General features: G+C 45.9%; 1 protein-coding gene across 1 annotated transcript; it reads right to left on the reverse strand.

Annotated features, from left to right (window-relative positions):
- Nucleotides 1-60095: 60095 nt before the first annotated feature.
- On the reverse strand, nucleotides 60096-120845 carry GPC4 (glypican 4). Its single transcript, XM_042824880.1, has 9 exons — nucleotides 120677-120845; nucleotides 95400-95558; nucleotides 81584-81975; nucleotides 71148-71313; nucleotides 64786-64916; nucleotides 64430-64576; nucleotides 63878-64014; nucleotides 61464-61639; nucleotides 60096-61133 (listed from the first exon to the last, which is right to left on the reverse strand). The coding sequence occupies exons 1-9, from the start codon at nucleotides 120843-120845 to the stop codon at nucleotides 60925-60927; spliced, it is 1686 nt and encodes a 561-aa protein (XP_042680814.1). The 3' UTR covers nucleotides 60096-60924.
- Between the last annotated feature and the right edge of the window lie 10180 nt (nucleotides 120846-131025).

A 131025-nucleotide genomic window follows, 5' to 3' on the forward strand; every position in this document is an offset into this window, starting at 1 on the left:
GGACCTCAGTTTCACATCTCATTTGGAAGATAATGAAGAAATCTCCCATTCATTTTGGGTCCTAAGGGAGGTAAGAACAAATCGACCATGTCAAAGGGCGTGAGGACTTAGAACTGGGGATGCTTTTACTGGAGGTGTGACTGAGAGCTCTGACAGCCGGGAGAGATGGCAGAGAGACAAGAAGGAGCAAGGAGGAAGCGTGTGTGATTTCATACAGCTCCTGCTGGTGCCTCCACTTTTTCTGAATGTGCCGTGACTCCGGTGACATTGCTGAAAGGAAGGTGAATCTTTTTTTCATATGAGTTATTCCCGCTGTAAAATGTATTTGGAGGGAATGAGTTTATAAAGCTATCTCTGAGATAATTGGCAAGGATACTCCACTCTCCTGTGAAGGTTGTGAGTGGGTTACAGGAGGGTCTTCAGTTTAAACGTGGAGCAATGAGAAATTAATAGATCTTACAGTGTCAGTCCCAAGGCAGAGGATCGTGATAAACTGGAAATGGGCAGAGAGGCTCTCTTCAACTTATGGGGGAGGGCAGAGAGATGTATCAGACCCCTGGGAGCTACGCAAATTCAAACTGACACCTCTGCAGAAGACAAGGGTGGTGGTTACCAATAGAAGGTCAGTGCAATTGGAGAGGCAGCAGACGTAGCCTTACCCTCTGAGGAGGACAAGGAGGGGTCCCAGAGGCTCCGTGTGCTCCTGGGCTGGAGCAGGGAGCTCTGCCCTGGGAAGATACGCACTGACAAGCACTGGTTTTCAAAGAGAAAGCTGCCTTACACATAGAGGGTGATTTCAGTGTTTTCAGCAATAATTGTTTCTGTATCTACAGAATTTGCAAGGCCTATATTGCCCTCTTTTTTTCTGCCAGGAGCATAAGAAAAAGTGATCACACATAACAGTAGGGAAAGGCGTGGACAAGAGGAAGAATTTGCAAGGCCTCCTCTGGAAGGTCATCATGTGGACACTGCATAGATGGAGTTGCCCAAGTGGAGAAAGAACTGGCTGTGATATTGATGAGAATGAGTTGTTAAAAGAAAGCACTTTGGGCTGCAAAGTATACACTGCCATTGAGATCAATATTGGAATCGGTTTAATTAATTTATATGGTCAATAACCTGGAAGGGGGAAGGCACATGCCAGCTATGCAATCTGTTCACAGTACAAAACAAGCACGGCAGAGCAGTCAACACACAAGGCGATGGCTCTGCCTTGGACCACAGAATCATAGAATCACTAAGGCTGGAAAAGACCTCCAAGATCCCCAAGTCCAACCCCAGCCCACCCCACCATGCCCCTCACCACATCCCTCAGTGCCACATGCCCATGGTTCTGGAACACCTCCAGGGATGGTGACTCCACCTCTCCTTGGGCAGCCCTGTGCCACTGCAGCACCACTCTTTCTGAAAATAATTTTTTTTGTAATATCCAACCTGATCCTCAGCTGGCATAATTTAAGGCCATTACCTCTCGTCTCCTGCAAACACTCACCCTGCAGTGAATGCCAGGACAGGAGAATACGGGGAACATGCCATCATTAGTGCACACCAGCACTGCTCCCATTTCTGGTGTGAAGGAAAGGGGACAGCTTATGGGAAGGTGAGGACAGAAATATCAATCCTCGGGGAGTGAGGCTGAGAATTCCCTCGTGTTTTCTGATCTGCAAACCCTGTCAGGGTCTTTCGATTCTCTCGGAGCAGAGAAAGGAAGAGAGAGATGCTGAGATAATTACTATCCTGGCAAAGAACTTATTCTTATATCCAGAAGGAGAGTTACAGCCTCACAGCTGTCTTCAGGATGGAGTGAAAGCATTTTTTCCATGGTACATTGCAGTGGCAATTAATTTACTCAATAAGCTTAAACTAACCTTTATTTTAAAGAGGAAAACAACTAGTTGTATGAGACATCTTCCAACGTGACATTTACTAAGGACAATGGGATAATCATTTGAAAAGCAATTAAAGGTACATTTTTCACGTTTCCCCTCTGGCAGCCCCCCGTGCTCAGTGTCTCTCCTTCCACAGCACATTTCGAATTGCTCAGGGTCACTCAGAGCCCTGAGTGCCTGGGGACAAACCTTGACACAGGCTCTGTAAGAAGGGAAATGTCTTCTTCTGGATTGGTGATCATAGCATTGGACAATTCTCCTGCACAGGAGGCATGTGAAACTGTTCAGGTTATCTTCTCTACTGCACAAAACTGGGAAGCCATTTTAAAGAGCTCCAGTCTTCCAGCAGATGATGTTGAAATGTCAAATTCTGAGTTCCAGCACTCTCCTCCAGTCTTACAGAAGACTTTTTTTTCCTAGACAAACATTGCTGAAGTGCGTTCAAGAGGAAAAATGCCAAATAAGTGCTCAACAACATTCTATTCTACTAAATAATCCCTTTATCTTAATGGAAACAGTATTTGGACCATTTAAAATAATGCATTCTACCTTTTTAATCAACAAAACCTTTATAATAATGCATGTGTAATTACTGCCAAGAACACGACAGTATCTCATTCTAAATTACAATAGAGGAGGCAGCAATGAGCTGAAAGGCACAGTTCATGGAAAAACTAACAGCTTGGTCTGGCTGATGCTTTTCTTATGAAGCATTTAGTCAGGAGTTGGCATAAAACTGCCTGCAAGGGCACCAAGGCTGGTGCCAGCCAAGCAGTGGGAGGTGGAAGGGAATCAGACAGGTCACTGCATCAGCAACCACCAGCCCTGAGAGCTCTGTTTGTTTTGAAGCTCTCCTGCCTTCATGCCTTTGACATGTAGCACACAGAGCAGCAAGATAAAATACCTCCTGTCCCACCTATTGTTTTGTGGGATGACCTGTCAAAGCCTAATTAGATCATCCTGTGCATGGTTCTTCGGGAGAAGCTTTGTGATCCTTGAATGTCAAGCTGTCAAGGAGATAACCTAACCTTTGGAATAACAGTATGTTAAGAGCAGGAGCTATTTGTTACTGGCAATGCCGCCTACTTGTCTTTGGTGAGGAAGGGCAAACCGAAAATCCAAGACACAATAATTCCAGTACAAATGAGTGAAACAAACATGCAGCAAATGGGATCCGATAAAAAAAGTCTGCAGAAATCAGCAGCATTGCAGAGAGCTTCAGGAGGCCTCGTGGAGCACCATGCCTCGCTCGGACCCGTCTGCTTTAATATTTGATCTCCTGTGCTGGCTTCAGCTGCTCCAGCATGATATCTTGGGGCTTCAGATCTCTAAAAACTGTGCTGCTGGATTCTAGATGAACAAGGAAAGTCTGGATAAGACTGCTTACCAGAGGGAATTAGCTTACAATATTACTTTAGGCAGAGAGACCTGTGGGAAAATGAAGTGTTCTATATAAATAACTCCTGCAAATGTGTAAGAGAGACCTGGGACAAGCTGATAAGAGAAAACAAATTGCATGCAAACAGATATTATAACAGACAAAAACACTCAGCTGTCACATTGACCGATGCAGTGACCAGAGAGGCACCAAGCACGATGAGATGCAAAGTGTGGGTGAACACACACTTACAGCAGCACTGATGCGGCCGCAGCCCCTGCCCAGTGGGCAGCTGTGCCCCTCTGCCCACATGGTGGGATGCTGGCTTGTCAAACCAGGGGACCAGAGTGCAGCACTGAGCGCTGACTGCAGACATTTGGAGGGGAAGGGGATGTGTGTGTCTGCATACTTTCTGACGTGCGGACAGCAGAACCCAGCAAACCCCCAGCAGCTGTGCACCAGTGCCAAACACGAAGGTAACGCAACTCCCTACTCCTACTGCCTGCTATACTTAGCCATATACCCAGGAAACGTACTGGTCTTTCAGCTGCAACCACAAGTGGGAAATCACACGCATTCAGTTTTCCACTGCTCCCTTACTGAGTTATTGCTTCCTGAGACAGCGTCCTCCTCCTCCACTAGCCTGACCTACATTCCTTCTTTCTAAATGCTCAGCCTTGCATCTGCATGTCTTGGAATGCATACTTGTCCGCTTGCACTTGGCTTAGCTACTGCTCAGGTTGTCTGTCGGTGAGCAGCTTTTTCTTCACCCCGTTCCCAGTCTTGTAATCACTTGGAAATCTTATCAGTACATTCAAAATTTTTTCTTCCACACTCTAGATAAAAATGTAACAAAAAGCTCAGAACAAAAGCTGATCCTTGGGAACAAAAATAAGATAAAGAGATTTCATTTTGCACAGAGGCCACTATTATTATTAAATGTGTGCCCTAATGATTAAATAGCATTTTTGATTGATAGAAAAAGTTTGCATAGAGACATCTACACATATTAGGTCAATAGTATTGCTTTTATTGAGCCTGAGTGTAATCTAATGACAAAACATCGTGTTAATGTGACAAGGTCTTGTTCTCACAGCCTTACATTGACTGACATGAATTATCTCACTTTCCTTCAGCACTTATTCACCAGGATCTGCCCTTGCATTACTCGACCCACATCACCACCCAGCCCCTGTCACTCACCTTGCCTCTAGGCTCTTTGAATTGTCCCTGATTTCTGAGATTAAACATTTCTGTCTAGCCTAATGAATCAGGTCACTCGTTGAGCAAGTTGATTGAACTGGGTTGCAAAATAGGTTTTTCTTGGGTACATGAGAGAAGGCCGTATCTTCCACGCATCCAAGGCACTTCATCCCACTTATACTCACAGTAAAGAGTGCCATACTGTAACCTGTTAGCATGGAAACATCTTTGTAGGTTTGGAATTGGTGAATTCTTTGACACCTGGAACTTCTACTTCAAGAGATATCAGGTGAAGTGTCCTTGGTCAAGTAAAGAAATCTGGCATAATGCAAGACTCAGCAGAGGAACCATGTGATTTCTAGGCCAGATCAAACCATCAGAGCAGTCCTAGTGAATACAAAAGCCAAAACACATTGCTCAGCCTTCCCCACTGTGGTGTCATAGAATCACAGAATCATTAATGTAGGAAGGACCACTAAGATCCCCAAGCCTAACTACAGCCCACCCCCACCATGCCTATAACCACATCCGCATGGTTCTGGACCACCTCCAGGGATGGTGACCCCACCACTGGGCAGCTGTGCCAGTGCAACACTGCTCTCTCGGAGAAGAAGTGTTTGCTAATATCCAGCCTGTTTCCAGACACTTCACAAGAGGTCACATTGTCCTTATGTTCCTTCTTCATTATGTTCCTTCTTAATTTCTGTTTTCCAAGGATCAGGGGTTTTGTTTGCCTCTTTATGACAGGTGTAGTGTAAAAATAATCCTGTGGATCCCCTGTTGGCTGGGTGGGCACAGCTGCCTGGAACTGCTTCTGCCCACATCTGCTCACTGAATACCTTATGTCCACAGAATGGGCACCAGCATCTTCCAGCTGCAACTGTTCCATTAAGACACATGTCAAGAAATATCTGTCACACCAGCCCTTGGTCAATCCTGCATGGGGAGAAAAGAGGAGGCAACTCCTCCAGTGCCCTATGAAGAGGAGAAGCACAAGGGCACACACCTGCCACCAAGGAGAGAAGGCTGCTGTGAGCTGAGCAGCAGGTGGTGCTCCTCCTGCCCTTTGCACACACTGCAATGAGGTGATGACATTGTGCCATGTTTTTCAGCCAGGAGATTATTGGTATTTATAGCAGTGATATAGCAGATCATTTGGACATGGAAAAGAGACAGGAAATCAATTAGCATCGATGCATGTCTCCAGACTGTGAATTTGCTCATACAAATCCAAATAACCTTCCCTCTCCACAGCCTGTGGTGCTCAGGATGGGAACAGGCCCCTATCGTCCTCCAACAGGCCTCTGAGAACAGGAAGAAATGCAAACAGGAACTTGTGGAAGCAAACAGCAATTGCTTTGCCTTGCGTGCAATGACTGCGACGGTCTCTCTGCTAAGCACTAAATGGAACTAACAAAGCACCAGCAGAATAACAACAGAAAAAAAAAAAAACATTAAAACTGAGCTGTAAAAAAGGCATTACTAATTCACGTGGCAAGCACAGCTTTATTGCTGCCCATTCTCCACTCTGCCAGGGATGCACATGGCAGACAAGATGCAACACTGCTCTTTGCTCTCCCAACCCCACTGCAAACAGAGCTCCTGCAACCTCTGCCCCTCTGTGAGCCTCGTGCTCTGACCCAGAAAAGGAAAAACCACAAAGCAAAGTTTTTGTGTGATCAAGATGGGGGGACTAGGATCTCTATTCCGCAGGCATGGGAGGTGCTGATGCTCCCTGGATGCCCATCACGCATGTGTCTGTATCCGCTGCAGTGGCATGGTGGTGCTTGGTGCCCAGATATTCCAACCAAGTTTTTGATTGAAAATATTCCAATGTGGGGGAGTGGGAGGGAGCGATGTGCTGGCCGTCTCCCTGCAGATAAATCGAGGCTTTCTGGAAGCTGTAGCGCTCTGAAGCACAGCTTGGGGAGCTGCAAAAAGCAAACCACCAAGGAGCTCCGTGATGTGAAGCCAACTCCTTTTGAATATCATCTAAGAGTGAGAGCATTCCCCCTGGAACTGCGCACAGATGAAGGAAGCGGCCCATACAGGAGGGAGAGACAGCACAGAGTGGAACAAACCGTGTCTGCGTGCCGTGAAACCTAGAGCGTGCCAGCACTCAGAGCAGAAGGGGGATGGAGAGCCTGAGACCAAATCCCTCGGTGTTTGGGACCAAGGAGGAGCTCGGCAGCAAATCACCAAATTGCCCCTGGGGTTTGCAAGCCCTGGTTCAAACTCAGCATCTCATCATCCTGAGCGTTTGGTGATCCACCAGCCTGAGTGCGCGCCAAACCGTTCTGCAGTCATCTGCTGTTCCTGTCAATCTGTCTCCCTGTGTACAGACAGGGAGAGAGAGAGCAGAGATCTCTGACAGTGGGCAGATTAATAATACATTTATTTTCTGCATGCATCATGGGGAATGGGAAGAGCCGTAATTCAAGAGCCTCCCTGAGAGTTTTGCAAATTTTTCACAATAGGAGACAAGATCAGGAAAGGAGCTTTGTGCCTCAGCCCCTTAAAGCTGGTGCCACTCTGTATTTTAATGTAACATTTAGAAGGTGCACAAGGACCCGTGTGCACCATAAATACAAAGTGCAGATATGAAACCGATCAATACAACTAGCACATCACTTTCCACAAGCTCTTAGGACAGGGAGACAGCAGCTCCATGCGCATCCCATAGCACTGGTGCTTCTTGACATCATTAAGAAAGAGCTTCTGGGGCACCCGTAAGGGCTCCCAAATGGAGCTCATCTCCGTGGGTAAACCAGGGCAGGGCTGGTTCTCCTGTGCTGCTGTTTTCTTGTCCACTTAAGCACCTGCATTCCATTTTAGGGAAGGAAATGGTTATTTAGAAAGCCAAGGCTATTTCTTGCAGTCTATTTTTTTCCTTCTTAGCTCATTTGCACATTCACCTAGTTTCAAGCAAAGGGAAGCAGAAGATGAGATTTTCTGATATCAGAGTTGCTTTACATATCTGACAGGTAGGTACAAAACAAGGTGATAATGAAGGCATGTTGGCGTGTATTAATCAAAAATGCACGCAGAAAGGCACAGGCTGAGACTAGTAATTTATACGTCTTGCTTTCTTTGCAGCTTTTTGAAGCCTTAAGAAAAGGAGAACCTAGAGAAGTCTGAATAAGAATTGCCACTGGATGTCTGCATTTCAGAGGCAGATCTGAGCAGGTCTCCCTGAGCGCTCCCACCCCGCGAGGTCACCGTTTCCTCAGGGCTGCACAACTAGAACAAAACCAGCTCACACTGGAGCAAAAACCCCAAATAAGACATGCAGATCAGGACATGCTGGGAAAAGTTGAGCTTCTGGCTTGGCTGAGGGGCCTTTGGGCTAACCTGGCCAAGAAACTGCCTGTCAATTTCACAGTTTGGCTGAGAGGTTGAGGGTAAGGAGTGGTGCAGAGCAGACGGCTTTGTTTTCTAATAGCCAACTACTGTTTTGAGACCACAGACCCTGTCTGTACAAGTACACAAAGTTTTTTGTTGCAACTCCTGATAAGAATGATAGCATAGGACAATGCTGTACTACCAAGAGACAGAGTACTCCATGCCAGTAAACCACCAAAGTCAACCCCCACAGCAGAATCATAGAACACCCCGAGTTGGAAGGGACCAATAATGATCATCAAGTACAACTCCTGGCTCCTATAGGACCACCTCAGTCTGCTCTTCTCTGGGCTGAACGAACCTCAGCCACTCCTCATCTTCCTCCTCCTCCTCCTCCTCATCTTCCCCCTGCAGACCCTTCACCACCTTTGTAGCTTCGGTATATGGGACCTCTTGGGAAAGTCTTGTTGAGCCCCTACAACATCATGCAGATGCCAGGTGCCGTAAGAGTGGAGGAAAAACAATTTCAAAGGAACTGGAATCAGCTAAGTCATATTTTTCAATATATCTGCATTATTGGTAACTCTTGTGATCATGGCATAGTATTCTGCAGCCTTATATATGCCCATGCTAGATTCTGTTAGGTCATCATTTGAGTCAGTAGAGCTGCTGTTCCATCGGCATTTCAATTATAAAACTCCTTTGCAGAGATTAATAACATAGCTCATGCTTTAAGCCAAGAAGCAATTTTTTCCCCCTTCAAAATTTCATTAAAGTCTGCTGATAGAGCAAAAAGCACAGTGACTTTCTTTGTACTTTCAGATGCTACTTCTATACTCTCTCACTGTGGAAAAATTATGCTCCAGGCAATTAGTTCTTAGCTGGGACTAGTTGTTCCTGACCTCCAACGTTTCAAAGGAAAATCCAGATCCTACACAGCTCAAACACCACTGCAAGAAGTCCGTGCAACAGCAGTGATTCCCCAGATGTACTAACGGCTATAGTCTGTATAACAAAACAATTAGTATTAGTCTCAATATACTGGATACAGCCAATTCCCTGTGAAATAACATTTAGAATTAATTCTGCAAATGATTTCATGCCTATTATAGATGTGAGCTGCACCGTGTGGTTTGATGGGTCTGAGACACTACTCTTAAGCATATGGAACTGCTGCATTCCCTGCCTGTTTTGCATCAAAGTAATGGCTACAGGCCATGAGAACAACATTGCTACACTACTTCATATCAGTCCCTTAAAGACACTCCTGTGTCTTTTCCAACCCCAGTTGGAGCTGGAATGTTCTCCCAGTTTTCATTGTTTTCTCCCTACATTTTATTGTTTTTATTGTTTGTTTTTTTTTTCCCTTACCTTCCCTCCCTGTGAGATTTTTCCCCCCTGCGTTTCAGTAAGCCAAGCAGCTGGATTGCAGAAACAATCATCTTTACCCAAAGTGAAATTGAATCATGACATTATAGGATTTCTGTCCTTTCATTTCTCAATTTCAGCATGTTTTGTCTTACTTTGCCTTAATGGTCAATAGAAAGATTCCCCGAGACCTTGAGAGGATAAAAGAAAACTTGTTAACATAATAACAACATTTCAGGGAATCATTGCTAAGCTGCTGATGGCTTTCAGCTCCTTCCAAGCTGTGTCAGTGGCTTTGTTCTGAGTACTGCTGGTAAAGATCTCACCTCCTTGCCCCAGCAGAGTCCTGCAGGGTGGGTCCAGAGCCATCTGTGAATCAGAAATTCAAATTATTAGATGAAAAGATGGCTGAATACACACAAAAGAGTTCTAAGAACATCAAGCCCAACCGTCAACCATGTCCACTAACCATGTGTCTTGAATTACTGCCAGAGCCCCAGCTTGGAGATCTCATCATCTTTTAAACAATGTCGGAACAAGCAAAGGGTGGTAAGGGCCAAAACCTTCTGTGTTGCCTTTGTTGTTTGATAAGGAGCAGAGAGCAGACAGCCCTTCCCTGCTCTGCAATGTGCCAGCAAGGCTCAGCTCTGGGCAAGGCTCCACTGCCCAGGTAATGCAATCCAGCCCAGGAAATGCAAAGCCACGGCTGTCCCTGTGTTATTAAATCACAACCTGAGCACACTTTTACAAGTACAGTAGCTAGTTGTTTGGCTAATTAAACTATTAAATTAGGCTGGAAAATAAGCATTTGGAAGTTCCAAGCGAGACAAAGCCATGAATACTAAGAACTCCCCAACTTAGTGTGATTGATTATACAAACAAACCCTATGTATTGAAGAAGTGTTGCGAAATAACATCGCTTTCATCAACTTGTAAACGAACAGTGGTAGAGCGAGAGTGGGGGGAATAATTAATTACACCCTGAAACATTTTACTGATTGAATCCATGACCCCAGTTCTTGTAAGGTCATCAAATGATAGATTAGTGCTGCACAGAGTATCACAAATGGCATTTGTGCTGGGAAGCTCATTATATGAGACGTCAGGTCATGTAAATCATAGGAAACAAATACAAACATCCATCAGAGAAATGCAGACAGTCATTACAGGCAGCAGAGAGGAGTTGAATTATTATGCAAAATTTATTTTGACTATTAAAATACAAAGAGATGACACAAAATTGTCCTTTAAACAAACATAAACTACAAGCATTCTGACAGGAGGTTTTGTTTATATATGTTTCATCTCTTCAGTGTGCCACGGCTGTAAATAGTGCCTGGAAAACAAAGGAGAGAGGGAAAAAAGAAACAAACAAAACCCATCAGTGTTCCAATATTTGGGTCTCCAGATCTTTTCTTTATTCAGGAGAGAGCTCATCTTCCTACCTCTGCATAATCGATGCAGAATAGGAAGGAATAGAGTGTGATTACTGTGTGCAAGTCATTTGTTACACATCCTGTCTGCTCGGAGAGAACAGAAGTGAGTGCTGCTTCCAGACAAGCCATTTTTTGTTGTTTAGGGAGATGCACTACATGGGTTGGCAGGAGTGTGTGGATGCTCAAGAAGAGAAGACCAACAAGGAGGAGGCACTGTAGCAGGAGGGTTTCTACAGGCCTCCCAGGGTTGGGACAGGAATCCACTCACCAATTCCCAATACTACGAACGGATCCGGGAGTTGAGATGGCTTCTTCTGGAGTCCGTTTTCTTGCACGTTAAAGGAACCCTTGGGTGTTCATCCTATTTCTTTTTCATTTGCCTAGTGAAGCCAAATTTGTACCTTCTAACAGGGCAGATGGGTGTATTTTTGATTTGCCCACCAGGGAAGCAAGTTCTTTCTTAGCTCCAGATACAAGAGCTGAACACCAGAACCATAACAAATACTGGCCACTTGGAGCACCATGAATTACAAACTAAGCACAATTGCCCCATTTTGAATGCAAGAAAAAGCATCTTTTTCACTTTTAAAAAGCTCAGTGACACAACAATGAGATACATTTTTAGAATCATAGAATGGCCTGGGTTGTAAAGGCCCACAATGCTCATCCAGTTCCAACCCCTGCTGTGTGCAGGGTCACCAACCAGCAGACCAGGCTGCCCAGAGCCACATCCAGCCTGGCCTTGAATGCCTGCAGGGATGGGTATCCACAGCCTGCTTGGGCAACCTGTTCCATTGCCTCACCACCCTCTGAATGAAAAACTTCCTCCCAATATCTAACCTGAACCCCCCTGTCTCAGTTTAAAGCCATTCCCCTTTTCCTATCACTGTTCACCCCTGTAAACAGCCGTTCCCCCTCCTGTTTATACGCTCCCTTCCCTACTGGAAGGCCACAATGAGGTCTCCCCAGTGCCTTCTCTTCCCCAAGCTAAACAAGCCCAGTTCCCTCAACCTTTCTTCATTGGAGAGGTGCTCCAGCCCCTGATCATCTTAGTGCCCTCCTCTGGACTCGCTCCATGAGCTCTGCATCTTTCTTGTACTGGGGACCTCAGACCTGGACGCAGCACTGCAGATGGGGCCTCACAAGAGCACTGTCATAGAGTTTAAGGGTAAGAAGGAAGGCGGGGAGCCTTTCCACAGAATTGCTTGTTTGGCTTCACAAAAGGCAAAAGCAGGGATGGTAGGTCATGTTCTCAGGTAGAACACAGGTACTTTGGTACTAAAACACCTCCAAAATAAGTCTAAATCCCTGGGACTGGAAAATCACAGCATCCCTTCTTGAGCGAGGCTCCTTCCAACAGGCTCAGGATGATGTCTAATGAGTCACATCTCCTCTCAGTCTTGTTCCATCTTTCTCTATTGTAAATCACTCTAATCTCATTTTATGAACACCATATAAGAAGGTAGGCACTGAAAATTACAAATAATCCGTCAAACTGTGATTTGTGAATAAGGAACGCAATATCCCTCCTGCTACCTGGAAGTTGTTTGTTTGATGGAAAGGAGGAACTGGACCTTACAATGAAACAGAATAAAGTAGATTTATTGGATCTTTTATCGTCTGAAAAAAATGTTTACACTGTTACTAATGTAAGACCGATTGATACCTTTTGTACATTTCTTCTACTGCTGCTCCATGGTGGGATAAATTAGTATGCTCTGAACTTTCCTTGGGTAACAAGCCGTGAGCATGCGACCACTGCCAGTCTCAGTACATTCACTGCTGCCAATATAAATTGCCTAGTCCCTTTGCAACCAGATAAATGGAGTACAATTCCAGTAAAATAAACACAATCCCAGCACTGGAAGAAATTGCATTTGTTGGTAATCCCTTTTCTAGTGAAACACCAATGGGGGTTGTGTCAAGGAACTATAAACAGAGTTGCTGGAGATACAGTAAGCAGTACTTGGGTTCAACCAGAGATACAGAAGAAGAAAAATGCTGTAGGATCCTGCTGGCCATGTTTTAGGAAAGCATTGCAAATAAAAGCATTTGCAGGGTTAGTGCTTGGGAAAGCCCTTGGGCCAGTGAGCAATGAGCTCAGCAAAGCCAACAACAGCAGTGAAATAGGGGCAGGGAGGGTGCTGTGGTAGAAGCTAAGAAATAATTAATAATAAATAAATGCAGTGCCATTTTATGTCAGGAAAGGCTCCCAGTGCCACCACAGCCCCCAGCATCCCTCACATACCTGCTCAGCTCCTATGGACAGCTTGACCCCCCCAGGAGCTATGCAGTGCCACAGTGATACATCACAGTGTGGCTTAATATATAATCCAAGAGGAGCTCACCTGGTGACATCTCTGTCTTGATAGAAGCAGCAGCAGTCAATGCATGCTATTTTCAGCTTGTTTTGAGCATCTCCCCTGCTGCTCTCTGAGTCGAAGCCCCAGGTGAGTTCATCCCAAAGGGAAGAGCAGCGATGCTGGAGCTGGGCACACAGGGCTTGGTCCTGTGCCTGGTGTGGGGAAGGAGCTTGCTGGCTGTCCCCACACGCCCCATTCCTCAGCCCTCACCCCAAGTCCCTGTTTACGATGGGGACAATCCTTGGGCACCCACCCCACTGCAGCTCCTCCAGCCCTGATGTGCACCAGCCATAAAACCAGCGTCGTATTCTTTTAAACGAGGGAGGCTTTATTACAGCCTCCTGTAAATCAGGCCTGAAATTACCGCTGTGGTTTCTCAATAAGCCCGAGTCCTGCTGAACAGCTCATGCAGCTTCTGTTTGAAATTCCTATTTTAAAACCACTTTTGTTGCTCCCCCATGAAAGCAGCTCGATTTGCAGCCGTACAGCATGGAGCAGCACGGCCCACCGAGCGGGAGAGACTCTTTCCCTTTAATGACAGCCATCTGCGGGTCCCTATAACTTAGCAATGTTCCCAGCTATGATTGATGGAGGGTGCTTAGCTTTACGGAATAATCTTTACTATTTTACAGGGTTCCCTTTTTCTCAGTTAAATGTTGTTTTCTGAATAATTCCAAGCTGCCAGCAGGTTTACAGAGAAGAAAACCGGAATGAATCTCTCCTCACTTTTATTTACTCCTCTTTGAGCACTGTGTTTCTGCATCCATTTTGGAGATTTACAGCAGCATTAAGTTTGCTCCCCTCGTCCTCGTTTTATAGATTTCTGCCGCAATCATTTTGAAAGCCAGAAAGCTGACGGGAAAATTAGGAAATTAGATAGTGTGTTCCTATTCCCTCCAGTGCCCCGATGAAGAAGTGGGGAAAGAAAGAAAATGAAGGTGTAATAAATATCCGAATGCAGCCTGGGGGCTTTGTGATGGAGGTGGCACCTCCCCTGGGCATCACCACTGTACCCCAGTCCTCCAGTGCTGCTCTGATCAGGAGCAGAGGCAGCTGAGCCCCAGAGTGGCTCTGCAGTGGCTGTCGAGGCAGCAGCGATCCCATGTGCCAAGTTCACAGGCTAATTGTTTATCTCATTTTAATTGCTAATGGTGGCCCGTGGCGCAACAGCTCCCTGCACTGAAGTTATCTCTGCTGAGTTTTTAGGATTATTGAAAATAATCACCACAGAAAGAGAAAAGCAATGGCAGTAACTGCAGGATCAGGGGACGATGGATAGGATTCCTGCTTGACATACCATGCATGACCTGGGACAGCCCCACCACCAGCTCCCTCCGAACAGCCTCTGAACACAGAGGAATCTCATGCATGTGATGCTCAGGGCTCATTACATATCATCCAAGCTCCGGGAAGATTGCACACACTGCTGGACAAACCATGTTTGCTTTCACCTGAGCTTTGCTTCTTGTCCAAGGTGGCTGCACTGGCCAAGTGCTGCCCTGCAGAGACCCTTCCACCACCTTCAGCACACAGGATATTGTGCTGGTTTGCTCCAGCAGCACCAGCTTGCCAGGAAAACAACCTTCAAATCAGCCCTGCAGATCATCCACATGACTGCCTGGACTCCGTTTAAACCTCTCAAATCAAAATAGGCATGCTGAGAGTTGCAGAAAGTTGCTTATCTAGCGACAAGCGAGGGCTGGGTATCTCCCAGGAGGTGGTACCACCCGCAGCCAGTGACAACTTCACCCACAGCATGAGCAGTACGCACCCAGCTGCAGGTGTCTGCTCTGCTTGAGCTCCGTAGTCGTTGCAGGCAAAATAAAAATGCTGGAAATCCTCCCATCAGGTCAAAAAGTTACCTATTTGCTTGAATTTCTTCCCATACTGGATTACAAAGACTGATACAGTTCGCTCTTGCCCTGGTTCCAGGGATGCATTTACTATGGAAGGAGTTTTTCTTACTCATTTTACCCAAAACAAGACTGATTTTCTACCTACCTTTGAAATCTGACTCACCCATTTTGTATGGTGCACTGGCCATGGTTTGGGTTAAGAACAGCTATTTTAAGCAGAGAGAACATGCAGTCCAACTTTCCTGCTCTTTATAGAAACATCTGCAAAACGAAGCAGCAAAACACATCAGAATACTGAAATTGCCCACGGAGTGAAATTCTGAAATTGCATTCTGCAAAAACTGACACACCAGTGTCATTTAGCCCAGTAAGTTAGAAAGAGCTTCAAATATAGCTTTTATTTTGCCATCACAGACTCCAGCTCTATACAACACAAAATGTGACTATGTTAATGCGTGATATGATATACAAATAAAAACATGCCGCTTCTTACTCTTCACATTGGTGCAACTTTATACTTCAGAATGTAGACCTAAAAACTCATTTAAATTATAATATAAATGATACTCATTGCGCGACTTTGTACTTTGATTTGATGTCTGATATTCTGATTGGCAACGGAGCATTTTTAGTGCTGCAAGTACAGCGGGCATAAAATACGGTTCAAATGAAGTAAAAAAAAAAATTCAAAAAAATGAATAGAAATAGACTAATGATGAAGTAAAGAAAAATCAGGCGTGCTGCTGGCTGCGGTGTGGCGGCTCAGCTGTCCCCATCAGCCAGCCAGCTGGGCAGCAGGCGAGGAGGCCGGGCAGATGTCTGGCTTCTGCTGATGGCTTGATGGCATTGACGTGTTCCCACAAAGCATCTTGATCCCATCAAATCAGCGCTTCCCAACAGAAAAAAAATTGTTCTGCTGGAAAATTGTTGACCCGTCTATTGGCGGCTGATTGTTCAGCCGAGTGCTGTGCCTCCAGACGAAGAAAGAATGCAACAAACCCTCTTCTTCCTGGATCAGGAGTTTGGAGAGAGAACTGAGTAGTGCTCATCCCTATCTACCTTCATATCACTCAGGACAGCCCATACTTTTACTATTCCCCCTTCAATCACATCCTTTCCAAGCAAGAGCCTGAGCATTTTTAGGTTTTCTTTCATAGGGTCATGGAGTTGTAGAATCTTTAAGGTTGGAAAAGGCCTCCAAGATCATCGAGTTCAACCATCACCACCATGCCCACTCATAGAATCATTCAGGCTGGAAGGGGCCGGTCCCTGTGTCCCTATGTCTAAAGGTATTTGTTGTCTTCTCTGTACCTTCTGTTCTCCTTTGATATTTCTGTCATTGGCAAACAGACCCTCAGGTAGGACTGAGCCCATGAGGATGGCGACAGCGCTTGCAGAGCAGCAGCCATAAGGGAACATCCTAATCACAGGCAAGTGCTGATTGAGAGCCCATCATTCTTCATTTGTGGGTAGCACAAACATCTCTAGAATTTCTGCTGAGTTTTCCATCCATTGTAAAATCTGATAGGACTTGATTCCTAGTCCTTATTTCCTAACTTTTACCAGTCCAGGATCCCATGAAAGCCTCTTTAGTTGCTTAAAAGAGGTCTCTGGTAATAATGTCCATCAGTCAGTGTTGTCCTGCTGGCTTACTTTCCAGTGCATTTGCTTTTGTTAAGTACCCAAATGAGCAATATCTGCTTGTAGGTATCACTGATGTGATTATATATTTTTTAAATTTTATGTTAATTCCAGTATCTTCTTAGCTTGCTTCCTCATTCTTCTCTATCATCTCCTGCTTTTAAAGTGAAATGCATCTTTTCTATGATGCTGTTCCATAAGGATGTTGAATTTGATAAGAACAGTCACTACTATAGAGAATAGCTCATTTGTAATCATCTTCAGTGAGTTCCTCAGGTGTGAAACAAGAGTTGCATTTTCTCACCTGGGCTTTCCGATTGCTTTGAATAGAAAAGATCTCTTATGGCATTTCCAACCGTGACCTGAGTCTCATGACCCCACATTGCCTGGAAAACTACAGGCTCCTTTTACTACCGAGGTGCTGCCTTCTTTGTGCAGCTATGAAAGTGTGCAGGGTTTGAAAGATATTCAGTAAAGCCTTGGCACACTGGGCCTGGGAAGGAGACTTCAAAGCTATCACAGCACAACCCATCCCTCTCCCATCTGGTGCAGCGACGCTGCTCCTTATTGACTGGGTTAGAATTAGAATTGATTTTCATAGAATGGCGCTGTTGATCCTCTTGGATTGCATTGCTTTCTTCTCCGGCTGCTTGTGCACTTTTCAGCAAAGCTGGAGATTTCTCTGCCACGTGTTTGGCTGTGCCCAGAGCTCCTGCTGACGGTGGGAGTGATGGGGAAGGGGCTACTGGCACTAGGAAGGTGATGAAACACTGTACAAATCCTTCCTAGTAAATCAGATTTAATTCTTTTATGCTATTACAAGCTCAATTGAAAACAGTGCAAAAAGTCTTAGTAAATCTGTCCCCTAGGTGCCTTATGTCTGTATTTATTCTGTCTTTATAAATTCATTCATTTACCCCGTTCAGTTTTAGCTTCTGGGTGTTAGTTTTTATCCAACATAATTTAATTTTATACTTGGGATTGGGTTTAAAGCTTGCACCATGAACTAAATAAGTTCATTAAATGCTCTAAGTTTCTCTGGTTACAAGTATAAATTCATCAGCATGGAAATAATGACATCTTAAACCTATTAAATTTAAAATATCTTTATGCTCAACCCCGGAGCTCAGATATGCCAGCCAATGGTAATCAAATGCCACCCGACCACTCAAAAATTTCCAGGGAAGAGAAAATGAGCTGGCTTGAGTATGCCTGCGAGGCAAATCAGGCTGTCAAAATCCTATCATTCTTGGGAGAAATTTACATAGCTCATATTAAACACACCGGTGAGACTGGGAACCCGGAGTAATTAAATGCCAGGGGGAGGATGAGGCCCTGGGAGGTGAGAGGGGTGCCGGGGGGGCAGTGGGGCTGGGGAAGCACCGAGCCGCGCACCCACAAACTGCAGCAAAGCGCTGTGGATGCCCGTGGTGCAGGAGGAGGTGAGCAGATGGGGAGCAGCACCTTTTTGCGTGCTCAGCCCTCGCTGCAATTCCGAATCCTCAGCCCCAGAGCAAAGCTGCACTGAGGTTTGGTTGTTTCGTTTGGTTTTCCGAAAGGTGACCGCTTCGGTTTAAGGCGGATAGATCCACACTGTGCGGAGTGTGAGGAGCTGTAAGCCTCCCCTTATTGACGTGACATATTGTAATGGCTTCTTTGGTTACCTATCAAGTTACTGTGTACTTAGAAAGCTTTAATCTGTAGATTATTTACTCAATAGACTGTAAGGGCTTCGCATAATAGCCCATAACGGCTTCCAGCAGTTATAGCCTATTGTGTCAGGGAGTTGGTGTTGATTTTTCCACCCTAAATCTAACACAAAGCATCTGGGATAATATATGGCATTGTGCTGGCCTAATAGGAAGTGCCTGCACTCTCATTTTGTTCAATTCTTTTGCTTTTAAAAAGTCAATATCAAGAAAAGCATTTGTTTTCCTAAAAGCACAAGAGGAATTTTGTAACTCCCAGTGCTTCTATGGCCAAAAGTGGGCAGAAAGCTCAGAGACGGTGAAGGCTGAGCGTGCACTGCCAGCATCCTCCCATGGTCATCAGTGACATCAATGACAACACAGAATATAGAACCACAGCATCATTAAGGTTAGAAAAGACTGCTAAGATCCCCAAACCCAACCCACCTCCACCATGCCCATAACCATGTCGTCCAGTGCCACATCCCCATGGTTGGTTATTAAGATGCAATATCTTAAACACATTCTTAATGTTTTGGGTTGTTTTTTTTTACTTTTAAGATATTTGTCGTTTAATGGACAGTTTCCACCAGGTGAAAACATCTCTAATTTTGAGCCCAACTGCTCCAAATTGATTTGATTTCATTTAAAGCCTAGGTAATTAATTAAAACCACTTGACAATGCCCCTTTAATGTTTAACCAAAGAACACACTGTGCTCCAGCTGAGCTGCTGGATGTTTACGTCTTATTAGCAGGCTTCCCAAAGCTTGGAGAGGAGGATTTCCGTGCAAGTTCTCACCCCACCTTTTAATTACACCTAAACAGCTCATTATGGTTCTACTACAAACTTTGCTCACGAGAACATCCTGCAACATGCATTTAGCATGTACCGACAGTGCATCCCTACACACTGGGTCTCATACATCACTCTATTTTTATTCACTGGAAGATCTCAGGAAACCTCCCTGCTCCATTTGGGGCAGAGCGAGCACCAACACTCGTTTCCATATTAATTGCAAACATGAAATAAATGCTCTGTTAAGACACGCATTCATACCGAGCTATAATTAAGCAATATGCAGACGTGCTCCCAGTACTCAATAAGCTCAGGGAAATTGCAAGTAGCTGGGGCTGTGGGCGGCATGGGGAAGGGTGAGAATGGCTTTCCCTGGGGGATGTTTCACCATATGCTTCTCCCCATAAGCTGTGCATGCAACGGGGAGCCACACTGGTGCTCAGGGCTCCCATCCCAGCCCCTCTCCCACGCTCTGCTTTCCATCCCTGTTGCACTGTCCCCATCCTGCTCCACACCCATACCCCACTGCAGCTCCCACTCAGGCATTTATAAAGGGTAGTAGAGCCCTTTGAGCCACTTTTTTGCATCTCCCTGGCTGCAGGGGCAAGGTGGTGATGTTGCTTGGTCAGACGGGGGTGGGATGGATGCTCAGCATCCTTGGGGGGTTTCCATGTGGAGCAGAGAGAAGACCCAATGCAGGTTGCAGGCGGATCGAGCCTCCCTCCTTTGCTCAACCCGGGGGCTGAGATGATAATTTGCTTGCACTTGAGTAATTTCTGAAAACATAAACAACATCTTGCCATGTGTTGGCCTTTTTCTGTTTCTTGGGATTGATTTCAGCCCGTTGTGACAACAGAGGGATTCTGCAAGAAAGCATTGGCTGAGGGAGTGAGATCATTAACGCCAGCTCACGAGTCCTAATTGCCCCAAATGAGTTACACACTGAAATAGCCTGGCCCAGTTATCAGCCAGAGCATCCCTGAAAGCCGGGCACTGAATGCAGAGAAGGCTGCATCTGAAGCACCATTCTCAGCCCTCTCCCAGTTGCTTTTCTGAACAACTCCACCAGGATTTATACCGTCGATGTGAGATTATTCCCTATACTTCTATTTCTTGTTCAAATGTATAGAAATTAATTTTCTGGTCATAATTTCAGTACCTCTGGGACATTAGCAGGATGGAAGTAAAAATAGAACATCATTACGGTGTCAGGTAATGCGGATGAGTGTGACTAATAACCTGAGTGTCATTGATTTAATAATCTAATAATGTCTCTGCACACTCAGCTCGCAGACTCACAGTTTGCAGATCAAGATTTAAGCCCGGCTGCAGCTGCAGATCGGAATCAGTACCTCTGCTTTAGGGCTTGGACCGATGATAAGCAACCTGCAGCTGGTTTTCCAAGATGAAGGAGTGGGAAGGAGACGGCTGGTGTCTGCAGGTGTTGCATTCCCATGGGTAACAGCAGTGGCAGGTCACAGCTCCCGCTGGGGACATTTCCCAAGCTCAAAAAGAAACGCTCATCAAGCAACAAAGGTCTGGCAGCTTCCAAACAGCTGCTGGCCCATCAACAATGTCACCTAAAAATGCAAAGGAAAAGAGCTCTAAGGTTAATTATGACACTTTCTTAGAAAGGTGTGTTCCACAGCCTTGGAACGAGAAGGAAGGGAGGGACTGGTTGGACAGGCAGTCATTGCCCCTTCCCTGGCATCCCCAAGGGCAAGGTGACAGATGAACCCACACTTCTTTCCCTCACCACTGTGTGTGAAACTGCACAGAGATGCCCACTAATGAGACATGACATCATGTTTGTTATAATTTGGGTGTAACAGGGACTATTGACCTTCTGAAACAGTGTGTGAAAATCCTGTTCTCTGGCTAAGCATCTTCAGTGCAGTAAAATTTGCCTCTACCTCAGTGCCAGCCTCTTCTCGCAGGTAACAGCAACAGGACAAGGAGGCGATGGCCTCAAGTTGCTCCAGGAGAGTTTCCAGTTGCATATTAGGGAAAAGTTCTTCTCAGAAAGAGCAGTGAGGCACTGGCACAGGCTGCACAGGGAATGGTGGAGCCACTGTCCCCGGAGGCACTCCAGAACTGTGGAGATGTGACACTGAGGGATGTGGCTATGGGCATGGTGGGGTGGGTTGGTGTTGGACTTGGGGATCTTAGTGTTTTTTTTCCAACAATTATTCTGTGACTCTATTCTATGATTCTGTCTGGGGCTGCCCTAAGGCACCTCAGGAGGCAAGTGGGTTTTAAGCACAAGCTTTGACCCCCGGAAAACCCTTTGCAAATAATTCCACTTTTTCCAGACCATGCCCCAAAGGCCTCATTGGTCTCCAACCCCTCTTCATCTCAGACATATTTATTTGTTTCCACTTAACTTCTCCCAGATAAGAGGAAGACTCCCCAGGGAGTTACCATAGAAACACTCGATGCAGACCTGGCAAGATCAGGGTAGCAGAGCTCAGAAAGATGGTAGAGATTATGAGAAATTTCACAACCACTCTCCAAGCGCCATTCCACTGGAAGATGAGCAAACCCAGGACTTAAAATAGAAAACATCCCACATGGTCACCAACAGAGTGGCTGCAAATGGCTCCTCTCTCTGGGGACATTCAGTGCCCTGAAGCCACAAACGTCCACTGGAAACTTTGAAAGAGCTCTCAGGGAGTTCCCATATTGTCTTTTCCAGATGCCTCGCTGCAAGCAAGCCCTGCAGCAGTTCTTTGCCGCACTCTGGGAAGCCCTGCTCCATAGCCATGGTCCATTTCTAATTAAGAAATATCCATCTGTGGTAATTAGCTTTCTACTTGCTGGGGGTCTCAGTTGTGCCCTTTGGGTTTTCCCAGCAGCCAGGCATTGGAAGGGCTCTCTGACAACTTCCCAGCCTTAGCAAAGCCCTGCTCACTCTCACACCGTCTGCACAAGTGTTTAAGAAGCACCCAGGTCTTGGCTAGTGCCTGGTGACATTGAGAACCCTTTAAGCAAGGAAATGTCCTTCTGCATAATGGACTGAGAATGATGGGATTAAATGCAAGAAGGAAATGTAAGAAGTCAAGGAGCTACCTGTCATTAACATCTATCTGGTGTCTCGTTCAGGGCGATTTACCACTGCTTCTTCTGTCCAAGCTGATCATTCAATAAAACACTATTGTGAAAGCAGATGTCATTGGAAGCACTTTTTGATATAGAAAATATTAATTTTCTGCTATTCAACAGTGCACCCAATTCCACTTTTTCTATTAAACTCTTCCTAGACTTTGAACAGAAGACAGTAAGAAATTAAGAGTCATGGTTTTCCAAGTGAGCAGAATTTTTGGGACAGTTGCTGTGCTTCCTCCTGCCTGATGCTCATACACAGAGATATTGAGAGCCATTAGAAATAAATTATCCTTAACTGCAAAATAGAAGGGGATTCATCAACAATATTGATTTCTCTTTCACGTACGTGGAGTTGCTTTGGCAATTAGCCTTGGAATCACTGTTTCTTTCCTGTAAACCAAATTTTAGTTGCAGAGTTAAAGAAAGGAAATTGGGAAAGGAAATATTGGGAAAGGAAAAGGCAATTTGTAAGAAAAAGCATACACTGTACCAAACACGTGCCTCTGCCTCTAAATGTAGGCTGGGAGGTTGGCAGGGCTGGGTGGAGTCCTATGGGGGTTTATGAGTACATTTATCTTAATTGCATTCATGTGGCTGTGGAATGGTTTGATCTGGTGATAACTGATATCAGATTTTTATGTGCATTTCTGACAGATGTGAAGGACACACAGAGCAGGGAATGGATTGGATGTATGGATGGAGTTGTGGAAAAGATTCTTAATACTGCAACATAGTCAGGCATTAAATCTCAAAAAGAAACAGGCAAATTATGCATCTAACTACTTATCATGTAAACTTAGAGTGAATGTGGATGATACTCATTTCTTGGTTTACGAGCACCAGAGAGGCATGTCATAAAAGGGAGAATAATATGATTAAAATTAATGTAAAATACTATGGGAAGCATAACTTTCAAGTTTCATTTTTGCAATGCTGGAACTTCTAGATCTAGCTAGAATAAAATAATCTCAGAGCACATCGCTTTCCACTGTAACTACACTCACAGAAATTAATGCTCCTGGAGATGAGCACTTGCTTGAACAACAGCACTGCAACTGATCACTAACTGGCTTCAGCATCACTGCAAATGCTCAGCAGAGCCCCACACTCTGCTGCCCCACGTTCACTATGTGGTAAGCTAAGCTCCTATGCAATAAACACAGTGAATAAAATACAGAATTTCTCTGACCATAAGATCATGATGGTAATCCCTGGAATGGCAAAATTCAGGAAAGAAGTCACACTTCAGGTTGGATATTAGGAAAAAATTGTTCTCCAAAACAGCATTGCTGCAATGGCGCAGGGCTGCCCAGTGAATGGTGGGGCCACCATCCCTGGAGGTGCTCCAGAACCGTGGGGATGTGGCACTGAGGGACGTGGTGATGGGCACGGTGAGGTGGGGTGGGTTGGACTGAATGATCTTAGTGTTTTTTTCCAACCTTAATCATTCTATGAGTCCATGACTAGCCCATTAACACCACCCCAGCCAGCCTTCCCTCCTACAAGCCATTTGCTCGCTTGGGCTGCCGCGCACTGCTCTTCCAATTCACCACAACACATCTTTCACTAGTTCTATTATTCTGTGTTAAATTCACTCATACGGGTTTTGTAAACTTACTTCCAAATTTTTATCTTGATTCTGTTCTCCTAGAGATTATTTATCCTTAATTTCCATGCTGATCTATAAAAAAATGCCTAAAACATGCAGCAAAACTTTTCAGCTCTACATTAGTCGAACCATGCAGATTATTACAGAAGGCATAGCTTGGAAAATCCCTAAGCTACTGTAATTAACCTATTTATACCTTAATTTTCTTATAAGATGCAAAAGAGTTTGAAAATTTAAAGAGTGTCTGTGCTGTTTCCAGCTTTGTGTTGGAGTTCAGGCTGTGCCTCCTCTGCTATGCACAGCTCCTGCCATATATTGTTTAATCATTTTGAAGATGAGACGATTGCATCTGTGACCCATGAGGGCTTGCCAAGCAGCTCGTCACATCTGCAAACCCCCGAAGCTCATGTGGAGAGTTCCCAGACCTTCTCTTACATATTCTGAAAAGAACTACTGCTGTTTGTGCCTCCCATCAGAGCTGCTATTTCATTTCCAAGCAGATGTAAATTAACACATTTTATTAATCAGACAGCATTAATGTCTGAGCAAAAAATTTCAGCCTCCTCACAAAACCGTAGCATGGCTGAGATCCCCCTGGCTTTGCTCATGACCAGGAGCAAATCTTTTTTCCTGTCACAGACATGCTTGGAGGCTAACAGAAACAAAGCCCAAGAGAAGCACGTGCAAAAGGACAGAAATATTTTCCCACATACCTGCTAAGAAAATGCAGCTTACGTGGTGCATTGAAGTCACATTTCCAGTAGGATCAATCCTGGTTGTAAAGCATCTTACTGGAAACAATATCAAAAGGTAAATCAGTCACACATGAAAGTAAGACAGGATACAGGAGTCTGTCTCTGTAGGACACCATGGAATTCTTTCACTCTCACTACATATATAAAAATATTTTTTGCCAGACCGCTCCCCCATCCCCTCTAAATTAGAATAATGTCAAAATGTAAAATGTTTGAGTTTTTGTGTGCACCTGGACTTCTGGATGCTCACCAATCCCACCCACAGACATGAGACCTCATGCCTGACTGATTTCAGTGTGGGTTGTCTGAAGTGTTTTGGAAGATCACCAGAATCCCAAGAGATTTATCCTCATAAGCTTTCTGGATTTAATAGTGACAACTTCTACTGGGCAAATTAGGCAAGTCAATTTTACAGCAAAGGCAAGTCAAATATGCTATAATTAATTCAAATTAACACACCCACAAGATTCTGAAGCCTGTGATCAGTCAGGTGGGGATGCCTGCAGGAATATCCAAATAGAAGTCATTATTAAGAACCTTGAGACTAAACATTTCAGAGGAAGCCAGAAATAACCTGCACAAAAACAGGCTGGATTGCAGAAAACCAAATGTTATCTTTCTGTAGAACTTTACTATTAGCAGTGACCAGCAAAGCGAAACATTTCCTGTAAATCTGGTTCTTTAACATTACATTTAATTGTTCAGTATTCAGCCTCTATGGAGGACTACTGGAGTGCATCTCACTCCACATATGGTCTATAATAGGAAACGATACCTCTGAAACTCTGAATAGCACAATGCCATTCAGGAAATTAGAAAATATTACGTTTTGTAGTTAGAACCTTCACACATCACTTGCTGATTTTGTTCCATTATGAAAGCACAGTGTCCAGCATGAGCATGTATTGTGATCAGGCATCGATGGGAGAACCAAGGTGAAAAAAGCTTATCCTGAGACAACAGTTATTATTTAGATGCAGGGGGAAAAGAAAACAGTTTTGACGTTAGAATGAGAGCGTGGACTCATCACTTCAGCATTATATTTCATGCCCTGGGCAAAGCTGCAGGAAATGGAGGCCAGGGAGGGATTTTGGATCATAAGGATGTGGATGGCTCATAGGCCATCACTGGAGGATGGCCAAGATCTTTTGAGCTGTCCATTGGCTACTGAAAGGAATAGAGATTGAGCAGAGATTCATGTGAGAAGAACCATGCTTGTTTGTTGGGGCTGGACACAGGCTGCCCACTGCTTCCCCTCCCGTCCCCATAGCAGGCAGCAGAAGGGCACCACAGAGGAGGTAAGCTCAGCAACGAGGGACACATTTTCTACAGGCTGTACTGAGACATGACATGTCCAGAAGTGATGCTGAACACCATCACCCTCCTCCAGCTCACTTCCCAGTTGCCTATTTACATGAACATTTGCCAGCAGTCAAGCTCTTGCTCAGTTCCAGTGAAAGCTCCTGGATTTTCTCCATTCCCGGTGATTATGTTGAGCTGCTGGGATCAGCTCCTGCTGATACTGGAAATGCCAGATCACCCCTCTTTAAATCCCTCCTCCTTGCTAATATGAGCAATGCAAACCCCAACACAGGCAGAATGCTTTTCAGCAGGACACACAGATGATAGAATCATTAAGGTTGGAAAAGTCCACTAAGATTATTTAGTGCAACCATCACGCCATCCCCACCGTGCCCACTAACCATGTCCTTAATGCCACAATGACAGCCACCTCCTCGGTACTGGCTCCTAAGGTTGAGCAGAGGTTCTTTGTAGCAGAAACAGCTCTCAGAGATGCTAAGGGCTCACACCACTCATGAGAGAGGTTGTACAGATGTAAAATCTTCCAGCGCTGTCTAAATGAGAAGAAAACAAGCCATCTGGCCATGGCCAACAAGCCACAAGCCATGAGAATGGCCAGTTTGTATCCTCCAGCCCACTATCCTGTCTCTGACTCAACAGAGCTGTTGATGCCTAAAGAAGGGGTTCAGACCAGGGCAGACACACAGCCTGTGTTCTCTGACTGTCTCCAGGGAGCTATGCTTAGTGACTTTCTATGCTTGAGGCGACTTCCATGTGTTATCACCCTTGCTGTATCGCTCTTCCATGAACTCGTCTAATTGCCTTTTGCATCATTTAAGCTTTTGGCAACCAGTCTCCTGTGGCAGTGAGTGCCACAGCTGAACAACATATTGTGATAGGAAACAGCTCTGCTGTGTGCACTGACAAGTACCCAAGCAGCTACTTTGGGTTTCCCACCCTGGGCCAAGCACTGTGTGGTGGTGCTCTGCTGTGCACACCTCCCACAGACAACCATGGCATTGTCTTCAAGCTGCAAGGCAAGCCCAGCCTTGGGGTCTCACCTGTGTCTCCTTGTCCCAGTGCCAATTTCTAATGGTAAGAAATAATCATTAGAAGCAGAATGAGACCAGGACCCCATGACAACTAGTAATAAATATGAATGGCTGGAATTTAGGCATGGTCCAAGTTCTACTTTCTCACAGACCTACAGCTCAGCAGCCACATCTGCTTTACCTGAATACCTTTGACCCATTCTGGCCATCAGACCAGAAAATTTTGCCAAAGATGTGGAGATGCAAGATCTATCTAAGCACTTAAAGATTCCTCTATTCCATTCTGTTGCCTCTTTTTTTTTTTTCTTTTTTTAAAAATCATTTTCTCCTAAAGCTCAATTTAGCAATCACAGTAGAGATGTGGTGTTTTCATGTGAATCCTTAAATTTACAGACATGCTGAGCTGAAATGGGATTTGCAGCGAAGGCTTCCTTGCTATTCCTCCTGTCTCTTATGTACCATGCAGGGATATGCTGGTGGAGGCAGCCAGAAATAGCTCTGAGACTTCCAAAGTCAGAATTGAATCCTGGGGTACCAAGAATGGGTGAGAACCAGCACAGCGCAGCCCTGGTCTGAGCACTCACTTAGGACTTCCCAAAACAAGGTTGAGATAACAAAGCCAACAGTGGTGAATGCCATCACCCTGCAGCTAGTATTTTCTGCCAAGCTGGATGAACTGATATTTTCTGTTAAGAAATTGTTTTGCTGAAAGTTTCTGCCCGGCTCTCTGAAGCACACAGCACCCCAGTGCAGGAGCACAATGCTGCAGACAACACACCTCCGCACTGTGACACCCAGCAGCTTTGCTCCCAAACAGCACCAGCCAGGCTGCAAGAGTTAATGACAGTGTGTTGCTGATAGTGTCAAGAGAGTTGCTGGGTCACTGTGTCTTTAGCCTGATTTAAACTGGTAGCAGCCTGGATCTCATTTTTAATTACATTTTGACTGTAGCTGTCTGGTTATTTGTATAAGGAAAAATATTGGCATGCCAACCAGGTCATAAACTGTCAGGCAGATCATGTAGAGGAAAATGCCATGTATGCTACTGTCACAAGCATCATTCCTAATAACAATGCACTCTGTGAAATATAATATTTAGCAAGTTGTGCTTAAAAAGCAGATTGCATTTCTGATATCCCCTGCCAACGAGGTATTTACCAGAGTTGTGCTGGCTCTAATGTCCCTTTTGCATCCTTTCAGAGACAAGAATAGATACATCACCATCATGACGTTAGCAAACTTGGAGACTGCAGACACTTCATGAAATAAATTGGGACTGGCAGGCTAAGTACTCGAATTGGCGATGCAGGAACCACTGGCCTGTCTCTCTACTGACACACTATTGCTGGGAGAATCGACAATGAACCTCACTGCCTTCAGCATTAATGACTGCAGCTTTGCAGCAGCGTAAGCTGGGGATACGGCTGCAGCATCGCCTCCACACAGCCCAGCGTGAGGCAAAATTAAGAAGTGACAGCAGTGCCTTGGCAGGTGATCTTATAGACATGCTGCCATCCTGCTATTCAGCCTGCCATGTGCCTCACCTTCTTTAAATGTGCTTTTTTCCTCCTCTCTGGATGCCTCAAACACACTGCTGCATCCGCTTGTCAGAGCGCTGTCATGAGCAAAATGACACATCAGCTCTGAGGCTCTTGACCTGATCTTGGACTCGATGAAAGAATGGTGAGAAAACAGAAATAGCTTACATTAAGGAGTAAAAATAAAATAAGTAGCAAGAATGACTTAATTGAAACAAGAAACTGAATAAACATCCATTAATGTATTCCTAAGGGATCAGGAAGAGGATGGCACTTCCAGATATGGCTCTAAAGTTAATCCAGAAGCATCAGCTGTCCTCTGGGGATCCAGAGGACGACGTCACCTGTCTGTGCTGGAGGCACTTTGGGAAGTGCAGACCTGCTGGACAACCTCCCTCCTGCAAAAACAACGGAGAAAACAACTCAATGCCCTATGTGTAGCTCAGCAGTAAAAAGATGGGAATGGCCAACAAATTTCACAGCAAGTCACAGCAAACCAACCCCTTCATAGCAAGATGATTAGTGTGTAGGGAAAGGTAGCAGTGGACATCATACACCTTGGCACAGGAAGGCTTTTGACACCATCACATTTAACTTTCACATAAGACAAATGAGAAAATTGGAACTAAATGAGATTTCCCAACTTGTCACTATGGGCAACAGGATTGCGGTTCAGCGTGACCTTCGTAAGTGGGAGAGATGACCCAGTGTAGTGCTGGTAAAGTTCAGGCAGTCTGTAGAACACAACTACACAGCAGTTTGAGACTCTCTGAAGCCATATTTTTTCTCTTCGAATGGCAGAGCAACATCTGGGTTTCATCCTAGTCTCACTTTCATGCAGTTGGCAGCTTGGCTTGCTTCTGCTTCCGTGCTATGTGCTCCTGATGGACCTGGATGCCAACCTTCCTCCCTGACCCAACAGCCATTAACTGGTATCTGCAAGGAAAACCAACTCCTGAAAAATCTGAAGTTCTTTCCCAAATTTTAACAGCACCCAGATATTTTTCCAGTTTTTCAGTGGGGGTATTTTTACACCTTAGCATAATCTTGCCTTTGAAACATTACAAACCACATTTCAATAGATAAATAATTTAAAGCAAAGAAAATAGATGCTCCATCAAAGAGCCCAGCTGTTCAGCCATCCGTCGGGGCACGCTATGCTGGGATAGTTGGGGGCTGCATGCAGACCTGATTGCCCATTAAAGAGACGTACATTTCACGTTGCTGCAATCAAGGCTCTCTGGAGAATTTTGCATTGTGCCCACATGTAATATATCAGATATTTGCCAGCAGGGGAAACACTGTAAGAAGTGAATGAGTTTTCCTCTGTTCAGTGACATTACTAATGACTCATGCAGGATTATGGGTAACAAACCTTTGAAATGAGAGGTTGAGTTGTACACTACATTATACATCTGAATTTCATGGTATATTAGTGACAGTGATTGGTAATACAATATGATGGGAAATTGCTAACATCAGAGAGAAGTTAATACGACGCACTGCGATTTCTCAAAGAGTTCCATACTTTTTCCAGCACCACCCATAATCTGCTCATTACTGCTCTGCAAAGAGCAATCCCTCTCATGGAGTGAGGGGCACCAGTGCTCTGACAGCTGGTCATAAATTTGAATAGAAGATGTGCAATCTGAAACGTTCGTGTTTCCATGGGTCGTTACCCAATTGTATCTCCTCTAAGAAGCAGGTGATTTTTTAACATCCTGTGACAGTTTGTTTCTGCTGATATTTTCTCTCTCCAGATAAATCTGATGCCAGCTCATGTCTTACAGTTTTTCTTCCCATTCTTGGTCTATTAAAATGGCTGATACAGTCTGTACGCACGTTAACTAAACATCGGTTAATGGAGTGTAACTAAGAAGAATGAATATATTTACAGAAAGAATATTTCTAGGCATTAAAATAAGCGTACAGTTCCTAACACAAGACATTACGTTTACAAATGTAACCACAAATTTATGTTTATAGACTGGCAAACCCTGTGGCTATGAGTGTCCTCTCAGTTATTCCCACTTCAAACAATCTAAACAAAATTTTTTTAACTCTTTACCTGATAATAACCTGGAATATTTTGTAGCTATTTTACAATGCCAGTAAATGACCATCTGGACTTCTCCGTTTTTAGAAGATTTAGTTATTGCTGGGGGAAATGGGTGAATTAACTGGAGTGATGGCGCTGAAGGCCGAAGCCAATGAACCCATATTGTAGCTGCACCAAGACTGTCACCCTCCAGAGGGGACTTGAAATGAATAGTCATTTTCAAGACAAAGTTAGCAACACCACTTTGTGCCTTGTCCATATTTACCCCAACGACATTCTTTTCTTCTTCTTCTGTTTCTTCACTTCTGCCTGCAATGGTGGAAGTGGCCAAGTGAAATGTTTCTAGCTATTCCAAGGCTATTTCTGAGTCCAGCCATGACTGTACAGAAACACTCCAGGTTTAACAGCAAAAATAGTTCAGTTTTATGGTTCACTCATCTCTGACGCTGACCTGCTGACCAGTAGCAAAAATAATCTCTGCTGTTATGTTGCCCTGTGGAGCTGAAGGGATGAATAAAAGGTCACTTATAAGCTTCAGTACCATCAAGTCCCTCAGTGCTTGCATCCATCAAACCTACATAGGAGCACAGGGTTGATCCAGTAGAATCTTGAAGTCAATGGCTCTGAGGCTGAAGCACAGTCACCCATCCTCTGTTTATCCACTCCTCTTCTACCTCAGGTCTGTTCTGCACATTCACATCTCACCCAAACAAATACCTCCCAGAGCTGTTCAGGCAAGATGTCCAACACAAAAGAACTTTCACATCCTAGAGACTTCTGGCAATACCTTGAGTAGATGAAGACAGAACTACACCTCCTGTTACTGATACAGCTCAGCTCACACGCCAAAGGAATGGATTTAGAGACTATTTTTTCTTTTGGTTTAACCTTCCTTTTGTTGGAGAAGCTTTTGGATGGATGTCCAAAACTCCTTGTGTGGCAAGTCCACTGAAAACCACAGCTGAGATCCCACCAGTGGGTTGGACGGGAGCTGGGTGGTAATTATGACAAGTGAATGGAAGACAGTATCTCCCTCCAGCATTAAATTCAAGCCCTGACCTTTTCCAACATAATGACTAACTCAACCTTTACATAATAATGTGTGTGATATTTGGAGAGTATAACATATGTGTCATTTTAATTAATTGAACAGAAATAGATTTACAGAAGAGAAATGAATTAACCAATCAGCAATCACCTTTCTATCTATTCCATGTCAGAATAATTAGTTTATTCTCCTAATCTCTTGACTCCTCTAGAAATCATAACCCCACTGACCTCCTTGAGAATAGGAGCTCATTTGAATAGTGCCATAATTGTGCTCTGGGTGCGTTATCATCCAGTTTCATTTTTATTAAGGTAATCTTATCCCTCTTATTATGCCTGTCTCTGACAGGCTGACCGAAACCTCAGCAAAGACTGCTCAATAACAGGGGTGTTCTGTGGATAAAGGCAGTGGCAAAAGAATCCTTCCTCCTAGAAGATGGGCTGGTTTTGTTGACTGGAGGATCAGCAATAACTTCACTGCCATTCTGTCTGTCTGTTCAGACACGTGTCCTGACATTGGCAGTAGCAGGTTGCTACCAACTAGCAAATGCTTAAACAAGATCACAATTTGTTCCAGAATGATAAAATGACCCTACAAAGTGAATTACACTGTGAAAAATAAATGTAAAATACTGTGTAGATGCACAAATGATTATTTCATTATCTGGCCAATGTATGAGCGACAGATACAAATTGTTCCAATCATAGCGTGATGAAAGAGTAATGAACAATGGGTTCTTGAATGAGCACAGGAAGAAAATAATGAATTGCAGTTTAAATGAAATCAGGAGTCAATGGACTGGATCACAGACTGTCCTTCAGATGTAGGAATTCTGCATTAGTTAAACACTGTCATTTGAAGAAACGTCCTTTAAGAGAAAGGAATCTAAATGGGTCAGAAAAAGAGGCAAATAAGGCAAGCCTGGCCACTGGCTTGTTTTTGCAAGCTGGATTGGAGCATTCCTATTCCTGCTGCTTTACTAATTCACATGGCGATCTGCAGATTTGTATCTTGCACTCAGCAAAGATAACAGATCATTTGTAATTCTGCCTTTCCCCTACTTTAACCTTGTTTCTTCTCTACTACTTGGTTACCTTTAGGTGACATCTCTAGAGATCCTTTGCCCATCACATAATTTCTACATGTAATGAGGACCAAGATAGCAATAGCTTCTGGGAAGGAAAGGGTCAGTAATGTTGAAATAACTCATGGCAAAGGCTCGTTTATTTATGTTTATTGGAAGTCTATCTGCAATAGCTGAATTTCTCTTCTTCAGTTGTGTTTCATACCAATAAACCAAGAATTAGGATTTCTAACATTATTTCCACAGATACGTGTCATGTTTATGCATCACATCTATCCGTCACGTTACACAGCATCTTGTTAGATCTACAGAGCAGCGGCATGTCTCTTGTGAGTGCAGGACATCTGACCATGCTTGCTCACCACACAGAATTTCTTTACACTCTAATAAGACATCTTCCTCTGCAAGCAGCCTGCAGAAACCAGCTGGTTTCACAGGCAGGGCTGAATGAGTGACACAAACCAGCTCTGTCACTGTCTATTGCTGTCTACTGCTGCCACATCCAGAGCCCACACTGCTCCCCAGCAAAGGGCACAGTGCTCTGGGCTGGGTATCCCCAAGGGACATCTTTTGCTGCCCTCTGCTCAATAACCTCAAGACATTTGGGCCACAGAGTCATCAATTTTAGGAAAGACCACTAAGATCATCTAGTCCAACCGTCAGCCCATCACCACCATGCCTGCTAAACCACTTCACTCATTTGAAAATGAGTTGCAATCCCGGCTCTGCTGAACACTGTCAGAAGACAGAGAGTGATGGCAAGAAAATGTCCAACTGTCAGCTCACTGTAGAGCAGAAACATGTGGCACTTTACCTTTGTGGGTGAAGAGGCTAGGGGTGAGCGCCAACATGTGAGAAGGATGGCATCACTGCCCACTCCTGGCTCAGGTCCCTTCTGTCCAGTTTGATAACAAGTAACACCACTTTGGTCTTGAAGAGCTGGATATTAGGAAATATTTCTTCTCTGAATGAATGATGGTGCAGTGGCACGGGCTGCACGGGGAGTGGTGGGGTCATCATCCCTGGAGGTGTTACAGAGATGTGGAGATGTGGCACTGAGGGATGCAGTGATAGGCACGGTGGTGATGGAGTGGGTTTGGAATTGGTGATCTTTTCCAGCACTAATGGTTTTACGGTTCCAAGAAGCATCAGTCAGCTGGGGTGCTTCTTCAGGATGAAAAGTGGGCAACAGTATCCATGTTGTAGTTAAAAGTGGGGAAAAAAACAAACACATTAGATTATTTTGAGTCTGGAGATATGACCTGACATGAGCACAAGGACAACCAGGCTGACCCGTGCTCTTGGTGCCAGAAGCCCTGAGATGAGGCAAGGCTCCAGCCCTGTGACTCCAGCAATGCCTGCACAGAGCCCAGAGCTGCAGTGCAGAGCAGCCAGCTCCTCCATGCCAGCATTCTCAGCCAGCAGCCACCCAACTCTGCGGAGCATGACAGCACTGAGATGCTGCAGGGTCCTCTGCAAAAAATAAAAAATCCAAAGTGCTAATTACAAAGTTACACCCTGTGCTTAGCAACTGAACTTGGGCAGCAGAGCCCTGCCCACCCAGGAACTGTATCACCCCAGGATGACAGCACAGCTAGGGCCAGGCTGTGCAGCAGGGATCCCCAGAAGCCAGCCTGCTCATTAAGAACTCATCCACAGCAGGAAAACGCCTGGAAAACTTTGCTCTGCACATCAGGAAACAACAACAACAAAATATCCAAAGCCAGAAAATCCAGTATGGGGAGCAGGGAATATTTACGGTGGGGGAGGTTTGCAGGCTGCACATTATGAATGTGCCTGGGTATGTTATGCACCTTCCATGCGAGCATGCGTCACTGCAGGGCTTTCTGTGGGTGTGCATTTGTTTGGTTGGATTTACTCTGTCCTTGTCTCTGCGTGCATAGCTGCACAAGTAATGAATGCGCCTATTAAAGCGCAGCCAGAACATTTGTTTCTGATGGTGGAGAGGAGTCCTCACACCAGCAATGTGCTGCGTTTCTTTTTGTTTGCTCAGAATGCTTTGCACGCTCGGTTCAGTGTTCTTCCGAGGATGATGCACTGGGTTGATTTCTAAGGCAACTCTTAATTACATATACCTGGCAATGGTCTCGATGTGAACACCAGAAGCAGATTTGAAGGCACAGATTTGCTGCACAGGACCATGGCTCCCCACATCCTCCATGTGGTTGTGGTGCACAGGACATCGTTCTGGATTAAACACAAATGAGATTTCAGTCTCATCAGAAAAACACCCAATATCAATTACAGTGAGTGCTCAACGAGGAGCCCAACACAGCCTTTATCATAACTCTTTCCCATCAGCGATGCTGTTAAAACAGAGCTTAGAGAATTTCAGAGTGAGCTCTCAGCGCTGGACATTTCCTGACTCCTGGACCTTTGATTTTCTTTTCTCATCATTACATTAACACTTTTGTTATGGAATATTTATGATGCACACCACATGCTTAATGGATTTCCTCCTTTATTCGCAGCTAAGCTGCATTAATACAATACTCACACTATTCAATTTGAAATCCATCAAGGATTCATGGGCTTAATATCACCATCACTTTTAATGAGAAAGGAAATCTGTAAATCAAACGAGCCAAAGCAAAGGCTGAGAGGAAGCAGCAATAGCAGTTCAACAGTACCCTTCATATTAAAAGCACCTGGAAGCAAACTCTGTTAACTGGATCAGTTTTAAAGCAGTGAATTACTAAGAAGCTCAGCCCTAAATCGTGGCTGTGGCTTCTAGAACAGATGCCATCACATCACTATGTGTTCCTCTCCCTGTTTTCCTGTGCTGTAATGTGCAGGTACATGAGCAAGGTGATAGGAAAGATGGATTAGAGCTGAACATGGGACTCAGTGGTATCACCACTGCTCCTATTTATTTATTCTCATGGGAGGAAGAAATTAGCTGAAGACCAGACATGCACTGGTGTGTTTGTTTAGCTCTCATTTGCTGGCATGAACTCCTTGGCCTTGCACTGTTGGCACAATCAGATGCAGATGAGCACTCACCATTCCTCATCAACCCTGTCATCTATAGTTTCTCCAAGCAAACTTTCTCCAAGCACACACACAGCATTAGCAGTTGTGTCACTGGGAGCAGTGCAGCAAAGGAACAGTGACCAGTGTGATCGACAGCTGTTGTTGCTGACTGCCATGATTTCCTGGACTTTTCTGATATGTTTGTCACAATAAAACAGCAATATTGATAAGGAAAGAATGAATTCCTTTCTCCTACCTTTCCACATAAGCAGGAGCTAACCCTGAGGATTAACAGATGTAACAGATGCTCATACTGAGGCTGCCACAATCCCCTACAGCCCAGTCCAATTGCACCAAGTCCTAGCCCAACATTTAGCCCCATTCAGCTGCAAGACATGACCAGAAAATAAATATAGCACTGCAAAGACGTGTCAATGCTTTGCAGGCTCAAGAGAGATAACTATCAGTGGATGATACTTCTATGAAAGCACTCTGGGAGCCTTTAAGGCCAGTCCTCCCCATTGGATCTACATTAGTGCATTTCAGCTCCCCACGTTGTCGGGTTTGAGCTCCTTGTATTTCATTATTGTCAGTCTCTGTTTCAGCAGGAGGCCTCAGGAGGTGCCCAGCTTTGAGGATAATGGGGCAATCACACATTTGAAGTCTTCCCCCCCGTTGGTAAGAGAGGTCCTTATACTGAGTTTAAAGGAAGATCTGGCAATATTTCTATTGATCATCGTGCAAAGGGCAGAAGTTACAGATTTAAGAGTGGAAGGTGATTTCCCCTTCTGCTCTCAGCAACGAGGAGCAGTGCCGCAGGCTTTCAAGCAGCTTTGCTGACAAGGTTAAAACTGTCAGAAATGCACTGTGAATGTATTGAAACAGAGCTGCTTTTGCTCATATGCATCCAATTTCTACCGAGAGGTTGGGTAAGGAAAAAAGCGATCGATAATGTGAGTTTGTAACCAGTGGCAGAGTCACCAGATGGGAGGCAGAAGAAATTTGGATGCGGGCTCATTTGCTGTTTGCTAAGCATTTGACTTCCAATGAAACAAATGCGTTCAATGAAGCAAAGCCAACCTGACAGCTCAGGAACCGAGCTGGGGGATGGCACATCGCTCCCAGTGTGCTCAGGGGAGAAATGGGGACAGCAGAGATGTCATGGGCTGGAGGGAAAATCTCTGGAGACAGCTCCACTTACCTCAGTGAATGCCAGGTGCACACCTGGTGAGATATAGGATGCAGTCAGCTCCAGGAGCGCCGCTCAGACAGGACTCACTGCCCAACATGGCTTCAACGAGGGACTTCCAGGTGTCTGCACATCACTGCTGAGCTGACATTATTGCAACTCGCTTCTGTTTGGCAGTGCAACACCAAAGGCATCAGTACCCAGAACCTGGCTGAGCCTGGGCTGAGATAAACCACAAAAAAACCCCAAGGAGTAAATCAGCACCTAAAAAGAAGCAACAAGAAATAAACAGATTAGTCAGCATTACAGAATTTCTGCTCAAAAGCAGAGAAGGCTGCTGTAAATGCAGACCTGTGGCAATGGAAAAGCCCTTAGGAAAGCTCAGGGGGTCGGGAGAATCACCTGGAATGAGTTCATAGCTCCATGAGGACAGCAGCTCACAGATCTGGGCACGTTCTGCTCAGCATATTCATCTCATCGTTTAATCTTTCCAAAAACACAACACTCTGAAGCAAGGTTAGGCTTTTTTTTTCTCCTGTCCCTTCAAAAATTGAACAAAGGTGGCAATGGAGACAGACGGACTCCAAGCTGAAAACATGGTGACTCGTTGTGACCTTCGGATGAACAAAATGCTGTAAGAAATAGCAGTATGGATCAACGTGGAGCACTTGCTGGTGGCTGAAGACAGATCTTCCCCCCAGCGTTTTCAGATGACTTTGTGATATGCATCTTTCCCTTCTTACTGTTTGCCTTACGCTTGGAAAAAAAAAAAAATGTTATCTCAAGAGTCCTTTGAACATTAAAATGTATGCCGTGCATGTGACTTTCCTCAAATATCTTAAAATATTCTAAATGTGAGGATGTTGGCGCGGTGCCTGGGATCCTGTCTTTTTGGATAAAAGTTTCAGATAACCGACACTTTCCATTACCATTTCTCCCTGAAGAGGTCATCTCCGATCCAGCTCCACTGCAGAGCAGGGAAGGTACCTGGGCTCCCTGAGATTCACAAAAGGTGACAAAGCTGCACAGCTGCTAATGAAAGCCGCTGTGTGTGTGTCTGACCTAGTTCTGCCTCGCTTTACCTGGGTATCTTCAAGCCACTTAAAGATTAAAATGGTTAATAATGCATCAGAGCCAAGCGTTACCCAGGGGGAATCTCAGCTTCGCAAGTGAAAGGAAACACTGCAAGTCTTCTTCCCTGCCTTTATGCCAACCATGCACACACTTAACGTCAATTGATTGATATCCTGAACCTATTTAGGCTGATTTTTAAAAAGTGATAAGTTAGGAAACATTTGTTCACTAAGAGTACAGAGTGTTGCACTGACACAGCTGCCCAGGGAGCGGTGGGAGCACCGTCCTTGGAGATGCTCCAGAACTGTGGGGATGTGGCACTGAGGGACGTGGTGATGGCACGGTGGGTTGGGCTTGAGGGTCTTAGAGGTATTTTCCAGCCTAAAAGATTCTATGGTTCTGTAACAAATCACTTCTGCACACTGTACACCTCCCAAGCAAAACCCACGTGGATTTCCACAGATCCCTCTTACTGCCATCTCCTCCCTAGGTGTAGCTTCCACAGGGCTCAGGAATTCTGTTGATGGCTGCTGCACCTTGCACTGCCGTTAGATGAAATATTTATTTGGGAAAGTTTCATTTTACCATAATTTTTACTTGACTGCCACTTAGTGGCAATTTAAAGTAATAGCTCAGGGAAGTTTCCTGGCAAACCCACAGCCCTACAAATCAGCATGGCTCTTCCCAGTGGTGTATGGTTACTCTCTCAAGAATTCGGGTTTCATTCTGTTCTCTATCCACAGGTTGGGAAGCAGGTCATCAAATCCCATCTCCTGTACAAAGCATTGAAACATCAAAGCTGTTATGAAGGCAACTTCCAACTCAACTGTGCTCTTAGTTCGTTCAGAGGCTGCTGCTTTCCAGTAGGTAGGATTTCCAGAGGTTGGGATCAGATGGTCTGGAACAACACCAACGTGGGAATTACAGAATCACAGAATCACAGAATCACAGAATCACCCGGGTTGGAAGGGACCTCAAGGATCATGTAGTTCCAACCCCCCTGCATAGCAGGGCCACCAAACATACACATTACCACAACAGAGCAGAACACTAAAAAGCCAAGTGAGATTTTCACACTTCCCAGTGCCCAAAGCCTGATATCCTTGCCATGCAGCACCTTTCATTGCTCCAACTTCCATTTCTACCTCCATAATTGCACTGTCGAAAAAGATGTTCTTTTTTGGTATTCTGCACAGAGGTGGAAGACAGATGCTGAAATCACCACTTGCTGCAGCCTGCACATTGCAAAGGCCGTGCTGTGCATTCCTTTCTTTCCGTATTAATATACATCTATTTTTAAACCAGCGTTGATAAATGTCAAGACAAGTTCTTGGTGTGAAATAGGGGTACATCCTTGCAACCAGGCCCTGAACTTAGGCAGGCATTTCTATGACCTGATTTAAATAAATTAATAAATACTAATACTCAAACCTCAGGGAAGCCCTCCGGTTCACCTCGTGGCTCTAACCCCAGCTCCTGTGGGGTTCTCTATCTCAGCTTGCCTGCAGTAGTCACGCCTGGGCCTGGCTACTGCTGTATTTTGCCCTGCAAAAACAGCTTAAAATGCTTTAGAAGCACCATAGGCCATGAAAAGATGTGCTCCAGGTCCTGCTCTTGGCACACACAGGCACCACAGCAGCACCCCAAGACAGCAGATCCAGAAATAGGTCGGAAAAAGCCGTTTCTTGCTGCACTGAATTTCTTTGTGATGAATTTTAATGGCACTTCAGATTAGTTCAGCTGCTGCGAGCGGTTTGCATCCCATCTCTACCTGCTCTGACACCAAGATGAAATGTTTACCTTTCATATGGCTGCGCTTTGTGCTGTGCTGTGGGAATCCAGCTTTTCAGAGCTTGAGCCTGACAAGGAATTTAGATCCTTTTTCATCTGCTTTATCAATTGTCTCCTCGAGGAAACATTTTGCCAACGCTGTGGATGATTTAAAGGCTCAGGAGCACATGCCAGGAGGTGGCCTGGAGTTCTCCATCTTGGGGATGTCCCCCTGCAAACACAAGGGGATCTCAGGCAGGGTGACTTTGGACTGACACCATTTCCATCTAGCAACAACCAGTGCTACAAGCACAGGATGCAAGAAAGAAGGAAAAGAGTCTGCAGCAGGATCTGTTGTGATAGGACAAGGGGAAACGGTTTCAAACTAAAAGAGGGGAGATTTAGTTTGCTTATAAGAAAGATGTCTGTATGATAAGGGTAGTGAGGCACTGGCACAGGTTGCCCAGAGAGGTGTCCCGTCCCTTCAGACATCCAAGGTCAGGCTGGATGGGTTCTGAGTACCTGATGGAGCTGTGGGGTGTCCCCGTTCAGTGCAGGGAGTTGGACCAGATCGCCTTTAAGGGTCCCTTCCAGTTCAGTCCATTCTATGATTCTATAATATAGGGCTGATGGTGGCAGGCTTCACAGCTTCCATAACTCTGATTTTGACTCATTTTCAACATATTTTACTCCCTTGGAACCATAAGAAGCACTCATATGGGGATGTCTGTCACAGACATGCCCACGGCTGTATGCAAGCAGGTAGAACAGCAGAATCATTAAGGCTGGAAAAGACCACCAAGATAACCAAGCCCAACGCCAACCCACCCCCACCATGCCCATAGCCACATCCCTCAGTGCCACATCTCCACAATTCTGGAACACTTCCAGGGTTGGTGACCACCATCTCCCTGGGCAGCAGCGCCAGTGCAGCACTGCTGTTTGGGAGAAGAAACTTTTCCTTACACCCAACCCAAACCTTCCCTTGTGCAACTTGAGGCCATCTTGTCTCATCCTAGCGCTGTTACCTTGGAGGGAAGGCTGACCCCCGCCTCATCACGACCTTGCGAGCTCATCACTAGCTTATCACAAGCTTGCACAAAACTGCGGACATCAATGAGGTCTCCCCTGAGCCTCCTTTTGTCCAGACTGACCCATCCCAGTTCCCTCAGCTACTCCCCATCAGACTGGTGCTCCAGACCCCTCACCTGGTGACTGCAATGCCTTGGCTGCTGATTACATGCAACTTCTCAGATCTAAGAAAACCCATCTGTATCAGGCAGCAGCAGGAGCAGGTAACATTTAGTTTACTTCTTGATAGAAAAGAGATGATGGTAACAATATGAAATCAACAAACCTAAATATACACAATAGAAATAAATCACATCAGTGGAATAAAACATAATAAATCTGCCTGTAGTACAGGTTTGAACTCAGACTGCTTAAGGCACAGCTGGTTATTGGGGGCTCTCTCAACCTGATGATCCTTTGCCTTCTCTAGGGGGATATTTCTAAGGAGGCCCTGGTGCCTTTTACTTGCCCATAGGCAGTGAGGGGCAAAGGCCAAGGGGAGCCCCTGGGAATGCATTTGTAACGCACGTTTCATGCTCCCTATGCAAAGTTCAAGGCACTTTGTAGGTGGGAGAGATTCCCCTCACCAACACCCCACAGCAATGGGCTCGGCAGGACAGCATTTTTCCCTTTCAGCCAATATTTTAGGGGAAATGGGATAAATGTGTTCCTTAAAAAGGGCAGCGTTAACATTCTGGCGCTCTCCTTGCCTCGCCCAGGGCAAGTAATTTTTTTGACAGGTGAATAAAATATCATTAGCTTCTCCACTGTCATCAATCATCAAAGTGAAGGATGGGCAAGTAACCTCTCCAGACAGTCCTGGGGACTGCATTACCCCCTGGTTTCTAAAGAAGCAGAGCTGGGAGGCTCCCATTCCATCTCAATGCATGTGAGGCAGACAGCTAAAACCTCTCCCCAACTCTGACTTTTTCCCCTTGACTGTTGGAAGCTGACAATGGCATAGAAATGTAGATTTCACGTCGTCCCTTCAGCCTTGCCCAGCCATTTGTGCCCAGGTAGCCCAAGAGCTCACAAGCTGCGCCGCGTTGAATCGCGGTGTTTCTGAGACCGCCGGAATAAGTGAAGGAGAGAGAATGACAAATCTGAAGCTTTTGTGCAGAGGTCACACACTTGATGCTTCTTTCGCATTTGTGTGAGTTAATTTACTTTAACAAAAAAAAAAAAAAAAAAAAGAAAGAAAGAAAAAAAAAAAGAAGAAAAAAAAAGTCTTCACAACAAAGAAAAATGAACAGAAATCTGTCCCTGAGACTGCCGTGGCCATGAACTTCCAAAGCTATTGTGATTTCAATAGAAGAATAGAAGACACTGCCATCGAAAATGCCATTGATATTGTAACAGATCATTGCCTAAATAGACCATAACAGCTCCCATTTCAATGGTTACCGAGAAACGCTTTAACCCCTTCACTTCTGAGCGCCTGCACAATCTCTGCGTGACACATCAAAGGAGACACACCAGATAGTATGAATTTCACACCCTTTTTTCGCCTCTGTCAGCTCTTCTGAGCTTCCCCGTCCCTTTCCTTTTCCACACTGAATCAGAGCTATCTGCCAGCTCAAATCCTTTTAAGTGCAGGCAGAAAACCTGCGGTTAGGGCATTGTCTCAGCCCCCCAGCAGCATTCCCCAAACCACCCAGGAGAAGGCAAAGCCCCCCAGCATCACCGCCTGCTCAGTGGCAGTTAAAGTGCCAACACTTCACTGAAGAGACACACACATACACTTTATACACATGCACATATCTGGTTTGAGTTACCAGTGGACCCAACTCCAAGCCTTTCCAACTCTAAAAGGAGTTTTGACAAAAAAGAAGTTAAAAAAGAAAAGAGAAACAGAATTCGAACATCTTTGAATGACAGCTCTTGTCTTCTAGACCCAAGGAGATCTCTGTACAGGTGTTCTTTGAGATCACTCGTTTACCTCATTAAGCACTTTGCTTCATCCCACTGCTGGAGCACCATACCTTGGCCAGAACCTTCCCAAGCACTACATTCCTTCACCACTATGTGCTCTTCCTTGTCACCTTGATTTATGGATTCTGGGGAGGAAAAGAACACAGGCAGGTTTCTATGGGAAAAAAAATAAATCTTTCCATAATGCTCCATGTTAATTGAATCTAAATCCTTTAATTCTTTACTAATTGAGCCTGGAACCACGTTTGCCATTATTTAGCAGAGGATGGGTGTTGGGCAGACTGCTTAGAGCATCATTCCTTCTTGCACTGAGCTCCAGGCAAGGACAAACCTGGCACAGAAATGCTCTCGATGCTCTGCATGGATGAATGCAGCACCCGTGCTTCAGCACACTGTGGTGCTAAGGGCTGAGCCAGGTGTGCCTCTGTAAGGCACCAACCAGGACATCATTCCGTTCTCCACCACCTCTGGGGAGAAGACAGCAATATTTTCATGGAAATCCCATTCTTTATGGGCTGCAATTACTTTTACTTTTCCAGAAGACTCAGGGAAGTAACCTCAAAAGCCACTCCCATCAATAACAACAACAACGAAAAAAGCAACTGATTCACAGTTGCCACAAAATGGCTCTGATAACCCTCCGTCCTGTTCTCGCCTCTGGGAGAGCCCAGTACAATGAGAAATAAAGCTGCACATTGGAGGGCTGCAGTGGCAATTTCCTCCCCATATGTTTCTCAAGACACTCTCTTAATTTAGTTTGCCTATAATGAATTCTGTCATTATTCCAAACATCCATTCTCATGACCTAGACTTATAGCGTATCACCACCGAGTATCTTTTTTTGGCTATCCAATCTCCCCAGGGAACTGAAAATTGTCTCCGTCTGCAGCACAGCAATGCTGGGGAGCAGCCTGGAAAACAGATCCGAGATTATTCCTTTCTGTGTCAGTCATTTAAGCCTCTTTGTGTTAAAGTTGACATTTGTCTCGATGCTGTCTCAATAGGCCCTGCTGGCTGGGTTTCATTCAGTGCTTTGAGCCGGGGGAGAACTTGCCTCTTGTTTTACTTTCAGGCCATTCTTGTGCCAAAGCGTGAAGGGAGGGAGCTGAATAACCACAAACAGGTGAGGCGGGGAGAGGCTTTCTGTCTCCACTCTCCATTTGCGAGAGCTGAGCTCTTTGGATGCCTTTCAAAGCCAGGAGAAGCCAAAAGCAATAATCCTCACCATGGGAGCAGGCAGGAAGGAAGGGTATCTGGTGTTGGCCAGAGCTGTCCCAGCTCAGGGACGTGCATTCCCATGCAGTGACATCGCATCACACCAGGGCAGCTTGTTGAGGCCAGAAACGCAGGGATTGACATACATCCAAGCTCCACACCCACCTGGAGCAGCAGCAAGGATGCTTTTTAAGTCTAAAGCATGAGAAAGAGGTGTTAAGATGAGGGGTCTTTGCATTTGCCACCGCTGCTGTTCTTCACTTCTGCCTGACTTCATCAGCACCACCCGTAGGTGTCAGAAAAAGGTTTTTCAGCAAAGTACAACTGTTTTTATTCCCCTCCTCCTTCCTACCCCATGCTTTCATTTATTCAGGAACATAAAAGACCTCTTCTTTTTGCCAGACATTCACACAGCCCTACGGGCTGCCTAGGCAGAGTGAAGCACCCTCCACGCAGGGATGGGATGCAGGCTCCAGTCACCCTGCTCAGGGCTCTTGAAGGAGAATGCTCTCCAAGGCAGGGATCTCCGCCAGCTGTGCACCTGGCAAGGCATCCTTCTCCTAGAGAAGCACAATTATCCACCTGTGGTAACACCCCAGTAAGGTCTGCATCCCGACCCATGCTCACTCTCTTCAGGCTCCACATCCCAGGGAAGTGTAGAATATTATGCCAGCATCATCCTCTTCCTTAGGTTGGATATTAGGAAAGAAATATTCTCAGAAAGAGCAGTGAGTGGTGAAGTATTGGAACAGACTGCCCAGGGATGTGGTAAAGGTATTCAAGAAAAGGGTAGATGACACACAGAAGGACACAGTCTAGAGCGGTCACAGGCATGGGCTGGTGGTCAGGCTAGATGATGTTATTGGTATTTCCAACCTTAATGATTCTATGATTGATTAGTATCAATCAAGCAGGACAAGGAATGACAAAGCATTTTGGGTAACATCAGGTTTCAGCTGCTGCAACTGTGTGAGCTCATCAGTGGTATTACAAGCACATCTCACACCAAAAGCTCCTGTAACAAGGGGCTAGGGCAGAGGCTGGGAAAGTTATAACTCTCCCAGGCAGCCCAGTGCCAGCTCTGGCCTTTGGAGGTAATGCAGAATTATTGCTTGGCACCAAAGACCTCAGGCCTTAGGGACCCTCATTCAGCACCTTCTCATTTCCCAGCGTCTCCTCTTTTTGGAGTTGGGACAAGGAATGCCTCTTATGGGGTGTTTCTGCGACACCTCAACACACAACATGGACACCATCCCAAGCACAGGAGGACACGAGCACCCAGCTGCTAAATGCACATCGTGACCACAAAGGGGTTTGAAACAGTTATGGTCAAAACAGCAGTTTCACTTCTCAGGGCCCATGCATGAAAGAAAATGCTTCCCAGCCAACATTAGCTGGCAGAGCTGGTTTGTAATCAGCCAGGACAGATGGGAACACACAATACCTTGAACCCAATCAAGAAAACATCCCAGGAATGCTTGTTAATGTGAACCTTTAGAGGGGTAAAATGGTCATTCGAATCAGAGCAGGATGATTGATTCCAACCTAAGAGAAAAGCACAAATCAAATTGATTCCTATCCAGGGGACAGAAAGGTTTGATCTGAAGCAAGGCTTGACAGCAGATGAATTCAAATTTTTTCAGCTTTCAAGATAAACAAATGCAATGGAAATGTGGATGTGCAGGCATTGAGGAAAGCCAAGTGGGGAAAGTCCTATTTGTATACCTTGCAAAATCATGGAAGGGTGATGTGCCAACTCCTTCCACCCAGATAGCTGAGTTTGCTTACCTGGTTTACCAATAAGTGGCATCTACCACTTGGTTGATCACCACAAAAGCAAACAAGAGCTGTCCCATGGAAAAGCTTGGGTTTGTGAAGGCAGTCACTTCCCCTTCTTAAAATTTCCCTCCATGCAGAATTATAATCTCATATGTCAGCATGCATTTTGGTTTATAAAACAGGAATGCAACACATTTAGAAGAAAAATTGCACCTGTCAAATGCCTTACCCCATGAAATAAACCTGTGCAATTTCACTTTTCACCTAGTAAATACCCAATCGCTTCCCAGAATGGCCCCTCACAGTATTCAAATCTGTTTCCATTAATATTAGAAGTTAGGAGGGGTTGGGAGAAAAGGAAGGAATTGATTAAAAGCAGATGGTATTCATTATCTTGCTAATCACAATCCTGCAGGGTTTTTACAAAGAAAAAAGAGAAAGAAAAAGCAACATCAAGAAAAGGTCATGCTAGGACTTTTCAAATAAAACATTAGAAAAATAACACTTCCAAGGATTTACTCTCCTCTCATGAGAAAATCAGCTTGTTTCATATCACAGCTCAGCCACGCTGGGAAAATGCCTTTGTGATAGAGACATCATTCTCACATTTTGTGTTGGGACTGCAAACTTTGGTGGAAAGTCTGAGAGAAAATACATGGTAAGGATGGCGACCACCTGCACCTCCCAGTGGTTTTTCCTGAAGGGAAGTCACAAATAAGCAAGTAGAGCAAACAAAACCAAACAGGAACAAAACAAATAACAAGTTAATTGGCCAGAATCAGCGTAACAGGAAAACACTGAGGTTATGTTCAAGATGACTGGCTGGAGTTCAGTCACTGCAATTTTCTTGGGAGGATTTTCGCTGTTGGTATCTGAACCTGCTCCCAATAAAGCCAATGGAAACGCTGTTATTAACTGTCCATAGCACTGGGTCTGGAGAGATACCTTTACCAAAGGCCTTGGCACTTTTTCACACTATGAACTTGCCAGATTCCAAAGAGTCGTGTTCAGCTTTGCTTCAAGACAGCAAAACAGGACGCCACTCAAGAAGAGGCAGTTTGCAACACAAAATCCCAGTGTTTTTTTTTTTGCAACTGCAGGAGCCCAAGCGTTTGTTTGTTCGCCACCACCCTCCCCTCTGCCTTACCAAAATGCACCAGTACTTCACAAAAAACTGCCCAGAAACCAGACCTTGGGGTGCTCCCACCCACCTCTGGACATGTGGAACACGAGCACCGGTGGGCTCAGGGCTGTAGCCACAGCAGTGGGGCTGTCTGAAGACAGGATGCAACAACCAGCCAGAATAGGCTCATCCTTCTGGAATGTGAAGCACTGGGAAACCACCAGCAGTTGTCACTGACAAAAGGCTTCATTTTTTTTTCCCCCTCTTTTTTTAAATAGGAAGTGGTTTTACAACACACGGCCAAAATGTTCCGCAAGCAGACATGGTGCTACGTACAGCTATGCGCTGGTGAGATTTTGTGGTCTTCAGGCTGAGATTCCTAAGCAGCTATTTATATGATAATTTATTTTTTAAACCACAATGACTTGAGTGCCCAGAATGGCAGCAGATTCATTGTCAGCTCTCTTTCTGTGCCATCTCACGTGGTTTCCACTAGCTGAGAGAGGCAACCAACAGCATTCCTGCTCCCCAGCTGGGTGCTGCCACCCATCTGTGCCGGTATTTAGACTTGACCTAAGGTTTTCCATCAAGTATCCCAGATTATCCTGCTGTCATTTTCTTATTTCCAGGTCAGCCCTTTTTGGTAGGCAAGGGTCTTGTCTGCAACAAATTTCATTTTCAAGATGGGGTGAAAACATGTGAAATGGAAAGAGAGAAAGATAGATTTCAGCTTTGTTTGGAGGCACAAGTACAAGAAAAACAAGCAGATCTGTGAGCTGTTGTGCTTAGGAAACCTAGCTTTCTGCAGCTTTTGCCTGTGGGTTTTCTGAAGGCAACTAACCACAGTTGAGATTCACACCATGACCTCCTGCCCAAGGGGACCAATTTGTGTCCCTCTCCACCACTCTGCTATTTATTCTCACGAAACTTAAATCTCAATCACTGAGACTTTTACCCATGAGAGATGGAAGCAGGCAATTGAGTCAAAACATGTTCAGAGTGGGGAACACAACCAGACAGGATGATGCTGTAAGTCTCACCAAAGCACCATTTTCTTATGAAGCCAAATGAAAAGCCCCAAAGCCATTCCTTGGATTCCACACCGCATCCTGATGGAGTTGGCAGATCTTATTAAGGGTTGAAGTCTGACCACGCACACAGGTGGCATTCCTCAGCTTACTTTTCTCCCCCCATTATTATGCCCACAAGACCAAGTCCCAGCAGTACTTGCGAGAGCATTGCCAGAAAGCATATATTTCTGATTAGCACTTATGAAATAAAAAGATCCCAGATAAAACGAAGGGACAGCGCACTAACGCTGATGCTGCAGAAGGGAAGGGCAGCCCAGAGCCCTGTTGGGTGCTCAGCTCTCAGGTTCCATGGAAAAACTCCACCAATGCTCTGAGAACAAAGCGCGACACGCGTTCGTGGCCAGCTCAGTTGTGACCGCCCAGTGGTGAGCTCAGCCCAGCACCCGGCCAGGAGAGGCCACCACACCCAGCAGAAGCAAAGCCCTCCAGGAAATACGATTCTCCTCCATCGGTTTTTGTTCTCATAATTTTCTTTTACTTCCATTCAGCTGCCTTGACCTGCAAGTAACACTGCTGGGTCAACCCTCTGTTCAAAGCCACCGGCCAACAGCTCTTAATTCTCTCTCTTTCCCTCTCCCTCTTCAGGTATAGATACACTTAATGAAGGAAAAAAAGACCACAAAACGACGGCATGTCTTTCATTTTAAGCTCAGTCATGCACTGCTATTCTGGAAAAGCACGAGGAAATATCCTACTCTTCATACATCGGCCACAAGTCAACAGTAGCAGAGCACATTTCCATTACTCCTTACTGTACGCCATGATCCTACGCTGAAGTCGAAGACCAAGTCAGTTGGTGGAGCTAGAAGAAAGGCAAAACATCCCACACTGGTACCAGGCATTTCAGCCTGGAAAACAACACAGAAAACCTTTCAGTTGGAGCGAGCACATTGTTCTTCTTCCCTTGCCCAAGCCACTTGGTTGGACCTAAACCAGACCTTTAAACAACTATCATTTGGTCTAGGACCAGCTACAGCAAAGCTGCAGCCAAAATGGCCATCTTTTCAAAGGGAAGTCTGCTTGCCAGGGTAGGTGCGGGTGGTCATGGATGGAGATGGGATGTTTATCCACCACCCATATCTAGGCCATCAAAATTCACCCCGAGGGGTCTTTCTCAAATGGAAAGACATCACCAGCCAAAACAAAAGCTAAACAAACAAACAAACACTAAACATATTTCACAAAATATTTCTTGATTTTTTGTTTTTTTTTTTTTTAGTTTTTTATTTTTTTTAAACGTTGTCACTTGTAGGGCATGGAGGAGGTTTGCAGACTGACTTCCTCAGGGAGTTTAGCCCTGGGAACTCACCAGCACTATTCCTGCACTCATGGCACAGTGTGACCACATTATCCGTGTCCAGGGGGCACCCCCAAACCCCCCAGTGCACAGAGCAAAGGAGCAGCCATGGGAACTGCAGCAGCTCCTTAGCCCTCAGGAGAGCAGCTTTGCAGGAAGGGGCTCCAGCTGAGCGCATGAGATTTTTTTCCCCAAGACAAAATGCCTTTCCTATCCCCCTCCCTCTCCCCCAAACACACACATTGAGTTGATGGGAAACTGCTCGCGAAACAAGAAGTATCCCCCATGGAAAAGTCTGAAAGAATTCAAAGAGTGAAACAGCTGCATTCTTTAAAAGTCACTGGAGTGGAGTTTGATGGAAGGTAAGATCTTCTCCATAGTGTTTTTTAATGCCTTTAAGAATTCAGTGACAGAGATCTAATTTTCTGTTAAGTTCCACAAGGAGGTTACAAACAAAATCCACCGAGATAAAACCTGCTGCTCAGCACCATGTGCTCGGGGTTTTTTCTTTCTTTCTCACTAGATAATCAAACCTTCACCTGGATACCAAACAGCAGAGACTTAGCCATAATTTTAAGATAGAGCTCACACGCTGAAAGACAGATCATGTCTTCAGCACATCCTGAAACATGCTGTTAGATATTAATTCTGTTGTGAAAGCGCCCAACTCGAGGCAAAGATGGCTCTGCACTCACAACACAGCAATTGCCCCAGTGCATATGAAGACCACAGCTCACCTTTGCCTGCTTACAACACCAAGGTGGGCCAGGTCTTTTATAGGGTGACAACATTGTAGTTTTACAGCCTTTCAGAATTACGCCAGGTTTCACCAACAGCACACTCTATGGAGCCAAAGGAACTGCTGCATGGAAAGGCTTTGGGTGGACTTTGGGAAGTATTCCTGACCTGCTCTTCCAAATGAAGCTACCACAAGGTCATGGAGAGGCAACTCTCAATGAAAGATTTTCTCAAGATGTCCCTACTTTAATGAGCAGCATGAAATGGAAGCAGTCAAGCCTGGCAGAGCTAGGGTCAGTTAAATACTCACACAATTTAAGTTGTAAATACAAGCGCTGCACTTATTCACCCAGCAGATGGACACAGCTCAGAGCGACCATAAAACGGTGATATTTGGACACCAGTGCTCCAAGTTCATGCATCTGATGGTTGGACTACGTGATCTTAGTGGTCTTTTCCAACCTTTATGATCCTATGAATAACCATCCCCTTTAATAAAGCTGAAGACTTCTGATACTCTGCAATCACATACTCATTTCTGTTGCCTCCAGGATTATGCCCATACACACGCTCCCAGCTCATCCCCCTAAGAAGGACATTAGAGATGACGATGCTGTATGTTCATTGCCTTAAAGATATATGCTGCATGTCTTGAAGCCTGGTTGTTTTGGGGTTTGGTTTTTTTTTTTGCACAGAGAATATAATTGGTTTGAGATCACATGAATCCAATGAGATTTCTTTCCTGAGTGTGCAGTAAAAATGCACATTTCCTGTCCACATCACAGACCCAGATACAGATGTTCTGGTTCTCTGAGCATGTCACATTACCCAGGTCCTTAGGAACACCGAGAGCTGAATTGTGCTCTTGGTGCTTTGAAGCCGATGGGGGAAAAAGGCAAATTTATATTCTTTATGATGGCAGATTTTTTGCTTGCTAAGACAGTTAGCATTTCCGCTTTGCTTAGAGAAAAAAAAAAAGTCAAAAAATACAACGCAGCTCAAAGCTGCCTTCGTTCTTTGCTGCAAATAAAGTTTTATGTCTCTGAGAGGGTAACAGAGCCAAAGATCATACAAAATATATCTCATGCAAAACAAGGCATGAAACCAGGAATCGATGATTGACAGCACTACAATGGCCCAAACAACACGCTGAGGCCAAGTTCCTCTCCCAGGGAGCTCAGCTGCACACCAGTGCACACTTTCCAAGAGCAGCTCTGCCCAAATCTTTGCACTGGGAGGCAAGGCAGCCAGCTCGGCATCCATGCAAACAGAAATACCCCAACAAAGTGGTGTGAGCACCTCTCCTCACAACCAAACGTTTACTTGCATGCAGGGAAAAGGCTGTTTGCATGTCTGCAGAGCAGTGCTGTACTGATAAGTCTCTGTATTATGGGGGTTGTTTTTTTTTTTTGCTCTGGCAGGGCTGGAAGTGCTCAGAGCACAAACACCCAGCGTGCACCACACAGCCCCAGCTGGTCTGGTAACAGAGAGCACACCCTGGAGTGCAGATACAAACAGACATTGAGGAGCATAGAAATAACAGTGAATACCTTAAAACAAGCTCAGACTGCACAAAGCAAGTGATAATTTCAGAAGGCTCACAGGCTTACGGTTCCTCTGTTTTCAGGACTGCCAGGCATTCAGCACCATTTCCAAGGGACCAGGTTAAAATCACTCAGCTACATCCTCTGCCCACAGATCTTTGTGCATCAGTGCCTGTCACCGATCCCAGCACACAGCCAGGAAAGCACTGAAGCAAAGGGTTGATGCAAAGCTACGGCTGTAGGCAGCAAAAGGCAACGACCTGACCCAAAATGATGCTGTGGGTGAGGGCAGCGGTACCGTCGTGCCCACAGGGTGGCTGGCACAGCCCTTTGCCCAGCCCCAGGCACGGCCCGCTCCCCTTAGCTAAGTTGGCAATGCCATCTAGTGCATAGAGGCAGAAATAGCACAGTGTCCGCGGGCAGACGAGCTGTGCAGCGCCAGATGTGCAGCCCAGATGTGCTCCCAGCTGGGGCCAGCAGTGCCACCAGGCTCCGTCCTGCCGTGCTCAGCCCTTGCAGTGCGCATCTACACAGCCTCAAGCATCGCCTGCCCAGGATTGTTTCCCACCAAAGGAGAGCCTGGCATTATGCAGAAAGCCCCACTTGCCTTGAGAGGGAGGGGAAATCCTTTCCTTTCCCCAAAGGGTTTCAATTTAATTGTTCCAGCTTCATCAGCTTGCGGTCTTACGGCCAACACAGCTCAACGTTTTGGCTCTCTGGCGTCACTCGAATGCAAAACATCTCCCACAGAAACATTTTTTTCATGCAAGACAAACACTCTTTCAGTAACAAGAAACATTTTTCTTAAGGCACGAACAAAGGGTGAGGTTTCTGCAGACAAAGGAACTAGAGGTTTGGTTTTATGGGGCACATTCTCTGACGCAGACCGAAATCTTTTTGCACCGGGGGTTGTGTTTATCCTGAGCTTTTACTCTTTCCAAAAATACATCTCATCTGATTGTAATTTTCACCAACAATTTAAAACTTCTTCTCTCTCTTTTTTTTTTTTAATGGAAATCACTCGGCTTTTAAAAATACTTTTACCAAAAAAGCCACCATCCTTCACTAAGAATGTGTGACCTCTACAGGCAAAATATTTCAACAGCCATTGAAAGCAGAGAGCCTGTGAAGAAAATAAGTTGTGAACTTCTCGTTTTGTTGACAAACAGGTCCATGTCTCACTCTCTAAGACACAGCTCTCTCTCCCAACATTCTCCTGAGCTGTTGTTCAACCTGGTGTAAAGGAGACAGATTTATTTAAAGGTATGAAAAAGTTGAAAGCTTTATCACAAAAAAAGTCATAGACTTGCTGCTCCTCTTCGCCTTGCAAGTGCAAATGTCCTTGGTATGCTTCTTAGACACGAAAAGTCAAGAAAGGGAAAAAATAAGTTTACCTAGGCTTGATTTGGGAATAGTTTAATAGGGAGCCCAGGTCTACCCACTTTCAACTGAAGGTTTCTGATCTGTTTTGTTTGCCCATGCCTGTACACCCAATTAGTGGGGTGATTTCTTTTCAGGTAGTGGCATGCTCAGGTTAAACTCACCTGAGCCATGCATGGACAGGGCACGAAGCTGCATGGGGTGGGAGGGGGACCAGCATGGGCTCAGCCCCAGCGCTGCTGGAGGCAGCAGGAGCTGCTCCATAGACTTGGAGCAAAGTCAGGGCTTAAGTAGCAACTGGAGGGATAAAAGCTTGTGGAATCAGGCCTTAAACAAGCTTCTGACTCACCACAGCCTTAGAGAATGTCTGAAATAATTAATACCGTTACGGGCCCGCATGTTAAAATAAATGAAAATCAATAATGTTAATAGACATTAATTCATGCTAATGGAATCACTCCTGCAAAAGTGGAGTTAATAAGCCCAGCCAGACCACTACCACCGTCTACACATTGAAAAGATCCAAAACATTTAAATATTGACCACATTCCTTTGAAATTAGCAGTATTTCCTTTGGATTACGCATTGATCTCGGCTGAGCTGTGCTTGACATCTGGAGCAGTTAAAACAGCAACCTGAACAGCCATAATCTGCCCCTCGTTTTGAAAGGAGAAAACCAGTTTTAACTTACTTGCTCTCGTTAAAACCACTGGGCTGTCTCGGTGAGAAGCCAGCAGAGCCACAAAACCACTGCCTGCAATTGGCTGAGCTGCAGCTGCTGCCAGTGCTTGGGGCTGTTTGCATGGCTCCCCAAAATCCCTGCCTTCATCAAGAAAGGTTCCTGCACAGCCCTGACACTCACTCCTGGATGCCATTTTGTTGCTTTTTGCGTTGACTCACCCAACCAGCATGCATGCTGTGGGGGATTAGAGGGAGGTTTGGGTTGTTAGTTCTTTTTTTCCCCCTTTTGAAAAGGATGGAATACAACCTGCATGCATCAGGACAGGTGCAAACCCAGGTTTGCTCATGGCTGTACACAAATCATAGCATCACTGGACCACAGAACCAGGTTGGAAAAGACCACTAATATCAACCAGCCCAATCCCAACCCACCCCACCATGCCCGTCACCACGTCCCTCAGTGCCACATCCCCACAGCTCTGGAGCACCTCCACAAATGGTGACCCCGCCACTCATTGGGCAGCCCTGTGCCAACACCTCACTGCTCTTTCAGAGAAGAACTTTCTCCTAATTCTCTGTGCAGGGGAAAGTTCTCCCTTCCAGAAGCCTCAGTCCTGCAATCATCTGGAGGATGCCGCAAGCAGGAGTGATGCTGGAGTGGCCACCAAAGGCTCAGCAGAGCTATCTGCTATATAGGCATTACCTTTTAGCTAGGAAGCCAAATGTCAGAGTTATTCAGCATGAAATACACAGGGAATACAACACACCTAATTCATTTGGCTAATTATTTTCAGACAACGAGGCTCTGGAAGACCTCTGTCAAAGACAACAGCGTCTTTGTAATCTGTCCTCTCTCAGCCCTTGGCTGCCTGTGGGGAGTTGTTCTCCCACATACACACTGCTCCTCAAACGTCCCTGCTCAAACCCCAAAATCCCACCAACTATTTCGTGGCAACAAATGCTTATTTAATAAAGAAGTCTACTGTTTCTGAAGGCACACACATCCTAACATCCTCATAATGAATAAATAGCTGTTATATATTCTAAATCTCCTCCAAATGTGGGTATTCTTGGCTATTGGTTTATTGTTTTTTTTTTTTGTTTTGTTTTGCTTTTTTCCCCCCATGGAAGCAAGGAAAAGAAACAAAGCCACAAAACACAGCCAAACATCACCCCCACCCCAGCCATGGAGGCACCGCTACCTCACAGCTCTCAGTGCCTCCTCTCATTCCCCAACACGTTTTACCTGGAACGTCCTCAAAAAGAAAGCATGGAAAATTCAGAGCCAACAACAAACTCCTTTAGGACTGTTTCAGCAGGATACAGGTCCTGCTGGAAGAGGAGGAGCTTTTTGCTTTATTACACAAACCCACGCATGCACTGGAGCACAAATCCCCCCACCTGCAACCAGGGCATGGTGAGCAAAATCTCTTAAACTCAGAGGGATAGTCTGAAGACAAATGCACTGAGAAATGCCTCCAAAACCCAGCCATGAAGGCACAGATATATATATGGGATTTCCCATTTCAACTCTGATACATATCCACCCCATCATGGGGCTTTAAATGAAGGCATAAAAAGGAGGAGAAAAAAAAAAAAGAAAAAAGGAGAAAAAAAAAAGGGGGTTGGGGGAGGAAAGGGGAAAGAGGGAGAAAGAAAAAAAAAGGAAACAAACAGAAAAAGAAAAAACAGCTTCTTTGTTAAATCAGAATAGTTTTTCTACTGAAAAGCACTGTTGATACCTCTCTACGACCTTGCTTAGATAAAAGCCCCTGGAAATGCAGATGCACCTCCTGTTAACATCACTGAAAAGCCTCCTGCAGACTTCACAGCCCTCAGATACACTTCTTGCACAGAACAGTGAACGCGTGTGGCACTGGCGTGGGGGAAACAGCTGAGCATGTACAACAATTAGCTTTATAAATGTAAGGCTTCAGCTATTGTCTTAGTGGCCTGTCCCTGGGGATCCTCGGCGTTACTGTATTATTGATGATGCTAAATGGGGTTTTCAGCAAAGCTGTTTTGAAGGCTTGCAAATGCCAAAACAGCATTTCAACCCATTAAAGTCAACAGACAAAACCGTTTCTTCTAAAAATAATCACTGGTTCTTCCCACCAGAAAAATTTAAAAAAGCAAAAAGAAAAAGCAAAAAGCAGAAGCCTGGCCAGTTCCTAACGTGCCAAGTTGCAGGCAAGACTCATTTTACAGCGAAAGCTCAGAGAAAAATTCAGATGATGGAAGCAGCAATGGACACGGATGGTAGGTGAAGAGTGGCCGCCCTCCACAATGGGGCTGAGCAATGTGGGCAACCACATTCCACCCTGCTAACCCCAAGTATTCCTGTTCCCAGGAAAAGATGGGATGTCTTAACTGCTGCTAACATCCTCACCATTATAACATCCTCACCATTATAACATCCTCACCATTATAACATCCTCACCATTATGTGGATGCAAATACAGTCACGAGGCAATTACCAGCCCAGCCAAGGGCCAGGCATTGTGGGGCTGACAATAGCTCCTCCAGCCATTTAGAGGAGGAATAAATACCCTCAACCTTCTCCAAGATTTTAAGTCTCATTAGTATAAATCAGTAACCCAATTAATGAGGGTTTTAGCATATTGATTTGCATCAGATTACAGGAATTAATGACACACATAGCAGGAGACAAAGCAGCAGGGCATGAAGATGAACGGCGATGCAAAGCAAGGTGCTGCAGAGCGCTGATTCCCACTGAACCTCCTTTCAGAGCAAAGCTCTCCTATCAGCTTGCTCATCCTCTGCTGGAGATGTGGCAGTGCTGCAGGGGCACAACCCCGGGATCCTCACCCCATCCTCAGTGCCGAGCTGCTCCAAACATGGTGGGCATTACTGGACCAAAACCCCAAGCAGGTTTGTTGGCTGATTGCTGCCCTTCCCACGGCATGGCCCATCCTGAGCTTCCAAGAGAGACTGGCTTATGAAACGTGCAACAAGGGCAGGAGGTGGAGATTTTAAGAGCTGCTTTGGGATGAATACGAAAACTCTTTTGTCTTAACATGTCCAGGGCTCTGCTGGAGGTTAAAAGGAGGTGCGCTGTGGCAGAGGTGACAAAGACAAGAGGATCCACAGCAAAGAACAAGTAGTATGGGAAAAGCCAGCCAGGTCAACACAGAAACAAGGGACAAAGTAAATGACAGAAGGATCCCAAAGGGAATGTGGGGATCAAGGCAGAGCAAGTTCCAGAGAAGCAGCACCCAGTGGGAGGGAGATGGGAGGGCAATGCAGCACTGGGACCCACCGCCAGCAACCTCTGCTTGGTGTCACATGCAGGGTTTAAATGTGCATTTCTTACCTGGTAATCCTGTACCACCTGCCAGGTATGGCCAATATCTCCTCCCAAGCCCCATCTCGGCAGACTGCCCAAACCAGGGCAGCTAAAGGGGAAGGTCCCATTCAGATGAAGACAAAGCATGCCTTCCCCTCCCCTCCAGGCAGGCAGCCCCTCCTTGCTCCAACAGTTATAAAAGGGCTCTCAATCCATGTAATCCATTAGATACAAATTACAGCAATTTAAGCACACTTGACTCAGAATTACAGCTAGCCCATAAAGAGCTGTGTCTTCCCAGGCAATTTACACTGTTACATGCCCTCAGACAAACCACGGCAGAGGATTAAAAAAATATAACAACAAAAAAGAAACGAACAAAAAAAAAACCAAACACATCAGCAAAACAAAAACAAAACAACAGCAAAGTGGTGGTACTTGAAACAGCATTATCACAAACTGTTAGTACTGAGGTTGGATTACATTCAGGTGGTCAAAAAAAAAACCAACAAAACCTGCCACTACTACACAATCATTAGTCAACATATGTCTTGCAGATATGGATCACCTTAAATCATTAATTCATTGTCATGTGAAAGAAAATGCCACAAAGGAATGCAGCAAAACTGCTCAGGACAGGGAGACAGCAGCATCAAGCCCAGGGGCACTGGAAAGAACAGCACAGGACAGGGCTGACCCAGAGGCATTCGCTCTTGGCCACAAATCCCACTCTGTAGTGGGATTCTCACCAGCCAGGAGTGGGACTACAAAATGAAGGTGCCATTTATTTTCTTCTAACGGGAGATGGATGTATTCAGGTTTGTAGCAGCAACGATGCCCTCCAGCTCCCACTGGCACAAATCCTTGCTGCTCAGCACCCGAGATGTCCCAGCCGTGCCCGTGTTGGTAAGACCTGCCTATCTGCTGCCCCCAGGATGGGGATGTGCCAGCGAGTGGGCCTTCCACAGCTGAGAAATGCTGAGGTTGTGTGCTAGAAAGCAAAGACAAGGCAGCAGAGCTGACATGAGGGCAACCACACAGCAGGCAGCCACTTTCACAGCAGGAAGGTAGGAAGGAAGAGTGTGTCAGAGGTGCTGGTAGGGTGACAAACAGGGCCACGGGTTACTGTAGGACACGCTACATTAAAAGCATACAAATAAATGGGAAGGTTTTTTTTTTTTTTTTTTTTTTAACATGCCCTGCTCTTAAGTGTCTGATACCAGGTGTCAGTGCGAGCAAGGAGCCAGCTCTGAGGCAGAGGTCAAGCATCCAGCCAAACAACAAGCAAATGGCAAGGGAAAGTTCAGCACCATCAGGTTTCAGAAATAATCAAAAATTACAGCAGCTCCTCTCACTGGATTCTTTATTCCGACTCTGGAAGTACACCACCTTCTCTTTCGAAGCCCACCAGTACTTCATTCATTTCAATAATAAATCTATGCATGGAAATTGTTCTTTAAAGTACGGCCATAATGGCAATGGTTATATGGAAAAAAGAAACACTGGAAGGAATGGAGCAGATGCCTTCTGGCCAGCCAGCAGCCCGCCTCGGTCCCACCCGTATGGTTTAGTTTACGAGCTCATGTCAGAGAGCCGATTTCACACACAAACACAAAATAAAAGCAGGAACACAACTTTTGATCATCCTACATTGATGTTTACTCTTGTTTCCTGTAGCCCCAGGTGACAAATCTGTCCTTGATATAGCAGAGGACTGTTGTGCTGTTAACAGCATCAGCTGGACATGTTTAAAACGCACGTCAGGTCTTTGCATTGTCCACTTCTACCAAGCTAGTGAGTAATAATTAGTAAGCAATTAGATGTAAAATGATAAACATAAAGTCAGAAATGTTCTTCTTTAAGTACATGCTGGGCAGAAGGCTCAAAAGAGGAGAATTTACAAGCAACGTTCTGACAGATGAACACTTAGGCTAAAAAGTGAGATGCTGGAAAAGTCAGCCACTCCGAACACAAGGGCTTTTGTTCCACCATTCTCTGAGCTCTGAAGAAGTTTAATTTTTTTTTTTTTTTTCTTCCTTTAACTTTGCCGGCCTGCCAGCTGGGTATAAGCCAGAAGGGTTATCCAGTCAGACCTTAGCGTGGTGTATTTACAATGGGAGTGCATCTAAGGTTTGTTTATTTCAGGGTTAACATTCAAATGGCTAGAACCATTTAAATAATTAAAGGGCAATCAGAAAAAAATGCCATGAAACCAAACAAATCAGTAAAAGTCATGGAAACCATCAGCAATATTTAATTCAGAAATTCTCTTTGTTAGGGAACTTAGCTGAAAGAAAACAGCTGGATGTAGTTCAACCCTCTAAATTAAAAACAATCTAACAAGGTCTATAGGGATAACTCTTTCAGCTACATATTGGAGACCAGATTCACTTCTACCAAGTAAATGTAATAGCACTCAAAGCTAGAAAGGAAATTCCTCAGAACTGAGGTAGTTTCTAAGTATCAGCACATTTTCCAATTCCTCACAAGGCAACTTAGCTATTTACAATCCATTTTTTCCCACACATAAATTTATAACTTTTTCAGTTTTATGCTTCCGTGATTTATTTTCTAAAGAAAAATAGCCAGAATATCCCTACTCCACTAACATCATGTTTTAATAAATAACGGGCTACTTCTAGCAAAATTAAGCCTCCAGGATTGTTTCCACCGGCCAAGAATACTTCATCTTTATAGCTTTGCAGAAATTTGGTGTGAAAATAAAGTTGAATATAACGCTGACCCTGAGCTAACAAGTAATTAATGCTTCAATATAAAAATAGAAAATTATCCTTACAACACAAGACTGGAATACAGCAAACTTTTTTTCTCTCTCTCTCTGGATTGTGTTCCTGGCTGGATCCCAGCACCCAGCCAGACCTAAAGGCTATACCTAAAGCAGGAGACACGCAGAGTAATTCAGAGTCTTTCTGAAGACTCTTTTTCACCCCCCCCCCCCCCCCCCAAGGTCTTTATATTGTTATTTTCTTTCTTAAGAACAAAATTTCTTTTATTAATGAATTGCTGTTCATCACTATGCTGTTCCAACCACAAAAGGCACAGCTAGAGAGAGAAGGGCATCTCAGGCAGTGCTGGAAAGCTGTGCTTGCTCAGTGCCAGGGCACCAGGTCCCAGGTGACCAAATGCACTAAAAAGGGGCATTTTCAGCCCAGCCAGCTCCTACCCCCATCTGTCTGCAGCACTGCAGCTCTGCCTGGCTGGTCCTTCCCCTCTGCACCCAACCAAAGCTGCAAAAACAAAACCAGCAGCCCCCCCTGCTTCACCCTCGGCAAAGTATTCCTAAAAACAATAGTAATAATAATAAATCCAGCGCTCATCTAACAGATTTGCAGTCAAGACAGGTGTTGGCATTTGGATCTGTGACACGACAAGTTGCTTCCAGCTGAACAAGTTTAATGCCTTATTCCCATGGGGGATGCATGTTGGGGACTGACCTACACGAGTTACAGCTAATCGCAAGGATCCGGGGGAACACGTGATATAACTCTTCTCAGCATCCACAAAACTGGATTTCTCCACAGTCTCTTCCAATTTAACCAGACATCCTGTAAAGAAAGTACAACCTGCTCCTGGCATCACCACCTTCTGCACATGGGGCGTTTGGCACGCTGACCAGCTCTGCCTTCATCTTCTTTTTCATCATAAAGACAAATTCCTTCCACTTCTTTCCAGATAAGGCAACTAACATAAGGCGGATAAATGGGAAGTTAACTACATGAAACACGTTTTCTGCTTGTTTGGTAATTATTTTTCCCCACAAGATAACATGATAAATAAAACCTGCTTCTGTACAGATATTCCTCATTTCAGAAACACATACTTGTTACATGCCAAGAGAGGACCGTGGGTTTCTTCTTCTCGTAAAAGATGTGGTAAAATAAAATAACATTAAAAAAAAAAAAAAAAAAAGAAAAGTGATAAAGACGAATGCAGAGCTAACTACAGGCTTGTATATACATTTTTGTTATCCACCTCTATCATGGACTCTTGGTGAACGGGACAGACTGACAGGCCCCATTCCTGTTAATCCCAGAATAGCAAGGGAAAAAAATACCAGTATCTTAAAACCAGTGGCAACATAGTAAAAACTGTACACTGTTGTCCATTAACTTAAAAAGCAAAGTCACTAGATGGTATAAAAGAGAAAGCAGGTGCCTTCTAACGTTTGATAATAAAAGTCTTGTTTTTCTCCCTATGCTGCACAATTATCTCCATTGTCTTTGCATGGCCAAGACCAAAATGCTAAGGAACAAGGCTGCTTGTGATAAACCGCTACTGGGAGCGGCAGAAGTGTTCACTTTTTTATCACTCTTGTTGGAGTTTCCAGTAACTTCAGTCGCGTTGAACTCGAACTCCGTGGAGCACTGCTGGAACTCACAGCCGCTGCCGCTCTCCTCCCCGCTGCTCTCCTCACCTGCAGGAAAGAGACACGCTGCAGCCCTCTGCCTTCTGCAGCCCAACACTTTGCTTGCAAATGGCAGAAGAGAGAGAGAGAGGGAGAGGAAGAAGACAACAAACGCACAGACATTTCCGTGATGCTCTTGGTGTAAGGAGACGGCTGATGCCCCGCACTGCAGAGCACTTTCGCATTGATGAGCCCCCTTTCAGAGCCTGCCAGACACGTAATTCCCCACCCTCCTCACCAACACGCTTATGTTAGCTGATGCTTAACCAGCTACCCTGCGTGTTAGCATGAAACCCAATTAAAAATAAATAAACAAAAGGCAAACGACAGCTAACGTACTGACGTCAATGAAGTCGACGTCGTTCCCACTGTACGCATTCTTCAGCTTGTTGGTCATCACCCTCAGAACCATGATTTGCCGGCGAATCACCATGTCTGGCTTGGTAATATCAACTTCCACCTCTGGGTTGTTCACTTGACTCGCTAAGCCGTTTCCAGTCACTGCAAAGTCGTACCTACAAAGAAACCGCTGCGGCTGTTACTGGAGCTGCGCTCAGGAGGGATCATGACAAAGGGTGAGAGTGGGGAAATCCAGTGATGCCACCCCCCATCTGGTGATTTCCTGAGCCTAATGCCTTCTTCCCACACATTAACTCTCATGAAGCACTTCTTCAGTACCTCGCAGCCTTTGGAGCATGGAAAAAAATCAAACAGTGTTTTCAGATACCCTGCACCCCTGTGATTGGAAAGCTAAGGAAAAGAATTTTCTTCCCAGTCCAAAATAAAAAAAAAAAGGAAGATTGGAGGTTTATAATAATAATAGCTTACAACAGCATAAATCAGCTTGCTGCAGGCAACACAGCAAACGAGCCGTTGAGCTGCCTGATGTCCAGTTAGATGACACTTCTGGGAAAACAATCTTTGGGGTCATAGCTACACCCACGAAACCTATGGGAACTGTGGGAGGCAAGAGACATTCTGGTTTTGCATAATGTGCCTTTGCAATCAAGCTGTGGTATTATAGACGTACTTCTTACCACGCAGACATGAGATGCAATTTCTCTAATAACCCCGGCAGGAAAAACATCTGTGATTTTGAAAATGAGATAACATAACCCAGCTCATCGAAGCAGACAGCAGCCGTCCTGCTCAGCCTGAGGAGGTGTGCATGCTTAGGTCTGCACTGCTGCACACCTCAACAAAGACAATATGCTGGTTTAAATGAGAGACTGAGCAACAAAACCCACAAGAATATGTCTCCTGGAACAGGTATTTGCAGTACTGTCCTACAGAGCAGAACTCGACACCTTTCATCTTACAGACCACAGATACGAACTTCTCTTTCTTCTGATCCTGGTGCTGGGCAGTGAGATGTAAGCAGATGTCTAAAGGCCTTGCTCAAACCCTAAATTTTTAAGAGTTTCTTTTTATTATTTGTTATCAATAACACATGTTGCTAAGAGATCAAGAGACCAAAGTGTGGATGAGCACTTCTAGCTGCTTGGAGCTATAGGGAAGAGAGTAACAGTGAAGCCCAATCCACCTAGAATGGCAGTCAACAGGGGCCAGCATCCCCCAAGGTCCCCCCACTACTCCTTGCTTAGCTCTGCAAAGTCTCCAGCTCCCCTCCTTGCTGGTGCCAGACCTCACGTGCAGCAGGAGATCTGCTTTGAAAACCTCTGCAGAAGCTGCTGATGAACAAGACCTCAGGAGAGGCAGAGTCATTTCTTTTGACAGAGTCCCAAACCATTACCCTAGCTGAGCAATGCAGAGTTCAAGGCACCCATGAAATGATGAAAAATGAATGCAGTGTGGCTCAATCTTGTGCCTCAAAAATATCAGGAGCAAAAACACTAAATGCTAAGAAAAACTGCTGGAAAACTCTAGACTTTTTTTTTGTTTTTAATGGAACAACTTGGATTTTGCTTATTTCTTCAGTAAGCAAACAGAAGAAAAATAAATTTCTATTTCCAAAATAAAAGTTAAACAGTTACATAAACCATATGACAGAAATCCTTCGGCTTACTCATGTGTTGGTAATTTCTTCCTTAGAAGGATGAAAAAAAAAAATAAATTTGTAACTATTTTTCCATACAAAGTGTGCATGAAAACCACTGGTCCCCTTGTCCTCAAACAGAACAGAAGTTGATCTTTCACCAGCCTCTGTCTCCTTTGCCCAACAAGAAACCCAGCAACAGCTGCTGGTAAGTACTGTGTGAGAAGCACAGACTGGAGACACTGAGGCAACAATCAATGTAGGAGAAGTATCCCCACTCTTTTGGCCAAGATTTTGTACACATTGCTTTCCTAAATCTGCAAGTAGTCAGTAAAACATCTAGGTGCAGAGAGATGCTGCATCTGGATATACCTGAAAACAAGCCACCACACAGGGCTTAAACAACCCTTTAGTTTTGCTTTAGTGAAGCACTGGCACAGGTTGCCCACAGAGGTGGCAGATACCTCATCCCTGGAAACATCTGAGGTCAGGCTGGACCAGACTCTGAACAACTTGACTGAGCTGCAGGTGTCCCTTTGCCCCTTTTCAGTGCAAGCGAGTTGGACTAGATGGCCTCTAAAAATCCCTTCCAACCAAACAATTCTACAGCTCATTCAAGCTCCCTTGCTTACATGAATGGAGCAGCCTGTGTGTGTGCCCCTAAGAGTAAAGGGCTCGAAAGTAAAGTGCTGGGCTGCCCAGGGGGATGGCTGGGGCAGGAGGGGAGTGTTCACCCAGCACAACCATGTCTCCAAACCTGCTCTTGGCGCTCCCGTTCCAGCACTCATTCTCATTGCCTGTGCCCACAGATATCTTTTCATCACTGCAAATATTGCCAGGGAGAGATGACCAAAATTTTTTGGCCTGCTTCAGCTTTTCTTTCACATCAGTAACCTATTAAAAAAAAAAAAAAAAAAAAAAAGAAATGCAGGACACAGTCCAGAATACCAAAGACTCATTAAAAGTGAAGCTGGAAAGGTATTTTTATCACAACAGACGTGCACAGGCCAGCTCGTTAGGCTGCATGTAAAGTTGCGTCGTTTTGATGGTTGATTTACTTTTTTAATACAAAATTAAACACCACTCTTCAAACACATATTACTCATAAGCGAAGCCTTTAAAACAGGCACTTTCTGACACACAAGCATTGAGGTAATTCACATGCAGAGCCACGGGCAGACTACACCCCTCAGAGAGTTTAAGACAGCCAAGGAGTATTAAAAAACCCTATAAATTACCAGTGGAAAAAGCACACTGCTCAACATGGGAGAGCAGCACCCGAGTGGTACCAGCAGGACGGGGCACTCACCAGCCTGTCCAAGCTCGTGCCTGCAGCTGTGGTCGGCCGCTCTTCAGGGTTGTAGGGTCTGAAACGAGCACTGAAACCACCCTCAGAGACGGAGCGAGCGGTTCGACCTTGGGTGAGTGTTTTTGGTTGGCCACATCCCTGGAAAACCTGGGCAAGGGAAAGAAACGAGCTTAGAAAACGGGAGCTCACAAGAAGCCTCCACTTTGGAAGCCTGCAGACCGCCCTTCAAAATAATAAATCAGCTCTCTGTATACTTGAAAAGGCATTAAGGGAAAAAAAAACAAACACAAATCAACTAGAATAGGGGAATATAAGAGACCGGATAAATAAAACCTGTGCACCTGTTGTCCATTTACCTTCTGAGACACTTGCATGCTGTTCTCCTGCATATTCATGATTGCATCTGAAATTTTCACATCAATGGGGTCCATGACTGACTCAATATTAAAAGGCCCCTCCAGCCTCTCTGCGACCAGCAGCATCGAACCTAACACAGAGAGAAGCAGAGGTTTTTAATGGAGCTGCCTCAAAGATAACTCTCACCAGCATCCCCCCAGACACCTGTAAAAGGCAACATGGTGTTGGCATTTGGAACTCCACACGACACAATGTGAACAAGACACTGAGGCAAGATGCAGTGATGACCTGGTCAGTGAGGACCATGAAGGTGCCACTGCAATATCGCTTCTGACCAGCACGCATCTCCAGGAAACATTCTACTGCATTCCCAGAGGTTGGAACATCACCAGGCTGCTTGTCGGCACTTCCCAGCCTGCCAGCACCCGGCCACGGGCTCATACACATCAAAAGCAGCACTAAATGAGGGAGAGCCTTTGCAGTCTGCCAGAAGGCAGTCTGTAATCAGCTACTCCCATTAGAACAAGCATTACTAAAACCCTCCTCTCCATACTCCATACTTATTTATTAAAGGTTTCCTTGTGTCATTTGTTTTTAGAGACTGCTTTCAGCGCTGAGAGAAAGGCACCAGGGTCTTTGTGCTAGTCCTGAAGATGACACCAACATAGAACACCACAGCCTCATCCTTACGAAAAGCTCCAGACTTTGCTGTGCCTGGAGAAGAAAGATGATTGCACAGTCTGGCCTTGCGTGGACAATTTACGCAAGGAAGGTGGCAAGAGAGCAGGGTAAATGCTTGGCACATGTCTACTAAAGGGGCTATGGAAAAGTCCCTCAGCCAGCACTAGGTCAGTCTTCCCATGCTGACGTGCACGTATTCATCAAAAACATCATTAAGCAGAAGAGCTACTGAGCTTCCATTACTTCCACTGGGAAATTATTATTAGTGTTGAAGATTTCAACCTGCATTGCTTTCAAGCCTTTCCCGAGTCATCGCTGAATGGCAGCTCCAGGCACACGTCTCGTGCTAAGCACTCATTTTTCTTGCCCATTGCATCGCTTTCTCTGCAGTCTTTCCATCCCCAAAGCACTGTTCTCTCCTCTCCTGCATCACTTCACGCTGCTATGCCACAAACTCCTAATTTTGCCTTTGCATTGAACTCTTTGAATTCCCCCTGCTGTGACGCAAAGGCCAGCGCCATGGCCCCGAGAGAGCCCTGTCCCAAGGAGCTCCTCCCTCCTCCCAAGGATACGCCTGTTCTCCTCCATTAAGGAGAAGTGGGTGTTTCACATTCAGCCTATTAATTTCCTTTGAAAAGTGTTTCTAGTGACATTCATTCTCCTCCTTAAGTGCAGAAGGGTACTTAGGAAAAGCAGAAAACTTCTGTGGACTTTGCTTATCAGTTGAAGTCCATTAAAGATGCTCCACACGTGAAACAATTTACTAATAGCACTGCCTCAGTGTCTAATTCTTTTTAAATAAAAAACCACCACCCTAAAAATTATAAATACATATAATCAAGCTACTTGCATATTTATAAAATTTTAAAAATCTATAAGTCCCAAGAACTCAACACCAAGACCACCACACAAGCTGCAGAAGCATTCCTAGCTCAGAAATGCAGACTGTAATGACAACTCAGTGTAATAAAGTGGCTGGGCATTAATTAAGGACTGATCAGTGAATCAAGGCAACCTAAAAATTGCTTCGGAGGAAACGCAGCGTCAGAGGGACCAGGGGTGCCATCCAAGGGATGTTTAGGGACAAAACCCACCAGGAGCTCAGCCCCCAGGAAACACCCTCACTCTGCAGATGGACAAAACCACCATTAATGCTGGAGCTGCTGCAGGGCTGGAATTTAGTCAGTGACTACAAACAGGTCTGAACTAAATGCATTTTTTTTTTTTTTTTTTTTTTTTTTAAGAAGGTAATAACAAACGAAACAAAGAATCTTAGACTGCATTGTGGTGGGCTCCAATAAAGTGATGCTTCAAATCTCTGAGTAATGACTGCTAGCATGAATATACCATTGTGCCAGGGGGGAGAAAAATGCTTTTGATGTGCTACCAAATGGAGACTTTTGTAAACAAGTGGAGCACAACTTAAATGTGTTCATCATTGTCAAAGCGTTTGCGGTTTTTCACGCGCATAAAGAACATCCCATCACAGTTTGCAGGAAGCTGCTCATTTCAAATAAAAATATTATGAATGGGCAGATAATAAAAGCACGCAAAAAAAAAAAATGCATCGTTTTAAAAGAAAAAAAAAAAATCATTCCATTTTGTAACTACTTAATTCTCCGAGTGGCCGGGGAAGGCCGCAGATCAATAAAGTGTTTGTGAAAGACTGAAAGGAAACATAAACCCCGATTCTTCTGGCTGTTTGGCGTCTTTGTAAACTTTGAGCCGGGCAGGCCATACACAAGACCATGGGAATGTAGAGCGAATTGGGCCCTTTGTTACCGATGGTGCCATGGCGTTACATGTATCACAGAGAAGGAATGCAGCCTCTGCTTTGACTGCCGATATAGAAAATGCATTCGGCCTCCAGCAGAGCTGCCAAAGCTGGCTATAAAAGATAAGGAAAGTAATAATTGCCTTTGGAGAATACGTTCGACTGTAGCTCTTCACGAGCGGCGTTAGATACTGGCAAGGAGCACTAAATGAAACCAACTTTCATTAAAAAGAAAAATAAAAGGAGGGGAGAAGGGGGCTCCACCCAGCCCTCGGTTTTGATTCGGGGGCCATCCCACAACCTTCTACCTCCCACCAGGAGCTGGCTGGTGTCCCCACCAGCAGGCAGAGCCAGCGGTGGATTCCCTCTGGCAGCCACATTTGACATTAATAAGGCTGGCTGGGATTCAAGATAACATTAGCATCGCGGCACTTTGAGAGGGGAGGCAAGTTGCACTACAGCCGTAAATACAGCCTAGGTGCAACTCGTCTCCCCAAAAGATCTTCCTCTCCTCACCCCTCCCCAGCTCCAGCTCAAACTAATTGACATTTATAAGGCAGGGCAAGGTGGCTCAGCAAGTTTGATCTGCTTCACAAAAAAAGTCCAGCAGAGTGAAAAATGTACCCTGGTCACTTATTACAAACACACAGCGTGACAAAGACTGTCTCTCCTCAATGTGCTGGGGGAGATGGAAGTGGATTTGGAGGGGGGAGGAACAACAAAAACACCACACCGTACAGCTCCATGCCTTAAAGACCCTTTTCCTCCTGCATACATTTGTCCTTGCTACTGGCATTGAGACAATCCTTGGCGACAAAGCACCTCGCTCTCATGAAGGAAAGCAATTCTTTCGCATTGTGCCACAAATAATCAGAAACCCACATCTTCAGTCTCACTGTCTGACTTGAAGAACAAAAGGCAGTTCTCAGTCTTAACCCCAAGATCTGATTTAAAAGGGGAGGGAAGGAGGGAGAAGACCTTGACCATTCATTAACAACAATCGTCATCTCTAAAAGGGAAAAATTCTTTGTGCGCAAAGTAGTACTCCAGATATGTATATGGAGCCTGAATTCTACATCTTCGAGCAGAGTAAATCTTTGTAAGGAAAAAAGAAAAATCATGAAAAGGCACTGGAGATTAACACTGCTCATTCAGGAAAGCCTCACACACCCCGCCACCGCAAAGCTTGCTTGAAACAAAGTATACCCCTGTCTAATGGGTGCACAATTGTGCCGAGGATGGATGGCGAAATAATTTAAAGACAGTTAAATGAGAGAAAAAGAGTAAAATTCAGCCGTTATGTCACACGCTGCAACTTTAAACGGTACTTTGCAGAAGGAAGGCAGGAAGGAGGCTTTGTCTTGAAAAACCTACAGACTCAACATCCCCGTTTTGGAAAAGCTTTACACAATGACTTTCACATAGAGCCGCTAACCGTAGAATACTGTCAAGCTAGGAGAAAACAGGTAATGGACATAGAGAGAAGCAAGGGTTACTGAAGGAAAGGAAAGGCAAAGATAAGAAATAACGCTTAGCCATACTACAGTGAGAAATACTCCTATAAATTAGGTGCTTTCTTAAAAAACAACAGGAGCACAAACACATGCATACGCAGATGCTATTCTACACTCGCATGTAACTTTGCACATACTTCCAGTATTTATTACAAGTTTCCCCCTTCAACTGCCTTTATTTTACTAGTTTCAAAATCTACTTTTTTACACGCAATAAATAACTTGGTATTTAAGCCCAAAATGCAAAACAGCAGAGCCCGTGCAACTGGGTTGCTGTGTTTTTTTTTTTTTCCTTTTAAACTTTTAAAAACATACACAAAGGACATTTGTCACACGTTTCCCCCTCAAACACGAGATCTATTTAAGTTTATTTGCCTCAAGAGTCAAATTGAGATGGAAAAAAAGCCTGCAATGTAACCAGCACCTCTTCAGTTATTAAACTGACCATAGAAAGCACAGCTTCAGTTTTCAATATCTGTACTCCACCGCAAGAATCAGCCCAGAATGCAAGAAAAAAAGCAGCAAATACTGCCAGCAAATGTAACAAAGCCTAAGACTGTACTTAAGCAATGAGTGGCCAAGAAGCCCTTTAGGGAGGAAGCACTGCAAGAAGCTTTGCTTCCATCCTGGAATCGTATTTATTTACTTTGTCTTGTTTAATAATCTTAATTATCGCACACAGTCCCTGATCAGCCTCATGTGACAGGGCTCACTGGCTCCCCCCAAGTTTCCTTTTTAGTTGCATGCCACCTACAGCAATTAGCTGCTTGTGCTTTTGTCTGTTTCCTGGCATTATGCCCTTCCCTTTCATGGGATTCCTCTTTTCTACTTGGACTAGATGTTTGCAAGTCTCCTGGCTTTGAGCTGTTTCAGCAACAATCGTAGCTGAAATACTTAATATTCTCATGAGAAAGAGGGCTGGGAGGAATGGAGGGGGGCGGGGTGTCAGACTCCCAGAGAATGACTTGGAAACCCAATTTAGCTTCACATTTAATTCCCTGTGTGGGATATACAGGCAAAAATATACGCCTTCTGAAAATATTATCCTGCACACAAGTTGGCACAGTCAGTTAAGTGAAAAGCTGATGCACAAAACATGAGAAAACAAGTTCTGTGATTTGAATGCAGCCTGAGATGCCAATTATCAGCAATTACCCCCCGACCTTTTTTTTTTTTTTTTTTTTTTTAATCTCACAGCTTAATGAAAGGGAAATCTTTTCTTCCTAACAGCTCCTTTTTCCAAGAGCAGGATTGGAAGAGCACCACAGCCTCGTCAGTAGCTGCAGGAACTTCACATGTGCACTTCATCATACATTAACTGGAGTGAAGTGACTGCTCCCAAAGGATGCTCTTACACAGATAAATCAAGATCCTCGAAAAGGAGAACAAATGAAAACATTTAATGTTACCTATTGCCTGTGTCCCCAGAACATGATGCGCCACAAATTCTGCTGTCCTGACCCAAGGTGGAATTTAACATTTCAGTCTATTCATATACCTGACTTGTCAGTCTACTGCATATACCAAATAACACCATTAATAAACATGGAAGAGAAATAAACAGGAGGAAGACGATGGCAGAAATGCTTGCAGAGCATCACTTACAGCCTATCAACATTTCTAAAGGACAGCAGCTGAGCGCCAAATGAGCTGTTTAGAAATGGATTTAGACACATGTTCCATTCAAATTTTTAATGTAAAATACAGGCCTACAGCTTTTCCCAAAGCTCACCACGGCTGCATAGCAAGAAAACTGGCTTTAGGAAGGACAGCTGTATGGTGACAAAAACATGCAAAGAGTCATATGGAAAAAACAGCTTGTACGTACATTACAAAGAAACCAGAGAAAGGATATGAGAGCTTCGTGATGGAAATCCTTGGAGGCAGAGGGAAAAAACTAGGGTCTGATCCAGCAAGGGAAAGCAGAGGCTGCAACAGCAGATCCACTGGCAGTATTGGTCAAAATAGCTTAGAGTTAGCAAGCCTCCACACTAAATTAGGACTCTCTTTCCATGCTTCTTAGAGGTCATAATCTAGCTCAGCTTCCAGGCTTTTGGACATTGTGATGAATCAAGATAGAGGATGTGTATCACATACAGTGTATATTCTTGCTATAGCAAGAAGAAACACTCCAAACCTACAAACACATGGCAGCTTTACCCTCCTAAAGTTTGCTTCAATAGAGATTGCTGGTGCAATGAAAGACTCATTTATTCAGAAATTAACATGAACTGCAAAAGCTTTACCATATACAGAGATGTAAAAGGAAGAGGTACCTGCCACAGACACCTTAAAATCTGCTGTAGCAAACATGGCCACTGTCAAAAGCCATTCACAGGAGGGACATAATATCAGGGAGTACTTACGTGCAGTTTTAACCCATTTTCCTTACCCATAAAGATATTCCACTCTGTATCCAAATCCCCTTGGTTGGCCAAGCAGCCTCTCATGACATTAAAGCAGTAATTGTAACAGGGCTTCACTGATATCAGACCTCGACAGTGCGGGCAGTACATCATTTTCAGCAGTGCTTGCGCACCCTGTGGTGTAGGGTTCACCTTTAAAAGAAAAAAAGAGAAGCAAATTAGCCCTTAGTCATTAAAGCAAATACCCCACACATTTGCCATGGGGCTGGTGGGAATGGAGCTGTGCAATCAAGACCCATCAGGTCTTCGCTGACGTGTGTGCTTCCAGGGATCTGGAAAGTGGATGAGGAGTTTTTGGCCCTCCTCCTTGGGCAAACCTGCTCTCAGGGGTCGCAGCCAGTCCTCCCCTCAGCATGAAATCAGCACTAAAACACACCCAGACAAACGTCGTGGGTCCCCTCCTTGTGCTGGAAGGACAGCAGAGCTATCTGCGGTCATCGAGTCACCCTTGAACCCACAGCAGAGCTGTTCTCAGAAATGACTCACGGTCATTCATGTTTGATTCACTCCCTGGCCTGGCTTCAAAACATTCATTGAAGCAACTTCCACGCCGTCTGCCTGCAAAGCACTACCACCAGCACCACACCTCCCTGCTGGCTGCATGGTAGATCCATCTGAGGCACTGAGCAGGCTCTCCTCCTCAGCAGCCAGTCTGAGGTCTGATCAGCCATATGCAAAAATGGAAAATTAAGTCAGGACTGCAGACATGCTGACAAAACAGAAGCAGTCTCCAGAGTTTTTAAGCAATGCACTTGTGACCTCCCATAAGGCATTTACATAGAGTGCTCTAAATAGGTTGTGATCCAAGACTGAGGGGAGGAGACTCACGTGCACCAGAGCAAGAGGAGAGGTCATTCAGTACATGTGGCACACCTCTGCAAACTTCTTGCTCAGGACTGTGCAAGTCTATGGAATAAAGACCCACACAGAACTGCCACGTTCACCTCCATCTCCACCAGCCTCTGAGCAGCAGTTTCTGGAAGCTAGGAGAACACCCGAGGAGAGGTACCCCCATCGCCTGCCCTGTTCTCTCTCTTTTCCTCAGGCACCACCACTGGTTTCAGACAAACCTCCACCTCTTGACGCCCCCCAGGGACTGGAGAGATTACCAAAACTGGCTGGCTTTGCCAATAATGGCAACAGAGTTTTTTCGGAAAAGAGAGGAAAGATAGAAATCTGTTGTCTTTGTGCCAACTCCAAAAAGAACACAGTTTCTCTTCAACAGGCAAGGAAACCAGGCAGAAAGACTGAAGGACAATTTTCTGTGGTTGAGCTGGATTTTGGCTGGCTAGCAACAATCATTCAGGCATCATCTGTACCCCTCTTATCTGTGAGGAGCACTGACTGCAGCTTCCACTACTCAGGCACTCAGGGTGCTCAGAGCCTGCTGCTGTCAACAAGAGCCACTTGAATTTTTAGAAAGGAAGCGAGATGCCTTCACACACCCCAGACAGAGGGCCCACGACAGTTCTGAGACATGAGTTAAGATCCCAAGAAATAGCTCTGTGCTAAAGAGGCAGACAGCAAGATGCCGTCAGAAACCACTGCATGTCTGGCCAAGACAAAATCCTCCACCATCGCTCTGCACTGAGCAGCGGGACAAAGAACGGTTGTCCCTCATCCTGCTGGCTGAGCTGAGCCATTTGGGGACTTGACAGAACTCATAGCACTGAAGCAGGAGCACACTTGGTCCCAAACCCTTACAAACAAAAGACCCCGCTGCCCATTTGGTGGAGCAAATGGAGCCGTGGCGCTCAGCGCAGAGAGCTGTTTGTGGCAGCAGGGGAATCTGATCTGGAGGCTTCAGAGCACGGCTGTCTGGAAGGCGCAGCAGGAGCAGGAGCCCCAGCAGAATGCTCCCCATTGGGGCAGAGCTAGTTCAAACACTGGGAAGAGCTCATGCAACAGAAAACAGCCAAATCAGATGATTTATAGTAGGAAAACTGGAAACAGACAAATGTAAAGGTATCATCTGCCAGCCAGATGGTTCAGTCCCTGAACAGCAAAAAAGCTGAAGAAGGAACAAAACATCTCACAGCCACAGACAGAGCTCTGAAGGACCCCCATTTCCGTCACTTTTCTAACAAAAATCCAGTCAGTGCCAGGATCCCCATGCTTAGCCAAGGCTTATGAGCAGATCCTGCCCATCTCACCACTGCTCACCCTCATAGAAGCGCCTTGCATCCCTCTTGGGAAGAAAATCAGAAATAGTACCATGATGCCCTTCAGCCAAATGCCAGAGCAACGTTCAGCAGAACTGAGGACTCCATCAACCCCATGATAGAAAGGTGAGGTTTTATGCAAGGGACCACATGGCAGCACGTTATGAAAAACCATCAGCCCAGCACCTTCCTATCTTAGGCTCCTTGTTCACACCATGCGGCTGTGACCTTGCAGCATCCACCCTGCTTTGATATTTCATCGGGTTGATCTTTATGGATCCCAGCAGATGCAGGGGAAACCGAAGCTGCCTTCCCACGTTCCACTGCGGACGAACGGTGCTACGAAGACATCGGCCGCTCGCTCAGATTTGGTGCTGCAGGCATCCTTGGAACAAAGACCTGGTTTGATTTTAAAAACCAACAGAGTTTGGCTTCCTTTCCTATACAGGGTCATTCTGAACCTAAGATAAACCCCATGACAAACCTCTGCCCGCAGTGACTGCCCAGTAGAAGCATAGACTATGATGGATGTAGTCCCACACATAAGCTCTTATTTTACAATACAACTGCAGGAGGGAGACAAAGGAGGAATTCACCAGTCCCGATTTGACATTTTATGGCTTTAGAGAGCAACGGGAAAGTATAAATAGAGATTGCCTATAAGAAAGGGTTTCAGGGAAGATTATGAGTAATTACGCCTCGTTATAACACTGATAAATGCTTAACTACCACATATCACTGCAACAAGAACCTTAACCCCTGGCAACACGCCCGTGCCCAGTCCAGACCAATTCTGGATCTGTCAGAGGGATGTGCCATATGTTGCACTGGCAATTCTTCACAGGCTTTTAATGTTCACTCTGCCATGCCAGGTGCAAGCTCTTAAAACACCATTGTATGTAACAGAAAACCCAGATATGCTTTGTTCTAGGGTTGTGTTTATCTTGGAAAGCAACTCAAGTTCATTCAAACGCTACTCTAGAATGACCCTCAAAACCAAGTAATCTCCTTTCTAATAAAGCTGAGTCCCAAAGAAAGCTTTATTTGCCAAAAAGGATTTACTCCAATAGATTTGAACCCAGGTAGTATGTTGCAGTGCACGTAGCTTCCAAAAAGCTTATAATAGAAGTAAATGCACTCCAAACCCCTCCTTTTATCTTGTGAAATTTATTTCCTTTCTATGCCATTCCATGCCACTGCAGCAATCCATCACCCTGTGGTTTCATCATGGAAATTACAATTTGTCCGTGTCTATATGCTTTGTCAAACATGAAGATTAAAGGTTGCTGACAGATGTATTTTGGCACCCATCTTCACATACAGATACAAACTTCAAAAAATTACAGATTTTCACACAAAAAAGGTAAAAAGAGACAATTATGGGATTTCTGAGTATAACTTCAATGTTTCATACTGTATTTGTCAAGGTACACCCCAACTTACATTGACTGGTGAAGATGCAGTCATGTTCCTGTTAAAAGGAAGCGTGTTCTATGTAACAAAACCTGAGTTTTGTGGATACCTTGCTATATTCACCACATTTTTTCAAGTTTCACATGTTTTACTATGCATCCTTAGCCTTCTCCTAGCAGTTAGCACTTGTACCTGGATGCATGATGCTAGTAGAAACTTCACAGTTGAAGCACCTACCTACCAAGGGAAATGCCTCATAACAGCCTCCATAAAACCACCAACACTCCAGAAAACCAATTTGTGCAAGCAGCGAAGGCTCAGAGGCCCAACCAGCCTCCATTCCCCTCCCTCCTAAGGCAGGAAAGAGCTGAGGAGGGATGACAGAGGTCCAGCTGTGGTTCTGCAGGGAGCTGCAGCCAGGCAGGGAACTCCCACCAGCTGCCAGAGCCACATTTCATTCTCTCACTACCCGAAAGTCAACATTAAGAATCTTAATAACAACATTTAAAATCCTGTCAGCTTTAATAACTATTTATAATAACACTGATAACTTAGGCTTTCTTATTTTCCAAGCTTGCACAGTTACAGCGTTGCCATGCCAGCAGCACCGCCACCAGAAAACAAAATCCAACAATTTGCAAATAAGAGCAGTGAAATTACTTTTGATTTATGTTGTGTTCACTTCACAAAAACCAAATTAGGGCAATACTAGAGAAAGAAGATTTAAAAAGCGACTCCTCAGTGATACGGAAAGAAGATTTCATGACAAAAAAGGAAACAAGAACAACAAACCAAGAAGCCTCCACGACCAGCTGAAGGACCAGTGAGCAGCCACTTGTAAGACAAGTGAAGCATCGTTGGTTTTGAGGATTGACACAGCCTCACTTGTGTAATATTTTCCTCCACTCCATGTTTTGCAAGAGCACACACCAGTCAAACATTCAGCTCCCTGTGAAGATCACTCGAGCGGTTCTTGGTTTGCTTCCCCAGCCCAAATATTCCAACGAAAGTGTTTTGGAATTAACAGCACATTTCAGTGTTTAACTGACTCTGCTGGCCCAGCGTTGGTGCATGAATAATTTAGAAAGCATCTGATTTAACCACAGATCTGGGCCTCCAAGGTGTTGCACAACAGAACGCATTTTAAGAGAGAGATTTGGGAACAGCGCAGCTCTGTGCCTCGTCAGTATTCAATACCCATGATGATGCTTTCTGCTATTTTATCTGTCTGGTTACAGTCACCAGTCCTCTGTGCAAGAAAAAGTTCAAGAGTGCATTTACACTTAATTCTCTACTCACAGTTTGCCTTTTCTCTTTTCCTCCTTCAATGCATGCAGACGTGACACTGTCAGGCAGGAGCAGCGGAGTTCCTGAGAACCAATGCACCATGCACTTGACCAGCTCAATTTTAACATTAATGTGTCAAAAGCAGACTACTACATGCTCATCTTGAAGGGTTTGTATTCTTTAGCAGTTGCCATAGGATTATACTATCCCACACGATGCCACCAAACACAAGCGCCCTCTAAACGCAGCTTCTTCTCTGAGCACCCACCTCTCTCCACAACCCAGAGACACAACACACAATTCTGAGCTTTCAGTTTGCTTAAAGAAGCCGAACAGTGAGACCATTTGTTTGGGCAACGACACCAAAAAAATCCCTTAGTTATCCTTCCTACTGTTTTCAGAATTAAGAGCCGAATCACAGCGTGGGGAATGGCAAAGATGGAGAAAGAAAGAAGAAAATCCATCAGACTGAAACGCTCCTGCATTGTGCCATCAGCTCGAAACCCACAGCCATATCCATGCATGTTCTCAGCCCCTTAAACCCGCAATGACTGCTGCTCAAGCATGCTTTGAAGGCTATGCCTAGCTCAGACCCTCAAATGGCTGGAGCTGAGGCAGATGCAGCCACATTCTTGGCAGGTCTTCTCAGGGTCATCTTTGATGTGGAGAATTGCTTGGTATTGTTTTCTGCATTGACGTTTGCCCTTGGCACGTGGAAGGCAATGTCCTTGTGCACGGTGGCCCCTCGGTACAGCCCCACAGTTTGCAAATCACTGTCTGGACATAACTCTTCCAAGGCCTCTCTGCAACACTAAAAGGGCTCCTTTGCTCTTATGGTTGGTTCTCAGTTGCCCACAGAGCAGCAGCATCTCTCCCTCATCTCTTCTCAGTGCATGCACGCAAGCAACAAATTTCATTTCTGTCCACATCACTTCACTGGGAGGATCTGCTCATGCCCAGGGCGTGCCTAGCTTCATCTGATATAGAAAGATGAACTTTCTTTTGGAAAAGCATTAAGGATACATTCTCCTTTACCAAGGGCGAAGGCCACACAAAAGGAGATTGGATGGTTATTAACTAAACTTCTAGATCCAAATGGTAATTAGGAGGGGCACAATATTTAAGAGCTTACTGTCCACATATTTTTGCTGATTGAGGCCTTAATTACATTCAGCATCCATGTAATAAAGGGCAGGAGCCACTCTCCAGGAGATGCAGTCAGAGGTAAGGGAGCTCACAAAAGCCAGTAGTAACTTGGTTCACGCAGGTTTAACTTCACCTTGGATGCCTTGTTGGAGATGAGCAGCTCAGAGCAAAGAGTTTAAAAGTCATGGGTCTTTCAAGCAGCTGTGGGAAGGCAGATTACCTGCCCCCTCCATAGTTAGCTTCCATAAATGGTTTTCAAGAGAATTCCCTCCTCGGCTGCTATCATCACACTTCATTAGAGAAGAAATGGCGATACCAAAGAAGCTCTTCTACCCACCACAAACACCTCCAGCAGCTCCCTCATGGCTTTTAATGTCTTTTGAGGACAGTAGATCACAAAATAGGTGCATTCTTCATATGAACCTGTGCATCTATTTCACACAGTTGGTATCTGCTCTTCCAAACTAAATATCATTTCTTGCATATAACTTCGAAGCTGCTGACTGTCCCTTACAAAACAAACAGGGCCCCTGAGGACGGGCTGGAAGTCCCTTTCCAGAGACTCAGCTGTACTGAGGCAACTGCATCTCATGTGGCTTTCAACACATAGTGGGTGTGATTCGGGAGCCTTCACTGCTCAGACATAAGTGTAAGGAGGAAAAAAACAGTAAAAACTCCAAGAGAATAGTTTATCAGCATAAATTTCCTGGATAGCTGCAGCAAACTCTCCCCACTGGCACAACAGTAGCCTGGTTTCCCCACGTCTCCTCCTGCACCTCATCACAGAGATGGGGGATGCAAATGCAGCAATTCAGTGCTTCATGGCTGCACTCTGCATCCTCCAGAGGCCTTCGCTTCTGACTCTTGACCTCCAACAAAACCTTCTCTGCTACACTTTGGGTCAAGGATGCTACTCCTGACCCTACAAAATGCTGACAACATGCTCAGTTCTTCACTTTTTTCTTCCCCCTAACAACAGGAACCTCTGTCCCATACCTGCACCCAATGAGCCACCAGGCATTTTGCCCTCAAAGATGTCACGACCCCAGACAGGGACATGGGTTTAACCACGTGTCACCAATTAAGGAAACGTCTCTGCAGCTTGAGAACTGCAGGATTCCTGGTTCTCACCCTTTCTCAGGCACTCTGGGCTCTGGCCTGTATTTGCTCTGTTTTTTCCCCCAGAAAAGAGCCCGCTCAGCTGGGGCAGGAAATGTCAATGCTGGCAGCAATTTAACCCTGCTGATTTTAGTGCTTGTCAAGGGCTAAGTAGCAAGCGAGTGATTACGGGATGGGCAGATTTCCGTCTCCCAAAGGCAGGGGCAGGAAGGTCAGAGAGAAAGCACCAGTCTTCAGCAGATGACAAAGGAAGCACTGGAGGCCTACAGCCAGCCATAGATGAAATCCCACGCAGGAAACATTTCAAGCAGGCGTAAGCAACAACCTGAGTTTTTTTTCCTTGGATTTGCAGTTCAGGACAGATCTGGAGAACTTTGTACTTTGGACCCAAATTAGGAAATTTGGGGGGGGAAGACCTGAATAGAACATTAAAGTGCACTTTATAGACAAAGGTGGAAAAAAAATCCATGCTTTCTCTGAAAACCATATGACTTTCTCACAGTTGTGTATTTGGGCAGCAACACGCACCTTCTGACCCAATCAGTGCTGAATTGAAGTTATTTTCTAGCATTCTGGCTCTGAAATCACACATCTGCAGCTTTTCAATATTCTTTTCCTTTTCCCCTTTCGTCCCCAACTTATGCAAGAACAATATTTTCTAAATGCATCTCCCTAGTGATGATGTAAAAATATATAGTATCATTAAAAAGCTATCAATGCTGCTCTTCTGTAAAGTGCTCCTTGCTCTCCTAACAGCACCACTTGAAAGCAAAAAACAGCTGGATCTCGCAGTAGTTTGTATTTCTCCTCCTGAGAATTTTCAATTACGAATTTTTGACTTACTCTTTACAAGCAGCATTAAAACTAATTTGCATTACTTTGGACATTTTTTCATAAAGATGAAGATTTATCCCTCAAGCTAATCCCCAGTACAAGCAGTTATCCCACTACAGCTCCTCAGTAAAAATAATAAGGAAGCAAAGACAATGAAGTCATTATATAGAGCTCAGCAAAGCTGGACTAATCTATATGTAATGCAGGAAACCCCAAAACGCAACCACAAAGCAGCAGGCATAAAAACATTCGATTTTAAACCCACCTATGGAATTTCCCAATTGTGTCTTACAGAAACGTGACGTTAGGTTTTCACTGAATGAGACTAAAACACCACTAGAAAGATTATTCCTTCCACTGCTGCAACTAAAGCTTAGTGCTCAGACTTCTGCTCCAAAAAGCAGATCTGTTACACGATCTGTAATGCAATTTGTGAAACCGAAGTGCTAAGTGCAGTAAGCATAATTCTGCGTGGAGCATGAGCTATTTTTGCAGCTGAGTGGGTCTCTGGATAACCTTGCACACTCAAGCTATTAATTCCAGAGTTGAAGGCAACTCTACAATCGAGGATCTTCAAAAGGGAGAAAGAAATCACAGTGCCACCTCGGGTTCACAGCTTTGATTCGTAACAGATGCGAGGACTGTAGCCCTCGTGGTACCGTGTCAAGTCTGGAGGCATTTTGATGAATTCTGAGCAGATGGAGCATGAACACAACCCCTCACTCACACAGGTTTACTGTCTATCAACTGATTACATTCCCCAAAGCCATACTGGCATTCAGCATCTGGACCCCCCAAATACTTCATCTTCACTGCCCATCCATCCTCTTTTTCCCTTTCTTACTGACCATATCTACCACAACACCAAGCAACCAGAAATGAAATAACAGCAACTGTATCTGAAACCTCAACCGAGAGGCTGGAGGCTTTGCCATGATCTGACATGGAAACAAACACTCGGTCTGATCCAGCACCAACACTCCCTCTCCCACAGCTCCTTTCCCCCATAGGATGGCATCTCTGAGGCTAGAGGATTTTGTGATCTCATCAAAGGGACCCCACATAACATCCATGGAGCCCCCAATGCTCACCCTCAGCTAGATGAGAGCAGCACAAAGATACATATGAGAGTCATTGCTATTAAACGAGGAGCCTAGGTGTTAAGTACCTACAACAGCTAGCACTAGCAACATACTCCTGGAGACTGGATGTATTAACAAAGAAGTTCTACCCTTGTTAACATTCTCTGTCCTGTCACACACATGCAGTCTTATCACAAGAAAAATTAACGTGGAAACAGATTTTTTTTTTGCACAGTCACAGTATTTTCATGTCATCCCTGTAAGTCAAAGCAATTTGAATGATCACGTCACTTATCAAAGCTAATTGCGCTGCCTCCAACATTGCATTCTTCTTCTAAGAGTGCCTCATTTCTTTTTTCTTTTTTTCTCTTTGTTTTTTTTTTTTCCTTGCACTTAGGATGATTCAAACTCATGCCTGCCCTTCCAGCCTGGTGCTTTATTATACTCTGCAACCAGGTAAAAAGAAAGTAAACCTTTCTGTTTGATTAAATGATTATGCTACATCTTCTAGACCACAGGAAGTGAGCCAAGGTTGTTAAAAAGGAAATCACTAATTTTTTTTTTTTTTATCTTACACAATCAGTTTAAGGGGATCATCTAATCCATCCGTTCCATATACCACACAACTCAAAGTAAATTAAGACAAGTCCCAGGGAAGAAAACAAAGTCATCCCATTTAGAACACTCTATAGTGGTCTATGAGAAGAGAGAGGCAAACATTTGGGTGAACAATAATGTATTAGTTTGAACCCCCAAAAGTGACAGCCATGGAAGACTGAGGCCTGACTTCTGCTACATCTGTGGCACCGAATACAACAGGCTCCTGCTCTGCACATATGGCTCCAGCTTATTATTATCATAAAAGTACTGTTTGTTCATGCTAACAGCCTCTCTCCATGCCTGGGAGCAAGGAGCAAGTCATCAGCTGCTCCATAATAGATGCCCATAACATCCATGACTCGCTGTAATTTGAGGGCAATATTAAGAAGGTACAGTAATTACACAAGCAAACATGTTTATCTCCACTGCAGATGGAACTTAATTTCCAACCTGTTGCTGTTCCACACGCAGGAGGACAAGCACCAAACAGGGAAACACCCCTGCTGTTGGCCAAAAGCACTGGACAGTGGTGGCCCATGGGCAGAACATCTCCAGAACGTGACTTATCACAAAACACACAGCTGGGCTCTCCTACCAACAGATGGAATCCTGTCCCATCTACGCTCAACCACCCGTCATGCGTTTCAGGCACCTATGGAAGAGCCAAGTGCACCTATAGCATTCTGCAGAAGCGTGATGACAGGGAAAGACGCAACCCACGGCAGGTCCATGGGAAGGAGGCATGAACACAGAGCTCACCGCGGACACTTTGCTGACGACGTCCCTGGCGACGGCAAGACCTTGCGCGAAGGTGCGGGCTGCCACAAACGCTCGAGTCACTTGAAGCTTCAGCTTGCGCGGCACGTCCCCGAAGGGCTTCAGCTGCTCCGTGTACTTGCTGACACACTCAAGGTACTCATCCGTGAAGTGGTACTGCGGGTTCACCAGCCGGAACATGCGCTCCAGCAGACGTGCCCAGAAGTCGTTGAGCATCTCCTCTAGGTTGACGTTGCCACCCACGTAGTACCGCTTCAGTTCCACGAAGAGGTCCTTGAACAGCTCTGAGTTCTGCATGTACAACCGGCCATACGTCCGCACAAACATGTCGTTCAGCGACTTCTCGGCGTTCTCCAGAAGCTCTTTGAAGAACTCTAGGAAAGAGCAAGAGAAGCCATGGTAAATGTCGGTACTGGGTTAAGCATTTGCACGTTGCTTAACTTGAAAACGCAGCACCCAGGAGAAATTGATTTTTAAAATGATTTCCATATCTAATTTTCAAATAATTTCTCAAAATCCTTGCTTGCTTCTCATAAAGTCAATCACCCTTCAAAACCACTCTCTAAGGCCTCCTAAGGCTTGGATGAGTAAAATATCTTTTGACCAGTACTAAATATCATGACAAAAGTCAGTAAAATGGAGAAAATTAAGCAGCCTTTACGTTACCATTCAGCCAGCTTGAAATGTTCTGAAGCCCCAAATTATCAGAAAGTAAAATATTTTAAAGTGTCCTAAAAAAGCTGGTTTTCAAAGAAATCTTTTTAATTACTGTCAGTTCACTTTCTGCAACGATGATAAACCAACCTCAAAAACTAAACAACTTTAGTACATTTTTAAAAACAGACCCAAAAATCTACCTATGTGTTCTTTCTCCTCTCTTTCAACTCTGCCAGATCTCAGGGCAGGGCCTGTCTCTAATTATGTAATTGGTTCTGATTGCAGACAGGACTTCAGATGTTTATGGCAGTACAAAGAAAGTGCAATTAAGCCCGAATTTGCTCAAAATCCAAGGGCTAAACGCTTGACACTGACAAGAAGGCCAAGAGATTTTTCAGCTGACGGAGAACGGCTCCGGGTTTCGTGGCTTTCAAAAAGCAAAGGCCAGCTTCAGTTCAGTGTTTGAGAACACCAGACAGGCTGGTGCCGGAGAGCAGCCACTGCTGGAACACCGTCACGGCATCGTGGCAGTGACGCACACATCTCTGACGCCGGCTGCAAGGTGACCCAGTGACATCTGGCACTCTGCGTGCATCTGCCAGGTCAATTTAAAGAACATCCCCCTCCAAGTCAGTGCTGCCAAAGACACAATGCTTGGGAAAGGCTTCGTTTCCAACGGAGGGAGGCGCAGATACTGCAGAGGGCAAACTGGACACTGCTAATTAAGCTGATCTACATCAGCACAAGTGAAAAGACAGTCTGCTCCTATGTAAGTGGCAGCGGTTCAAAGGAGAAATCCCAGCATTTAGTAGGTCTGATGAAAGATCACAAGATCACTCTACTTGACAATCTTTGCCTTGGATATCTGTTAGATGAGATAAAGTAACAGAGGAGAGATCCATTAAGCTTTTTAGGCCCTTTTGGAGCACAACTCCACTTGTATAGGCATGGGAGGGAGCTAAGGCAAGCAAGGCTACCAGGGGGACTTCCACCATGTGCTGGTGGTCAGCATAAGCTGCTCACAATTGAAATTTTCTCTGCCCACCCAACAGGACCTGCAAAATTCTCCCAGGAAAACAAAAACCACAAATGTGCTGGTGCTCATCCATGTGCTCCGAGCCCAGCAGGATATCGGCACCCAGGGTGCAGACTCAAGGGGGGCCTAGGGAGAGGGTTATTTTATGCATGCCACTGCAATTGAGGATTCTGACCTCTGCTTTTCTGTGACTCATATTCAATAAATATTTTTTAATAAAACATGCCTCTGTTGGTTTTTTTTTTAATCCTCAAAGGAGTAATGTTTAAAGCCAGAAGTCGTTAGAAGGAGGGGGTAGAATATTTTGGCGTGGTGTGAATTTAAACCTTGTTAAAATGTATTAAAGTATGCTGAAGTTCAGATTTTAGTCTTCAAAGTGGTCCAGTACAAACAAAGACTAACACAGAAAACATTTTCTGGAAAAACTGAAACATTCTTCGAGTTCCTGACGAACAAAGTCATGGGGCTTGGTGGTTGACATAGCTGTATATAATGCAGCCTCTTAGGAGCACAAGAGAAATGATCCAGGGAAGAAGAGATTGATTTCAAACACCCGACACGTCCTCTGTCCAATATCAGCAGGAACCTCCACTTTCGTTCCCATGACTGGCATTTCCTCTCCAGGAAGATTTTTTTCTGTTGAGTTTATACTATAGAGATTAGCTTGGTGTATATTAATTTCTAATTCACTTAATCATTTTGAAGGCTCACTTCCTTCCTTAGCTCAGGCCTTTTAATATCACTAAATAAGCTGTTTACTTAAACACTTTCATACCAGGCACAAGATCTGGCAGATGCATCAGCAGAACTCTTCAGTAACAACTGTATTTTAAAATGACATTGATGTGAAATCTATTACATATTTCCAACTATTGGTCTAAAGGAACCCAACGCAATGTTTTAAGCCAAGAAAGTTGCCTCAAGCAATACATCTATATTGCCATAACCAATTCATTCTCCAGCCTAGACTTAATTACTGGTTATGCTCTGAACTGAAAGTTGAATAAACTGATTCAGGCTTTACAGCCGTTCGTCCCTTCACAAATTTTAATCTGGGCTAAAACCAGGTATGTTCATTAATTATCCTAAAAAACAAACAAAGGAAAAAAAAAAAAAACCAACCCATAAACCAAATTAGTTGTAAACATATGTGCACAGAATCTTCCCTCTCCCCTTAAGGACATCAGTTTGGGTGAGAAACCAACACTTTCCCTGTGCAAACCAGGGGTAAAGACATCTGCAGCAAAGAGAGGAAAGTCCAAAAGTCCTTTTTATGACTTAAATGCTAATCTGACTGTAACTCAGTCTGTCTCATTAGATATTAATCCTCCCCTTCACAGAAACAAGCTGATTAGCAAACGCCAGTGTAACCCAGCATTAACCTTGCCACCACAAGAAGAAAAATGGCAGGTTCCTCTCTTACATCTTGACTGTTTGCTGGGTAAAATAAATGACCACCTTTCATTTGTATTAGAAGTTGACTTGTTCTCAAACAAAGCAAACACACAAAGGACTTGGTTGCTTATTTTACAGCACTGTAAAAGCACGTTTTACAGCTGTGTTGCAAGCAATCTGTACTCATTAAATTATCACTCTGACAGGCTTCCTGTGAAAAGCTGTCAAATGCAAACATTTTTCACAGACGACAAACCATAGTTTGCCAGTGCTCTCCGAGACTCTGCTATCCACAGAGATGTCAGGCTCGCTTTGGCTTCTCGGTTATCTGGTTTAAACTCACAGACCAAGGGGTGGCCCCCAGACAAACAGACAAAAGCAAGCAGCGCACAAAATCAGGAAACGTTTCACCAATTGATCCCCAGAAGCAGCAACGTGGTTTTCGAGCAAATCCAGCACATCTCACCTGCCTGGTCTCCAAGCTAATAGCAGAGCACAGAGAGATGTTTGGGTTACAGGGAGAAGTTTTGCCATTTTGCTGGGTCTGATCCTCACAGGTGCAGGTCACAGGCACGTGCCAGCAAGGCTGTGGCACAAGCTGGGACACAAGTTGCAGGACAGACAGCAGACAAAGTGCTGAGAGAATGGACAGCAGCAGCGTTTGGGTTGCACAAAATTAAGGAGCAGCATCTGAGCAGTCAGCATCAAGGCAGAAATCTCACAGAAACAGAGGCTGCTTTAGACAGAAATCCTCCACAAGCAGTGTTCACGAAGACCCACTTTCGAGCACCTACACCGATCTCTCTGTGTTTGGTACCAGTGTTATTCATGACTTACTGAATGCTGCAAACCGTAAGGAGGTGTATAATGAGCTGTCATCTCCCTAAGAAATGCTGCCTTCCCAACACCTCATACAATCCTTGTAAATTTATTTCTGCTTTTTCCTACTTTCTACATTTTCCTACTTTCCCCACCTCAGCTGAGACCCACTGATGGAAAACCACCTTGTCACTCAGGAAGGTGCCAGGAGGAAGGGAGCAGGGCTCGGCCATGCCAACCTTTGATGGTCCCAGGGCTGCCATTCACAGAGATATCCTCTGGCAGCAGTCAGAAAATCTTTTCTAAAACCAGGATGAAACTCTGAAATTTGTAAATAAATCCTCTGGACTCTATGGACTTTGCTGCTCAGAGGAAGATGACATTTATAATGCAATTAACTTCTCAGGATAGAAAAGGATGTAATCTGCAGACAGGCAATCTACAGCTCTGGGCTATGTTTATTCTTTTAACACGTTTGAATTTCAGTGTAGAATTTCAGTGCCAGCACTCAGGGGAAAATCTAGGATGTCAGGAAAAAGTAAGAAAGACTGGACATGACACATCTGATATTTCTGTAATAAGAGTCCTGGAGGAAAAGGAATTCCTGCTTTTAAACAAGCCCTTCCATAAAACAAATTTCCACAATGGGAAAATTTAACCACAGTTACTTGGCAGTTTCCTTTTTCCAGGTAATACAAGCAATCACCTGCTTGCAGCTTGAGGGCAGACAAGCCCTGCTGGTAACCCAGCACCTCTTGAAGGTGCTTCCACATTACACCAGTTTCCACAGCCAGAAAAATTCTAAACAACCCTCCTTCCAAGCTGTGGATATGTTAGCTATTTGAAGAAACAATCACTCCACCCACTGTAGGGCACAGGGCAAATTCCACCTACAAACCATAAATCCACTTCCTTGGACTCTTTTTTTTTTTTAATGTTGAGTTCACAGGTCTCATCTGAAAATATCCTCAAGGAGGAACGGATGTAACATTTTCCTATTTCTTGTGCTAACATTTTCAGATATTTAGAGTGGGATTTTCATATTAGATGGCTTTTGATGGGGAAAGCCCTCTGCTATACAGCACAGCCCTACCTAAATCAAAGGCAGCTCCTGGAGATTAGAAGAACACATCAAAGGGGCACGCTGCAGTTCACCCACAGCCCATTTTGGCATTTCCCTACAAACACTGGTAAGGAGAGCAGCGCCAATCCAGGAGCCCTGAGAGCTCAACCCAGTGCTGCTCTCCCTGGAGTGTGAAGTTTTGCTTTGAATTTCCTCATTGTCAGGGATGAAATGCACAGGTGCCCCTTTGTTGGCACGTGTGTCCTTCCAAACCAGGGCTATGCCACATGTTTCCCTTCCCAGCAGCCTTCAGACGTTCTAAATTTCCCATGCATCAGGTTAACTTATTTTATAGCCACGTTTTCAACTGGCCTTAGAGTTATTCTGATGAAGATTTCCAAATTAACCATGCAAACTGGTAGACGTGCAATTATTGAACACGCCCTAAGAAACAAATAAAACCAGATTCAAGCACACGGAGGGAATATGCTGTATTTTTATGGGCACAACTAATTAGTTTTAGATAATTTGCCACCCGCACTTTTCAGGTATACTTTTAATATGCTGTCCAGATTATGATTAATTAAGGACCGTCTGCCTTAGCGAAACCTTCAATTTGCTTGTCTGTATAGATAATGACGTTTTCTAGTGTGTGCAGCAAAGTGCTGCCACAAAGAGATTAATTATACTTTCCCATGAATTAGTTTACTCATAAAACGTGCACAGCAGCAAGATGGATTCCCAGGCAGACACCCTTGTCCAAGCTGCAGCATAGAGGGGCCAACCCCATCCCCTCATATAGGTGCATATATGTATATATATATATACACCCATAAGTGCATCTGTGAATGCAAAGCCCAGCCTACAGCTCCTCCGATGATGCACGCAGAATTCACATTCGATAGAAAGGTCTTGGGAAGAAAAGGCACCAAAGTTTCACAGTTTCAAAGCTGAAGCTATCCACAGCTATGCCACCTACCCCAAAGGAAAAAGATTTTTTTTTTCCTAAACGTGCCTCATTACTTTTAATACGCTTTCACTTCCTTTATTACATATATCACATTTGTAATTTCCACCAGGGAAAAACAAACCATAGCTTAACAACTTTTTTCCAGAAGTGCTGAGAAACCGATGAATACATAGTGTTAACACATTTATTGAATATGAACTCAGGAAGGGCAGGGCAAATCCACAAGCTGTTCCTCTGTCCTGCTTTCAAACATGTGTTAGCACTTAGTGACATGGGAAGAACTCTTCCGCATAGTAAGAAGAAACACAGGCTTAAATCACCAGTGTCACAGAAACAGCCATGATATGTGAGCCTCAGAGAGCTGGGAGGCACTGCCAAATCTCCCAGAACTTTGCTTAATTATTCAAATGCTTCAAGACAAAAACAACTGGGACACAACCTCACAGAGGGGAAAGAAAAGTAATAATTTAAAAAACAAGCAAACAAAAAACATTCCTAGAACTTCTTGTTTCTGATGGGCCCAAGAACATTCGTGCGTACCCCAGGGCTGGCAGGAACTCAGAGAAGCTAACAGCCCAAGAGCAGTGCTGTCACACAGTGATCAAACTCTGTAAACGAATGAAGCAATGAAAGAGAAGGAGAAAAAAAAGCACTACTGTCTGTGATTCAAGAAGCAAATAACAGCACATCATGTCCTGCTCCACCTAACACCTATCCTAACAATTAGGAAAGCAGAAGCGCTCCAGTCCCTTCTTCGTGCATCCTGAAGGACAAACACAAGCTTCATATCCTCCTCACCTCCATTTCTAGAGACCTTCCACACTCACACTTGCTGCTCTGGGCCATCCATAGAGGTTTTATCCCCCAGTAAAACACCCTTCATCCCAAGCTCCCAACCCAGCAACCACGACTCAACGCCATCTTCCCCGTCACTCCTCCCTTACTGCTGCCTCTCCTTGCTGCCCAGTCTCCTCCTGGCTAATTTTCACCCCACCCATTCCCCTGTTACTTCCCAGCTGCTTTAGAACTAGGTCCAGCTGGTACCAAAACACCCACTTCCCACCCCAACAGAGCAAACAGCAGCTGTGAAACTTCGAGCTGCGTCCTGCATTTCTTAAGAGCACTCAAGGGTATTTGAGAAGTGCATCTTTTTCTAAGTCTCCCTTCCTACAACTGCTGTTGAAGAGACTGAGGAGGACCTGTGCTGCTGAGTATTTGACAGCTTTCTCACTCCACTTTCTCACTTCTCGCTCTTTCTCACTCTGTCTCACATTGCACTGAGCTCTTCCAGGCAGAGCCAGTGCTCTTCTTCACCCAGTGTGCAAACAACCGGATGCTAAGGTACGTGTAACGCTGATAAGGCAGCAGCACAAGCCAGCTCCAGGGGAATATCATGCAATCAAGCCCACTGCAAGAACCCAAACACCACCAGCTCCATCAACATCCAGGGAGCAGCTCCTGATACTACACATGCAAAAAGAGTCTGCACAATCGCTAGGTGGTTTCTTTGTGCAGGAAGGAGGAAAAGAGAGTTAATTTTAAACAGACAAACAATAGCTCATTGACAGGTTGACAGCAATTAGTAACCAGAGAACGCCAGACATGTTTCCTGTAACCAAGTATAAAGCGTGCGGCCCACATCTTTGTCTTTTGACAAAATGAAAGCATAAGAAAGGTTTATCTGCAATCCTAACAGCAGAACTGCTTGCACCTGAGATGGCAGAAAGAAAACTGACCACACAGAAAGTGGTCTTGCCCATAGCTGAATCCTTCACTCACTTATAGAAATCTCAACTTTTTCCCCTTCATCTGTGGGGCAAGAGATTCCCTCTACATGGGGTTTCCTTCCCCCAGTGATGCTGTGACCTCAAGATCTTTCTGGGCCTCCCAAATCAGAGGTCAATTCCACCTCATTGTTAGCTCAGCGTTGTGAACCTTTTCAAAGAACAAGAAGAAAAATCATAGTGTTTTTTTGTTCCTTTTTAAAGATCTCCAGATGGAAAGGAGCCAGCTACAAGAAAAAGAATAAACAAACTTCCAGGGCAGAGAGAGCAGAGAAAGCAGACAATTTGCTTCATTATTGTTGGCGTGAGTGGGAAAGTGCAAACAAAAACCCACAAGTGGGATTTTCTAAAGGAAGTGTGTTGGTGGTTGCTCCCTTCTGCTTCTCCTAAATCACTCCATCTGTACCCCAGACAAGCACAAGTCCAAAACCAAGTCTGAAGGACCAGCTCTCAGCATGAGGCAATGTTTTTCACTGCAAAGCACGAGGGATCATCCCACCATTCTCCACCCAGGTTGGTATGTGAGGTTTTGTGACGATCCTTTCTGGAGAGAAAAGAATGAGGCTGGTCATTCACCTACTCCTGAGTGGCAGCAGATAGACCACTCTGCTTTGTCATCTGTATGTTAATGCAACTCCAGCAAAGCTGTCAAAAATTTATTCAAAAAACACACAGCTCTTGCACAACAGGCATTAAAGGTCCATTGCATCTCCAGTCTCCCTCTGCACAACTCCTGATGCACTGGGATCCTCAGAAAAGCATTCTACAGGTACCAAAAGAATGAGGTAGCCTGGCACAAGAGCAGGACAAGGCTCCACTTCTCTGCTCTTGCAGGCAGTTTCTGATAAAAGAGTTAATGTGACAGTAAGGTCCCAAAGGGCAGTTATTTTGGTCAGGTATAGCATCCTGATTATCCGCCAAATTCTAACTTTAGGAACCAGACAGCCACAGGGTTCATCTTTCACTGTTTGTCTCCGCTCTGTCCGAAGCAGTGGGAAGGAGACCACCAAGATGGAGGACAGAGAAGAAAGGCCTCGATTAAGGGAATATGCCTTTCCTCTTCCCTTGGGATGGCAGCTGGTTCTCCTGTAGCAGCTGCCCGCACCCAGTGCATAGTGCAAAGCAACACAAAGGCTGTATGTGAGCTACCCCTCATCTGCAAGGGGACAATGGACCAGGAAAGTTATGTCCCACTCCCACCTTTCAAAACCTGCGCCACATGCAAAAGCCCTGACCTACATCCAGCCCAGAAGAAATAACCCCACTGAACCCAACCTGTGGCCCCACGTGCCCCTTGGGGACCACTGCCCAGCTCCTGCTGCTCGGATTCGCTTTCCTTCCGCTCGTTGTCCCACAAGGGTTTCATTTTACACTTTCATATTTGTTTTATCTTTGATACTAATGGAAAAGTCAGGGGGCAGCGGGGAGGAGCGGAGCAGAAATGGGACACTCAGCATTTAATAGCTTCCCAGATGCCGGCTGAGGCTGAGAAGTTTTGTGCAAATCCTCCTGTTGCTGAGGCACAGCGAGCACCAAGCCTGCTGCACGTTTGCCTCTTGGACATAATATTCTTAAATATCACTGGAGGCAAAATCTTGCTCGTCTTCCCTAAATACAGAGCGCTCAGAAGAAAGAGACAAAACTTGGTTTAAATGCAGCAGCTTGCTAAACTCAGAGGCAACAAACCAGCCAGCATTTCACAGCAGTCATTTAGCAGTCCCTCTGCTTACAAGGGCTTTAGAAATTTGTTTTCCCCTCATTTGCTGTGCAGTGAACCTAGAAAACAGAATTTCTCCCTAAAAAAGGCTTGGTAAAACAGTTGTGTCTTCTGAGAGATTCAGAAGGCGTCTTTAACAAAAGCAGACAACCAAAGAACAGCTTATCTAGGAAGAAACAGGATAGCAGAAATGCTAAAGGAGAGTTATCTGCTGCTTCCTGCCCTGCTCCAATTCCTCAAAACAGCTGAGCCCAATTTCTGTTCTGGCATTCACCTCATCCTCCCAAAACCACTGCCCCCAGCATGGAAAACTTCAGCCTGAAAGGTCAGTGGAGATGAAAGTTCGAGCTTAATAGAAGGGATCAAGCATTTAAACAATCTTAATGTCACCATTAATCCTTCTAAAATTATTAATCCTTAGGAGAGCGGAGGGGCACTAAGCGGTGAAGATGAAAAAAGGCTGCAGCCACTGCTGTGCCATGAGATGAGGTCACACTGCACAGCTTCACAGCTTCCTCCGTGGCAGCTCAGGACAGACACCACATCAGAGCACTCCTCCTGCATCCCATGGCTATTGTCATATAGGGAGATGCTTATATGGCCAGGGAACATCACCCACTAGTTTCTCAGTGAAACTTGTAAACATGTATCTGACATCACGTATATTAGAAAAACAAAACCAGCAAATCCTCACCTTAAAAACATCTAGCAATGGAGAGTCCAGCAACTCCCAAAGCACATATTTTTTATTAAAAAAAGAATTTCCCTTATTGCTGGAAATGTGTACCTTTCTGCTACGCTGAGGCTGGGCTAGGTTTAAATTACAACAGGAGAAACCCCCAGGAGCATGCAGAGCTGTGCTGTAAGCAAATATTTAGACAGGATATATAAGATACTGCACTCCAAAGCTCCAGTCTTCTCCCTGTGTCTGCAAACCAAACACACACAGAAGAACCTGGCGCTGTACAATTACATAGGAGAAGCTGAAGTGACTTGAGGCCAGCCATTTGAGGACTGGTAATCAGGAGCTTGGTGTATGCTCCTGATTAAGAGGAGATAATCCATTGCTGAAGCACACGGCTTTGGTGTCAGATCAGAGCAATTCTGGCAACTGTTCCAACATCACACAGCGCTCGAGCAACAGCTGATGCAAAATGCTCCCACAGCAACAGGGCACTGCCGCCTCCATCCAAGGACTGTCCTTTTACAGTGGCAACTGCTGCAAAGGTCAAGCACATAGCAGAGGCAGCACAGATTTGCCTCTTCTCTTGGACCTGAATGTCAAGGCTAAGAGATTAGCAGCCAGAGAGCCTGCACCAAAGATTTCCAGAGAGCTGGGAGGTCATGGTTTGCTTCGCGCTGTGAGGGAGCTGCTTCCTGGAGTGTCATCGCCAAACACAGCGATGTGACCCTGCAAGGGGAGTCACTGCTCCATTTGCTGGGAGTTAAGTGAATTTAGGTCTCTGCAATAACTCATCTTGCCTTCAGTCCAGCTTCACAGTGTAGATGATTTCCTGTTAAGCAGAGGAGGATGCATGGCTTGTATTCTGTCAGCTTTATTTTCATTCAAATGGATCTGGCTACTGGTAATGAGGCAGCCCTAAAGAGCTCCAAATGTTAAAATAGGAGCAAGGGGCCAAGCAGAGGAAGAGTTTGGGGGGATCGTATGCTTTTCAAATCTCATCCCCAGAGCTCAGGGCAAATACATGGGTCTTGATCATCTCTTCCCCTTCTGAGATGGACGTGTTGCATCCAAGCAACTGCCAAGCCACCTTCACCAGCTTTGTGTTCCAATCACCTTCCTCTTTCCAGTTATTTCAACTTATTTAAACTGAAAAAACGTTTGGAGTGCATCAAGATTCAAAGATACGCCCAAAACACAATCACTGGGGGGGCAACAAAGCAGGAAGGCATCTTAAAGCAGTGTTTCTCTCAGTCTCCATTCCACCCACAACTATCATTAACTGGTTGTGTAAAGGATTAAAAGGTGTCCTTGCAAAGCTTGTAAAAGACAGGAATGCCACATACTCAGGGCAGAAAAGTCAGACCAACTCAGTGAGGCATTGGCAAAGTGGAGAATTGATCCAGAAAGAGTAAAAGGAACGCGCCCCTGCCACAAAAGGACATTTGACAAGAAATCAAACATGCAAAGCAAAAAACAGAACGTGTGTGACCAGATTACTAAGCATCAAGATTGTAGAAAGGAAACAACCACCACAAACAGCCAATCAGTCCATAGGAGGCAACACAAACCCCCAAAACCACCACAGCAGTCCAAGCACAGAGCTCCAAAAACATGCCATTTTTTGCAGGGAATCTTGAGAGAGGTAAAGGACTGAGAACTTGAGAGGAGGACTGCTCAGCCACCATCACCAAACAGCACCTGTGAATGGGGTGCAATCAGCCTCCAGGTGACTCGGCCAGGGAGAGGGAGGCAGTCCTGATTAAAAGTCTTCCAAGAGATAAACAAGGGAGGATGGGAATCAGTTAATTTCTGCTTCCACCCCAGGTAAGATTTAAAAAAATGCTTAAATCAGTTCTGTCTACAGCAAATAAAGATTTAGATCTGATATTAACAACTGCTTAAAGACGGGAACGTCAGGCTTGGGGACAAGCTTAAGAAGTTGCTAATTCTCCTTTATTAGTTTCAGAAAGGGCAGAGAAGCACGCTTCAGGGACAGGCTGGGCACAGCAAATCTAGCTTCCAGGAACAGTATCACTCTATCTGCTTCCAAATTTGCCTTTCAAGGACTCCCAGGATTAAGATCAGAGGAGCCACAGTGGTGAGAGCAGCAGCAGGCACGCTGAGAGCTGCTGATGGCAGAACCACGCTGCGCCAACAGAGCAGCTTTGCAGGGCTCCCCATCAAAGCCCCCCCAGACTGAAGCACTGTGCTTTGAGAGGGATCCAACTTAGCCTAATACCCTCTTCTTGTCACACAGTCCTGTGGCCATAACTCACCATGAAAATGAGAAGACACACCTGGAAATACATCTACACCACGTCAGGGATGCTAATAGAGTGAACCAAGCATGCCCTTTGTGTTCAGTGCAGCATTTTTAAGAAGCCTCGTTGTTCATTAAAGGTGAAGCAGATGCTGTTCCTCTGGCCTCTTTCAAAGGGCTTATCTATGGGCTGGATTTCATTAAGTGCCTTGCTCTGTATTTAATAAGCTTGCAAGTCTAGACACTTTGGTTCTCTCTCTATCACCCCTTTGGTGTAGCAGCAGGTAGAGACAACAGAGGTTTAAGAGGGAAATACTCAGCTAGTAGATTTAGATGCTATCAAGAGGGTTGCATAATTTCACTTTGACTCACTGCAATTTCATACTCGGGGACTTTTTCCTTCTCACAGGTGCCAACTTCTTTTGAAGGAAAAGGGCTGCTACTTGCTGCAGCAGCAAAGAGGAAGTCCCTGGGAGGTTCAAGGCACAGACTTCAGGGTGTTGGTTCACGTGGATTCTCCACTAACAACCAAACTAGGGAGAAAAAAACCCTGAGGAACTGTGCATTGGAATCACCCTCTGCTAACAGATGGCGGTGATGCAATGGACACAAAGGATGTCCTGACAACCAATCCAGTCCACATAACTCATCAGATATATTCACATGCATCTAGGTGTCACCTCATCCCCACAGCCAAGAAGGACAGTCCTTCTTGCAGGAGCATGATGCTGGGCACACAGTGAATACAGGATACTGGCACAGGTGACTGCCAGCTACTTCCATAGGGATTTTCTTCCATCAGGCTATGAGGAGAGCACAGCCATCCCGCTGACTGAAGGGCAACAATGAGAAAAGACATTTGCTTATCAGTCAGCAATTGGTGTCACTTGAGCGATGGGAACTCAGCCGAGACTTTGTTCACTTTGCTTCTGACCCTGCATCACACTTGAACCCTCGGTTTCTGCACAAAGACATCTCTGTATTTATTTATTTGCTGCTCTATTTAGCCCCAAAGGCTAAGTGAGCTGATACAAACCCCGCTGGTTCATAACAGACTGGAAAAGATCTGCATTTTTGTGGATCGGGGCTGCAAGACGTGCATGTTACAATCACATGCACCACGGGGATATACAAACAAACTCACTGCAATCTAAGTTAACAGCAGTACAGTTTTTTGAAAGATTAATCAGAAAAAGATCTCTCTTTAGGAAACAAACAACTGTAATCAGCAAATATTTCTTTCACATGGGATTGCAAAACAAGCCATGCGCTACCCTCGCCACCAGAGCAATGAGTCATGAACTTCCCCAGCAAAAGGGGAGGCAGAGCAGAACAACTGCACACAGAACAACAGGATGGGAATTCTTAGCATTTTATGCAAAGGAAAGTAAGTTCAAGGTCTCTGCACTCACCATCAAACTTCTTGTATCGGGAACTAAACATTGTTTGTAAGTGATTGCTAAGCTCTACGACGGCGTTTCTGAAGTCGTGTTTGCTCAGTTGACTGTATCTCTCTTCCATTTCTTGAGTGCAGCACGTGTAGGCTTGTGAGCAGACTTTCAAGTGGTCGCCTTAAAAACAAAGAAAATACTCTAAGTTAGAGGAATTCCCTTTGCGACACAAAGAGGTCAGTGTGCGAGGCCCCATGGTGGCACCGTCTCCAGGGAGTTTTAATTACTTTCAGTTCACTCAGTTAATACATAATACACCACATCAATGACATTGGTCCTTTTTGAACAGAAAAATCCTTTTTTCCTTCTCCTTCCCTTCAGCTATCACTGAAGTATTGTAAGAATCAAAGATATCACTGATATGAAAATAAACTTGTTTTATGTAACTGCTTGTGAAAAGACTTTACATTTCCCAGCTTTTAATTTTACGGTTTTCTGTCATCATCTTGGGTGAAACTGTGTTTGTTTTGCAGAATTCAAACATATTTTTCTTCCCTCACCCTAAAAGATGGCTCTCATAAAAATCTTATGGCTCAAGATTGCTTAGCCAGAGGAATCGTAAAGGGCTCCAGTATCTCTCTTACCCCTGAGTGCCTCAGCACAAGGAGGCAGATGGTGAGAATTCCCCCGGAGGTCCAGCAACAACCTCCAGCACTGCTGGGACTCACCAAGACTCACCCCAAGAGCTGCAGGGCAGAAAGAATCACTACATACCTTCTGAAGAGCCACCCAGACTGCTAAAGCATCGGAAAGGTCTGCAGTGAACAAGAGCTATTTCTGCTCTATGCAAAACAAAGCCAGACTGTGATCAGTGCAACCAGATCTGGCCCACAACTGCACGATTCGCCCAGCTACCAAACCTTCACACTGTGTGTGTGACTTTCTTGCCTAGAGACCACTCTCAGGCCATTTTTCAAAAGTTAAAACCATACATATTAATTAAACACACACATTCCATCTCTAAGACTGCCCTCTCCTAAACAGCTTTCCTTTTGTGCCATGGGATTTGTTTGTTTTCTCAGACATTACAGAGACCTTGACCAACAGATAATTCTGCCACAACTAATTTATTGCACGAGACTGTCTGCTGCTCCAAGTCCGGTACAGAGAACAGCCCTGCTTAGACAGCCTTCAGAAGACAAAGAAAAAAACCTCACTGTCTCCTTAGAGACTCTTTTTTTCTCCCTTTTCGTTTTACACACTCCTTTTCCTCCCAGGAACACCTCCAATGACAAGCACACTGCACTAGGACTAAGACTCAGTGCTCATGATACCGGGGCATACAGAGCCTGCCTCCCCAGCCAGCACTCAACCAAGCAAGTCCCTAGGCAAGGCCACACTATTTCACTTTGCATCCCTTTTGCTCCACTTCCAATAGAGGGCTAAGTCTCCTTGACACTACAGAACACAAATAAGTATCAGCAAAGTGATAATTCCTGCTAGAGCAACAGCTAGACTTGAGATGTCAAAACTATTTAATTTTGAAACACTTGAATTTTTAATTTTTTTTCCTAAATTTCAGATGGAAATATTTTACCTGACATGTGCTCCATGATTTCTGTACCATTTTCATTAAGCACTTCTTCCCTCGGTGATTGCAATTTACATACTTGTAATTCTTTTGTGTTGGAAGGGCAAACCTCTACCCTACTTGGCAAGCTCAAGCCTACTGTCAGCGGGATTTCTTTTCCTCACTGCACTTCAGAGACACTTCTGAAGTTGTCCACAAATGCCTTGGGATCCTCAGAGCAGTGATGTCTTAACAACTACCGCAATTTATTGATTGATTAAAAAAAAAAAAAAAACCAACATTAAAATCCATTAAAAGCCCAGCGTATTTCACAAATACAAGGAATGTTTTTGTATCTGTTTACACTACTAAACTGAAGTTAATATCTCACCTATCTGACAACGCCTTTTTCTATTAGATTAACCTGCTGCTTATTCACCATTGTAACAACTTTTGGCTGGGAGGTTATAAATAAACCTAATGTTGATCTGCCTCCGAAAAAGAATTACTTTGTTTTATATTTCAGAGTACTGAATCAGGAGCTAACATTTCAAAGCAAAAACTTCTCTCTTTAATCCCTTTTGTCTCAGATTTGCACGGTGCTTCTCCAGTACACACTGCAAAGCCAGGCAAGGGGAATAGTACTGATAGGATCTGCACAAGCCTGATTTACTATTTGGTTGATCATTAACAAATTACTCTCCAGAACACAACTCAGGCGTTCAAAAATGAATGACCAAGCAATCTAATTATGGAAGATATTTCTCGGTCATGTCAGCACTATGTGGTCTTGGCTTGTGATCAAGAATTAGCTCTGTCTGGAGCTGAGGAGCTCCTGCCACTGAGTGCTAATGCAGGGCAGGATGCACTGTGTTACTCAGTGGTTAAAAAACAAAAACAAAAAAAAACAAAAAAACAGAAAGTTTAAGACTGCGTGCTGCTTTTATTGAAGCTTTACTATGCCCCAATGGAAGATGCCACTGAGAAGTCACTGAAGCCCATGTTTCCCATGGGGAGGGTTGTCCCTTAGCACCTCCATATCACTGACTGAATGAAACATCAGGCACTGGTACCTTGTGAGGAATCTCATTTCTAGCTCTCGCTTCACACCAGCTCGTAGGGCTCTCTGCTTTCTCTACTTGGGCAGCACTCATACCCATACACAGGGCTCATTCCCATGTGCTACTTTGACCCAGAACACAGCAACCTGGAGCTCAGACCAAGACACCACTCCTAGGTCCTCCTGCTGGCAGCCAGAGCTCCTCTAAAGAAAGGAGTGAAAAACTAGGTATTTAGGCCCACTTAAGCAGACATCTAATGTTTATGTATATTACATAAAGAACACTCATTGTGTGTGCTCGCTGTCAAGGACACATTTGGCAATAATTATTTCTCAAGTTGATACTCATCAAACAATGCCCATACAAGGCAACCCTTCATCTACTGTTGAGTGTTAAAGACTCTGCAGCTTTTGTAATTTATCACCATATGAGCCCAGCAAAATATAACTCTGCCACAGCTTCCTTTCAAGTTACGCTTTTATTGAATTGTTTGCAATCATCACACTGGGGGCTGTGTGGCAAAAAGAGCTTAAGTAGCAGAGAACTACTCTAAATATCTACTGCACACGTACACCATACCTGCAACTTGTCAAGGACTTGTGGCAGATCTTTTCCATAGCCTGTCACAGCAAGACATTATATCTATTTTATACTACACACACATATATAGAGAGAAAAGCAATGGACCAAAACTAGAAGAGAAGCTTGCTCCTTAGCTGGTTAGCAATACACCTCTGGGGAATGGAATGGTTAAAGACAGAAATGCAACAGTACACCATGTCACCATCTGCAGATCTAAGGAAATGTGCTCAGAAAGGTAATCTTGCAAACTTATTATTTAAGCCATTATAGAAATACCACATTTAGCAGGCTCTAGGCACACGAAGTTTCTTCCAAATCAAGCAACTATTATGCAACATGTTGGAAAACATGTTTTCATCAAATGAGTAACTGTGCAGTACGAACTCAGGGGCTCCATTATCTTGAAAAGCAGCTCCCTTCACCAAACAATTTTCCAAGACCTTTTCAAAATGTTGTTTCTGGACTTCCAGGCTAAACACGCCATTCCCACCCTGCTCCTTGTTGCCCTGACCAAGTACTTCTGGCTGCAAAAGCAACTTTCGAAAGCCATTAACTGGGAGGCAGAGGGGTGTTACCTGTTGAAAAGTCTCCTGTGCACAGTCTAGCCCTTCACTGAAGCTCAGTCAAGGAGCCAAAAGCACTTTATGGTCAGAGATGTTACTGTTGGACTTGGCTCCTGTGTGTGAAAACCCAGGCTGGTGGAGCATTTGGAGCCGTACTGCTCCCCTCCAGGAGGGGCACGCAGGGCCACCAGCATCTCAGCTCACACCCCACCACTGCCCCTCTGGTACACATCAGCTCGTGTCATCTTTAAAAGAGCTTTATGACTTCCTCTGAATCTACTACAAAAGGAATCCTGGACTGTAATGCCGGACTCTAATCCGATTTCACACTAGACTTACATTCTAATTATCACAGAATATTAGGCTTCCACCCATCATATATAATTGACATGCTACAGAGGCTTTACAAAACCCCCAACAAAGATGACAAGAAATACTAGCATCACCCTTGAGCACAACTCTGCTGCTCCAGCCCTGCTTTAACAAGGGACAAAAAGAATAAAGAAAAATGTGAGACTGTGATTGTCTCCCGTGGAGTCATGGAGAAAGACAAGGCTATCGAACCATCCATCCAACCTGACCACCTCTAATTGCACCCAAAATACCAGAAACCTCCCAGTTTTCCTGGCTACAGGAGCAGGGGATGCTCAGCACCTGCAGAACAGCCCATAACGCACAGCCACACAAGAAGGGGTGTGCTGCTCCCATCACTGCTTGTGATGCTTTTAGATGTTTGCTCATAAAAAGTGCTACACAAACGTGGATAGCATCTTGTCACAGTAATATTTTTAGGTGAAATTATACTAAGTTTCAAATAGTAAAAGGAGGAAAAAGTCCTGCTCTGGGCAATGCCTGATGCCCAGAGCAACCCTGCTGCCCTCTCCTAGGCTGTCTCACATACGAACAATGTTTGAAGGCACACTTGTTGCCTGGTATAAGAAGAAAACTTGAATTTTGAGTGGATGGCTCTTATCTGTGCTTTCCTCTTCCACCAGTTGGTCAGACTTCACTGCTTGCTTTAAGGCAGTGCTGCTTTGGCACTTGTGTTTATTTTCCTATGGAGAATACTCCTGCAGAGATGGTCGCGTGCCAGGAAGGAAGAGATGTAAAACAGCATTGAGATTCTGCTAACAGAGGCAACGCATCCGCCAAGGGCTACAGAATGAGAAACTTCTGAGCGGGTCTGTCCAGGCTGGGACCAACAGACCAACATCTCCTTGATGCTCCTGAGCACATGGTGCTATTTCCATTCCAAGTCACAGTTTCAAACACAGCTTGCACATTTCAACCAGAAGTGCTGCATGCAGCCACCTCCCCACATCTTCCACATCGAGCCCTTTCACAACGCCAGGAGCCCTCTATCCATCCAAACATTGTAGCTGCAATGTCTGCCCTGTCTTCCAGCCACCCAGCAGTTTTTAAACCAGAAGCAATCCTCATGCACAGTCATCTATGAGAGCTGGTTATGGAAGTAGAGCAATTTGGCAGTGCATGCCAATGTGCAGTGTATTTTACATCCCACTCAATTAGCAACCGTTTTATATAAATGGTTTATTTGCCTTATTAATATTAAAGCCACTTGTTTCCTATGCGTTTCCACTTAGGTTATTAATCAATGCGTGTTTCAGTTTTTTTGCTGATTACTCTAATGGCACAGAAAAATTCCCCAGACTCACAGAGAAAGCTTATAATATTGAAATGATTTTTTTTTTCTTCTTGCAAACTTGTCAAGCAGTCAAAACACACTCTTTGATACCCAAACCAAAGCCCTTTCACCCATGCTTAACAACAGTGAACTATTTTCGGTCAAGCTTTACTGCATCTGTTAACTCAGCTGCTAATCCATCTCGCAGGCGTGGGGAATGCCAGCACACACAATACCTCGTCGACATACCTCCCTTCAACACAACAAATAATTCTAATTATTTCCACCGCGCGTACCTACAGTTACTTAAAATATCGTACACAACCAAGGTCTGTCTGGCTTTTATTTTTCCATTTTGCTTTGCTGACAGCCTCAGGTTTGCAAATTTACTGCCAAGAGGGCCAGGGACCGAAAAGAACAAGAGAGATTTATGCGTATGTGTGCACATTAAGCCAAATGCACATTAGGAGCCTTGATTTTTGTTCAGGAAAGAGCAGTCTAGGACAGAAAGAGGTCCCTTGCCTTCCAGCCATTTGAGACCAAATGTTGATGGTCATACTCGTCTTCTGGTCAAAGAAGCATAGTCCTGAAGCATAGTATCAGTAAGATTGGAAAAGACCTCCAAAATCACCAAGTCCAACCTCAACCCACCCCCACCATGCCCATAACCACATCCCTCAGTGCCACATCTCCACAGTTCTGGAGCACCTCCAGTGATGGTGACCCCACCAGTCCCTGTGCAGCCCTGTGCCAGTGCTTCTGAGGAGAATTTTTTCCTAACATCCAACCAGAACCTCCCCTGGCACAACTTGAAGCCAGCACCTCTTGCCAATTGCACCTGAGTAATCGGTATTAAACTAAACACAGGGTCGTTCAGGAAGAACCCATGCCTAAGCCAACAGTGAAGCCAACGTGAGTGATTTCAGGGAATCCCAGGCTCTTAATACAGTTCTTAAAACCAAAACAAGATGAAAGCCTATTTCCCACCTCATCTGCCCCCACAACGTCAAGAATTAACCTTGCTTTGGGCAAGAGTGAGGCCCTAGGTGTAGCTATGGAGGCTTCAGAAGGCTCCAGCTCTGCACCAGCGCCATCAGCGAGCCCTCCAGTAGTCTCCAAGAAACCTGCTGACCTGGGGAATAACATCATTGCTGTTTCATTTCCACACTGACTCCCTCCCAGGCAGGGTGGCCCGAATGCTGCAAGGTTTTACACCCTGGCAAACTCTGCTGTGATAGAGCGCTTTCATTTCCACAAACAGGATATTGAGTCAATTAGTGGCACACCAAACGTAAACCAGACAGATGAAGATAATGCATTTCTGCAGACATCAAAAGGGAGAGAAACCACACAAAGACCTGAATATACAAATAAGGCAAGAAGAAAAAGTACGTAATTAAGCATACTATTTAAGTAAGCCTGGAGAGCAAAATAGCACTGCTCAACTGGAGGATTCTCTCTGGCTCCAGCTAAAACAGAAACCTTCAATGAAAACCAAGAATTGTTTCTTAATTAAAAAACAAAACCAAAAAACCCCCACTTCACACTGTTGAGGGAGAATCTGGGAAATGCAAATTCTCCTTATTATCACAGAATTCCTTAGGCATGAAATTGTTTTCATAATGTGCCTCTGCATACGTGCCTTAAGTGAGAAACAGCGGGCAATTTGTGATGAAAATTATTCTTTTTTTGTTGCTCTTGTGGTTGGCTTTTTTGTTTGCTTGTTTACTTCTCAGACAAGGGGAATGATGCACACAGTGCACAGAAGATCCATCCCCAGGGCTGTCCCTGTCCCTCCACCAGCATACTTGTAACAGTAATGCTGGCTACACTGAAAGCCAAAAATAAAGCAGTCACGATAAAACCCATTAAAAGCCTGCATACAGTCAGCAATCAGACTTTAGAATAGAACAGAACTTGTCTAGCGGATTTTACAGGGATAACATGCACTCCACCACCATCATCCCCCCAAAAAACAAAGCAAACAAACAGAAAACAATCACCCCAGTGAGTATAATTTCATGCAATTAAAGGGGAAAGAAAATCCATTTGGAACAGCAAATACACAGAATTACTGAAGCCTCAGGCGCAAGGAACAGTAAATAGAAGAGATCTGGCTGGGAGACAGTTACTTTCTTTGTAAGACTTTCCATTTTTTCCTTAAATTCCCCAGCAAGAAAGCAAACAAAAGCCAAAAAACTGCTCGTTTGTTTTTTTCCATAAAGCTTTGGGATATTTGCCAAAAGGGCAGCTTTTTAACCCAAACGGATTCTGCCACAGACACCGTTATGTGAACTGGAATATTTTTCATTCCTACCAACGTTTTCCAGTGACACTTCCAGCTCCTTTCCTCCCTCATCATCCAGACCCACCGGCACGCACCTCCCGGGATGCTCACCGCTCACAGCACAGCACCACACACGCGCAGGCAGCAGAGAACAGCAACATACCGGGCACCGACAGAAAGGGTTGCTTTTTTTTCTTCTCTTTATAAACATATTTGATTCCAGCTTCGATGCACAAAACCACGCTTCAGAATCACACAAGTGGCTTCTTGTGAGATGTACCCAACCTGGGCTGTGCCAGCAGCACGGTCATCTGCTGGCTCAGCTCAGCTCCAGCAGTGTTGTGCCCCTGTGGTCAGCCCCCTACACCCTTGGGTGCCACAGAGAAGCTCAAAAGAAGCAAAAGGTTGCTGTTTGCGAAAGCAGAACAAGCATGCATCGTTGCCCAAAATGCAGCTACCGTGTCCATGTGTTGAATTGCACCAACAGGAACGGAAGTGATAACAGTATGGGAGCCAGCAGCTTTAACACAAGCAAAAACTTAAGAAAGCTCCAAATTATAAAGATGTTTTTAATCCCTTAAGCAAAAAAACAGAGTTCGTGAAATTCAGCCACCATTTCCTGTTTTTGACTTAAAACTGGACTTTATACAAACAATTGCATAATCTATAAATTGGAAAAAGGTTAATTAACTTCCACAAAGATCATTCAGAATTTCAAGACCTACAATAGACACTGCAGAACTTGCTGCCATTCTGGGATAGACCTTTTTTTGGAAGAAGACAAAAAAACACCCTCATATCAATTGCACAGCATAGCACTGAAGGACCATATACAAATCCAAAATCCCCACAGAGTGGCAGGATGATGCTCTCCATCTATGAGGATGCACTCCTTCATCCTGCCTTTCACAGGGCTGTTTTGGGGTAAGGAGGACAGCAAAGGCGAGCAAAGGCTCTGCACAGAGCCAGGGCCAACCAAAAGTTGCTAGAGACATGGAGTGACCCATGTGCCATTGGCCACCTTCACCTCAGCAACCAGCACCATCCTTGCCGGGGAAAAAAAAAGTGATAAAAAGCTCTGCATCCAGGAGAAACACTCCATCTCCTCTGTCTGCAGAAGCATCATTTGTTTGCTTGGGGAAAGTATAAACAAAAAGACCAAATGCTTCAAGGCTTGAAGTGTAGCCAAGCCCAGCTATAACCTAACAACTGCCCCACGCTAGGAAATGGGGCACTCTCCCCTGCTGCCACACATCTGCCTCATCCATCAGAAGGCTTCAAAGGAGTCCAAATCATGAGCTTAGAGCACTTCTGTCCAAAATGGTTGAAGTTCAAGGACCAAGGAAGAATAAATGCAGTTAGGGAACGCTGCCCACCTACACTCGCAAATCCCCCCTTATTCAAACCAAGAGAAACCAGTGGCCTCTACAAGACCAGAGCCCCCATCCTAAGCTGCTAGGGGAAGTAAGGTCTCCAAAACATCTCTGACACCATGATGACATTTCTCAGAATGAACTCACAGGCATACAGGGTCCATCAGCCCATCCTATCGGCACCAGCTGAGGCCTTGGCAGGCAGGGATGTCACCTCCCTGCACAGAGCAACGCCAGCTGAAACAGAACCCAGACATGGTGAGAACCACCCATTTGGAGTACATTTACCAGCAACTGCAGAAATGCCTGCTCCAACACACTCAAAGCCTTCAAGAAGGAAGAACTACCCCTTTATTTTATTTTTTTCCAATCCTCTACTTTCCATTCCTTCACACAGAGCGCAAACCAACCAAACCTATGCACATCTTCCATGAAGAGACCGTGACCACTGAATTTTCCCCTTGCATCACTCCCCATTTGGCCACATCCTTCCACCCCCTCGAAGAATGGGGCAGACAATTAGCCTTAATCCTCGTTAGTTCTGTATGTTTCCTTTAAATCCTGTTACCGCATTCCTTCGTGCAAGCAAGCGCTGTCTGAGAGCAGGAGGCTCAGCCTCCTCCGCCCGCAGCCTGACCCCTGGGTCCGACCCGAGCCCAAGGGCTGCAATGCCAGCAGACCGAGTGATCAGTCACTGATTGCTTCTGAATCAGAAAGGCAGGTGTGAGCTGAGAGCACAGGGCAGAGGTAAATGAAAACCGAAGGCAGGGAGGATTAAAAAAATATATATAAAGATTTGCTTCAAGGAAACGTTCTCCTTTGTCGCTATAGGAGACAACTATGAAAACTTGGTCCAAGGGAAGCGTTTGAAGTCTAGCTGCTTTCATATGCGTAACATTTGAGTCACTCTGCCAGAGGAGAGCGGGGCTGCTACATTAATTTATTTTGGAAGTTTATCCAAGCCGCTGGTCAAAGATAAACAACACGCTGGGATGGGAGAGAACATCAGAACTGGGCTGCCCGAGCAGCAGGGAACTTCCACAGCTTTGATAGCACAAATGCACGAGATGGTGTCAGCACGACCCGATGCTCCATCCCAAAAACGAGAGGCAAAAACACTGAGAAGGCATTGCTTTTCCTTGGGAGGCATTCTTGCTATAAAATGTCATGCAGGGGATTCAGCTTAAAAATTTCAAGCACAGTCTAGGCATTTAGACCCGACCCATTAGTGGCCAGCTGTTAATAGGCTGAAGCTGTAATTACTCCAACTGGGGGCTTTCTGGTGTTTCAGCCAGTACTGTGAAATCAGTATTACAGCTGCTTTACTGAGCTATTGCTGCAGGTAGGAAGCACGTTCCAGCCCAAACACCCTGAGAACCAAAAGTAAAATTAGACCTTATCAGCAGCTCTCCTCCTGAAGCCAGTAAGTGCATCATTATTCTTAAATCTGCTTCCAGGGGGGACATGGAAAAAAGTTAACAGTAACATGCCTGAGAAGTTACAGCAAACACTCAGCACTCTTCAACATGCCCAAGGAAAAGCCTCTCTGAAACTGAAGTCTCACAGAGCACAATTCCTTCACGAACAGCACCCGCATGTCAAGACTGCAAATTAGCCCTCACAGGCTGCCCTAATCCTTCCCATTCAAAGCTTAAGGCAAGAACAAGAAAAATTAAAAATAAAACAAAACAAAAAAAGCAAGGAAAAAAAAAACCAAACCCATACAGTTCCTTGTGAGAAGATTTTCCTGGATACCACATGGTTAACATATTGCCCAAGTGGAGACACACCCCAGAGGAGCGACGATGCTAACTTGTGGTACTTCAAATAAATCTGAGCCAATCAATCTGGAAGGTCTGTTTTCTATTTGTGGGTTTGGGTTCGCTGTTTCGTGTTTCTTTTTTTGTCTTTGCTGTTTGTTTGCTTTCAGTTTGGCAGACCTTCCCTATTCTAACCTCCAAAACCCAACATGCCACGCTTGCTGGGAGGTGATGCACAACGTTCATGCGATCTGCGTACTCAAACTGGATGACGAGGAGTCTGCCAGCTCCTAAAGCATGGCCACAGCCTTCCCTCACTGTGACAAAGGCTTTGTTCCTCCTCCAAATGCCACTGCTTTCATCTTAAATGAGCTTTCTTGGGCGCTGGATGGCCACGTGCCCACAGCACAGCATCTCTTCGGTACCCTCACCCCTCAAGCTGAATTATCCACCTCTTGTGCAGGTCACCAAGAGGCAGCAAACACGCTTTACCAGATGTGGGTTTTATCACCTCAGCTCCAACTACTCTTTTCTTTACAGGACTCCTGTTTTTTAAGCTTTTATCAGATCGCTGTGATTACAAAAGCTTCCCTTATGTGCTCAAAAGCTCCTATAAAACCTCTAGTTCAAGGTTTATTTGGCCTAGGTGTTTTTCAACTTGGAGGGACGACTTACAGACATGAGCAATTTGTCCATGTGCTTTGACCACTTGTTCAGTGAGCTCAAACTGCATCTGCCTTCCCAGCAAAATTCCATAAACTCACTGACCAAAAGACGTTCTTTTAAGAATACTTATTTAAAGGGGGGGGGGGAAGACCTTGCAGCAAAAAGGAAGTTTCAATTACTTTGTGCAATCAAGCAGAAAAATTAAGATCTAAGCACACTTTATTAGCTCTGACAAGCAAATGTTGGTGCCTTTGTTTCTGATGTGTGCAAAACTTTTACTGAGTGTGTGTGTGTGTGTGTTTTTGGGTTTGTGGGTGGTTTTTTCTTTTTGTTTTTGCTTATTTTTTTTTGGCTTTAATAACTTTTAAGCCACAGAAATACCCTTTCTCCATCTTCTCTTTGTTACAGCTGGGTTGTGCAAAGGCGTTCAAAGTAAGGAACTGACACAGAGCTATCGCAAAACAGCTGATTCTTCTCTAAGCATCCTCGAACATTTCCATGTGTCAATGCTACTTCACAACCACATTCATCTATCTAAAATCCACATGAATAAGCGTTTTCCCCTGCCTACAGAGTTTGCCAAGCACAGTAACAGTGCAGATAACTTCAGAATTTATAGCAAGTTAAGAGACACTGGAAAGAGATACACAAAAGGCTGACTCTTCTCAGATGTATTTTGCATCCATACTTTCTTCCAAGATGGCCTGGCTCTTAAGAAGCATTTAACATTCAGTTTGTAGCCTGCTGCACAGGGGCGACCAAAGAGCTCTGAGGAAGCACACATATAGACAACAGTGCCTGCAATGAAAGGGTTGTGGCTCCTCTAGAAATAAGATTTTTTTGGGGGGGGGGTCCACAAGTTTAGAGAGCTCAGGAGAGCTGCTATTCACCACGAGGCTCAGCCTGAGACACAACTGCCTTCACCAGCTCATGGCTATCTGTTCCCCAGGGCTGCAAGGCGGTACAGCAGTCAGTCTTTCCAGCTTCAAGGACCAAAAAGCCCCATTTGCTTAGAAAACAACATTCAGTCCAAGAGCAGGTCCTGGCAGACAGAAATGAAACTTCAGTTATAAGCTGAATGTTTTCCATGAGACATTTTCCACGAGCCAGGGGAAGGTAAGGCATTCACTCTGCACCATGCCTTCTGTTCCCCAGCTATTTCCCCAGTTCAGCTCAGCACAGGACAAGCTTCTCAGCCCAAACACCAGCTAACATCTCTCTCTGTGGCACACCAGACATACAGCTTGTCCAGGTTTTGGACGCAGTGTTTCAGATGGGATGCTACACTTGCAAAGGATACAGAGCAGATCACCCTCTCCTGGTGTCACGCTTAGCAGTAGCTACCATGACATGCAATGGGCTCTCTGCATCTCTCAGATACTCATAACCCATGATCCAGCTTGAGAAAGCTGTGTTGTTTTGGCAGGAGGCACATCAAGAGCATTACAAGGAGCATCCAAGCCAGCTTAAATGGGAGGGTGTTTGTCCAAGCATATTCCATTTCTCCATATTGCCAACAGCTCAAATGAAACAAAACTCACCCCAAGTTAACTCACCGACACAAGGACTTACAGCCTTGCTCCACTCACCAACAACATCAGCAGGCCAGAGATGGCCATAAACACCACATTTCCTCTACAGAAACAGACCAACCATAGCATTCACCATCTCCACTACACCTTGAGGTGTGCCACAACACAGCTCTCATCCAACCCAGCTGTCCGGGCCACCAGCAGGAAGGATACAAGGGAGGTTTCTGAGCAACTGGTGTATTATGGGGAAATCACTGCAAGGAAGATCATACACTGCCATTTACAGCAGGATGCTGCAATTGGACTCACCTCTTCAGCTTTATAGGTTAAAAACTCACACCTTTTGCAGTGGCAAAAGGCAGGAAAGAACATCTTCCTCAAAGGGAAAATCAGCACAAAAAAACAAGGAGGTGGGTCAGATTTAAATCTAAACAGGTCCACTGCACATCCATCCTAGGGCCGCTGTTTATAAGCAGAGAAAGGCAACTTTATACACAAAGATTGCACATTAGTGGTTCCTGGCTTTTCCCAGGAAGAAAAGCTGCTTTTCAGCTGAACTGCTAGTGTAAATATGACAAACCTTCAAACCACACATGGCTGAGCCCGAAATGTTACAGGGAGAAAGGCAAATAAGCAGCGCAACTGGAGATGGAAGAAGTCCCACACCAAAAACACAAGGTGACCTTTGAAACATCCTGAAACTGGGCCACCATGGGATAAAGCCATCCCTGCAGCCCCGTGACACCACAGGCAGTCCCTAGTGATGGTTTTGGAGGAAAAGTGCTGGGACCAGAGCACAGCCCCCAGCACTGGTGGCAATGCGAAGCACTGCCCACATCTCTCACATCTCAGCTTCATCTCTCCTTAAATGAATCACGTCGGAGCAAAGACCACAGCAGAGTTTGTAAATAAGCTTTTTTTTTTTTTTACCTGAAAAACGTGTTTTTAAGCCCTTGGCTGCTACTCACACCAAGCATTACTTTTCTAACTGCCCAGGTATCTGTTGTCCAAGGCGCCCAGCTCACACAAGCAGCGCACTGTGCTCAGCCCACATAATGTGACTTATGTCCAAAAACCATCTCGCTGGTGGAACAGACCCCTCATGTATTCCCCCAGCCTGGAATCAGGCAGCCATCTGTATTTGTGGAAAAGGTAACCTTGAGAGCTTTAACCCATCCAAGAGGCGAGAAGGGGGGTGGGAGAGAGGATTAAGATAAGGATATATCAGAATTAAAAATTCCCTCTTCCCTCCCCCATGGAGCCCTATCTGCCATCCCGTGCAGCTGTGAACACTGTGTTATCTGCCTGCGGGTTCACACCAGCACTCCTCCTCAATTAGCATAGATAGCTCTCAAATCCTTTCAACAATTTGTAAGCCAGCTTCTTTGCCACCAGCTTTGTTCAAGCAAAATTCTCCCAGGAGGGACTTGGAGGTCCCAGATGGAGGATGCAGAAGACAACTGCCCACATGGAGGGCTGGAGAGCACAGGAGACCATTTCAACTTCTTAAGACAATCCCGTCCTTCTGGTTTCCCCATTATAGAATTATTGAAGTTGGAAAAGATCCCAAGATCATTTAGTTCAACCCCAGCCCACCCCACCATGCCCATAGCCACGTCCCTCAGTGCCACATCTCCATGATTCTGGAACACCTCCAGGGAGGAGGACACCATCACATCTCTGGGCAGCCTGTGCCAATGCCTCACTGCTTTTTCAGAGAAGTAATTTTTCCTAATATCCAACCTGAACCTTCCATAGACCAACTTGAGGACATTACCTCTCATCCTATCAATGACACACCTTGCCCAGGAAGGTCTCCTGTCTGTAACTACCAAACTACTACAACTGTGGCACCAGCAGCATAGTGGACTCCTGGCCAGTGAGGTAGGAAAATAACCAGCCCAGCTGCCAGCATCTTATCTCCATTCGGGCTATTACTGGCAGATATCAAAAAAGTTCAATTTTGTTTTTGAAGCATGTCCCTGATCAGCCTGGCTCAGCGGGGGGAACTGCAAACAGACCTCTGCCATCCCTGTCCCAGGCAGCACAAAGTCCGCTCACAGAAAGGCAAATAGCACAGGGCAGCCCAAAGAGATTCAACAACAGCAAAATACTAGGAATACTATGGATACTAGGAAAAATTTCTCCTCTGAAAGAGTGCAAATGCATTGACACAGGCGGCACAGTGAGATGGCGGGGTCACCATCCATGGAGGTGTTCCAGAACCATGGAGATGTGACATTGAGGGACACAGTTGTAGGACTTGGGGATCTTAGTGGTCTTATCCAGTCTTCATGACCCTATGAAAATGCCCCTACCTGCATATCAGGGGCTGGTGAAGGAAAGGGACATAAATGCCAGCACCACCCTTAACCCATCCTGAGACAGTCAACAGTGCCAATGAGAGCTGGATTTTTTCCCAGTCCTTTTTAATAAGGGAGAGAATCTCCCTCCTTTCACCCCAAAGCAGGGCTGCTTTGTTACCCAGGCACCACCTGAGGCAACAGCACTCTATAAATGTTTGCAGCTAAGAAAAGAATGGAGGAAAGACAAGAAGTCAGTCCCACAGCAGGGAGGCATTTAGCAGCCCAATGCTGGCATAAAGCGACGCTGGCAGGGCTGAGACATGGCATCCCATGCATTGGGGTGTCCTCGTGGGGACAGACCTGTGCCATGAATGAACTGCGATAAGCGGGCCAAAAAAAGCACCCAAAGGCAGCCCCTCTCCTGTTCCCGTGCCATTTCCAAACAATGCCATTTTTCCAAAACAAAGTGTTTTGCAATCCTTGAGCAATCCTTTCCTTTTGAAATAAAAGTGAAATTTTCTTCGTTCTCCTCTAGGGCAGGCAAACACACAACCACAGCAGCAACCACCAGCTCCAAATACAGCCGCCCTGCAGACACAGCGCTGCACCGGCAGCTGCTCTCAGTGCCTCAGGAATGCTCCCAGGTTCAATTTTAACCTGGAATTTTCCTGCTCAACAGCTTGACTTCTTTTCTGCACCGAGTTCCCATAACCGAGGGATTCCACTCTATTCAACTCTTGGATGTTCTTAATTTGTTTCCCTAGAAGACGTTGCTTGGTGTCTCAGAATATTAAAACAGATGTACCACTAAGAAGCCAGAGTGTTGAAGACGACCTGCTTCTCACAGCAACATACAGATCTTAGCAAAGGCATGGGAAAAGTGACTCCACAGCAAAATGCAACCAAAGCCAGTAACGTGATTTGCTCCAAAAGAAATGGAGATGAATCAAACCCGAAGGAAGCAGATTTCATGGCTGTGTTAACTGCCCTGCAGCACTTCAAACTGCCAGTCCAAAGGCAATATACAGTAGAATTTACATTCTGCGGTCATTCAGCCACTCGTGTGGTGCAAAAGGCCTGCACTTGAAAATAAAAACCTATTGAAAACATTTCTGGAAGAGATTCACTGTTTAAAAAACAAACCAAACAAAACACCCACGAGCTGAGACCGAGCAATGCAGTCACAGAAAACAGGGATGGATGCAGCTCAGTGCATATTGGTGGGGCAACATGAAGGGTTAAAGTTCGTGGTGGCCTCATGCAGCAAGAGCATGGAGGCTCTATTTAGGAATCAGAAATAAGGAATTTTGCCAGTTTTTACCCCTGATAAATCCGCATTCCAATCTGTCAGCTATCTTGTTATCCCCAGAGCTGCTGAAGTGTCTCTGGCTGTAACCACGCATGACTCCAGCTTTGAGTAATGGAAATAAAGTATGCGTCCTGAAACTGCGGCGTTCCTTTCCCAACCCCAGAGGAAGAAATGGACCCCGAGCAGCTCAGGGCCTTGGTGCAGGCAGCAGGAATGCTGCACACCCCATGCCCTCAGCTGCAGGGTTTCACCCCAGCAACCCCACATGGGAGAGGATACCTCAACGTTTTAAAGAAGATGCCAAGTTTTCACCTAATTCAGCAGCTTTGATCGTCCTCAGTAACAAACAAATACCGTTCTACATTCACAGGTCCAGTTTGGCTGGCAATTCATAACCTGCAAACATTTGGAAGCAGTATTGTAAAATTAAACAAAGCTATCATTTACAGGAAACCCTGCCTCGAGTACAAATTATAGAGTTGTTAAGTTTATCTGGCAATGCCTTGCCCCTGAGTGCTATATAATTATTCCTAAATCTTTCAGGAAAGAATGCAAATATTTTAAAGCCGTAATTCACTGACAAGGAGGAAGTCCCATTTAACCTTTTGTGCATATTTTGATACCTAGAAATTAACCCTTCCTCACCACAACTATTCCTGGTGAGCTCGCTGAGCTCTCTGCAGCTTTAGGATTGCTGGAAAACACCAGCCCTGGAGCCAGGCGTGCCAGTTCCTGCACGGAGCCTTCCCGGTAAGGGAGGTTTCTGCTGCTGAAAAGGCTGCTGTTCTGGCAATCCCTTATAAAGGAGCCTTTAACAGAGCAGAGAGTTATGCAAAGTTCTGCTCTCTGCATCTCTTCAGCAGGGTGGGTTCAATGGGGCAGAACAGCCCCGAGCTCCATCCGTTTGCTGTTCCAACCAGCCACATCTCCCCTGCCCGCCAAGCCACCGCTCTCCAATTAACCCACGCTAATCACCCAAAGCCACATGGCTGAGAACGGTGCCACCTCTCTCACAACGCAGCCCCTGTTAAAAACCACCCAGACCCAAACCTTGTCAAAAGGCAGCACTTGGGCTATTGTGTGCTCTGCCAAGCAGCATTATTTATTTACAGAGCTCAGCGCTGGGCTGTGTCCCCCAGCAGTTTCCAGCACCGCTGCTCAGGTAGCAGCAGCTGCCGCTGGCTGTGCACCAACACCACCCTTCCTTCACTCACACATGAAAAGCAAACGTGGCTGCACCAAGGTGAGGCGTCCAACTAACCCAGGAATGTCACAGAATCACAGCACAGCTTGGGTTGGAAGGAACCTTGAAGATCATTCTGTCCCGACCCCCCCTTGGCATGGGCAGGATGCCGAACAACCTCAGTGGTGCAGATTGGTGCTTCCAATGCTCAACAGACCCTGGGTTTTTCTGCTGGTGGAAGCAGGTTGATGGATTTCCATCCTCACCGCTAGCTAAAACCAACAGTTCTTAGTACAAACATAAACACTGCACTGAGAAATCACCCAAAATGGATTGAAACCCCACTGTGTGAAGAAGCCCAGATGACCCAAACCATTACCTGTCTCTTTCAGAGGCTTCAGTAAGGCGCTGTGACTCTGTCACTGTGCCTGCAGAGTGGACACAGCCCAGATTTATGGCCCCCACACCACCTCTGGGCTACAGTGGGATGCTATGAAACCAAACTGACAAGTCACTGTGCTAAAGGAAAGCTCTCTCATTATGAGAGCTAATGAAAGCCAACCACAATTATTATGTAAACAGCGCTGAATCACAAGCAGATGCTATCGAAGCCATTTTTTCCCCCCAGTAAGAAGAAAAGCACATGGTCCCATGGCATCCACAGCTAAGTGCCTGCATGGAGCCAAATTCAGTTTGTTTGCTTTCCTTCAGCCCAAACATGAGCAGCAGCACTGCTCTACCCTTATCTGCACACGGGGTTTGTGCCCTGCCGTGGGACCAGCATCACCTCGTGGGACCAGCATCACCTCGTTCTGTCCTCAGGCCTGCTGCCACCTCAGCACTGTGCACAGCAGGCGCTGCAGGAGCACACCTTGCCTGGCACCACCAGCACCCATGATCAGCAGTCTGCAGACACACACTGCTGCCCCCATGCCCCAGAAAAAGGGCAGACCCAAGCTACAGAAACAGTCCATTATCCTCCTGCAACCTCAGTGGGAACAAAAAAAGTATAATAATAAACCTTACACAACTCAGAGCAAAGGCAAAGCCAGATACCCACACACACCTGGCAAGGGAACTCGCATGCAGCAGGTTTCTAATTGTTCTGGTGCCTTTGATCACAGTGATGCCCTGTCCTCTCATGGGAATGGACCAAGGAAACCCAGGATATGTGCATGAGGTTGTTTCCCCCCTCACTGCTATCACACAAAGCCTTACCCTATCTCAGGGAAATTTCTTTGTAACAGCACCCACTGGAGCTGGGCAAAGCTGTTTGCTCTTTCATTTTCCATGAGGCAAAGTTACCTTCTGAGCTGACAAACAAACAAAAAGGCACCTTGTGAAGCAGCTCCCTGAAGCCAGATGGCTAAAAGGCACTCCAACAAGATCCTCGTGTTTGTAGAAATAGCAAAAAGCAGTGTTTCCAACCAGTAAAATCCTGGCTCCATCCTTATATTGAATCCAAACAAGCTCTGCTCTTCAGAAAGGGAAACAAAATGGACAGCGCAGAGAAGCAAAGAGTTTGTGTTAAAACCCTTGTAATCTTCTTAAAACACCATTATTAAAACCTGCAGCACCAGCCAAGAGTGATTTATCATTGCCTGTCATCACACCCTGCAGCACGGGGATTTTTATACCTAACAGTCAGTGCTACCAAGCTCCAGCCCCAACACATCATTTCTTAAAGCTGGCTCTTTTCTGCCAGAAAAATCCCCAAATCCAGAAGAGTTTTTGGGGATGCCAGCCACGCAGGGCGATGCGACCCAGCACCAAGCAGCGAGCTTGGCATCTGCAGGACCCAAAACTGAGGTGTTTTGAAGCAGGAGGATGTTATAAGTCAATGTAGGTAAACAATACACAGACAGTTATTCCAGCTTCTTTCTGAAGAAGAATCAATGGGCCATGAAGACTTGGGCTGCCTCTTCCGAAGGCACCATGAGGCACCTGGATCTCACAGAGCTCTCTGAAATCCAGACACCCTGACATTTGGGGTTTTCCTATGAAGCTGTTTCTCTCACACACCCCAAATCACCAGCAATTTCTAGAATAGCACAACAAACCACAAGAGGTTAAACCTCCTGCACTGCACTTAAACTAACCTAACTGTGACCCCAGGAAAGGAACAGCCATTGGATGTTGTGGTTCTGTAGAAACTCAATTACCAAAGCCAATTTCCTATGAGTATTTGAAAAAAAGAAAAAAAAAAAAAAAAGAAGGAAGAAAAGCAGCAACAATGCCGACAATGTGTATGGGCCACATATTTTCACCTCCTGAAAGCTGGCCCGTAAAAGATCAGTTCCTATTCCCACAGAAATGTTGAAACATATTTTAAACATTTCATCATTGTTTGCTCCCATCTGAATTTGCTTAAAATCCAGACAATTCTCAACTCCTCAATTGGAAACATTAAGAGAAATGCTCCCTCAAAATCCTTTGGTCCGGGCAGATGAGAGAAGGATGGACAATCCCAAAACCTCTGCTGGAAAGGGAAAGTAGTCCATGAAACACTAAGGAAAGTCTTTAGACTAGGAAGCAGGTGAGACAGCCCCTAACAAAGTCATTCTTTTTTAATTAAAATGCTTGGCAATTTAAAATAACAATAAAGGAGGCAGCAGCTTCCTACCAGAGATGCACAAAACCCAGCAAACAGACTGGAAGAGGTTGCTACAGGGGAGCTCACAAGGTAATTCAGGGAGCAGGGGCGAGAATTCAAGAGTTTTCCTGAGCCCTCACATTGCTTAGCAATGGAAGAAGGAAGTTATCTTCATAATCTCAGAAGAAAGAGAAAGCAGAAGGAATGCGAGGAATGCGAGGAGGTTATTGCCCCGGAGACCAGCGCTGGCAGCCCCCCGCCCCCAGGAGCTGGAGGGGGGGGCACAGAGCTTTTTGGTTAACAAGGACTTCCTTGGAAAGGGGAAAAAAAAAAAAAAGAAAAAGGAAAAAAAAGGCAAGCAGAACAAAAGCAGGGAATTGAGTCCCGAGGATCGCTCTTTTTTGGAAGGAGGTGAAAGATTTTGCAGCAGACACAGCAGCGCTTTCCAGGGAGTGGTGGGGTCACCAACCATGGTGGTGTTCCAGAACTGTGGGGATGTGGCACTGAGGGATGTGGGGATGAGCACAGTGAGGTGGGTTGGGGCTGGACTTGGACATCTTAGTGGTCCTTTCTAACCTTAATGATCCTACCATTCTGCCATGATTCTCCATCACGGTGCTGCCCAAACCTTCTCTATCAACACACAGCCCTGGCTGCACCCCAGAGACAAACACATTGCCCACACCCAAGACAGCAGCTGCCAGCCCACCCCACCTCCACACACACCAGCACCCTGCTGGGACCCTTCCAGCCTCCATCATTGCCTACCTACACCTCCAAGGAAAAAAAAAAAAAAAAGCCTCATCTGAGACCTTCTCCCACCAGGGTCACCTCACACCCACAGCTCACAGCCCCATTTCAGCCTAAGCATTCCCTGCTCCTAGCCCAGAAGGGATGCACACACAGTGCAGGGAGACACAGCATCCCACAGCACGGCAGCTCTGCCCGGCGCCTCGCTCTGCTGCAGTCTCAGGGAGAATAAAAAGCCTGTTGACATACGAAAGCCACAGAAAATCTCCCTGAAATTACAAAACAGTCCTAAAAACATTGTGCAGGAGGCCTGAGCTGCACAGTGTACACACTCCCATTCAGCCTTTTAAAAAAACAGCTACACGTCTAAGGAAACATCTGATAATTAAGGCGATTTTAACAATAGATAATCATTTGACTATGAATCGTACGGAATGTAACGACTGCTTATTCTGGCAGAAAAAACAGAACTTTCTATGAAGCATCTGCCAAGGAAAACGATACTCCCACTCAGCCCGGACCGCGGTTGCCGGTAACCACACAGTGCACGAGGACACAACGTGCTGCTGTAGCGGAGCAGCCCTGCAAGCTGCCGGAGCGCAGCGCAGCCCCGGCTTCTCTCTGCCCCATCTCCAGCAGTCTCTCTGCTCCCGGGCCGGTGCTCGCACGCTGCCAGCTGCCCCCCGCTGCTCCCAGTTGCTCGATGACATTAAAAGCGGCTAAAAATACATCCAGGGTTTTGCTCATTTGCTTTTCCGAGCTCGCCACAAGGATGTTCTCCAACGGTTTCCTCCCAGCCCATGGACAATAGTTCTATTAATGCACCCCAGGGTGGGAGACAGCAGTCCCGGCTCCATCAGGCAGCCAGGCACACCTGCAGGCAGAGTGTGAGGAGCATGCAGTGCTCCCTGGGGCCAGTCCCTACCCCAGAGCCCCTCAGTGCCCACAGCCCAGCGTTTCCATTGCTCAGGAGGGCACAGCTGGGTGACGCAGTGGTGACAGCACTCAGGTGACAACGGGGCAGCAGGGCACTCCTCCAGCAGATTCAGGCAAGATCCTAAAAGCCCAAAGCTGAGGGGCCAAGTGATTCCTCAGCCACAAGGAAAAGAACCTCTCCCATGCACCACCAGACACACCTATTCCATGAGATTGGATTAAATGAGAAATAGAAGCATCGCTCCTAAGATTGCAGAGCTCTGCCTGCTTGCAGCCACCTAAAAGCCAATGTTTTCCAAATCTGCCTCAAGAACTCCTCTAAAACCTCCACACGAGGAAATGAAGAGATGGGAACACATTACACCTCCACAGGGCTCCCCCAGGTTAACAGATGATACCTTCCACCAATCAGAGAGAGCTTTTTTCCCTTTTAATTGGGGAAAAGAAACACCTCCTTCCTACAGCTCGCAGGAAAAGGGAAGAGATTTCCACGAGTCCAATGCCTTGGATCAAGAAGGAGCCTCAGCTCAAAGGAACGCTGGGTTTTTGGTTTTAAATCACAGCCACACACTGGGATCTCAGGGATGCCACCATCCCCACCACCAATTCACTTCCTATCCAACACCAACAGAGATGCTCTCAATGCCAATCCTCCACACCAGGCAGCTCTAAGTGCAACAGAAGCAAGACCGCACATCACCGTGACACAAAGTATCACAGGGCCATAGGGCAGAAGCTCCTACAGACCTCATTTTAGGAAAATCCCAGCGCGCATTCCTCCTGGATGTATCTCTTTACACTTCCAACACCAGGTTTAAATGAAAGGAAACAATTTCTCTGCTTTCCTTGCTACAAAGAACAGGTTGTACACCTCTCATGGAGCAAGGAGCTGACCAGCTGTGCGCTTCTTTCAGAAATGCCCACTTACATCAGCAAGATATAATTAAAATACATGATATTACCTGCCATTTACATATTCTAAACCTAATCTAAATAAATATTAACTCAAACTCCTAGGTAATTATGCACAAGGAATACCCATTTGATCCAACCAGAACAGCAATGGTGTGGATAAAATAAAAAAAAAATAAAACATCAGCCCATTGCAGCACAATGTTGCACTAACCTGCTGCTCTGGAAGAACATAAATAGGGTGAAATACCCACACGAGATGCCCCCACGTCCTAGAAGGACTCCTGCACCCACCAAGTGAGGACATGTCCCACTTGCTGTCACACAGCTCGTTGCAGAGATGTCTCTGCCCACACTGCTGCATGTTGACAACTCGAGGCCACCAGATCTGTAGGCTGGGTAAGCCCCGCTCTGAGAGCAGAGAAACCCTACAAAAAGCAGTTTGCTACAGCCTGTAGGGCACCTTTCTGGAGACACATGAAGAAGTCTGGCTGTGCACCATGATCTGAAGCAGTTCTGCAGGAGGATGGGAGAGAGCCAAGCAAACCAGCACTGAAACGTAAAGCAGAACCCAACAGAGCTGGGCTCCTTCCCTCACACACATCACCTCAGAGCACATCGCCTTCAGCTGAATCACCCATGGAGACCAAAGGTCTGGCTGATGACTCATTTTTGGAGGCACGATGTGCACTGCAGACCTTCTGTACCCATGTCACACCTCAGCCCCCATGAGGGTCACAGGAGACACCTGGCAGTGCTCACAAATCCCAAAGCAGCAGGATGAGCTGTGAGCACCTCTTCGTTTGCATACAATGGCTGAGGAGCAGCCCAAGGGGGGGGTCAGGAGCCTTTTAACACCACACACACCAAAACCACCACATCTGCAGGGGAATATGAAACTGCAGCAGGTGTTGCACCCCACGCTAGGTTTAACTCCAAGGGCAGCAGCATTCAAGGCACGTTGCACTTTCAAGGAGCACACAGTGCACTGCATTTAGAGCCTTCCACCAAGCCTTTTAACACAGAACTGCAGAGGACCTGTTGCAGCTGCAGTTTTCCCACATCCCCAGCACAGTGACATAACCCAGGTGGTGTGTTCAGCGTGGCACAGCAGAAAGCCCCTTACCTTACCTTGCTCCTCGCACATCTCTGAGCCCTCCTTACAAAAGGTCAGCTTCACGAGCACTGCTACCAGGATCCAACCTGACATCACCCAGAGATCACCTTAAATACCATTCTATGAGATAAGGACTGGGACAAACCTTCCAGACACCGGGGTTGCAAGGAAACGTGCCTATGTGCAGCTCCTCAAATCAAAGATAAACCCATTTATTAGAGACCTTCCCAAAGCAGGGAGGCGGAGAAAGTGTTTTAACTGCAACCGGTCAGACGTTTCTCATTAAAATATTTCTTGGAGAAGTGAACAGGCCCTCAATTTCACTCAGTCACGGGAGAAAAGAGAACCATTAGCCTGCCAATATAAAAGTGCATCCGATTGAAATCATTTCAAGGATAACGCATGCGGAACTGGAGGGAGCGCCAATGCTAAAGATTACCCCCAACTTCTCTATCCGCCATCTAAAGGTATTTACTTGGGGTCTGTCTGTGTTGTGACAGCGTCCCAGACTGAAATGAATGCCTCTAACACTCCACATTTTTGAACCATTCAGTCATGCATTTTTGTTATTGTTAAAAGTAGTGCGAAATTGCAGTGCATGAGCCGGAGTCCTTGGTGGTCTCCGAGGATTCCAGCTAAAAAGGCACTTCCTTTGTTCCGCGGAGAATGCGGTCCAGTAGGTCATTCAGAAGGGGAAATAAAAGCAGCAGCCCTGGGAGGGAGACGAAGGATGAAACAAAAAGAATGAAATGTTTTGGGTGTGAGCACATTAGCTACCATTTCCTACGGCTGCCGGCTGCGAGCACTCCTGTCCCCGGGATGCGCGAGTACCTCGGGATGGGGGGGAAAAAAAAAACAACCAAGGAGGAGGAAAAAAAGAAAAAAAAAAGGAAAGAAAGAAAAAGAAATCATTTCGCTGAGACTTCGCCCGCCTGTACCGGGACGGCTCCGGGGGGGAAACGGCGGCCGCAGCACCGCCTGCGGGAGAGAGCGAGCCGGCAACAGGCGCGGGCCCGGCCCGGCTGAGCTCGGGGAGCCGCACCGGGATCCGGAGCCGCAGCCCGGCAGCGGGAAGGCAGCGCACCCCGCGGAGCCCGGCCCGGCGGAGCGCGGGGCTCCGAGCACAAAGGAGCCGCGATCCTCCCCGACTCACCGCTGATCTCGTGGCTGGGCGCTTCGCTCTGGCTGAAGCCTTTGGCGGCGTAGAGCCTCCGCACTTCGGAGCAACTTTTAGCGCGGGGCTCGGCGGCCAGAAGCAGCGGCAGGCTGAGGGCGGCTAAAGTGCAGACGAGGGACGGCAGGGAGCCCCCCCGCCGCCGCATGGCGCGGGGGGGGGGGGGGGGGCCGCCGGGGCCGCGGCCGGGGGAGCGCGGCCCGAAGCCGGAGCCGGCCCTCCGCCGAGCCCGCGCCGCGCAGGAGCCGCGCCCGCTGCCGTGCACCCCGCTCCTCTCCGCCGCGGCTCCGCTCCGCTGGGCCGTGCGTGCGGCGGCGCTCTGCAAACTTGGCCCGGCAGGAAGCACATGGGGTGGTGGTGGTGGTGGTGGAGGAGGAGGTGGAGGAGGAGGGAGAGGGAGGAGGAGGGAGAGGGAGGCGGGGAGGGCGGCAGCCAAGCAGGATCGCGCAGGGCTGGGACAAGCCTCTGCAGCCCCCGGGAAACTCAGGAGCCGGGATCCACCCGCCCGGAGAGGCGGAGCGGAGCTCGCAGCCCAACCCGCGGCTGCACGCTCGCCCCGAGCGGGAGATCTTCCCCGCCGCCCGGACCCGGGCCGGACCCGCCTCCTCCCAGCGGGGCTGCGGGGACCCTACCTGGCTCCGAGGGGAGGAAATCCCTCGGTGCGGGCTGGAGGCGACCGTTCGTTTTGAACTGGAGCTGGAAATGCTGCGGCTCTGCTCCAGGTTTAATGCATTCACTAAGCCGATGAGTTTTGACATCGCTGTGACAGGTTTGAACGGCGAGCATGAAGCACTCGTCAAAACTGACATTCGTTGGTTGGTTTTCTTTTCGTTATTTTTTATTCCCCCCACTCCTCCCCCCCCCACCGGGGTGCGGTTTCCAAGAGTTTTCTGGAGGAAGGCCTCAGCAGCAGCACCTACATGTGCTGGATGCTCAGCCATGTGCTCACAACCCTGCAAACACACGAGCAGAGCAGCTGGGTGAATGCTGGGGGCAGCCCATGTGTGCACACCTCGTGCTTCAGCCCAGCCCCGCTGCCTGCTGCTGTTCACTGGGAATCACAGAAGTGGTTCCGCAAGAGTGAAAGGCACCATCCTAATTTCAGCAGGCTGCAGTGTTGCTTAAGGGTTTGCTAAAGGCCAGGTGAGGATGGTCCACTACTAAAAGCAGCTCGTTAAGCTGTGTCTCATTAGCCACGTGCTGTGTTGAGGGACACGGTGATGACTGTTGGACTGGAGGATCTTAGAGCTGTTTTAGCCTTAATGATTCAATGGTTCTCTGGCAGAGGATAAGGGATGGGGAGGACTCAGCTCTCCCACGCCACCACCAGGACCCCAGCGCTCCTCAAGTCAAACCAACTGCGGCCCCGCATGTGCCATGGGGCAACACGGGAACCTGTGGCCTTCAGACACCCCCCAGCACATGGTGACCAGAGGTGGAACGCACAGGGTTCCCACTGCTTACAGGAACACAAACCATCCTTCACAAACCTTTCAGCAGTGAGGCCAGCAGCTCCAGGGTGCAACTGGAAATCACCCCGAAAAGTGAGGAAAAGTGAGAGGGCACCACGATGGGGAGGCTGACACAGGTGGAGAAGCTTGAGGACAGTCACCCTGCCATGCACGGGGCCGGTGGGACGAGGCAGGCCTGAAGTTCTCATGAAGTTATAAAGTGTCCCGAGAGAGAATAATCCTCTGGGATGTGGCCCTGCAATGTATGACCGAGTTCTGGTTTTCAAAGTGCTACCTCACCCTCCCAGCCTTTATTTGAAGAGACAATGTGAATTTTAAAGAGAACTCAGCGGGGAGCACTGCATTTTTTATTCCAAAGAGAGAGAGAAAACGAGAGTGAGAAAGTCTGTGGGGTTAGAGACAGCTTTGCCATTTGTTGTTCCCCATAATCCCATACCTCGGCAGGATTTAAGAAACCTCCTGAAAAACACGGAGGGTTTTGTGGACTGCTCCATCAAGTAGTTAAATCAAAGGCTGCAGCAAAACAATGGGAGTGCCTGAAATTTTTCATGAAAAACTTTGTTTAAAAAGAATGGAAAAGTGGCCTCTCTCTCTCTCAAAAAAAAAAGGACATTTTTCACTGGGTTTTTTCTAATTCTGCAGTGTTTCTTCGCTTCTGGCAGAATAAACCTCCCCGACCTCTTCACCCCAAACTTCTTGAATCATTCCCCTTTCCCATTTCTCTCTGTTTCCCAGGAGAAAAGTGAAGGGGAAAACTTCCATTTTAGTTTTAAGAAGATGCTGAGTGGGTTTTCTTCGGGGCAAAAAGTCTCTCTTGCATCTCTTTCCTACCTCCCTCAAGGTCTCCTCCAGCTGTGTCTCCACCACCAGCCTCAGTGTTTCTTTCCCAGCCCCACAAAACCTCATGGCCCCCTGTGATGGAGGCTGTGGACGCAGAGCTGCAGCTCCTGGGGACTCCCTCCTGCAGCACAGGCATCCTGATGGTGGACACCAAGCGTGTCATGGCACAGACAACTTTAAATCCTCTCTGGAGGAATTGGTGCAAACCCTTCACAGGGGTGCAGGAAATGAGCACAAAGCTGTCACCTGGTGTCTGTCACGAGGATGTGGGGATTCTGCTTGTTGCAAAAAGAGGCTCTGCTCTGAATATGGGTTTTGAATGTCAACAGCCTGATATTTTAGGATGAGCAGATCCGGTGTTGGAGCACGGGCTGATGTCTCCATTTCTTTCTATTGCTTATTTTTATCCTGGGACTCCTTCCCCCCATCCAGCACACAGAAACATCCTGCTGTGGCTGCTCAGTGCAGGGTTCTGGGTTTGCCTCTCAGTGCCTTCTGCAGCAGGGATGCCGCACATCGGGTGCATGCTTCCTAGGAGAGTGCAAACCAAAGCAAGCTGGAAAGATACAAGGAGAGTGATGGGGAGCAGGCTGGGTGGTGCAGTGGGGCTGTTCCCATGCTTCACTCAGCATCCCATTCCCAAAACCATTTTCAAGACATGGGGCTCGCTGTACAGAGCTCAAGACCATCTCCATTTTAGGGAATGCAAGCGCTTGTCTCTCCCCCAGCTGCACAAGGATTCAGCTCTGTCCTGTCCCCAGACACCCGTGGAGGAGACTTGGGGACACATTGCTTTGAAGGGCACAGGAATGCACTCATTTGCACAGATTTCCATGCCTGTGCTTCCCAGCTCTCCCCAAAACGACTGTGCAGCAGATGGCTCTGACGCGCAGCGCTCACACCCAGCGGATAAAAATATTCCTCAGCAGATTCCCAGCAAGCTCACGTCACTCAGCGTCTCTCCAGGGCTGGCCACAGCCACTTCTGCTCCTAGGGTCCCCAGGCTGTGTCCCCCCTGTTGCCAGCACAGGGGTGTCCTGCTCCATGTGGCACAGGAGGGTTCCCTGCAGCCCGGTTGGTTGAGAGAGCTACAGAGCTACGGTAGCTGGCCAAGAAAACAGTCAGCAAGGGGAAAAGGACTAAAGATGGGAAGCAGGACTCACTGGGATACAGGTAAATCCACATACGCACTCAGCCAGTAGCACAGCACCCTCAGGGCTTTGCCCACTACCCGTGCAGCCTCCCAGCACCCGGATAACACAGCACCCCTCTGGTGGGCTCACAGAACCCTGGAGTCGGGGAGATTAGGAACTGGAAGACCTAATGCCTGGCAGGACTGAGCTCGAGCTGCGCTGTCCCCTTCTGCTCCCCAAATCCCTCCTCAGTGCAGCCTGTCCCAGCTCCTGGCTCAGTATCTTACAGTACAAAAGCATTTCCTAATGTAAATCAGAATTGGCACTGCCTAAAATTGTGTAATATCCCCACATTACCTGAGCTTGTCCATGCCAGCTATTAAACCCATGCAGTACAGCCAGAATAAGCAGTGTTCTGCTGTGCTCAGCAAGGTCATCCCAGTCCTGCTGGCACTGGGCACCTCCACAGGCCTTCCAGTGGGACAAGCAGCACCCATCCAGGGCTGGAGCTGGAGCTGGAGTACAGAGGTGAAAGTCGGCTCCTTGTGGCCTGCAGATACGAGTGACGCTGTCAGGGTGAGCTCCGCAGCTCCTCATTGCAGCACCCAGCACTTCATCCAGGGACTTTATTTCTCCCAGAGTGCTATTTAAAAAAGAAATTTTCATTCCCCTCCACTCTCACCCCCCTCCCCAGCCCCCATAGTTGAAAGTTTTCAGATGGAAATGTGCAAGTTGGAACTTGCGGGCAGCAAACTGGAGCTTGTGAGGAGAGCAGAGGGAGAAAAAGCAGCGAGATCTGCTCCGAGTGCCAGCAATTGTTTTTATCCTTTCCAGATGAAGGGAAAAGATCGTGTTATTTGTTCAGCGTAAAGTTCCAGATTTTCAGGAATGAAATCTGAGAGCAACATGTCAACATGTCTTGGGAGCTGCAGTGGATGGAGTCCTTTGTGCTCCCGGTGCGCTCAGCGGGTACAAAAAAAAAAAAAGAAAAGCTCCATTCTCACACTCCGAAGTGGTGGCATTAGATATCAGCAAGATAATGGGCCCAGCGCCCGGCTCTGGTGCTGCTCCCAGCAGAACGGCCCCAGGCAGCCGGCTTTGATGTGCTCGTTTATTTGTCTTTTCTTTTCGCAGATGATATTTTTAACCAATATTGCGGTTTGGGCATAGATCGGGGAGAAAGGGGAAAAACTGAGAGTCATTTTATTGCAGTAGGAGGAAGAAAAGGGGGGAAAGAAAGAAAAAAAAAAAAAAAAAAAGGGAAACCGCTCGGCCATTTGTTACCCCGCAGCCGACGTTTCCTGTCGTAAATCACCCAGGAGTGCGGTCACACAGTTGGAGGGACGTGGGACGTCAGCAGCGGTGCCAGGGGCTGTCCAGCACGCAGCCCTGAGGCATTTGCACTTGAATCCACAGGGAAAGAGAGGGAGATGGTGGGGTCAGGGCGGTGGCCGGTGGTGAGGTTCAGCAGGGATGAGTGATGGATGTGTGTGGCGGTGTGGGTGGCCACAGGACCAGCAGCATGCTCCATATGGGATGGGGACAGTGGGAGCAGTGCTGCTCCTTTGATGTGCTGTCTGGTTGTCCCCACTGTGGAAACGCAGGGATGAGGCCAGCATCCTACCTACTGCTGCATCATTGCTTTGCACCCCTTTGGCCCTGATCTGGTCTAAAATGGCAGATCCAGGGATGGCTATTGGTGCAAAGCAGCTTGCTCTCCCCCTGGCAGCACACTGTTCTCCCCACTGCCTGCTCCTATAGAGACCCTGGGATGAATACTTAGCCCAGGCTCCTAAATGAGTGGAAAAACATTCAGCAATTCTCAGTGCTGATGGCCAAACCAAAGTTATCCATGGAAAAATGCATTTTTACGCAGAGCATCTTAACTGAAGTTGAGGAAACAAAGCTTGATGGAGCTGCAACAGGTCTGACAGCAAGTGCTGTGCTGAGCTCCTGCCATCCAGGTTGCACAACACTGAATGCAAGTGCCCAGTGCTTGGATTGGTGTCTTACCTCTTTAAAGAGGAATTTTCTTATTAGTCTTTTTTTTTCCAAGTCCCAAGGCTGCAGCAGGAATACTCACACCCAAAACATGCAAAACCAGATGGCAGGGATGGAACTCCAAATCAATTATTTTTTAATTTGAAAATTCTTTTAAATTTAATTTGGTCCCTAAAGCGGGCCAGGCTGCCTTCGGGCCTCCTTCTCCAGTTGCATGCTGCTGGAATGATGATACCATGACATTTCCAATGACAGTGGCTCCTGGGGGTGTTTTCCTGCAGAGCCCCTAAGCCACACTCATCTCAGAGGCACACAGTGCTCCTGAGTTGCTGCAGCCACATCTGAAGCACAGCATCATGCAGCTGGATGAGCAAAGGGTCCCATCCACCCCAAAATGGGCTTGCTGAAAGGGAAAGCAGGAGGTGCAGAGCTGGAAAGGCTGCAGCACACCCAGAGTGCTTCACCATCTTTCCCGTTCTCCCTCATGTTGCTAAAGCAATGGATTGCTGTCTGGTGAAAGATGCTGCAACCTGCAGCAGCAGTGCTGGGGCTTCAAAAGCAAGAGCACCTGGCCTTGCTCCCAGTGGTATTCTCTAGTGGAGAAATGTCTTACACGGCCAACGATTCGGTGCTGCACAGTGCCCAGGGCTCAGCCTCCTAGTGCTGAGATGTGATGGAGAGTGGAGCATCAGCAACGTGCACACTTGGATGAGCTCTCAGTGCTAATCACACCAGGGTACACTGAGACCATTAATTTTTGTTTAACACTTTGGTTAACTGGCCACACAAATCCCTTGGCCAGATGGACAAGCAGCAATTGTGGCACTGATCCGGATGGCAACACCTGGGGATACACCCTGAAATGTGCCAGAATGATGCACTCAGTTCCTCCTGCACTGATTTCATTGCCTGCACAGCCAGGTCCCACTTGGGTTTGGCAGCAATAGGAATGGCTAAAGGGGAGCAGCAACCCCTCCACCAGCACAGCCCAGGTCCTGGCCTGACAGCAGCCCTGGCAAACATCCGCACACCCATCTTACACTGACAGCAATAAGATCAAGAGCAAACAGCAGAGCTTGCAGCCAGGCGCCACGTGATGTGTTGTAAAAGAGGTGGTAAGAGCTGTCTGAGCAGCGCTGGGGAATCCACTTATCTCACACCGCGGACGGAGGGACGGGAGGAGCTTGGACTGGAAGATGGGATTATTGCGGTGCTCCACCGTGGAGCTGCCCGAGTCTGGCACTCATCAGGGACCGCTTGGTGTCTTCAAACTCAACCAGCGATGTGTATCCAGCCCCAAGTGATCAGTCACTAAACGCTGTGAAATGCTTCAGGCAAGCAGCATGGAGGTCCGAGGATGCGTGCAGGCTGAGCTGCAGAGCAGTTATCGTAATTACGGTCATTATCATTACAGTTAGCACTGTCATGCCAGCATATACGAGCAGCACTCCTCCTCCCTAGAGGTGACTGTGACAGTTCTTCCGGAGGTGACACCTGGCACAGGACACCCCATGGCAGCTGCCACCCCCCCGCACACACATGGCACCCTCTGAGTGCTCCATGGCACAACGGGGCCATCTCCCACTTTTGCAGCCTTCTCCCTTTGGTCCCCTGGAAAGACAAATAATCAGTGGGGGAGAAAACCTTCAGCTTCACAATGCAGCAACAGCACGAAGGGAAGCAGGAGGTCGGATGCTGGCTTCCCCTGAACACCATCGCAGACATGGAGTGGGGGAACTGGCGACAAGATCTTGCCTCTATTTCTGTGCCCTTTTTTAAAAACCTTTTTTCTTTTTTTTCATTGTGGTTGCACATTTGGTGTGTGCAGGGCGGTTTCTGTAAACACAAGGCAGCGTATGTAATACTAAATAAAGCAGCATGCAAATCCCATAGCCACATTCACAGTCCGCAGACATGCAGTGTTTAAAAGGTGCAAGACCCACGTCTCTATTTATTCCTTCCCCAGCAGATAGACGACTGCTCAACATTTGCATCCAAGCTGTTGCACACAGTTATGGCTCATTTCCCCGTCTGGACATTCTGCTCTGAAGAAAATCCCAATGGTGCAAACAAAGTTTTTCCCCAGTGCTGGGATGGAGCAGTGACCCAATGCCATCCCCATAGCTTGGTGCTTTGTGACCATCCGTGTGCACAGAGGGTGAGAAAGACATAAATAACTCCACTCTTTCTTCCATATGTTTGACTTTAGTTGGTGATTAGTGGACTAATTCTCATCTTGTTTCTATTGCAATGGCAAATATGCTTTATCCTCTTTCCAATGGCTCCCTTGGGACCCAGAACAATAGTCCACAGCAATGAGTCCTGACAGTACCACTGGTGCTGGTAGGAATGGTCCTAAGCCATGTTTGCTAAAGGAAAAAGAAGAGAGATTTATTTTTCTATGCACCTGCAAGCCCAGACCCCTGCTTCCTGAAACCAGACCAGAATGGACTAAGTGTGGTACATGAGGGATGGTGGATATAGGAAACTGTGTGCCCAAGAATTACTCCTAGGGCTGTTCTGAGGGTGGAATGGTCATGCCAGCATGACACAAAACACAGAAGCCACCCCCAGAAGGGCAGGATGCAGCACAAAGATTGTGTTTTCCTGCCCCTGCAGCTCAGGTTGGGCTGGGGGAGAGCACAGGGCAGCATCCAGCAACAGCACCTGTGATGGTCCTATGTTAAGAGGCAGCAATTAAGGCAGGTGCTACCGGGCACAAGCACAGATCATCATCCTCCCACATGCCCTGACCCCCCTGCAATTATCCATGCCAATCACCACCCTTGCTGCTTGGCCCAGCAGCATCCCAGTATTGCCCAGTGTTCCCTATGTGTGCTGGCAGCACACACTGAGGGATGGGCCACACCAGGGCCGCCCGCAACACGCAGCCAGCACTGCACCTTGCTGCACTGGGAACAGCATCCTCTGCTGTGATGGGGAACCCCAGGACATGTCCTGGGTGGTGCTGCTGGTCTCAGATGGATGTCATGAGTCATTTTGTCACCATCTTCCTTTTACTACTTCTCTATTTTTTTTTCCAGAAAACATTGTTTTTCCATCAAACGGGAACGATCCCACCCAATACCAGGAATCTTGCTAGAAGAAGTCCAGATGACAAGTTCTCAGAAAACACTGTCAGCTGCTGACATCCAGCTTCAAGAGCCGTGCTCCAGCGTTAACCATAACCAAGGGGGACAGCGCATCGCCTGGCGCATCCTGAAGTGCCACGAGACGCCTGCACCCCACAGCGGCCCCATTTCACACCATGGGGAGGGCTGCCACTTCAGTGCACTCCCCAGCAGAATGTACACAAACGTGACTCTCCTTCACATCGGTAATAAACAGCCTCTTGCTTTGCTATCTGCCCCGTGTTTATTTTCCCATTTGCTGGCATGGTGGATGGTAATAGAATATGACACTGATGGGATACAGGCTGCTGCAGACCCAGACTGGTTCTGCTTGTTGGGAACGTGGCAGGGCAGTCAGGAAAAGCCTCTGTGTGCCTCTGGCTGCCCAGGAGCATCAGGAATAATACTGCATAACCCTAATGGTGCCTTTGCTGTCCCAAGTGTCTTTTGCAGGAGGAGATACGGCCCCTTGCTGCCCGGGGCTGGATGTGAGCTTCAGCTCCGAGCACGCTTTGGGCAAAACAGCACCAAGATGTTTGTTTTCAAAAGGATACAATGTTTGACAAAATAAACGATATTTGATTAATGCCGACTGCTTTTCTGTTGTTTTTTTTTGTTTTGTTTTTTAGTGTCTTCTTTTTTTTTTTTTAATGCAGTAAACCCTCTGACTGTATAAACATGCCAGGGCTGCTTCATCTGTCTATATCAAAACTTCAGTTACCTCATCTCTGGGGAATGTCCTTTAGTAAGGCTCTGACAATCTTCTTTAGGGGGTTGGCGGCTGCTTTTTTTTGTGGGGTTTTCCTTTCTCGGGCGCGGGGGGCCCATCCCCAGTTTGACTTGTTAGCCCTCCCCAGCAGCAGACTGGCACCCACTACCTGATTCACATGGTCAAAACCTCTTCCCACAGACCTTTTCACCGTTTTTGCAGCATCTCTTCCATCACAATTCTTCACCACAACCCCAACGAAAGGCAGAAAAACCAAAGTCCCACTCTGAGGACCATCCTCCTCCAGCAGGATTGTCCCACATGCTCCCCCTCCAGCTGCAGATTTCAACACCTCCAGACCTGGGTCCTTGCTAAAGCAACAAATTAGGCACAGGCAAGGTTTGTAATGCAGCAGGAGCACCTACATCCCTGCTCCCAAGCTGGCACAGATGAAGGAGCAATCCTGAAAATCTCCCCTGAAAGACAGAACTGAAGCACTCTAGATCTCAGTTCTCAAACCAGCGAGAGCCATGAGCAGCAGCTGTTTCAAGCAGCTGTTAAGTGTGTTAGATTATAGCATCCCATGCTCTACACTATTAGTCAATTGATTAATGAACGAGGCGTTCTCATCCAACAAAAATATTTTGGTTTTACATTATAATTTGAGGCACGGTTAGTACAGAAGTACATTACACATGTAAAGCACGTGCTGGAATCTCATCCTACCCTCAGACACTGGCACAAGGTGCTTCTCCACCCTTTGCAGGCTGCTGGCAAACTCACCTGGTGCTGTGCCACTGCTGCTCCATCCTCAGCAGGCTTGTACTGCCATGGGCTGAGCACGGTGTGGTGACAGAGCTCACACAGAGGTCAGTGCTGGGAGCCCACCATCAAATGGGGCTCTGTGGGGAGATCTGTGGGGTTGAGTTGAGAGGATGAGAAGGATTGGCCTCAGATTGCTCTAGGGCAGGTTCAGGTGGAATATCAGGGAAAACTTCTCCTCCAAAAGAGCAGTGCTGCACTGGCACAGCTGCCCAAGGAG

This window comes from Centrocercus urophasianus, unplaced genomic scaffold (assembly GCF_019232065.1).
Source record: "Centrocercus urophasianus isolate 14NV4802_14NV808 unplaced genomic scaffold, USGS_Curo_1.0 seq_24, whole genome shotgun sequence".
NCBI classification, from domain to species: Eukaryota; Metazoa; Chordata; class Aves; order Galliformes; family Phasianidae; genus Centrocercus; species Centrocercus urophasianus.

Excerpts from the sequence above, each read along its gene's own strand:
- GPC4 (XM_042824880.1), bottom strand. The coding sequence starts at position 120,845 with ATGCGGCGGCGGGGGGGCTCCCTGCCGTCCCTCGTCTGCACTTTAGCC. Across the intron at positions 64,015-64,429 it reads GCACGAGCTTGGACAGGCTG|GTTACTGATGTGAAAGAAAA; the intron begins GTGAGTGCCCCG and ends TTTTTTTAATAG. Across the intron at positions 61,640-63,877 it reads AACGGGAGCGCCAAGAGCAG|GTACGACTTTGCAGTGACTG; the intron begins GTTTGGAGACAT and ends GTTTCTTTGTAG.